Here is a 102,001-nt window from a genome sequence, read left to right as displayed (position 1 = left end):
TTTCTTCCCCACTTAATGACTATTAAGTCACTGAAGAACCTTCACCTTTCCTCAGTTCTGACGTTGCTTAGATTAATGACACAGACCCCATTTGTTTTGTTTTGTTCTGTTTTGTTTGTCTTTTTAGGGCTGCTCCTGCAGTTTATGGAAGTTCTCAGACTAGGGGTCAAATCGGAGCTACAGCCGGCCTACGCCACAGCCACAGCAACTTGGGATCCAAGCTGCATCTGTGACCTACACCACAGCCCATGGCAAAACTGGATCCTTCACCCACCAAGTAGAGCCAGAGATTGAACCCATGTCCTCATGGATAGTAGTCGGGTTCATTACCGCTGAGCCGTAATGGGAACTCCAGACCACATTCTTTTCTTCCTTACACATATGCATAACCATTTTCATTGGATCTTCGATATATATTCATTGCTGTTGTGTTTGTCCACCTGAATAACAAAACATGTAGCTACTCAATCTTCATCAAACTAAAATCCTGCATTTTCATATATCTGGTTAGCATCATTCCCGAATTTCCCTCATTAACATTTTGCTTTAGTGTGGTAATTTGTCACAGTTGATGAGGGAATATTAATCTGTTATTATTAACTAAGGTCCATAGTTTATCATAGGTTTCAGTCTTGGTGACACACACTTTATGGGCTCTGACAGATGCACAATGACATGTATCCACACCACTATATCATACAGAGTAATGCTGTGCCCTAAAAGTGCTCTGTGCTCCAAGTTTTCATCTGTGGCACAGTGGGCTAAGGATCTGGTGTTGCCGTGGCTGTAGCATAAGTTGCAACTGTGGCCCGAATTTGATCACTGCCTGGGAAATTCCATTTGCCACAGGTGTGGCCAAAATATATTATATATTTGTTATATATAATAAATAAGAATTGAGATAACATTTACTTCAACTAACAACATTTAAGGAAATTCAGATAACCTTAAATAGATAATGAGTTTTAATAAATTCATGCTTTGTGTAACCATGACCTTCAGTCAAGATTTAGGGAATTTTAATCTCTCCAGATAATTCCCTCAAGCCCATTTCCAGTCACTACTGTTCCTCATAGAAATCACTGCTATGGTTTAGAGAGTAATAGGTTAGTTTGGCTCTTCTTGAACTTCATGTAAATGGATTCACCCAGCACGTATTCTTCTGTGTCTAGCTTTTTCACTTGGCATAATATTTTTTGAGGCTCATTCATGTCATATTTTAAAGTAGGTTATTAGGAGGCAGTTGTGGCTCAGTGCATTAAGAACCCGTTATTCTCTCTGTGAGGATGTGGGTTCTATCCCTGGGTTAGGATCTGGATCCAGCATTGTCATGGCTATAGCATAGGTTATAACTGTGGCTCAGATTTCATCCTTGGTTCAGGAACTTCCATATGCCACAAGTGCAGCTGTAAAAAGAAAAAAAAGAAATAAAGTAGGTTATTAGTTTTTACTGATGAGCTGCTTTCCATTTTGTAAGTAGATTATAATCCATTCATCTTGTCTGCTGGTGGTCCTATTTGGAGTGTACCCAGTTTGGGGCGCTAATGAATAAAGTTATGTGAATATCCTTGTGCAGTCTGTTTTGAAAACATGTTTACCTTGTCTTGGGGTAAATATTTAGGAGTGGACGTCCTGTGTCACTTTAAAATATATATATTTTAAATATATATATATATTAATATATATATATTTTTTAGGGCTGCACCCATGACACGTGGAAGTTCCCAGGATAGGGTTAAATCGGAGTTACAGCTGTGGCCTACACCACAGCCACAGCAACTCGGGATCGAGCCACATGTGCAATCTACACCACAGCTCACAGCAATATTGGATCCTTAACCCACTGATCGAGGCCAGGGATCGAACCTGAGTTCTCCTGGATACTAGTCAGTTTCATTACTGCTGAACGGCGATGGGAACTCCCAATTTTAAACACTGTAAAAAGCTACCAAATGCTTCTCCAAAGTGACTGCAACTTTCACACTCCCATCAGTGGCTCCATACCCTTGACACTTTTTCACATCATTAGTCCTTTGAGTTTTTGACATCTGGTGGGTGTTTAATGGTATCTCATTGTGGTTGTCAGAATGATAACTTAAAATTTGATTTAGCTCACATCATTGCCTCTTTCAACACCACTGGTGACCTTGGAGCTTTCTGCTGGCTTAAGAATACCTTCCCACCTCCCCACCCCTCAAGCCCAGCCCCCCCCCCCCCCGCCCAACCAGTCCCCAGAATAGATCTGTCCTGTGTCCACCCTTCTGCCTCATCTGCCTCCATCTCCTCACTGCCACTCTGTGCCCAGTCCATGGACCCAAGCTCCCCCGGATCCTCACTTCTATGCTTCTGTGTCTGCAGGTTCCTTCCCTCGAAAGGCCCTTCCTTCCATCTCTGTAGGAAAATGATTTTCACTCAACAGCTTGGGAGCCCCTTTCCCCAGGAACATCATCCACCCCCTCTGTGCAAAGCTGGAGAGTCCTCCTCTGTGTTTCCAGAATAGTGTCTTATACCTGTGTTAATGTTTTAGCTTTTATAGTTTAATTATTTTTCATGTCACTATCTTTACCAGAAGACCCTGATCCCCAGACCAAAGTATGTGACTAATTTAACACCATACTCTAAGCCCAGAATAGTAACTGTCAGCCAGTGACTATTTATTCAGTGAAAGAATGAGTAACACGCTTCCTGTCTTCTTTAGTCTTCATTATAGGGAGCATGGCCTGGTACTTTACAAAGAAGGAAGAAGGAAACATTTCTTTATATGAGTGACTTGAGTTTTTGCACTATATTCAATGCAAAAAAAATCCATTTTCCAAAAAAAATCTATTTTTTAATAGTTTAGTTCAAAGTGGACATTGGTCAGTTTAAATAGACTATTAACGGAAGCAGGACTTTAGCTATTCTAATGGGACCACCCTTAGTAAAGGACTTGGTAATCATTTATTAAATTATAGATTTCTGATTTCAGGCTTTTTCATATATTATTTATGTTAAGTAAAATATGTAAGTGCTGGTTTTAGGGTATTTGCAATATTTAACTAGCAAACTTCTTGATATTTCTTGGAAATTTTAACCAAGCTAGTATTCCTAATAAAATGACACAGAAATTCCATTTCTTAAAAAAGAAAGAAAGAAAACAATGAAAAAAAAAAAGGAGAAATTACATTTCTGCTTAAGCTTTATAAGGATTAGTGACTAAAGGACAAAAAAAAAAAATCACAAAAGATGAATAAATGTCATGGTGTGGGGTTAAAATACCTGGTGACCTGTTACCAGTTAACTTGCCATCATGGGTTTTCTGAGCTTCTGCCACGATTTCCTGACCCACGACTGCTGCCCCCAACCAAAGTGTCAAATGCAGACACTGACTATTCTGCCCACGTGGCCCACTGAAGGAGCACTTGTGCAGACATGTGTCCCTGAATGAGGAGAAGGCAGGGTAACCCCGGAGCAGAGCGCCCGACCGCCCCTCTGCAGGCGAAGACTCCCTAAGAGATAAAATGCCCTTCCTGGCTGGCACCTCCCTCTTCTGAAAGACCAGGCATGAGCCTTTGGCTGCAGACTCTGGGCATGTTTGGTTCCTGCCCTCAGCTGAGTGGAACCCTGGCTGCGCAGAAATTAGAAACAGTTTGAGGAGCTCCTGTCAATCTGGACTGGCCGCAAAATGGGTCTGTCCCCTGAGCTTGCAATGCTGAGCCTGCCAATTAAGTAAAAGTGGGTCGGCAGGGAAGGCAGGATGGTCTTTGCCATCCATCATGTTCACTTCCTTCTAACAAAGTGTATAATTTATGCAACATTGTGCTTATTATTTATTGTTTGTCTCCTACAAAGCTAAAGAAACTTGCTTCTATGTCTGTCAGGGTTATTTTCTATTAAAGTACCAAGTGCTAAGAGTAACACCTTAGAGTAACACATGGAAGATATCCAGTTTTTTTGTTTTTGTTTTTTTTTGTCTTTTTTCTATTTCTTGGGCTGCTCCCGTGGCATATGGAGGTTCCCAGGCTAGGGGTCTAATCGGAGCTGTAGCCACTGGCTTACGCCAGAGCCACAGCAACACGGGATCCGAGCCGCGTCTGCAACCCACACCACAGCTCACGGCAATGCCGGATCCTCAACCCACTGAGCAGGGACCAAACCCGCAACCTCATGGTTCCTAGTCGAATTCGTTAACCACTGCACCACGAAGGAACTCCAAGATATCCAGTTTTTAAGTAAATTAATGCTTAGTTTTTAATTTGGTTAATTCTGAAAGAAAAGATATACTCCATATAATACGCAATCTTGCTATAGATTTATTGATCAATTTTCGCACAGTCTAAAAAATTCAAAATTATTTGAGTCTAAAAGTTGTAATAAAGGAAACAAATTCTTTTTTTTTGTTGTTGAGGGGGTGAGTGCCCTATGGCATATGGAGCTCCTGGGCCAGGGATCAGATCCCAGCCACAGCCATGAATTAAGCCTCAGCTATGGCAACATTGGATCCTTAATCCACTATGCTGGGTGAGGGATTCAACCAGACACCTAGCATTCCCAAGACACCACTGATCCTGTTGCGCCATAGCAAGAGCTCCAAGAAAAAAAATTCTGAGCGCAAATGGAATGGAGCAGTATAAATTTAGAACTGCTGGAAATGAAAATATCAAGAAGTCAACTAAATTCCAAGGTGGGATATTTCAATTTACTCATAATTAGGAAAACAAATAGAAAATGCTGAGTTAACAATAATTGCAAATTCTTTTAGATGTTAAATTGCTCTTTGCATCTCTGGGTTTAGTAAGCAGAAAGGAGAGTGTACTGAGACACATCAAAAATAAAACATACCCTAGTGACTATGTGGCTTAAAGGGACATTTAATTTAAAAGTAATTTTTGTTAGAGTGACCACAGAGACAATAGTGGTGAGAACAGCAAAAGCTTTGAATGTTTCTGGAAATGGGTTTGTAACTTGTAAATCAGCTACTTTGGGTCTTTTTGGACCTAATTAAGGATGACAACCATCAAAGTAAATAAATAAGTGGATTAGATAGATAGATAAATAACTTGACATAGTTTGCACTTGATTACATTAACTATGCCCCTTAATCTCTGGCTATTAACCTCTTCTGGCTGGAATGTGAATATTTGATCTCTGATTATGAAAAGGAAGAATATGCATTTTTGAGATGATTAATCATCTAGTGTCAGGTCTGCTACTAAATAGCTGTGGGAATTTGGATAAGTCACTATACATCCAAAATAATACTATTAACCTCCTAGAATAATGACAGTAAAGACAAAAATAAACCAATGGGATCTAATTAAACTCAAAAGCTTTTGCACAGCAAAGGAAACTGTTAAAAAGCAAAAAGACAACCCACAGAATGGGAGAAAATCCTTGCAAATGATGAAACTGACAAAGGATTAATTTCCAAATATATAAAACAACTTACATAACTGAACAACAACAACAAAACAAACAACCCAACTGAAAAATGGGCAGAAGACCTAAATAGATATTTATCCAAAGAAGACATATAGATGGGCAGCAGGCACAGGAACAAATGCTCAACATCACTAATTATTAAAGAAATGATTGTCAAAACTACAATGAGGTACCACCTCATACTCATCAGAATGGCTATCATTAATAAGTCTACAAATAACAAATACTGGAAAGGATGTAGAGAAAAGGGAATCCTCCTTCGCTGTTGGTGGGAATGTAAATTGGTACAACTACTGAAGAAAACAGTATGGAGGCACCTCAGAAAACTAAATATAGAACTACCATGTGATCCAGAAATCCCACTCCTGGGCATGTACCCAGACAAAACTTTCATTGAAAAATATACAGGCACCCCATTGTCATTCCAGCACTATTCACAATAGCCATGACATGGAAACAACCTAAATGTCCACTGACAGATGAATGGCTTAAGAAGATGTGGTACATGTACATAATGGAATACTACTTAGCCATAAAAAAGGACAAAGTAATGCCATTTGCAGCAACATGAATGGAACTAGAGATATTCATACTAAGTGAAGTAAGAGAGAGAAAGACAAACACTGTATGATATCACTTATATGTGGAGTCTAAAATATGACACAAATTATCTGTCTACAAAACAGGAATAGATCATGGACACGGAGGTCAGACTTGTGTTTGCCAGGGGGGAAGGGGCGAGAGAGGGGACTGACAGGGATTTTGGGGTTGGTGGACACAGACTATTAAATTTAGAACAGATAGGGGATGGGGCCCTGCTGTACAGCACAGGGAACTGTGTCTGGGGTCTTGGGTGAGAACCTGATGAAAAAAAAAAAAACATGTGCGTATGGGTGTCTGGGCCATTTTGCTGTACAGCAGAAACTGAAGGAAAATTATAAATCAACTACAGTTTAATAAACAAATTTAAAAAAATGCCATTGAGTCATATGTCAGACATGCGTGTGCTTTTGGTGGGTTTCACAAAGCAAGGAGTTATATTTTCTCTTAGGTTCTGCAGTGTCAGGATCCATTCTGGGAATCAGAGATTCTTGCCAAATGACAGTTTCACAGAACAGAGCAAATCCGCACTGGAGGAAGATTCGGAGCTTGTCGGGGGCTTCATGTAGACGTCCTGCTTGGTCCAGACTGCAGACCAGGAGGCGTGCAGGAGCTACTTTTACCAACACATGTCACAGTTAGGGGAATGGAGGCTAATAAGATTGAAGCTCAAGGTGGTTGCATGAACTCACAGCCTGCAGCGTCCTCAGGAAAACCCAGCGAAAGGCCAAGGGCAGGGCTTCCCCAGAAAGGGGCAAGCCCACCATTCCTGGTTCCTCCCAGTGTCACCTTGCCCCTCTGGTCCACAGGAAAGCAGCAGCCTTATTATCTGAGAGCATCTGACATGTGGCCGCCGAGACCAGGACACGTGCAAGCTGCCTCCTGGCCATGCCTTGTCGTTGTTGTCTGCCAACCTCCCCCTTCATTCCTTGAAATTGCACAGAGTTCCTGTCCTGCCTGTGATGCTCAGAACAGCCCCCAGGCCTCTGCAGGTGTCTGTCTGCCTTAGAATCCTCATCCTGTAACTCCTCCAGCACCCCCTTTCCAGCACTTAGTTTTCATACAAACCATCCCTCACACTGACCTCCTAGCCTGTCCCAGGGGCTCAGCCCATGTCCTCCTGTGGCTCCTTCAAAGAATCCATCTATTGTAACCAATATAATACCATCTGATAGCATCCAGGACTCTCTTGCTCATGAATTTGCCCCAGTTCTTGTCATCTGAGGAATAGCTGTTTCTAGAATAGGGATTATCTCCTAATCAGAGAGTAAGGAGCATCGCTGTGCAGTGGGACGTGAGCAAAGGAGACGAGGGTCCAAGTGCTTTGGCACCTTAAACCTTTTAACCATGAAGACCCTATTGTACCCCTATGCATGCTGGGCCCTTCTAACCTGCAGGCTCAGGCTGAATTTGGAAATTGTGAAATTGTGACTGAGCTTGTCCAAAAATGTAAATGATTCAATAAATTATGGAAGAGTACAAACACGGTAATTTTTTTTTTTTAGGGCTGCACCTGAGCCACATGGGGGTTCCCAGGCTAGGAGTTGAATTTGAGCTACAGTTGTTGGCCTACACCACAGCCAGAGCGATGCCAAATCTGAGCCATGTCTGTGATCTACACCACAGCTCACGGCAAAGCTGGATCCTTAACCCATTGAGTGAGGCCAGGGATCAAACCAGTGTCCTCACGGACGCTAGTCAGATTTGTTTCCACTGAGCCACGGTGGGAACTCCAAACATTGTAAATGTTAATAGTACGGCTATGAACATTGAGGTGTCCGTGTCCTTTTGAATTATAGTTTTGTCTGGACATATGCCCAGGAATAAGAATGCTGGATCATATGATAATTCTATTTTTAGTTTTCTGAAGATTTTTTTTTCCTCTGATGATTTGTGATACATTCCATTTTACTGTGTGAGATGGTTAATTTTAAATGATGCTAAAGTATCGTCATCCCTTGAACTTATTATCTATATAGTCCACCGAACATGGCAAGTGTGACCTCATCTTTCTTTAATCTACATGTTTATCTTCTCTTGTTGATACTGCATAAAACATTAGACACTCATTCTCCTCCAGAATCTAAACTCCTTGAGGGCAGGGGGATTCTTGAGGTGTGGTGTTTCGCAGGAGCCTGGTGTTGCCCTTAGTTGGGGAACTCAGCATGCATCTCTTAGATAAATAAGAACAGGCAGATACCATGTAAAAGAGTGGAAATCCTCCAGTTGCTTTGGATGTATTTTACACACTGTTCAAGATATTGGTCAGCTTGGAACGCCCATTAATGTGGGTCAGCCCCGTGGACAGGAGGAAAGGTCCATGGGGGGAGGGGCAGTTTGTACAGCGAAGCAGAGTCCTTTACTGCAATTCAAGGTGGTGCTTCTTCTCGTTTTGAAAAATAGATGAAATATCACCGAGAAAAATACTCTTGGGTCATCTTCTGATGACATGCAAGTGACATATGAATTGAATGCAAAAGAAAATCCTCAAGGGGCATCCTGCTAGCGGGTAGGATTTCTTCACTATTTTGTTAATACCAAGAGCTTCTTCATTGGGACAGAGATCTCTTCACAGCCACCTTTGATTTGAAAAGGCTGCTTGGATCTTTGTGGAACACTGAGGGGGAAGTCCTGGAGACCACGTGCCTTATGTGGATTAACACAGGGTTGGAAACCACTGCCAGCTTGGACAGGATGGCCTCAAACGGGCTGCTTCATGGGTCACTAGTGGAGAAACAAGTAGCACAGTCTTTGGGGAAATATTGGCATTCATTATCAAGAATCTTAGGAGTTCCCATTGTGGCTCAGTGGTAATGAACCCCACTGGTATCCATGAGGGTGTGAGTTCAATCCCTGGCCTCGCTCGGTGGGTTAAGGATTGGGTGTTGCTGTGAGGTCTGGTGCAGGTCAAAGACACGACTTGGATCTGGCATTGCCATGGCTGTGGAGTGGGCTGGCAGCTGAAGCTCCAATTTGACCGCTAGCCTGGGAACTTCCATGTGCTGCAGGTGTGGCCCTAAAAAAAAAAAAAAAAAAAGTGTTAATGCATCTGACACACACTAGACTTTTATGTCATGAACATAACAGCTGGCTGAGTTCTTTCTTTTCTTTTTTTCTTCCATTTTTAAAAGTTTTACTCAAGTATAGTTGATTTACAACATTGTGATCATTTCTGCTATACAACAAAGTAATTCAGTTATACACATACACACGTCCATTCTTTTTCAGATTCTTTCCCCACATAGACTATCCCAGAATACTGGGTAGAGTCTCTGTGCTGTACGGCAGGTCCCTGTTGACAATCCATTCCGTACTCATCAGTGTGAATGTGCCAATCCCAAACCCCCAGTCAATCTCCCCCCCACCTATGACACACCTATGAAAGTGGATGGGTAACCATCTTTCTTTGAAGTATATTATTAATTTTCCCCTTTTAGTAAGTAACACTACTCATTATAAAAAAAATTAAGTGCCATTATACTTAATAGAATCTTTGCTGTTTTATTAACTTTTTTCTTCCTATAAATTTTGGAAAACTTAGGATCACACAGTCTAACAATTATTTTGTTGTTGCTGTTTTTGGATTTTTTTTCTTCCATTTTTCCAGATATACAAATCTTTTAAGATCTTTGGAAATGCTTTTAGTCACTGCCTAATAGCCCACTGGATAATTATCTGATAATGTCCCAATAATTCTCAATTGTTTGTTATCATTGTATAGTGACTAGTCTGTCTTTTAGCTAAAGCACAAGCATTGCTCATGTTTCCTTTTTTTCCTTCTTTCTTCTTCTTTTTTTTGGATGCATTGCTCATATTTCTGACTGGCTGTTATTTGCTAGGTTATCCCACCACGTTGCAGCTTCAGTGATGCTGGTTTATTTCTTCCCAGTGCCTTAAGCCTGGAAATATGTCTGCAATCATCCCAATGTTGTTTTTAGCCTCTATTTCTAAGTGTGATTATAATATACTTTCATAACAGAGAACGGTTTGACTATGTGATAGATAGATCCTGTAGTAATTCTAATAAGATGTGTTGACAGGCAATTTTGACCTGGTTTTGGAAGGTTAAGTTTTCCTTAAAACATCCATGCAGTTAAAATCAGCGTTATTTTACTAGAAGCAAATCATAAGGAACATAATTTTTTTCAAGTATCTACTCTTTTAAAATTTAAGATTATTCTAAAGTCTGGAACAGGTGGTCATCTGCCCAGAAAATGTGTTTCCTGGTAGCTGTGATATTGTGGGAAATTCCTGAGATTTAAGTGAGAAAATCTGATTTCCAAGCCTGTAACTAAAACTAGCTATGGGCCTTTGACACCTAGCTCAGCCTCTATGAAAGGAAATTATCCAAATTGTTGAAATTTGATGATTAAATCCAAGGTCAAGATGAGTGCTTGGTATGAGATGAATAGTAACATTAAACACACACACACACACACACACACACATGCACACACACAGAAAGTTGTTTTAAAAGATCTGGGTATGGAATTCCCGTCATGACTCAGCAGGTTAAGAACCTGGCTAGTATCCATGAGGATGTGGGTTTGATACCTGGCCTTGCTCAGTGGATTAAGGATCCAGCATTGCTGTGAGCTGTGGTGTAGGTCACAGATGTAGCTCGGATCCCAAGTTGCTGTGTTTGTGGCTGTGGCGGGCAGCTGCAGCTCCAATTCGACCCCTAGCCTGGGAACTTCCATATGCCCCAGGTACAGCCCTAAAAGGCAAAAAAAAAAAAAAAAAAAAAAAAAGAAGAAAAAATCTGTGTAATACAGAGTTATATCCCGAACCATGACCAAGATATGGTTATATCTGGCATAAATCCTAAAATACAAATGTTCATATAATGAGAAAAGGTTTATTAGCATGAAGACTATCACATCCCTAGTGTTGGTTCCACAGTATTTATTTTCCAAAATTCATAAAAGTTTGCTGGGACAAGTTTGTCTAGACCCTGCAAATTAAAAAAAAAAACATTTGTGTAGGTTGCAGACGCGACTCGGATCTGGCTTGGCTGTGGCTGTGGCGTAGGCCAGTGGCAACAGCTCCGATTGGACCCCTAGTCTGGGAACTTCCATATGCTGTGGGTGTGGCCCTGAAAAAGACAAAAAGACAAAAAAAAAAAAAAAGTCAAACACTTAAATCATTGCCTTTTCTCCTAATGTATTTAGTAAAAGAGTGCCCCCTTGTGATTTTTGAAACCTTATAAAAAGAACAAGATCTATTAATATTGGGACTTTTTTAATTAAAAAAATCTTTCATCCTTAAGATGCAAACATAACATTTTTGCACGTAAAACTAATTCTTTCCCCTTTCCTTCCTTCCTTCCAGGGCCACAGGTGAGGCATGTGGAAGTTCCCAGGATAGGGGTTGAATTAGAGCTGTAGCTGCCTGCTACAGCCACAGCCACAGGCACACCAGATCCAAGCCGCATCTGTGACCTACAACACAGCTCACAACACCACTGGATCCTTAACCCCCTGAGCGGGGCTGGGGATTGAACCAGTGTCCTGATGAATACTAGTCGGGTTCATTTCTGCTGAACTGCAACAGGAACTCCATAGTTTTTAATTTAAATTTCTTTGACTGGAAATAGAATACAGACCTTCATGGGGATGGATCAGAAAATCGTTTTAAGACAATTAGCAGGCATGCTAGGACTCTTGTGATGGGGGTATGTGCTGTCTACCATAGAGACTCCCTGCAGAGGCAACACTGTTTCTAGAAAATAAGGCTGCTGAGTTTAGACTCATTGGAACTTTCCTGACTTGCCCCAAATTCCACATGTTCCGGGCTTATTCCTCACATTGGGAAGCTGAAGACAGGATAGAGAGGCCATATGTTTCTCATGGTCCTCAGTGGACCCTAGTGATATCACTGGGAGCTATTTGTGTGGCTCAAAAGAGCAGCAAACTCTCCGGGATGGATATGGACAGGACCACAGGAGCTTTGGATGATGCTCCCTCAGAGACATCCTAGTGCAGCAAATGCTGTGCCCAAGAGAAAACTAAAGCATTGGGTCAATAGAAGCCTGGGGAAATTGATGCAGAATTACTAGACTAGGCTTACCACTGCTTATGCTCAGTAATTTATGAGCAGGGTAGCTAATTCAAGCCACAGAGTATTGCCTTCTCTTTAAGAACAAAGAGCATTTACATTCATAAAACAGTTTGCTCTGAAATAATTTTGACTCTATGCCCTGACATGGACTCTGAAACATGGATGAAGTTTATCTCTCAATTTACTGTTAAAAAGTAATACTGGAGCAAAAACTTAAAAATAGAACTATGGTATGATCCAGCGGTCCCACTTCTGGGCATATATCCAAAGAAAACCATAACTGAAAAATATACGTATACCCCAGTGTTTATTGCAGCACTATTCACAATAGCCAAGACATGGAAGCAACTTAAATGTCCATCAGTAGAGGAATAAAGATGTAGTGTATATACATATATACACACACACACAATGGAGTATTAGTCATAGAAAGAGTGAAATAGTGCCATTTGCAGCAATACGGATGACGCTAGAGTGTATTATGCTAAGTGAAATATCAGACAAAGATAAATACTGCATGATATAATCTATTTGTGGAATCTAAAAAATAAGATGAACAAATGTATATAACAAAACAGAAATAGACTCATAGATACAGGTAAAAACCTAGTGGTTCCCAGTGTGGAGAAGGAAGTAGAAAGGGCAAGATAGGGACATAGGATTAAGAGGACAAGTTACTGTATATAAAATAGATAAGCAATAAGGATGTATTGTATAGCACAGGGAAATATAGCCACTAGTTTGTAGTAACTTTAAACGGAATATAACCCATAAAATATCTAATCACTATGTTGTATACCTGAAACTAATATAATATTGTAAATCAACTATACTTTCATAAAAATAAACAAATTAAGTAGTACAGAAGGACAGAAATATGGCTTGGGTAAATAAAAAGGTGATTGATAAAACAAGGAAGCAGCAAAAAAATATTGGCCTTTCCAGAAAAAGTCAATTTGTCAGAGGTTGATAAACTTTTGTAAGCCAATTGTGATTAAAAACTAGAAATAAAAACTATATCACGAGTAGGTATTCTTTAAATTATATCAATTCCTGCTAAAAAAGATTCAGTGCTTTTCGTGTGTTACCCACCTGGATTTCCTAGGATTTCTCAAATTAACACCTGACAAAAATCGTGAAGCAACTTGTGTGGTCTGCTGAGTCATAAATGACACTGAACCGGACCACTGGGTGATGAAGACAATTATGTGGTCCTGTCTTGTGCCACAGAAACTTCTCCTTTCAAGTTTTCTGGTATGGAGAAGAAAAGGTTTTTGTTTCTTTTGAATTTCAGACCTAGCCTCCTCCTGTGGCCCATGACACACTGCATTTCAATTTTGAGTGAGACACACACCAGCAGGTGGATTTCATGTTTTTAAGGACTTGGCATTTGGGAAGCCTGGTGGACAGGGCCCTCCTGGAGCCTGTGAAACACAGTGCTTCCTTGCTGGGTCACTGGTGGAAAGTGGGAGCATCAGTGGGGTGCCAGTTAAGGCTGCCCTGAGGAAACTCCTTCAGTCAAACAGGCTCCTATTGAAGGGAAGGAAGGCCAGATGGACTTGGGCCACAGTCCCAGATGTGTGTTGATGACAGGGCTCTTCCTCCACCATCTCACCACCGTCATCCATCCAGCTTTTCTATAGGCAGAAATGTGATTCAAATGCACATGGTGTCTAACTTCCTTAGGAAATTTTTTGTAAATGGTTCCCTACCCAGTGTGAAATTTTAATCTTCCTGGAAATAATAAATTTGGGAGAAATGGTAGATGCAGCTATTAAGCATAGCAGGAGAACAGAGAATTCTTGTTATCCCGGTACAGTGTGTCTTGGCTTCCTTATGTGTAGAGCACTCACACCTAGACACACACAAAGAGAAAAACAAAACAGTGATTGCTAAAATGTACCCTGGAGAGTAGTATTGGCATGAAGAGACATAGTATGTTCTTCTGTTCATGGTTCATGTGTGTCTGTATTTTGAGGATGATTGACACGGTCTTAGAGTCCCACGGCTGGCTTAGAGGTTCTTGTTCCTATGAGGTTTGAGACACAAGTACTTAGAGCCACACCCCTGCTTTACCATCTAGTCTAAAGTAATACTGGGCTTTCCTTCACATTTACCTTATGTTCTTATAGAAGCTGAGATAAGAGATTCAGAGATTCTGCCTAATATCATGTGCTGGTTCTCTAATAATACAGGTATGGAAAGCTTGTATGGAGAATAAAAAGTAATGGTTAAAATTAACATAGCATTAACAAAATTATTCAATTCTGCTTGAGCCAGTAAACAGTTTATTAACTACAAATGAATAGGCAAGCAATTGTTCCATGAGAATAGGTTTCTCATGTGGTTATTGTGTGACAAAACTACTCTAAGAATGGATGGCCCACACGTTTATGTTAAATAAGCAACGAAATTCTAGGGAAAACCCTAAACTGTAAACTGACATAAATTAGTACCGTGTATCCCACTTCGCGAAAAAATCTAAACTGTTAAAATAATTTTCATTTAGGCTCCTCTCTTTTTGTAAAACATTTTTAAAAAGAAAAATATTTCTCATAGAAAGTTTTAAAGCATTTACCAGAATCTCCTGACTGCTATGACTAGGTTGATATATATAGCAAGCTTGTTTATTTCAACACTTGAGAACCATAGCTTAATGAATTACTTTACATATTAATTTAAGAAAAGGCAAAGCAATCAATGTGGCAATTTTCCTTGTTTCACTATTAGCAGCTAGAATGTATTTACTAGATTATAACATTTAAAAAATTTAAAATGCAAGCGCATTGATGCCAATCCTAAAATTAGAAATCATTTCATTTTAGCTTGTATATAGCACCGAATGTTTTGTGAGGGGTTTAAGTTCACCGCTAATTGTTCAGTGTTCTTTCTGGTCCAAACAAACATTTATCAAGCAGAATAAATGGCTACATGGTTAAAGGCAAATTTTTGATTTGTCTTTTTATTTCCTTCAGAAGCTGCCTGTAATTCTGCAGTGACAACTCACCACCCAGAGTCTCTAGCCGGCCTCCATTTTCTTCTCTTTGAGTTGCTGTTCTCTTTTCATAACACACACACACACACCACACACACACACACAACTGATGTGCTTTTTTTTTTTTTAAGAATTAGCAAATTTTAAAAAATCTCTGTGATTATGAAGAATTAACCAATGGGATGGAATCTGAGAATCATTATTTAGAAAGTCTTGGATTTTGCTTTATGATCTTAGAGCAAAATGTGACGATCATTCAGATGTTGTTGACTTTTAACAGTGCTATTCTGAAATACTGAGAAAATAAAGTTATCCAAGTAACACACATAGAGGGGTCAAAAAGGTTACAGAACAATAATTTCATGAACAAATTTATGAAATCATGCAACAGATAAGATATGATATGCAGGGCAGGGCCAGAGGGAAATAAATGATATAACCTTAATTATCCTTTATTGCTTCATTTCAAAGAAGAAACAACTTAGAAACATCCTTAAAATTTACACAGCTGAATGGTTTCTACTTATTTATTTTATTATTTTTAAAATGATTTTTATTTTTTCCATTATATTTGGATTACAATGTTCTGAAATTTTTCTACTGTACAGCAAATTGACCCACTCACACATACATATATACATTCTTTTTCTCACATTGTCCTCCATCATGCTCCACCACAAGTGATTAGATATAGTTCTCAGTACTATATGGCAGGATCTCATTGCTTATCCATTCCAAATGCAATAGTTTGCATGTATTAACCTAAGATTCCCAGTCCATCCCATTCCCTCCCCCATCCCCTTGGCAACTACAAGCGGTCCTCCAATCCATGAGTTTCTTTTTTGTAGAAAGTTTCATTTGTGCTGTATATTAGATTCCAGATATAAGTGATATCATATGGTAATAGTCTTTCTCTTTCTGGTTTACTTAGTCTGAGAGTTTACTTAGTTTAGTTCCATCCATGCTGCTGCAAATGGCAATATTTCATTCTTTTTTATGGCTGAGTAGTATTCCATTGTGTATATCTACACACCACATCTTCTTAATCCATTCATCTGTAAATGGACCTTTGGGTTTCTGTTTATTTATCATGAGAATATTATCATCTCTTTAAAAACAGGTGTATATGATCTTCCAGAACCTGCTTTACAACTATACTCAACAAGATGCTTGGCAGATGCAATTCTCATGGCCGGGGACCTCAGCACTCAGGAACCCGCTGCACCTGCATCTGCAATCCTGACCTGCTTCACTCCACCTTTGAGTGTTTTCTAAACTTGCTCAGCATTGTTCAAAGCCAGTGTTCAAGAGCACACTGGCTCCAAGAAGTCAGGAAACAGTACTTTCAGTGAATCCTTTGCTTTTGCCTGTTGAATGGGTTCTATCGCCAACTGAAATCTGCACATCAGACCTTCATTATGTGTTCACTGTTACTAGCCAGTAGCTCACTTTAGGTTGATAATATCTACATCCAACATCTACTCCCTGTTTACACATCACAGTGTTGAACACCAGTGCCTGTGAATTTGGGGAGGACAGGAATGTATCTTTCCTTTCTTCTCCATGATCCCCCCCATTCATTTTCTTCTCACTCCGAGTAGAAATGGATACATATCTGAGAACAGTGAACATAAAACAAAGGATGAATAGGTAGTTCTGTTCTACAGCAGTGATCACCTGAACCAGTCTTAGACTCAACCCAGTGTAACCAGTCTCTCTTGTAGGAGTCAGAGTGATTTCAGAGAGACAGCAGTGGGTGATGGCCTAAACTGAGATCCTTTTTTTTTTTTTTTTGCTTTCTAGGGCCACACCTGTGACATATGGAGGTTCCCACGTATGTCCTCATGGATACTCAGATTCGTTTCCGCTGAGTGATGACGGGAACTCCTTGAAGTGAGATCTTAATTCTCTGCTCATGAATTGAACCTGGGCAGCCAGGATGCAAACCAGGAGTCCTCGCTATTTAGACTAGCTAGAGGCTGAAAGCAGACTTGTCCTGATTCTTGCTCCTTGTTGAAAGCAAGAATGTTTCAAGGAGGCAAAGACAGTAAAAGCAAGTATAAAGTTTGTTGTTAGAAACATAGTACAACACGTGGGCGAGCACAGAAATAGAGAGAATTAGTCTATTTATCTAAGGCAGAAGCAAGCCATAAGACACACCCAAAGGAGCAGGGATTCGGGCGTCCCCCTAAATAAAAAGCCTAACAGAGAAGTGATTTAAGTTACTTACACAGGACAGTTCTGGGTTTTTGTCTTCCTTTGGCCAATTATCTTGTTTTATTTTTCACACCTGACCAGACTCAGGGCCCTCCCCTGATCATCATGCATATCTTATGGCCAAGATGGGGTCTAAAGCAAGGCATGGTGGGAAGGTTATCCAGACTTATTACGGCCTGGTTCCCCTCTCTTTCTGACCCAGAGGGGTCTCTCTGCACATGTGCAATTGGGGTCTCCCTGACTCTGAGGATGTATGTGACCTCTTTGCTCAGTCCCCCTTTTGATCCTGTCATTACCACTTTTTAACAAGGTCATGGAAACAAGGACGAGTTATTTGCCTTGTGCTGTTATTACTTCGGTCTTGAAGTATAGACAGGTGGCTAATTGTAAATGTTTGTCCTGGAGCCCACCTATCTCCTGCCTCAGGAAGAGTAAATAAGAGGCTAGTTGCAAGTGTCTATTCTGGAGCTGATGGACTTCCTGCCTCAAGAGGTCACCCCTCCAGCTACGCTTGGTCACCACATCCTCGTCATGAGCCTTCTCAGAGGCTGCTGTGAATCCATTATCCCTGGGACAAAGGTGCTTTTTAACATTTGTTTTATTAAGCAGAGTTGATTTACAGGGTTGCGTTAGTTTCTGCAGCAAAGTGACTTACACATATGTACATTCTTTCTCATATTCTTTTCTGTTATGGTTTATCACAGGATATCGAATATAGTCCCCTGTGCTGTACAGTAGAGTCTTATTGTTTGTTCTATATATCAGAGTTTGCATCTGAAACCCCAAACTCCCAATCCACCCCTCCCCCACACTCCTCTCCTTGGCAGCCACAAGTCTGTTCTCTGTGACAAAGGTTTTCTTCACAGGCACACCTTGGAGACAGGGCAGGCTGGTTCCAGGCACCCAAGTGAAGTGAACATGGCAGCAAAAGGAGTCACAGGAATTTCTGGTTTCCCATGCGTGTACAAGTGATGTTTGCACCGGGCTGTGGCCTATGAAGTGTGCAATAGCATTCTCTCTGTAAAACAATGCATAGACCTTAGTTAAATACTTTATGGCTAAAGATTGCTAACTATCATCTGAGCCTTCATTGAGTTGTATTTTCCTGGTGGAGGGTTTGAAATATTGTGAGAGTTACCACAACGTGACACAGAGACACAATGTGAGCAAATAATAATAATAATAATAATAATACTGTAGGAAAAATGGCACATAGGCTTGCCCCATGCAGGTTTGCCATGGGTCATCAACTGTAAAGAAACCCCCTCCCCCACAGTATTTGGAAAACACATCTGCAAAGCACAATGGAATCAATGAAATGAGGTCTGCCTGTTCTGGACCCTCAATGTTTAAAGCAATAACAACAACAACAACCACAAACTCCAAGCTGTGTTATCCTGAGTGACTGAAAAGAATGAAAGGTGCTTCTCTTAACACCAATGCTCGTGAAGGCCTGTGTTCAGCATGGGTGGGGGAGGAGAGGTTGCATTTAAATTCTTTCATGTTATCTCTTTCCCCCTCTTCTGAGCTTTCTGCCTTTGTGTCATACTCTGCTATCAAGGTGGGTGATTCCGGGAGAGATGGTGCTAAACAGATATCATTCCCATCCCTGGACCCAGCATTTCTCAAAGCTTCTAGATTATTCTTAGGGTTTTACTTCCTGGTATCAATATTGAAAAGAAACCTGCTCTACTTATTCTCATCTCTTGGGTAAATGAACAGCTGCAGAGCCTGAAGGGTACACAGACAGGGCTCCCTGACCTTGCCCCAAGGCATACAGGTGGTCCAGCCATCACTGTCACATCGGCAGATGACAGGCATTTTAATGGATGTCTCGCATCTGGGTTTGTCTGATTTTTCTCCAGATTTGATGGAGGTTGTTTGGGGGAAAAATCCCACAGAAGTGAGGACTCTCCATTCATGATGTCTGAGAGCACATAATGTTGATTTGTCTCATTATTGACATTGTTGCCCTTAATCACTTGTAGATGGTAGTTTCTGCTCGGTTTCTCACTGTAAAATAACTCCTTTAATTTACTAATCAATAAATATCTTTGAGCAGGTCCTAATAGATTATGCAAATATTCTGTTTCCTCTCAAGCTCTCTTTTTATTTATTTATTTATTTATCTTTTCTAGGGCCGCAACTGCGGCCTGTGGCGCTTCCCAGGCCAGGGGTCTAATCAGAGCTGTAGCCTCCGGCCTACGCCACAGCCGCAACAACACTGGATCCGAGCCTGTCTGCGACCTATACCAAAGCTCACGGCAACGCCAGATCCTTAACCCACTGAGCAAGACCAGGGATCAAACCTGCCACCTCATGGTTCCTAGTTGGATTCGTTAACCACTGAGCCACGACGGGAACTCCTCAAGCTTTCGCTCACTGTTTTCACAGGTGTTAGTGGCTGTTAACAATGAAGCAATTACCCTGTGCTCTTCTTTTTTTTTTTTTTTTTTTTGTCTTTTTGCCTTTATGTGAGCCACTCCCACGGCATATGGAGGTTCCCAGGCTAGGGGTTGAATCGGAGCTGTAGCTGCCAGCCTACGCCAGAGCCACAGCAACGCGGGATCCGAGCCGAGTCTGCAATCTACACCACAGCTCACGGCAATGCCGGATCGTTAACCCACTGAGCAAGGGCAGGGGCTGAACCTGCCACCTCATGGTTCCTAGTCGGATTCGTTAACCACTGCGCCACGACGGGAACTCCACCCTGTGCTATTCTAATGATCACTTTTGATTTCCTGCATTCTTTACACATTTGTTCATTTGAAGTCTTCTGTGAAAAAGACCTATATCTTCTATATTTATTTATTCAGTTATTCACTTATATTAGTGTGGATATGGATTTTTAAAAAAGGTGTTACAGTTTTATTCATCTTGCTCAAATTCTTCCAGCGCTGGTCATTGATTCTGCCAGGGAGGTGTCTACGTCCTTTCCACGTGCCTCATTCTTTTTTAAAATAAACTTTTGCTTTTTAATTTTAGGAGTTTTAGATTTGCAGAAAAATTGTGAGGATAGTACTATTTCCCCTATTATTAAATCTTACTTCAGTATGAGTGAATTTGTTGTAATTAAGGAACCACTGCTGATATGTTATTAAGTAAACTACGGAATTTGAGATTTCCTTTGTTTTTGCCATTGTCCTGTTTCTGCTCAGGAGACCACAGGACTTTAGTATTTATAGCTCCTTAGGTGACTTGTGGCTGCCACTTTTTTTTTAAAATAAATTTTATTGGAATATAGCTAATTTAGAAAGGTGTGTTAATTTTAAGTGTACAGCAAAGTCAATTATACATATATCTGTTCCTTTTCAGCTTCTTTTCCCCTATAGGTTAGTACACAGTGCTAAGTAGATTTCCCTGTGCTGTACAGTAGTAGGTCCTTGTTACCTGTTTTACACAGAGTCGTGTGTATATGTCAGTCTCCACCCCTTAATTTATCTCTCGGCCAGAACCTATTTGGAGGAGGGTCCCTCTGTTGGGATTGATATAATGTTTACATCCTGATGGGATTGTGTTTATGTGTTTCTCTGGAAGACCACAGAGGAAAGTGGCATTTTCACCATGTCACACCAAAGGGGCAGAGGGCCAGCCAGAAGTGTCCTTGTTGATCTGGCCCTGTCACCTGCAGGAGCGGGTTTGTCAGCTTCCTCCCCTTTGTATGCGAGCTGGAGGGGAGCACTCAGTGCATACAGGTAGGGTCTCAGCACTGGGCTGTGCCCCACATCCCGGAGCCGGGGGGCCCTTCTGCACGGAACCCCTCACTCACATTAGTTCGAAGTCAGGGGGTCCTCGATGTTTACTTTATACTCTGGGTTTTAATCTAATACGATTTTATTTGTTGCTCAAGTTGTTCCAGCTCTGGCCAGTGGGAACTCCTTTGGTGGCCCCCTATGTGCTGGTGACATTGTAGGTCTTTTTCGGGGGGCGGGGGCACTTTGTTCGGTCCTGGGGCTACTCGGTTTCAGGCACATCTCGTTTCCTGTCCGGGCTCCAATCGGCTGTTTCTCAGAGGAGCTGGTCCCCAGCTTGGTGCCTTTCAGGAGAGTCTCTCATCAGACCCGCGGCCCCGCCCCAGTCCGGAAATGTTCTCTCCCAGTGGCGGGATGATCTTCTGATGGTCTCTTCCCTGTGGGGCAGGCTCTGCTTTAAAGATGCTCTGGAGACTTTCCGGGGAGCTTGCCTCCCTCCCACAAGGAACCTCCAGGGTTGGTCCTGGCTTTTCCTTGTGAGAACCTGATGTGTGTCCCGGAGGCGAGGCCACGGGATAACGAGGCGGCCGGACGCAGGTGCCCCTTAGCCTCACAGTGGTCCACACCCAGCTTCTAGCAGTTTGCTTAAATTACCCTCGCCTGTTCCACCCATTTCTAGGCTGGGGGAGTGGTAGAGGCTCCGCTCCCGTTGGAGGTCTCAGCTTACCAACCCCAGTTTGTGGTCTCCCCTGAGTTCGCATCTGGGGTTTGCCCCCCACCTCAGTTCTTGGGTGGAGCCAAGAGGAGTCACTGATGTTTGGTTTGTTAAGATTTTTCGCGCTGTTAAGAAGAGGAGTCAGACTTTCAAGCTGTATACCTGCAGCACCTGGACCAGAGGTACACTGCTTTTTGCTTTATTGGTTTCATAGCTTTGTGTGGTTTCAAGTATGTGGTTGATTCATCTTGTTAATTTTTCGTGTTGGTTTTTTTAACTTTTAACGCTGAAAGATTGGTCAGATCTGAAAGCAACCTAGTTTATAAATTGCCAATGGAAGAATTTTATGTTAAATATATGTTTTAAAAGGTTATTCAACCTATAGTTTTAACATCAGATGTAACTAAAACCATACAAATGAAAATAAAAAGCTAATTATTTAACTACCCTCACTTTCCAGTAAAAGTGAAAATTTGCACATACTGACAGTTATAGTTTTTAAGAGTCGACTATTTCAAAGAATGAAATTCTGCCATTTGCAGCAATGTGGATGGATCTGGATGGTTGTTATATTTAGTGAAACAAGTCAGAAACAAGTTAAATACTCTGTTATCACTTGTATGTGGAATCTAAAAAAAAAAAAAAGCAAAAACCAAATACATGCATATAACAAAACAAATGGACTTACAGATGTAAACAAAAAACTAGTGGTTACTGAGGGGAAGCCCCTGTCGGCCAGCAGGAGATATCAAGAAATAACTTCTGCTGACTCCAGGCGCAAACAGTGCCTGAGGGTGCTGGACACACAATCACTCCCAGGTCAACTGACCACACTCGCTAAAATGTAACTGATAAAAATAACCTTGACAAAAACAAGCCTTCTAAACTCCCCTATATATTCTGGAAGCCCCAAGACCCTGGCACAACAGTCTGGCCTCAAACCTGACTCCTGCCCCTCTTTGCTGATTAAAGGCAATCTGGTTCTGTTGAGGGCGTCTCCTTTCTGTAACCAATTCTCTTTTCCTTAGTTACCAGTAAGGAGAGGCAACAGGGGTGGTGCAGGATGGGGGAGGGCATTAAGAGGTACAAACTACTATGAATAAAATAGATAAGCAACAAGGATATATTGTACAGGATGGGGTATATAACCATCATTTTGTAATAACTTTAAATGGAGCATAATCTCTAAGAATACTGAATCATTTACTATGCTGTGCACCTGAAGCTAATATAATATTGTAAATCAACTATAATTAAAAAAAAATTGGCTCTTCTAATTTCCACTCTACATTTTGATTCGTACTTTTCTCTGATAACATTTTTATGTGTCCAAAAAGCAACTGAAAATCATCAAATTAATAAATAAACCAAAAAAAAAGAAACCACAAAAATTTGAACATAATGGTAAATGTGTTTTACCATTCCTTTATTGGCTGGTGTGTTATCCAAGATTATATCAAATTGTACTTCTCCAGTTTCCATCAAAATAATCTAGCTGAGAGTTACAAAATAGGATGCAGATCATCAATGGTTTGTTATATACAATGAATTGAACTAAAAATTAAATCTAATCATTTTACTCAGTTAACAGCTTTTCTGGGCTGTTTCCAGACTCTGAAGCTTTCAGCTTCCCCATAACATTGAACTATGTTGCTCTTTAAAAATGTAATGCCCGCATTTCAACAAACTGCATGCTTTTGACCTTGACTAGAAAACAACAAAACAATATAAGTGGAAAACGAACTTGTTTTAGGAGGAGTGTGTAGGCTTAGGAGGCTGATCTAAAGGATATAAAAGATACGTGAACTTAAAAAGCATTTTTGGGAGTTCCATGATGGCTTAGGGGTAACGCCGAACCCAACTAGTATCCATGAGGATGTAGGTTCGATCCCGGGCCTCTCAGTGGGTTAAGGATCTGGGGTGGGTTACCATGAGCTATGGTGTAGGTTGCAGACACAGCTCGGATCCTGAGTTACTGTGACTATGGCTTTGATTTGACCTGTCACCCGGGAATTTCCATAAGCCATGGGTGTGGCCCTAAAAAGCAGGTAAAAAAAGCATTTTTGAACTGAGTTTGTATTATTTTCAGAGGGCTTAATAACTACAAAGAGTGAAAAAGGAAGACTATTCAACATAGCGCCAGTATAAACAAGTTTCACTCTGTGGTATGGAAACTAGCAATGAAGTATTGGGTTTTAACATTTTGAATGAAAACATGGTAATAACTAAGTCTGGAAACTGTGATAAGAATTATTGTCCACAAGCCATCCAGTCTCTGCTTTTGAACAGGATCACATCTGCATGTGTGCAAAAGAACTTCAGTTTTGAAGATACAGTAATCAATGAACTGAACCATCAGGTTAAAAATTCAATTATTTCCTCAGAAGAAGTATGGTTTAACAAATAGCATCTTAGAACTATCAGAGCAATAAATTGCCTTAGATAATTTTAATCAAATTTTAATAGCATTTAAATAAAATCAAATTACCTCGATGATATCAAAGGATGCATGCCCATGTGTGCTTGCATGACTTTGTGACTTGGGACACTTTCTGTGTGAAAATCACACCCTTCCTCAAGCACTGGGCCCTTCACTCTGCATCCCTGTGTGCCCTTTCCCAGTGTCCACAACTTGCCGAGAAGGGCAAAGGGGTGACTGACACAGCAATATCCACCATTCACGTCAAATAAGTCAACAGGGTTAATAAGTGATTTCATGCTTCAATGCATGTAGTTCTACAAATATTTATTTGTGTTCTATCATAAATTTCCCACAACTGATCAAAATCTCTCTGAAATGAAATTTTTCTCTCAATTCCAAGTTTATCTTTGAATTTTTGGCTTCACATTTAATATTTAAATTATCTTTTGGTGTATGCTAGAAAACCAAACTTGTTAGGAATATTTCTATACAATCTTTGTTTCTGACGCATGATATAAGTAGCATAGTGATTTTATTCATCTAGACCTCAGTAGGAGCTAAAAACTCACTTCATTGGATTGTAAAATCTGGGCATCAAGTCAATCTTTGTTTTTTTTTTTATTTTTTAAAGTTTTATTGATGTATAGTTGATGTGCAATGTTGTGATAATTTCCGTAGTACAGCAAAGTGACTCAGTCATATGAATACATAGATCCATTCTTTTTCAGATTCTTTTTCCACATAGATTATCACAGAATATTGGGTAGAGTTCCCTGTGTTGTATAGTAGGTTCCTGTTGGCCAGTCATTCCATTCACCTCAGTGTGCATATACCAATCCCAAAGCCCCATATACTTGGCTCTTGATGAACGGCTCAGGGCATACCCTATAAAATATGCTATATAAAATGATAATTGATCAATATTTATGAATGACTTTGTCGTAAAAGGTGCTTCTCCACTAAATTTTAAGGAGATGAGTTAACAGGAAAACACCCTCCTTTTTTTTTTTTTTTTTAATTTTTTAGGGCCACACCCATGGCATATGGAAGTTCCCAGGCCAAGGGTCAAATCTGAACTGTAGCTGCCGCCTACACCACAGCCACAGCCATGCCAGATTCAAGCTGCATCTGCAACCTACACCACAGCTCATGGCAATGCCGGATCCTTAACCCACTGAGCAAGGCCAGGGATTGAACCTGTGTCCTCATGGATACTGGTCAGGTTTGTTACTGCTGAGGTACAACAGGACCTCCAAAACACCCTTGTGTGAAATCTTATGATTTTCCTCCCTTCAGGGCATCAGAATGTGAGGCTCGTGATTGTCTTGACCTTTGATAACATTTCAGTTACTGCAAAGAGTGCCTGGAAGGAATTAAAAGCATCTCTTTTCCGGAAGGCACCCAGTGTGTGCCTACCCAGACTTCACAAAGTTGTTATCTCTATTCTGACTGAATTTCTCTATTCCATATCAATAACTTTGATCATTGAACTAGGAAACATTTTTAAGAAAAAAAATTTCAAAACCTAGGGAGCATATGTTTCCACATTCCTTTAAAAGGAATGTGATCCATGAAAATGTTATGGTATGATAACATGTCTAAATTTTGAATAACCAAACATTCTGATTAGAAAGGAAAATATGAAGGTATTTAAAGAAATCAAGGTAGGAGCCAGGCTCCTAACAAAGGTACAGATTTTGAAAGGACCAAAGTATAAGGGGGCAGGTAGAAACAAGAGGCAATACAAAATGCTGAGACAAACCCATGAGGATATTGTCAGAATTATTAAGTATGAATCACTACAAACTAAGCACACCATTTTTTTTTTCAGTTCTGCTTGAAACATAAAAGAAAAACAAAAAATGGATAATTCCAGTACATAGAAAATATGTCAACAGATGGCAGAGAAGAAAAAACTCACTTTTCTTAGCTTCTGTATTTTCTAATAATGATAAGCCTTGGCCTCAAAAATGAAACAATATAAATGGATATGGAATTAAAATCTGTGGAAAAAAATGGAGTTCCTGTCATGGCTCAGTGGTTAACCAATCCGACTAGGAACCATGAGGTTGTGGGTTCAATCCCTGGCCTTGCTCAGTGGGTCAAGGATCCAGCGTTACTGTGAGCGTGGTGTAGGTCAGAGACGTGGCTTGGATCCCACATTGTTGTGGCTGTGGTATAGGCCGGCAGCTACAGCTGCAATTAGACCCCTAACTGGGAACCTCCATATGTTGCAGGAGCAGCCCTAGAGAAGGCAAAAAAGACAAAAAATAAAAATAAAATAAAATCTGTGATTGAGGAGAATCTGGTGAGAGTTCTCCACATCCCTTTAAGTAAATTAAGTCTCCTGGCTGAGGTGCGTTATGTTACAGGATCAAAGATTTGCAAAGTTGTTTAGAGGGTTCATCCCTAATTGTTGTGTCGTTGAAGTGCTTTCATTCTTATTGTGCATATACTGTGACTGATTTATCCAGTCCACTCCTGATGACAGGCTGGGCATCTGGTTGTTCCTAGGCTTCCATGTTACCAGTTAGTGGCTATAACCATCTTTATACATGATGGCTGGAGACTATATTATGCACTTCTGCCAGGAATGCACCTTATAACTAAGAGAGGGGTTGCCTGGTCAGCACGATGCTGTGTTCTGTGTTGGTCCATGTGGGTGAGCAGGTACATTCCTGCAGGCAGTTAGGGACTCTGGCTGCCCCGCAGTCCCATCCTCAGAGCAGCCCCAGTGATATCAGCTGCTCTAGACACATGCGGTGGGTTTTTTTTGTTTTTGTTTTTTAAATCTATCTCTGACCAAAATGCATTTAAGTACTTTTCATATGCTTATTGTTCAGCTAGACATTCCATTTTATTAAGTGTTTGCTAAGAGAATTTGTCTGTTTTCTACAGATTTGTCTTTTTCTATGATTTGTGGTAGTTCTCCATGTATTCTGAATGAGTCCTTCATCGGATATGTATACATTGCAAACATGTCCCCCATTCTGTGGTTTTTCATTTCACTGATTTCTTTGTGTCTTTGAACAGAAATTCTTTTTGTTGTTTTGTTTTGTTTTTTAGGCTGTACTTGTGGCATATGGAAGTTCCCAGGCTAGGTGTCAAATTGGAGCTACAGTTGCCAGCCTACACCACAGCCACAGCAATGCCAGATCCCCAACCTATTGAGCGAGGCCAGGGATCAAACCCACAACCTCATATTAGTCAGATTCGTTTCTGCTGTGCCACAACAGAAACTCCGAACAGAAATTCTTAATGATAATGTAATTTGATTATAACATTTTTCTTCCTTTGTGATTTGCATTTTTTCTATTCTTTTGTTGTTGAAGTATAGTTGATTTACAGTGTTGTGTTAGATTCAGGTGTACAGCAAATGACTAAGTGATAAATATATATATTCACTTCCAGATTCTTTTCCATTATGGTTTATTATAAGACATTGAGTAAAGTTCCTGTGTTATACAGTAAATCCTTGTTTATCTATTTTACGTAGAGTAGTGGTGTATGTTAATCCAAAATTCATTTATCCATCTCTCCCTTTCTTCTTTGGTAAACGTAAGATTATTTCTATGTCTGTCTGTGAGCCTGTTCCTGTTTTGTAATGTAAATGAGTTCATTTGTATCATTTTTAAGATTCTACATCACAAGCGATAATATATTTGTCTTTCTCTGACTTTCTTAGTATGATGATCTCTAGGTCCGTCCATGTTGCTACAAATGGCATTATTTTATTCTTTTTTATGGCTGAGTAGTATTCCATCACATATATGTATCACTCTTCTTTATCCATTCCTCTGTTGATGGACATTTAGGTTGCTTCCATGTGTTGGCTATTGTAAATAGTGCTGCTATGAACATTGGGACATGTCTCTTTTCAGATTATGGTTTTCTCTGGATAGATGCCCAGGAGTGGGATTGCTGGGTCATATGGCAATTCAATTTTTAGTTTTTTGAGTAACCTCCATACTTTTTGCCATAATGGAGGCACCTATTTACATTCCCACTAACAGTGTAGGATGATTCCCTTTCTCCACGTCCTCTCTAGCATTTATTATTTATAGACTTTTTTGATGATGATCATTCTTACTGGTATGAGGTAATACCTCATTGCAGTTTTGATTTGAATTTTTTTTTTCAGGGCCTTACTCGCAGCATATGGAAGTTCCCAGGCCAGGGACTGAATTGGAGCTGTAGCTGCCGCAGCCACAGCAACACCAGATCTGAGCCTCATCCGGGATCTACACCACAGCTCATGGCAACGCTGGATCCTTAACCCATTGAGTGAGGCCAGGGATTGAACCCATGTCCTCATGAATGCTAGTCAGCTTCATTTCCTCTGAACCATGATGGGAACTCCTTGATTTGCTTTTTTTTTTTTTTTTTAAGTAATTAGTAATGTTGAGCATCTTTTCAGGGCCTGACTATCTATGTGTTGGAGAAAGGTCTGTTTAAATCTTCTGCCCATTTATTTATTTATTTATTTATTTTTGACACTGAGCTGTATGAGCTATTTGTATATTTTGGAGATTAAGCCCTTGTTGGTTACTTCGTTTGTAGATATTTTCTCCAAGCCATAGGTTGTCATTTACTCTTGGTTGGTTTATGGTTTCCTTTGCTGTACAAAAGCTTGTAAGTTGTTTTTGGTTTTGGTTGCACGTGCAGCATGCAGAAGTTCCTGGGCTGGCGATCAAACATATGCCACAGCAGTGACGCAAGCCTCTGCAGTGACAGTGCCAGATCTCTAACCCACTGCACCATAGACTCATAATGCTTACAGATTTCATTTGGTCCCATTAGTTCATTTTTTTCTTTTATTTATTTTTCTTTGGAAGACTGGTTTAAGAAAATATTGCTGTGATTTATGTCAGAGAATGTTTTGCCTATGTTTTCTTCTAGGAGTTTTACGGTGTCATGTCTTATTTTTTTATTATTATTATTTTTAATCGTTATTTCCCCAATACAATTTTTTTCCTACTGTACAGCATGGTGACCCAGTTACACACACATGTACACATTCTATTTTTGCACTTTATCATGCTCCATCATAAGTGACTAGACATAGTTTCCAGTGCTACACAGCAGGATCTCATTGCTAATCCATTCCAAAGGCAATAGTTCGTATCTATTAACCCCAAGCTCCCCAACCACCCCACTCCCTCCCCCTCGCCCTTCATGTCTTATATTTAAGTCTTCAAGCCACTTTGAGTTTACTTTCATTCATGGTGTGAGAGTGTATTCTGGGTTCCTTGATTTACATGCAGCTGTCCACTACCAAAAAGGGAAAATCAAAGGCCGATATTTTTGATGAATATAGACACAAAAATTCTCAAACAAACAGCAAGCATCCCCCCACCCCCGCCACACCAAACCCAGCCAGCATTGCAGTGAGTTGTTTCTTTGATCAATTGTGCCTGGAGAGACACATAGAGAATATTAGCAACAATATAAAAATATGTATGGAAACAACATAAGGACATTTATAAAAATGTTAACATAGTTGTGTTGGGGGATTCTAGGTGTTTCCACTAAAAATTAATGTCTGTAACCTTTCCGAAATGTTTATGATGATCTATTTGTTACCTTTATAATCAGAAAAAAGACTATTTAAAAAGTAGTGACAGATTTATTTATACAGTATTATTACAACTCCTTGGTCCTTGTCCCCTGAAAGAAAGAGTTGAGGTGAGAGACACAGAGCAGATTGAAGCAGCAGAAGTTTGATTAAGCCAAGCAAGCTAAGGTGCTCTCCTGAAGAGAAGGGAGCCTGCTGTCTGCCTGGAAACCAGAAGCAGTCCCAAAATGGGGATAGAACTGGTTTTTTAGAGTAGTGGAGTCCCGCCCTGTATCCTGCATCATTTGACTGACAAGGTAATTGACAGCTGGAGGTTAAATAACTTCTGTGTGCAGGTGCTTTTCCATAAATACCCAAGCAAAACCTGCGGGGGTGGGGGCGGCAAAAACTGCAGTGCTCATTTATCATAAATGCTGCATAATGAACCCGTGTCATTCTGTATCACCTCTTAGGTCTTGGTGTGCGTGTGCCAACTTGGAAAGCCCAGCTGAGTTTTTGACCTTTCTTTTGGCCTGATAAGGCTCGAACTTGGTGGTCCTTAACCACAACAGGGAGGATCTCTGAGTGTGCTTTGATCAGTGTCAAGGTGAGGGCAGTGAAGAGAAAGATAGTTCTTCAGGATGGGGTGGGACTGGCTCATAACAGTATACATGCAAAATATGTAAAACTGGGAGTTCCCATCGTGGCTCAGTGGTTAACAAACCTGACTAGTATCCATGAGGATGCAAGTTTGATTTCTGGCCTCGCTCAGTGAAGAATTAAGGATTTGGCATTGCTTTGAGCTGTGGTGTTGGTTGCAGACAAGGCCTGGCGTGGCTGTGGCTGTGGCGTAGGCCAGCGGCTACAGCTCTGATTTGACCCCTAGCCTGGGAAACTTCGTATGCCACTAGTGAGGCCCTAAAAGGACCAAAAAAATTTTTTTAAACATAATATAAAAATAATATTTTTTCATTGTTTAAAGTTTTATTGATGTATAGTTGATTTACAATGTTCTGATAATCTCTGCTGCACAGCAAAGTGATTCAGAATGTTATATATGTGTGGACATGGATAAAAATAATATTTCAGACAAAATGTAAAACTATGACACCAAAATATTAATAATTTGAAATCTGAATTAGAGCCCTACAGATAATTTTGTTCCAATGTTGTTTGCAATTTCTATTATGATTTGATATTATCTTTATTAGATAAAAGATAATAAAGGGTGGATCACTCCTGTGTGCTGGCCTGGCCTGCAGCTACTCCCCACACTGAGCTAGAGGAGGGTGTTTAAACACTTTGAACATTGAAGCTCACTTCAGGATGACATAGTCATAGGTATAAACCACTGGAAAGAAGAAAGTCAACTTAATAATTTGGAGAAGGAGCCATTTTTGGAAAGCTGTCTGGAGGTAGCCATATGCCTCTTGAAGACTGGCTGGAAATCGAGGTCTCAGGATGGGCAGAACAAAATGTTTCTCAAATCTCCTTATATTGCGTGTTTTTCATTCATCATCACCAAATACCTCTTACTTTCCCACGTTAATAATATTAAATACGTTATGGGAAATATGTCTTTACCATAAAATTATATAATTGGTTTCTCCTTGTGGTATTATTTTTGCTTGATGAATGTTACCTTCACTGGTTCCTGAGGAATAAGATCAATGGTTCACTTTTTAAATGAGACATATGGGCGTTGAGTACATACATATGAATCTGAAAACACTTTGTCATTTGCTGCACAAACACATACAGTGATTTCATCTTCTTTGAAATTTGGTTTTTAGACTTAAAGATGCCGCAGTATCTGGCCACTGCCTTTCTGGTTCTCAGGTGAATGATCCCGTTGACTTTGATTTTTGCCCTTTCTTTCCTCTTTGTAGTAAAGTCTCAATTTCCTCTCATCTCCAGTGGTAAGACTGTCAGAGCTATTTGGGTCATTTATTTTCCATATATTCTTAATGTGAATTTTAATCAAGAAGTCATTCTTTGACCTGGAACCATGGATGACTAAGGGTCTCTTATCCAAGAGCAAAGGTGTGCTTTTTGGAGAGGTGGTACTGGTCCATGTTTTGTAGTTTGGGACACACAGATGTGTGCATTTGTTAAACACTCAGTTGGTGGGCACTAAGATCTGTGCATTTAATTGCATCCAAGCTTTACCTCACAAGAAGGAAACTGTGAAAGACTTATTGTTGTCTCAATAGTGATATGTATGCTGAGTTCTTCAGGGAGAAGAACACTGATAACGGCAACTTACTTTGAAATGCACGACAAATGAGCTGCATTAGCAGCAGAGCAGAGAAATGGTAGCTCGATGACAAAGTGTAATAAATGTTAACAGTGGAATCTGGGTGGTGGTTATGTGAGTGCTTATTGCAAAATTCTGTCAACTTTTCTACATGTTTGAATTTTTTCATAATAAAAGATTAGGGAAGTAAATGTACTGTATTTTGAAAAGAATTGCTACTTTCACGATTGATATGTGAACACATCACCAGCATAACTTTTAGCTATTGGTTTCCTGAAATGATTTAACTACTAGGTGAAGTTTTGATCAGGATTTTTTCAGATAAATTGTTGAACATTGGAAAACTCATCTTTTATTGCCTTTTCCTCTGTACTGGGTACTCTTCTAGGCACTTTCAATGTATTACCTTCTAAAATCCTCACCATAATGTGGAAAGATAAACATAATTATTCTCATTTTTTTTTCTCCTGAGACTCAGAGAGTTTTTTATTGTCTTTGTACATTTGGCATAGTTAGGAGGTAGGAGAAACAGATTCAGCTCAGGCTTTTCTGGTTGCATAGCCGCATCCTGTCCACTCTAATTGGTTGCTTCCTTAACTTTCCTTTTCTCACTTCAACTAATAGAAAGCAGCACAGAAGCAGGACATTTGAAAGACTGTTTCTAATACTGTGTTTGGCTGTGTTTTCTCTTAATAATATTTCCTTAGAAATATTCCTTGTGAATGTGTGAAGTATTATACCCTTAAAATCATGTGTTTGTTTTTCAGTCGGGTATCCATGCTGGTGCCATCAGCTCTTAAGGCTTAATCGGGAATCTGATGTTGAAGATGATTTAATCGTTAAGCAGAGTAGTGTGCATTTTATCTCTCGCTATCTTTATTTTCCGTCTAGTGAAAAAAGTAAATGGAGAATGTGTGACTCAAACTTGGCCAGACATTTAACTATATTTTCTCATAAACTTTCTTGGCAGAGAGATTAAGCATACCTTCTAAAGGAATCATGCTGCTAAGATGTTTATAGAGCAGTTAAGGATAATAGACTTCATATCAATCTTTAATGGAGTGTTCATTTGTTTGTTTTCAAGTCTGGAGGCAGATATCATTTAGCTGGAGACAGCTTTTCACAAAACTGTCATACTTTATGGCGTTCATGCTTCTTCTGAAAAGTATAAATATTTTTATTTCTTTTATAGAATTATATTAAGCTACACGGAATGAAACAAATCATAAAACATGATTTCCTGAGTGAATTGTCGTATTCCCTATGACTTAATTTGTTCTGATAATTTCTGTAACAAGGCAGTTTTCTGACAAGTACTGTTAGCTTTGGCAAAACACACTTATTTCCTATTTCTGAGAAAGTGCCTTAACCTGAGGGGAGAAAGAGCTATGACAGAATGGACAGTGCAGAAAAAAGATGTGGTAAATTTAAGTAAATTAATGTTGAACTGTGGGTCATAAAACCTGAAGCAAAGCCATCCATCACTATTGCAGGAATTTAAGCAAGAACCTCTTTACGTAAACTGTGTGTTGAGAAAGCTTATGATCTACTCCCAAACTTTCAATGATACAACATTGTATTAATAATTATCTCACTGCACTGTCCAGTAGATTCTCAGAACTTACTCTTCCTATTCTAAGTCAAAGTTTGTTCTCTTTGCCACCTTCCCATTTTTCCTTCCCCAGACTCTAGCAAACACTATTCTATTCTCTATTTCTATGGAATAATTTTGGTTTTATTTTGGATTCCACAAATAAATGATAATATACAGTATTTGTCTTTCTCTAACTTATTTCACTAAGCATAATACCCTCTGCATTCATTCATGTTGTAACAATGTCAGGATTTCCTTTTTATGACTGAATAATATTCCTTTGTGTATATGTACCACAACTTATTTATCCATTCATCCACTGAAGAACATTTAAGTTTCATATCTAGGCCATTTTGAATAATGCTGCAGTGAACAATGGCTGTGTAGATATCTCTTTGAGAGATTTATTTCCTTCAGGATAAATATGCAAAAGTGACATTGCTGGGTCATATAGTAGATTGATTTTTAGTGTTTTGCGGACCCTCCATACTGTTTTCCATAGTGGCTGAACCAAATTACATTCTCACCAACAGTGCACTTGGCTCCCTCTTCTCCACATCCTGGCCAATGTTTGTTATATGTCTTTTAAAAAAAAAAAAAAATCTTTTTAGGGCCCCGCCCACAGCGTATGGAGTTTCCCAGGCTAGGGGTTGAATTGGAGCTGTAGCTGCCAGCCTACACCACAGCCACAACAACGCAGGATCCCAGCTACATCTGCAGCCTACACCACATCTTGTGGCAACACCAGATCCTTAAGCCACTGAGCGAGGCCTGGAATCAAACGTGCATCCTCGGGAGTTTCCATTGTGGCACAGTGGAAACGAATCTGACTAGGGACCATGAGGTTGTGGGTTTGATCCCTGGCCTCGCTCAGTGGGTTAAGGATCTGGCATTGCTGTGAACTGCAGTGTAGGTTGTGAATGAGGCTCAGATCTGGTGTTGCTGTGGTTGTGGTGTAGGCTAGTAGCAACTGTCCAGTTAGACCCCTAGCCTGGGAACCTCCATGTGCTGAGGGTGTGGCCCTAAAAAGACAAAAAAAATGACAAAAAAACTCCCTGCATCCTCATGGATCCTAGTCAGATTTGTTTCTGCTGAGCCATGGTGGGAACTCCCCTTGTTATATGTCTTTTGATAATAGCCATTCCAGCTGCTGTGAGTTGATATCTCACCATGGTTTTGATTAAAAATTTCCTATTGAGGGAGTTCCCGTCGTGGCGCAGTGGTTAACGAGTCCAACTAGGAACTATGAGGTTGCGGGTTCGGTCCCTGCCCTTGCTCAGTGGGTTAAGGATCCAGCGTTGCTGTGGCTCTGGCATAGGCCCGTGGCTACAGCTCTGATTCAACCCCTAGCCTGGGAACCTCCATATGCCGCGGGAGCGGCCCAAGAAATAGCAACAACAACAACAAAAGACAAAAGACAAAAAGACAAAAAAAAAAAAATTTCCTATTGATTAGTGGTATTGATTACCTTTACATTTATTTATTAGTCATTTGAATGTCTTGGAAAAAATGTTCAGTTATTTTCCCATTTTCAGTTGGATTATTTTGCTATTGAATCATTTATATATTATGCATATTAACCACATCAGATATATGATTTGCAAATATTTTCTCCCATTCACTTGATTGCATTTTAAATTTATTTTTTCCTTTGCTATTCAGAAGCTTTTGGTTTAATATAGTCCTGCCTGTTTATTTTTGCTTTTGTTACTTGTATTTTTGGTATCTTATCCAAAAATCTTTGTCAAGACCAATGTCAGGAGTCTTTTCTTTGTGTTTTCTTCTGTGAGTTTTATGGTCTCAGTTCTTACATTTGAGTCTTTGATCCATCAAGTTAATTTTGGTAGGTGGTATAAGATAAGGGTACAGTTTCATTCTTTTGCATGTAGCTTCCAAACACCATTTATTGAAAAGACTATCCTTTCCCCATTGTGTGCTTTTGGCACCCTTGTTAACAATTAGTCTACCTTTTTCACGTGGATTTATGTCTCTGAGTTCTATTCTAATCCACTGGGCTGTATCTTTCTTTTATGCCAGTAACGTGCTGTTTTGATTAGTGTAACTTTGCAATATAGCTCCACATGATTTTAATCTCGTTTGTTTAGACTTATTTTCTGACCTAATGTATCATCTATCCTGGAGAATATTTTGAGTGTGCTTGAGAAGAAAGTGTATTCTTCCGTGATTGGCTGGAATGTTCTGTATTTGTCTATTAGCTCTCCTTGGAATTAAGTATAGATCAAGTCTGTTTCCTTAATTATTTTCCCATTGTTGAAAGTGGAGTATGAAGTCCCCAATTATCAGGCATTCCCTGGTGGTCTAGTGGTTAGGATTGGTGCTTTCACTACTTCAGCCCAGGTTCAATCCCTGGTCTGGGAACTGAGATCCCACATGAAGCCACTGCAGGCTGTGACAAAAAAGTCTGTAATTATTATTGCAATGCTGTCTGGTTTTGCTTCCAGATATGTTAATAATTTTTTCATATATTTTGGATGCTCCAGTTTGGATGCACATATACTTATAGTTTTTATATGAATTCTGTTTCCTGTTACAGCTTTTGTCTTGGTCTATTTTGTCTGATGTGAATATAGCTACTCCTCTTCTTTTGATTTTCACTTGCTTGAAACATGTTTTTCCATCTTTTTACCTTTAGTCTGTGAGTGTCCTTAAAGCTTCAGTGAATCCCTTGTAGGCAGCATATAGGTGGGTCTTATTTTTTTCTATATATTAAGCCACTCTTAATGTTTTAATTGGAAAATTTAAGCCATTTACATTTAGAGTAATTATTGATAGACAAAAACTTATAATCACCATTTTTAGTTGCTTTTTAGTTGTTTTGTAGTTACTTTCCTCCTCTTCTGCTGTTAGGGAAATGCTTTGACTTGAAAGTGGCTGTGAGCGCATCAGCCAGGTGGGTTACACAGTCTCTGATTCCTAATTCACTCCTTCACCTTAGTTCAACATCAGCAAAGACTGTGGCATTCTTCCTTGGACAAGAACATTGAGGTCCTGTGTCTGGCAGGGCAGGTAGGGGTTTGGGCTTCTCAGAGGAGAAGGTTCCTGGAGTCCTTCTGTTCTCCTTTTTTGCCCTTGGGAGAAAGTTCTAGCCAAGGTGAACCCCTCTTGACACCAGGTCTGGTGCCCTGATGCTCAGGGTGGCGTGGAGCTGGGGTCCTGGAATCAGGTGTCCCTGGGACTATCACAGTCACTGGTCCTTGGGTGTACTTTGGCCAGAAGTTTGTGTGTGTAGAGCTCTGATGGTGCTAGGAGCTGGGCTCTGGGACTCTGTGGTGACTGGGGGTCGGGGGGGGTGGATGCACAAGCAGTGCAGGCCCTGGAGTGACAGATGCAGTGGTGGTCTGATCCTAGGGATCAGGATGCAGTAACAGAACACCTGGGGATGGCGGATCAGAGTCCCAACTCCAGCCCCAGGGGCAGTCACAGAACAGCAGCAGCACATCTGTGGAATGGCCTGTTCCACTTGCATATTGGGACCCAGGGGTGGGGTGCAGAGCAGCAGTAGGGATCCCCTCATGTGATGGCATCTTGGGGGAGAAGTGACACCCCCTGAGGGGATGACTGCCGGTGCCACCTACTTGGACTGGGGGGTAGGGTGTGTGCGGAACATGCTTCTAGGCTTTTCTGTGAGACTGTCCTCTGTTTGGAGCTCTGCAGGGTTTCTCTTGCTCCTTCTGCTTCTCCAAGCTCCCTGAGCTGTTTCCATCAGTTTTAGTGGCTGATTCAGTGTTTTTCTGGAGAGATGGGTTTGGGACTCAGCCCTCCACCCTACTGACCCGTCGAGTGTCAAGTGGCCATTATTACCATTTCTATGTAATTTCACATCATTAATATCTCCCTAACACTTTGTGGGTGTGTTGGCTTGTTTTAAATCCTTTTTTCTTCTTTTAGGAAGTCTGCTTCAGATGTTACATGTCGTGCAGTTTGTTGTTTTTGTTTCGAGATGTTATGTTGACCTGTGTTTCTGTCACCTTAAGGTTGTCACCTATTCTGTTTGGTAGCCCGTGTCAGGGAGGAGATCAAGAGCCAGGCTCGGGTGTCAGTCCTAGGAGTTAAGGAGAAAATGGGATATAAAGGGAGGACCCCACCCCCACCCCACCTGGCAGCTTGTCACCACTGACCACTTTCATGTCTGCTGCTCCTTTGGGAAACTCCTCTGGTAAGGATTTCATTTATAAACCGTTATGTAGAATCAGTACTTAGAGGGGCTGTACCCCACTTTCACAAATTGTTTAAAAGGAAGGGATGAGGAGTTTCTGTCATGGCCCAGCAAAAACAAATCTGACTAGCATTCATGAAGACACAGGTTCGATCCCTGGCTTGCTCAGTAGGTTAAGGATCTGGCATTGCCATGAGCTGTGGTGCAGGTTACAGACTCAGCTCGGATCTGGCATTGCTGTGGCTGTGGCGTAGGCTAGCAGCTGTAGCTTCGATTTGACCCCTAGTCTGGGAACTTCCATATGCCATGGGTATGGCCCTAAAAAGACACACACACAAAAGGAAGTGATGAATGTGTGTAAATGGTTGAGGCCAGTGGTTTGATACTGTTGATCCCATGGTTCAATCAAGTTCAAGCCTGTTCTCATCAGCCCCTCACATGGATACAGGTGTCCTCTGTCCAGGGATCTAGGACCCTTATCATCCTTCATCCTCTGCTCCAGCCACGGGGCCTCCTTTTTGCTCATTCAACAGAACACATCAGTTCTTTGTACTCACTCTTTTCTGCTTGAAATCCTTGTTTTTCCAAATCTTTATGTGACTGTGTCCTTTTCAATTCAGATATCTTCTTCTCAAAAGACCCCCATGACTATGCTGGCTAGAGAGGCCCTTCACCTCTTCCCATTCTGCTGTAGAATGTTATCACACATCCTATATCATTTCTTCTTTAGTACTAAAATGGCTCGATTTATTACTCTGTGCATTTTTTTTTTTTTTTTGCCTGAGTCTATAAATAGGAGGAAAGCAGGTGATCACTTGAGGGCACAGATTGGTCTCTCTTATTCACCATTACATTCTTTGCATCTATAACACCTGGTTTGACCTATAGCGCCCTTCACACGTCAATAAATATATTCTGATTGACTTACTGACCACTTTAAAGATTCTTGCTTAGATCACTGAAGGAATTGTGCTGCTCACTTCTGTGCTGGATTTTATAGGCTAGGGTTGTGTCAAACAGAGTGAAAGATGTTTTCAAATCAAGCCACAACCCATCCTGATGTAACCATTCTGGCTGTGGAATGAGCGTTCGTTATTAAAAGAGTACCTATCAGTATCAGTACCTGTCACTGTGGCTGCCATGGTGGAGTGTGTGAGGTGAGGATGATGGTGGAGGTGATGTTCGAGTGAACACCGTGAGAGAGTTGAGTTTCTATAATGTATAGTGTTTAGGTGAATTTGTTCCTGTTGCAAATTCCGGAAGAGATTAACCAGCTAAGGTTTTCACAGCCAGCTGTGATGCAGAATTGTTTTGTGTGACCACAAGCTTTTTGCCAGGGAGTCGGAGCCCTGGTGACTCCAGATCTGAGGTGTGCACCAGAGCTGGTGTAATAGAGGTCTCCAGGGAAGTCCATGCTGAGTAGTATAGCCAAGACGTTCTTGAAATAAAAAAAACCTTTGACTGTAGTCACAGAGTTCATATTCACTGCTTTCAGGTTTTTTTGTTTTTTTGTTTTTTAAAAAAACCTTTTTAGGACTGTACCTGAGGCATACGGAGGTTCCCAGGGTAGGGGTTGAATTGGAGCTATAGCCACTGGCCTATGCTACAGCCACAGCAACATCAGATCTGAGCCACATCTGCAATCCTTAACCCACTGAGCAAGGCCAGGGATCAAACCCACGTCCTCAAGGATGCTAGCCAGATTCGTTTCCACTGAGCCATGATGGGAACTCCCACTGCTTTCAATTTTATGGAGAGGCACTTATGACCAATCTGTAAAACACTTGTAGTTTTCCCAGTTGATGTTTTGTTTTGAATTACTTTTTTGCTCAGTGTGTGTGTTCCTGATTTGTACATACATGTCTTTCATGGCTGCCATCAGCTTCAAACATTCTAAGGCAAAGGCACCTTCCATTCAAAGCTGTCCTATAGCCCATAGGCCTCTCAAGCTCTTATGGGTTGGTACCTGTCATTAAGACCACCTCCCAGACCCACAGCTCTTGTTCCTCCAGCCTGGGGCCTGGGTACCACAGGCAGGATCCAGAAGTAGTTTTCAGCGTTTTATGTATATTGGAAGCAAATAGTTAGAAGGAGATATCTTGTGGTGTTGATAGATGCTCCTTGGTGTTGACTCCCACGCAGAACCTCAGGACCAAGAAACACATGTGACCCCTCAGCTGACAGAAATTGTTGTGCTGCAGCAGAAGCGATGGACTGCCGCAGAGCTACTTGTGAGAGACCCTGGGCCACCTTTGTGACTCACTTAGGCAGAGGTCAAAGAGCTACTGACATGCTTTGGAGTTCCTGACCAAGTGACCTTCCGAATAGAGGATGGTTGAAGCCTGAATCACTTGACTAGTAGGAATGTGAGACTTGGCAAAAATGGAATTGTTTCCAACATCAGTTCCATTAAGAAACTTTATAACATAATGAGCCTTGCTTGTTAAAATTGTGAAGGATTCTTTAATCCCTGTACACCGGACCATTCTCTTCTTATGAACTTTTAAATACCATCCATGCAACAGTGATGCTTGAAGCCTCTGTGTTATTACCACATTCAAAACAGTTTAGAAACCAAAAAGGGAACAAAACTATAATATGTACATTTATTTAAGTGAGAATTGTTTATGATATTTTTTAAGTAAAATATTTTCAATTACAACTGTCAGTAATAGTGAAGAGAGAGAAAGTTGGTTCTAAAATGGTAATTTTTTTTTTTTTGTCTTTTTTGCTATTTCTTTGGGCTGCTCCCACGGCATATGGAGGTTCCCAGGCTAGGGGTCGAATCGGAGCTGCAGCCCCCGACCTACGCCAGAGCCACAGCAATGCGGGATCCGAGCCGCGTCTGCAACCTACACCACAGCTCATAGCAACGCCGGATTGTTAACCCACTGAGCAAGGGCAGGGACCGAACCCTCAACCTCATGGTTCCTAGTCCGATTCGTTAGCCACTGCGCCACGACGGGAACTCCTAAAATGGTAATTGTTTTAAACTTCGTTTTCCTCTGCCTGCCTAAGATCAGGTGCACCATTAGTTCATGATTTGAGTTGCTTTGGGAGCATGTTAAATTCCAGTGCCTCCAGAGTTCCCTTCATGGTGCAATGGTTAACGAATCCAACTAGGAACCATGAGGTTGTAGGTTCGGTCCCTGCCCTTGCTCAGTGGGTTAAGGATCCGGCATTGCCTTGACCTGTGGTGTAGGTTGCAGATGTGGCTTGGATCCCGCGTTGCTGTGGCTCTGACGTAGGCCGGCGGCTACAGCTCCGATTAGACCCCTACCCTTGGAACCTCCATATGCTGCAAAAGCGGCCCTAGAAAAGACAAAAAAAAAGACGAAAAAATTCCAATGCCTCCCAAATGGGCTGATTGTCATTGCTCCTGCAAGGTGATGCCCAAAGGGAGATAGCAGCTTCATACAGACCCTGGTGAGACCCTGAGACCGAGAGGATTATCCTGCATCTATGATAGAATAGAAACAAATCCCATCATTCTTTTTTAAATCCTAAGTGAAGCTTTTTGATGACATGGTAGCTGTGATGAGCAGGAGAGCATGTTAATTTCTGTAGCCATGTGATCCATTTGCTGGAGGATGAGCCCATCAGTGATTCAGAGGAATTAGCTGCTAAAACATTTAATGTCAGACAGTCCAGGCCTATGACTCAGAGAGAAATCCATGTACACTAGTTGGCATTCAGACACTTCCCTCCCATCATTAACCAAGAACACTTCTGCCTTCTCGCAGTTTGGATCATGAGGGTGGCAGGTGTAATGTGCCTGGTCTGTTGCCAGTGCCGGGCAGCTCAGCTGAGGGTCTGCAGACGCCTCACACTTAGAGAAAATCAGTCTTACAAAATTGTAAATGCAAATTGAGAGTCATCTTTTAGTAAGCAGTTACATGAGAGAAACCCTAGGAGCACAAATATCAAAATGTGCAATAATTAACTTGGGGTTAATAGGTGCAAACTATTGCATTTGGAGTGGCTAAGCAGTGAGATCTTGCTGTATGTAGCACATGGTACCATATCTATTCACTTGTGATGGAACATGATGGAGGATAATGTGAGAAAAAGAATGTATATATGTGTGTGTGTGTGTGTGACTGGGTCACTTTGCTGTATAGTGGAAAATTGACAGAACACTAAACCAACTATAATGGAAAAAATAAAAATCATTAAAAAATGTGCAATAATTGGTTTTCCACATTGGAATAGAGGATGATTAGTCCTTAAATCATGTTACCGGACCAGGTCTGGCACGTAGATTCTTTGGGTCCCAAAGTTTTACATGTTATCAACCATTAAATCTATCACTGAAATTTTATCTCATTTAAGTTATTTCTTTAGTATCTGATGTACATTTATTTATATGTTCATAAAAGAAGTTTAAACTGTATCTTCTAAAAACCTCTCTCTCTCTTTTTTGTCTTTTGTCTTTTTAGGGCCACACCCCTGCATATGGAGGTTCCCAGGCTAGGGGTCTAATCAGAGCTGTTGCCACTGGCCTATGCCAGAGCCACAGCAATGCGGGATCTGAGCCGAGTCTGCAACCTACACCACAGCTCGAGGTAAAGCCGGATTCTTAACCCACGGAGCGAGGTCGGGGATCGAACCACAACCTCATGGTTCCTAGTTGGTTTTGTTTCCACTGCACCATGACAGGAACTCCTAAAAATCTCATTTTTAAATAAAATATAAACAAGGATAAATGATAAGGTTTTAAAGCACTTATCAACTTTTAAATATTAGAGTAGGAGGGAGTTCTCATTGTGGCTCAGCAGATTATGAACCTGTCTAGTATCCATGAGGACATGGGTTTGACCCCTGGCCTCTTTAAGTGGGTTAAGGATCTGGTGTTGCCATGAGCTGTGGTGTAGGTCGCAGACGTGGCTCAGATCTGGCGTTGCTGTGACTGTGGTGTAGGCTGGCAGCTGTAGCTCTGGTTGGACCCCTAGCCTGGGAACTTTCATATGCCACAGATGCAGCCCTAAAAAGAAAAAAAATATCGTAGTAATAAATATCCACAAAATTACCAACATGAGCAACTGTGGCAGTCATGGCTTAGTGAACTGGCTGTGGAGTCACAAGAGAGAATTCTCTGCATTAAAAATTAGGGTAATTATTGCATTATTGAACTTATTAAAAAAAGTGACTTGAACTGAGATGAAAATATTTTTAGTTATACTCAAAGAAAGAAGAGATTTCTAACCTGCAAAATCAAAGAGAAAATCCCTACACAGCTGGGTACCACTGAAAAATTGTTTCGGCAAATGATTCCTTAATGGCTCAAACAGAAGTTAATGAAAGTCTTATAAAATAATCTTTATACAAGAAAGTGAACTGCTTAAATCTAAAACCCTTAAATCATCAGTGTTTCCGTCTGAGTGATTTTTTCTCAGGCTAAATCCACATAGACTTCTTTATTTTTCATAAGTCCCAGCTGTAATCCTTCATTAAATATTTGATCGAGTCCAAGATAGGAACCTCCTTTTGACAAACCTTTCTGCTGACACTTTTGCTTTGAGTACGATTAATTTCTATCTTTTTTGTACTTTGGCAGCATAACTAAAAGGAACAACTTTAAATTGGTTTTAATGTTGTATAATTATGACATTTTCCTTGGCTTCCTAATGAGGAAAATGTTATTAATGCCACCTTCCAGCAGAATTTTGCCTTTCATCTAATTTACATTTTCCTCCAATTAAATTTTCATGATATCAAAGAAAATTTAGGCTGAAACAACGGAATCATTTTTATATCTATTAAGCCCTGCTTCCACTAATGAAAACTGTCATATGTCCCTGAACTCCAGCTCCAAGAAATTTAGAGTAATTGCATTATCCTTTAATGGAGAAATTTTACGTTTACGCTATGGGAACCTGTCCAAGAAAAACTTCATTTTACGACCCTCCAGAGGAGGCCATATAGGAATATAGGCCTTGAGTTCAATTTTGTCTTATTGGAAGGCACTAGGTGATCATTTAATCACATTCAGAAATTTGTCAAACCAAGTCATAGGACTGATCTTACTGTTTGCCGACTGGACTTTGCATTGACAGAGGGAAGGGAGGACATGAGCAGCAGTGTCAAAGGCAGAGGGGGCAGGGCCTGGGTCAAGTTTATAAACGTCAGTCTCTTTGTGTGCAGTTATCAGGTCTTAACAAATTGGTTGAAATTTCTTTTCAGAATCAGGAGCAGGCAGTTGTTACCACGCATTCTCGGAGAAAGAACGGTGCTCCCTGCTGCCCCCATGAGGTGTGCTGTAGACTGAGATCCTCCCTCCCCGCCGCCCCCGTGTGATGTGTTTGTAGGTCAGGACTTCGGGAAGTGACTAACAGCCGTAGGGCTAGAGCTCTTATGAAAGGGGCCAGTGTCTCTCACCCGAGCTGCCCTGGGACCCTTCAGGGATAAGGTGGCCATCCTGATGCCAGGACGTGGCCTCACGAGGTGATGGATCTGCTGGCGTCTTGTTCTTGGATGTCCAGCCTCCAGGGCTGCGAGGTAGAAATCCCTGGTGGTTACAAGTCACCCAGTGTGATATTTTTATTAGAACAGCCCAAACAGACCAAGACAGACATGGGTTCCGGGAGTGAGGCACTGCAGTAATACATGCCTGGCTTGTGGAAGGGGCCTCGGAAGGGGTCCTGGTTAGAGGCAAAAGTGTTTTGAGGAGAATGGGAGGAAAAGTCTGTACCTCTGTGATGGACCTTGACTCATGAGTCTGGGGAGAAACTTAGAAGGAAAGAGGTGGAGAGTAAGCATTCATCTGGAGCACACCTGAGGGTCTAAAGCAGAATGTGGGCAGAAATATGAGTGAAAAGGGCCCTTCTGGTGCATCTCAGAGGCAAGGAGCCTGGGATGGGACCTGGCAGACAGGTGATCTTGTTGCAGAGATGCGGAGAACGGGGTTGATCATGCTCTGGTCCCAGTGCTTTGTGGGAGGTGGACTTGCAAAGCTGTGAACTTGGATGTTTGGTCGGGAGATCCTGGAGCAGAGTGTTGAGGGCCCTGGTTTCTCCTGATTGCTCTTAGTAAAAGGTGGGAGGAGAGAAACCCAATCAAAGAGGAAGCAGAATTAAAGATGTGAGAAGTTTGCAGCCGACGAGATGAGAAGAATGAGGAAGCCGGTCAGGAGAGACCCAGGGTGTCGCCACAGCCTCTGGTGAGGTACTGATGGGGGTCAGCCTGAGGATGACGGCTGTACCCCCCTCACAGGCCAGTCAGTGCAAGAGGGACCGAGAGAGAGAGGCGATGGAGGGAGGGGAGGGGAGAGAGAGAGGGAGAGAGAGAGAGAGAGAAGAAGAGAGAGAGGGAAAGAGGGAGAGGATGGGGGAGAGAGAGAGAAGGAGAGACAGAAGAGGGGGCAGAGAGAGAGAGAGGAGGAAAGAAGGAGAGAAAGAGAGAAGGAGGGGGAAGAGAAAACATGTCTATGTCTGTGTGAGTCTCTGTGCAAGTCCGTGTATGAGTCTTTTGTATGTGCATGTGTGTTTGTGTGTCTGTTTCTTATGTGTCTTATGTTTGTGTCTTGTGTGTATCTCATGTGTCTGTGTGTATATGTCTGTGTATATGTGTGTGCCTGTGTGTGTATGCCTGTGTCCGTGTATTTGTGTCTGTATTTGTGTGTGCGTCTGTATGTGTATTTGTGTTTGTGTGTCTATTTCTGTGTCTGTATTTATGTGTGTGTGTGTGTATGTCTGTTTATGTGTGTCTGTGTGTGTGGCAGGGGAACTGGGAGGGAGGAGCTGAGGCAAAAGGGGTTTCACAGGAGGGGCCCCTGTGCTGCCCGGACCCCCGCACATGGAAGTCCCCTCCCCGCAGGCTGTGCCAGGTCCTGGGCTGCCCATGTTTGGCCCCGGTGCCTTTGGAGATGCACATGCCGCAAGCAGATGCATCTTTAAGAAGCCATCGCCACAGACACACCTGGAACACCAGCCACACCTGGATTTCAAAGAACAGAGCTGCCTGGCTAGGCTGTGTGTCCAGGTCCCTGGCAAAGAGCTTCTGGGTAACCTGCTGAATGTGGGGGTGAGCCTGCCCCCCATTGGCCTGGGAGACAGAGCCCTGAGCCAATGAGAATCATTCCTAAGTTTAATGTTTGCCCCTTGGGTCTTGAACTTACCAGGGACCCATCCCCCTTTCCTCTCTCTGGCTTCTCCTTTTGGAGTGGATGTGTCTACATAGTGCTGGGCCCGTCATTTAAATCAGGGGCACATGATGGTTTTGGCGCCAGAGGTTCTTGGGCGAAGGCAGATTGTGCCCCCAAATGAAAAATACTTTGTCTCCCACCCGTATCTGATTTAGGCAATATACTTTTTTGTCTTTTTAGGACCGCACACACAGCATGTGAAGGTTCCCAGGCAACGGGTTGAATTGGAGCTGCAGCTACTAACCTACACCGCTGCCACAGCAACGTCAAATCTGAGTTGCATCTGTGACCTACACCACAGCCCATGGCAATGCTGGATCATTAACCCACTGATCGAGGCCAGGGATTGAACTTGTGTCCTCATGGATACTAGTCAGCTTCATTTCTGCTGAGCCACGATGGGAACTCCTGATTTAGACAATATTTAGATGGGACTTTGGACTCTGGACATTTGTGTTAATGACAGAAAAGTGAAGAATTTGGGGCTCTCCCCATGGAATGTCTTCTGCATGTGAACAGGACATGTGGTTTTAGCATCCAGGAGAAGAATGCTAGGCTGACTATTTGTGTCCCCCACCCCACATCCTACCAAATCCTAATCCCTAGTGGGAAGGTACCTGAGTTAGGGACTCTGTGGGTGACACGAAGAGTAGATTAATAGAAGACCCCAGAGAGCTCCCTCACCCCCCACCCCCGACATACACCTTGAGGACTCTGCAGTAAGACGGCAGTCTATGGACCTGGGATTGAGCCCTCACCAGACACTGAAACTTTGGGCAGCTTGATCCAGGAGCTCTCAGCCTCCAGCTGAGAAAGCAGGTTGGAGGGAGGGCGGAGGGGAGATGAGGGGAGATGTGATTTTTCTCCGTTTTCCATTTCCCTGCAGTAGCAGCTCTGGGACCCGAAAGCCCTTAAATTCTGGAAATACTGGCTTTCGCCTTTTGTTTCTGCAGTGCTGGTGTTTGTAGTTTTTTCCATCAGTCATTAAACTCTGGATTATCTTCTCTTTTTTTGCTCTTTTAGCTTTCAAGCCTAGCAGTAACCAACTTCCTGAAGGAAATCTTCTCTGTTTGAAATAACTGTTGTACTTTCTGTCTCTCTGAAGGGATTCTGGAAAGCTATGGAAGGCAGTTAAGCAAGATACCAGCATCATTAGCCGTTTGGTGGCACTGTCCAGAAAAGCTTACAGGGGTCTCAGGGTGCATGTGGGTGTTAACAGTTTGGAGGGTGTTATAATAACTCAGAAGAGAGAATGGGTCTGATGGCTGATAGAAGTAGGACCAATTCAACAGATTCACAGTGTTGGCTGTAATATTGGTGATGGTGGGTGATGAATGAAATATGGAGATGAGAGGAGAGAAAGGCAAGCGAGAGGGTTGATCATGCTCTCATTTAGTGAGACGGCGTCACGGGAAGGTGATGAGAGTGGGAAGTACGGTTGAGCTTTCATGGCTGAAACAGCAGAATGCAGGCTTCCTCTGAGTCACCTGAGAGGAAGATAGGCAGCAAGAAGGGGCGTTCTGAGTCCAGGGCTAACAGAAAGCCTCTGGGCAACAGGTGCATTTATGTATTGTGTGTTCAGGTGGGTGTGGATGCCATTGGTCTTGAGGGCAGAGGATAGAATGGAGAGAAGTTCTACAACCCAAACTTGAGGACGGGTGGTGTGTGATGACCTGGTACACAAGGACGAGACCTCAAAGGAGGAAGAGGGTATCTGTGGCTTTAAGAGGAAAACCAACATGGTGTTGAGTCACACCAACTAGCCAAAGGAAATGCTTAGGAAGGAGGAAGTAACCAGCATTGCCAATGGCTGGTAAGGTGGGACTTAAAACCAGAAGCGTAATCAGTTTGGTTGAGTGTACGGTAGTGTGGAGGGAAAGTGAGAGTTAATAACTGGTAAGGAAAGCCTGTTTCTGAAGAGATAATGCATTAAAGACTTAAATTTTTGAATACATTCACTATTTTCATATATTCAATATTTTTCAAAGCATGAGAAATCATTTTAATTACTTGTGGTATCTCTTTAACCACAGCTGATATTCTTTTCATCTTTGGCCGGCCTGCATCATTCTTCTAGAGATAATTTAAGTTGACAAACTCTACTGATAACACATACACACTGTATAGATTCTGAGGGTGGTATTGATTATTGCATTTCACAATGAGAGTCAGAAATAAACAAGTCATAAAATGCCAAGAAGACAGGTTCTCTTGGCCAGGGGTGTTTTGAATATCGAAAATCCTTGTCCCTTAAATAGGAACATGGCTGATTATTATAATAGAATCTTAACAGTCCATTAACTTCAACCCATAATCTCCTATTTCTCAGCCATATCTAAAAATAATGTCACTTGTAACAATTCTCAGTGACCACAGGCATTATGAAAATACATCACTGCTGAGTAAATTACCATTGCAATTTTGCCCACAATTACCACCTTATTGAAAATCTGTGATGTAGCTCTCTGTGGGCTGAAGCCTCAAGATTACACTGGGGCAATATTCATTGATTGTAAAAGGCTCTCACTACCTGGAACGCTGGTTATTAAGAGCAGAAATTGGCTTCAGGCAAATGACCCGGCAATTTGGCAATGGTTTTGCTAATTTCTGTTTAAAGCACATTACTTAGAGGATTTAAAGAAGTTTATTTGGTCCCTAATTAGCTAATATACATAACTCTTTGATCGAGCATTAAGTGGGTCAGGGTTTTAAATGTACTTTATAATGTACCTGTCTTTGAATCTGCAGATGTTACTGTGGAGCCATTGAAGAAGGATATGAGCTTTGGTTTGCTTTTTAGGGTGGGTTTACAAATGGCCTTGTTGCGTTATTCATATCTGTATTTTTGTCTATGAAGTTGAATCTGTTTCAGAACATTTATACTGGCTCTGCTGGTCACTAACTGGGCAAGTCATTCTATGTCTCCAAGCCTTACTTATAGCCACATGGGAAGCTCAGCATTACTTCATTGAGGCCTTGTGGAGATGAGAAAAGTAACACATGTGCAGTTGGAGACACAAAATTTGCCCTATTTTTAATAGTAAAGTCAGCCACAATCCCTTGCAAAGATCTCTTCAAGGCATAGACTTTGTCCAGAAGTCTTCATTTACCAGGAATGTAATAGGATATCCACCCACCCATTCATTCCACAAGTATTTATGGGGCACCTACTGTGTAGAGATAATTTTCTCTTCATTGGAGCTGTGGCATTGAAGAAGAAAAAACAGTCACTGCTGTCAAGTGTCATAGACTAGTGGGAGAAATAAAACTCAAATAAAGAAAGTTGCTGAGTAGCCAGAGCAAGACTGGCAGGGAACAGGGTTGTCCTTGAAGGCGTTGCTCAGGAGATGGTGTGGAAGGGAGGCCTCTGTGAGACAAGGGCCAAGAGCACAGACACACAAACACACACATGCACACATGCACATGCATGCACATACGGTGACCAGCCTTCCAGCCTAGCAAGCAGCATGCACCTGTGAGCCCACAGAGACAGAGGCTCAGTCTCAAGCACTGCCCTTGGTCTTTGTGTCTGGGAAGGAGCCCCTCCAGGGACAGGTGAAGGTCAGGTCAGGAAATGTCTCACTTGACAGGCATGGTCTGGTTTCAACCTTTACATAACCATGCGAGAGGACTTTCATAATATTCTCATTTTACAGCAGATGAAACAGGCAAAGAAACTGAGCCATAGTCTCACAGCCTGGATTTGAATGCTTGTAACCAGCAGGTGTAATTAAATGTACTCTAGGTTAGAGCAGATTTAATATACACATTTATACTCTGTGTGTATTTGTTTCAATATCATCGTGGTGCATATGCAATCCAAAACTAAAGCAATTCTAATAATTATTTCCTGTAGCTAAAAAATCTCTATGAAAAGTGTAGAAGACTATTGAGTATATTCCAATATAGTCAATTCTTGATGGTTCATATAGGAACATTTGAATAGATAATCTAAATGCAGAAAGTTTAAAAGTCAGTCATGTGGATTTAGTGTTTCAATTAACTGTGCATTGTTATTGAGTTCAGTAATTTACAATTAGCTTTTTAAAAAGTTTATAGCACAAACCCTTCTTATTGTTGGTACCATAAGACCATATATAGTGATAAAAAAAAAAAAAAACCCACTGTAGAAATCGAAAGTGGTCCCCCTAGTGTGGAGGAGGTAGTATGAATGCTGCAAAACTTACAGTTATGGGGCAGAAATCCTTGCCTCTGTGTTGACCAAAATGATACATATGACCCAGTTCTGATGTCCTGGGGACACCCTTAGGTACAGGTGCTCAGGGACTTTCTCTCTGCCTTCATATATATTTTAGATCGTATTTTTAGATCTTTTCAGTTCTGGCAATAGTTCCTTCCATTTAAGAATAATAAAGAGCTCTATTATGCAAAAGTTATTTGAGTAATCGAGATGGGTTGTGTACAGCGTAAGAAATTGCTATGGTAATTTATAAAAAATACTACTACTTCTCTTTTGAGATTAATAAACTGATTCAGGTGGTGATTGCAAATCGAAGTTTCAAATGTGGTATTTTCCTTATGGTCTTGTAGTTTTCATCCTTTCTGTTGGTCAAAGTACATTTGTGATTACTCGTCTCTTAACAGAACACGTAGATAATTTGTGAAGAAACAATGAATTCTTCTGCAATTATGTCAAAATTAACTAACTTGCCAGATTCTAGAAATTCCCTTTTCTGCCGACAAACAATTCATTAACATTTTTTATTGAGATGTATTTGACATATAGCATATGTGTAAGGTTAAGGTTAAGATTACATACATTTATATTGCAATATGATTGCCATTGCAGTGTTAATTCTTATTGTGTCAAATACATTTATTTTTTTAAGGGCCACACCCATGGTGTATGGAGGTTCCCAGTCGAGGAGTGGAATTGGAGCCAGCCTATACCACAGCCACAGCAACACCAGATCTGAGCTGCATCTGTTACCTACACCATGGCTCATGGCAATGCCAGATTCCCAAACCACTGAGTGAGGCCAAGGATGGAACCCGCATTCCTGGATCCTCGTCAGATTCATTTCCGCTGAGCCATGCTGGGAACTCCAGATACTTATTTCTTTAGGGACAATGAAGATCTAGTCAGTTAGCAAGTTCAATATTTATAATGTTTGTCTGTAACAGCTGTGTATTAGGTCTCCAGTACTTACTTACTCACTACTTACACGTATGGACCTTAGAAGTGTCTCTCCTAGTCCCCCAACCCCCAGCCCCCGGCAACCACCCAACCACCAACTCTGCTTTATGATACTGGTTTTCTTAAATTCTACATATAAGAGATTTCAGGAGGCATTTCTCTTTCTCTGTCTGATATCTCAATGAGCACAATGGCTTCAACATCCATTGTTGCTATTGCAGATGAAAGGATTTCCTTCTTTCTCATGGCTGGACTGTATTCCATTGTGTGTGTGTGTGTGATATATATACCACATCTGCTTTGTCCATTCTTCTGATGACAGACATTTAAGTGGTTCCTTGTCTTGGCTATTGTGAAAAATGCTGCGATACACAGGACTGCAGGTTTTTTCTTCCACAACCTGTTTTCATTTATTGGATATATATATATATATATATATATTTGCACACACACACAAACACACACACACATCTAGAAGTGGCATTGCTGAATTGTTTGGTGGTCATATATATATTTTTTTTATTTTTGAGGAACCTCCATACGGTTCTCCATAGTTGCTGAAACAGTTTACATTCCCACTAACAGCACACAGTGGTTTCTTTTTTTCCCATATCTTTGCCAAAATTTGTTATCTCCTGTCTTTTTGGTAATAGCCATTCTAACAGGTGTGAGGTGATAATTCACTGTGGTTTTGACCTGATTTTCCTGATGATTAGTGATGTTGAGCACTTTTCCATGCCCTTTTGGTCGTGCCCTTTTTAAAAATTAAGTATAGTTGATTTATTCTGTTGTGTCAATTTCTGCTGTACAGCAAAGTGATTAGTTATACTTACACATACATTCTTTTTTTATATTATTTTCCATTATGGTTATCTCAGGATTTGAAATTTTCTTTTTTTTTTTTTTCTTTTTTTCTTTATCTTTTCTTTTATTTTTTTCTATTTAGGGCTCCACTTGCCGCCTATGGAAATTCCCAGGCTACGGGTCGAATGAGAGCTACAGCTGCCAGCCTGCACCACAGCCACAGCAACACTGGATCTGAGCTACGTCTGCAACCTATACTATAGTTTATAGCAACGCCGGATCCTTAACCCACTGAGGGAGGTCAGGGATTGAACCTGCATCCTCATGGGTCCTAGTCAGGTTTGTTAACTGTTGCGCCACAAAGGGAACTCCCTTATCTTAGGATATTGAATATAGTTCCCTGTGGTGTACAGTAGGACTTTGTTGTTTATCTATCCTATATATAACAGTTTGCATCTTTTGCACCTGTCATCTGTTTTTTAATTAGGTTGAGGGTTTTTTGGGTAGTTGTTATTTAGTTGACTGAGTTCTTTATGGATTTTTGGATATGAATACCTTATCAGAAACATCACTTGAAAATATTTTCTCCTATTCTGTACATTGTCTTTTGATTTTGCTGATTGTTTCTTGTGTTGTGCAGAAGCCTTAAGTTTGATGTAGTCCCACTTGTTGGTTTTTTGTTTTGTTGCTTGTTCTTTGGTGTATCATTCAAAAAATCATTGCGAGTGTTGAAACATTCTTCTCAATGTTTTCTTTTAGGAGTTACATGTTTTCAAGTTTTACATTTAAGTCTTTAAGCCATTTTGAGTTTATGTTCGTGTATTTTGTGAGAGGATAGTCCAATTTGATTGATTTACATGTAGCTCTCCACTTTTCTCAACATCATTTGTTGAAGAGACTATCTTTTCCCCATTCTGTATTCTTGCCTTTTCAGTTGTAGATTAATTGCCCATGTAAGTGTGGGCTCTCTATCCAGTTCCATTGATCTGTGTGTCAGTTTTAGGGCCAGACCATGCTGTTTTGATTACTGTAGCTTTAAATTATAGTTTGAAATCAGGAAGCAGGATACCTCCAGGTTTGTTCATCTTTCATAAGATTGTTTTGACTATTCAGAGTCATTTGTGATTCTGTACAAATTTTAGAATTATTTGTTCTCATTATGTGAAAAATGACATTGGTGGTTTGATAGGGATTACAGTGAATTTATAGATTGCCTTAGGGATTATAGTCATTTTAACAATATTAATTTTTCCAATCCCAGAGAATGGTGTATCTTTCTAGTTGTATCATTTTCAATTTCTTTCACCAATGTTTTACAGTCTACCAAGTATAGGTATTTTATCTCCTCAATTAGACTTATTAATAGGTATTCTTTTGATGCAATTGAAAATGGGATTGTTTTTCACTTTTTCTTTCTGATAGATCATTGTTAATGGATACAATTGGAACAGATTTGTGTATATTAATTTTGTATCCTGCAATTTAATTCATTTATTAGTTCTAATAGATTTTGGTTGCTTCTTTAGAATCTTCTGTATATAGTGTCATGTCATCTCCAAACAGAGACAATTTTACTTTTTCCTTTCTAATTTGGATTCCTTTTGTTTCTATTTCTTGTCTGATTGCTGTGGCTAGGGCTTCCAAAACTATGTTGACTAAAATCAGAGAGAGTTGGAGTTCCCGTCATGGCTCAGTGGAAATGAATTTGACTAGCATTCATGAGGATGCAGGTTCGATCCCTGGACTCGCTCAGTGGGTTAAGTATCTGGCATTGGCATGGGCTGTGGGGTAAGTCGCAGATACACCTCAGATCTGGCATTGCTGTGGCTGTGGCATAGGCCAGCAGCTACATCTCCGATTGGACCCCTAGCCTGGGAACCTCCATATGCCGCAGGTGCAGCCCTAAAAAGACCAAAAAAAAAAAAATAAAATAAAAAGGTGAGAGTTGACATCCTTGTCTTGTTCCTGATCCTAGAGCATTCAGATTTTTACTGTTGCATATGATATTAGCTATAGGTTTGTCATATTTGGTTTTTATTATGTGGAAATGTTTTCTCTTTACTAACTTTTTTGAGTTTCTGTCGTAAGTGAATGTTGAATTTTGTAAGAAGCTTTTTATGCATCTACTGAGATGATCATATGGTTTTTCTCTTCCATTTTGTTATGTGTTATGTCATGTTGATTGATTTGCAGATTTTGAATCATCTGCATCCTGGGATCCATGGCAACCATCTCATCCCTGAGATAAATCACACCTGATCATGGTGTATAATGGTGTCTCATCATTTTAATGTATGTTTTGCATTTGGTTTGCTCGTATTTTGTTGAGAATTTTGGCCTCTGTGGTTTTTTTCTTTTGTCTTTTTAGGACCACACCCACGACATATGGAAGTTCCCAGGCTAAGTGTTGAATTGGAGCTACAGCTGCTGGCCTACACCACAGCCACAGCAATGCAGGATCTGAGCCATACCTGCAACCTACACCACAGCTCATGGCAATGCCGATCCCCAACCCACTGAGTGAGGTCGGGGATTGAACCCTTATCTTCATGGATACTAGTCAGATTCATTAACCCCTGAGCCATAACGGGAACTCCGGCATCTGTGTTTATTGATGATATTGACCTGCTTTTTTACATTTATGAACAGGTTTTTTTCTTTAATTTTTTTATTGTAATTGATTTACAATGTTCTGTCAATTTCCGCTGTACAGCATAGTGACCCAGTTATATGTATATACATTCTTTTTCTCACATTGACCTGCACTTTTCTTTTTTGGGGTGCCTTTGTCTGGTTTTGCTATCAAGGTGATGCTGTCCTTGTCAGAATGAGCTTGGAAGCATTCACTTCTCTTCATTTTTTTAGAGCAGTTTGAGAAGTATATGTGTTAACTCTTCGCTAAATGTTTGGTACAATTCCCCTGTGACGTTGTCTGGCCCTGGACTTTGGTTTGATGTCAGTATTTTTATTACCAATTCAATATTGATAATTGCTCTATTGATATTTTCTATTTCTTCCTGATTCAGTCTTGGGAAATTCTATATTTCTGGACATTTATTCATTTCTTCTAGGTTGTTCATTGTATAGTTGTTCATAGTAATCTCTTATGATCCTTTGTATTTCTGTCATGTTGGTTGTAAATTCTCCTCCTGCTTTTCTGATTTTATTTGGGCCCTCTCTTCTTCTTGATAAGTCTAGCTAAAGGTTTATCAGTTTTAGAACTGTTTCTGGAAATCATGAACAGAATTTTGCACATCTAGTTTAAAGATGTAGAAAAAACAAAAGGACAGATGTTACTGCTAATTATTAATTTAGAAAAAACCTTTCAATTCCATTTCCCTCACAAATTTTCAGATGCTATATGCTGTATTTATGTTGTTTTCATATTTCTATACGTATTTTCACATGATAGCAGTGTTTGACTTTGTAGATGGTTATACACCTTTATGTTATAATTAACATAAGCTTACTGTCTGTAGTGCTTGCTGAGCTTTTAATGTATTTATTGAAGTTAGCTCAGACCATTTGAGACACTTAATATCTATTGTGTACATTGTTATTTATTTTGCTAAGTTTTAAAATTTAAGTTAAATTTTCCAAGCTATAAATATATATGTAAAACCAGACTTTTCCTAATTCTACAAAAAAAATTTTTTTTTAAATAAAAAGCAGGAGTTCCTGTTGTGGCTCAGTGGAAACAAACCCTACTAATATCCATGAGGTTCGGGTTTCATCCCTGGCCCCGCTCAGTGAGTTAAGGATCCAGCATTGCCATGAGCTGTGGTGTAGGTCATATGTTGCTTGGATCCTGCATTGCTGTGGCTGTGGTGTAGGCCAGCAGCTGCAGCTCTGATTCGACCCCTAGCATGGGAACCTCCATATGCCACAAGTGTGGCTCTAAAAAGACCAAAAAAAAAAAAAAAAAGCAGTAGGTTTATTAATTTTATAAAATTTTAGACAGTCTTAAACTTTCAGTTCTTTTAGAATCAGTGACATTTTAAACATGTTAGTTTAAGCATACAACAGTTATGAAATATCAAATAACTCCTTACTCTTGGTGGTTAGGGCCTGTCAGTGTTATTGTCACTGTCCCTCACCCTATTAAGCTTATATCAGGAAATGTTATGACTGCTGTAGCTTTCGTGAATGGGAATCGGTCTCCCTTTGTCACACCACATGGGAGGTGAGGAAGCAAAAAAAATAACATCAAACAAACAAAACCTATTCTGTCCATTTACGAAACAATATGGTGCATTCTGAAATGCAATAGGGACTTGTACCAAGGAAAACAAGAACCATATGCATGGAGCACAGGAATAAGTAGAAGGAAAAATTCTAAGGTACCCACTGAAGAAAATCTAAGAATGAGGGTACAAAGAATAAAAGGGCATTTACAATTTTAATTGAAAAGTTTTTATTTAATTTTCTCACTTGATAGAGCATTGCTTTGCTTGTTGATGAAATGCAACAATCACCCCTCTATGTGGAAGGCAGGCTCTGGGACATTACAATGTGATGCGCTCCTAAGGAAGTTGGATGTAAAATGGAACAAATTTTAAAAATAAATTTATTCTGAGACATTGTCCTGTCACAAATATTTCTTTTTTTTTTTTTTTTTTTGTCTTTTTGTCTTTTGTTGTTGTTGTTGCTATTTCTTGGGCCGCTCCCACGGCACATGGAGGTTCCAAGGCTAGGGGTCCAATCTGAGCTGCAGCCACTGGCCTATGCCAGAGCCACAGCAACGCAGGATCCGAGCCGCGTCTGCAACCTACACCACAGCTCACGGCAACGCCGGATCGTTAACCCACTGAGCAAGGCCAGGGACCGAACCCGCAACCTCATGGTTCCTAGTCGGATTCGTTAACCACTGCGCCACGACAGGAACTCCCACAAATATTTCTAAGCCTTGTTTTCAGGCATTTGGAACTGGATTGTAGAGGTTTGACTTGAAATTGATGCATACTCTTTTAAAAGAGGCTTAGTATGGACCACAGAAGGTGTGAGGCCCTCTTCAGAATCTCTTGACTGGATTCTGTTGTTTGTGCTCCAGGTTCAGAGACCCCCTGTCATGCCCTTTGTCACTAACTGGTGGGAGGGAGCAGGAAGGGCCAGGGATGGCCCACCACTCTCCTGGGCCTCGGGATGCTCTCCCGTGGAGTCAAGTGCGACTCTGCATCTTTCTAGGACTTAACTGGGGTGGGTCCAGGTGAGTCTGTGAGCTTGTTACCTCAGCTGCATCTGCTGGAGAGCGGAACCCCGCCCTCCCTAGAGGGGAGTGGTTTTCTTGGGATCACTCACCTACCCAAAGAGGAATCACCTGGGCTGCCCCCCCCACCCCGCATCCCCTTGAAGAAGAAAGAGCTGCACTTCTCAGGACCCTGCAGAGCTTCTTCCTCTGAAGCTGACACCCCCCCCCCCCACCGCCTGGGACAGGGGTAGCGGGGATCCTTTCTCAGGTTCAGTACCTTGCCCTTAGCCTCAGTTCCCAGAAAATGTGTAAAATTCTGTCAACATTCTAGTAAGATAAATAAGTGCTGTTGACAAAAATACCACTTAGGTTGCAGGCTGGAAAACTGTGTAAAGGAGCAAGTCTAGACATTTCCCTGCTGAGTAGTTTTATCAGTTACTTGAGGGGAGGTATGATGATACTATATCTATAAACATAGAGAGATCATATGCTTATATATAAATGATAGTATCTGTAAACATATAGGTATGAGAATAAACACATCAATAAATAGTTATGTTTCTGCTAGTCTGAATAAGTCAGTGGATCAAATGCAGCTATGTGCAAAATTATTAACTCACAATCTAGCAGCTCTTATTTATTTATTTATTTTGTCTTTTCTAGAGCCATACCCTTGGCATATGGAGATTCCCAGGCTAGGGGTCTAATCAGAGCTATAGCCACCTGCCTACACCACAGCCACAGCAACACAGGATCAGAGCTGCATCTGCGACCTACACCACAGCTCAAGGCAACGCCGGATCCTTAACCCACTGAGCAAGGCCAGGGAAAGAACCTGCAACCTCATGGTCCCTAGTTGGATTCATTAACCACTGAGCCACGACGGGAACTCCATATATTTTGTTGCTATAAGTGACCAGAAAGATTTTTGTCTTGTCAGGCTTCAGGAAGGAGACTGGTGGTGTGTTTTCCAGTCTGAGGTCCTGAGAGGAGCCCAGGGCATCTTGTGCATCACAAAGTCAGTTGTTGGTAAGGAGTAAAGTGACTTGCTGTCTGGACAGTGGGCACAGAGTCTGCACAGATGTAGAGAAGGTGATGCCTGGGGCTGCCCACCGTGGCCAGTCCCAGGTGTCCTAGTGCGGTGGTCTGTGTCAGTCCCACCCCTCTTCTAATGAGGTCACGACCAAGGGGCTGGGACACGGATGACACTCAGGAAGCATAAAGTGAGGAGCAGACAGAACAGGTGGTGGAGGTGGAGGTGAAGAGATGCTGTGGGGATTGAGCCGGGGATGCAGGGTCATGCTAGGCGCCCTCAGGACCCTTCTCCACTGGCCTGGACACTCTGTAGGAGGTAATTCAGAGGGATGCCCCCCACTCAAAGGTCACAGTTCCTCATGCTACTGGGCTCTCCTCACCTGTCAGCTATTGTCCTAAGGGGTTAAGTACTAACTCATTGAATTCTTAGAGCATTCTGTGATATGAGCCCATTTCACAGCTGTTGTAACTGAGGAGCAGAATGTTTAGGCAAATTGCCCCCCAGTCACATAGCTAGGAGTTGCCAAAGCAGGATGCATACCATTAGGATGCAGCCCAACAGCAGACCCTGAGCTCACAACCACTACACCCTTGTGATTTTTTTTAGAAAGAAGCCATGCTATAGAACTCTCTCCCTCTCTCTCTCATCAACTCTCACACCAACTCTCACACCAACCAAGTGTCCTGGAGGGTTTCTCCTGAGAAACAAACGTCACATTTGACCGACTCCTGTTTGCTATCGTTGGTTCCTCTGGCACCCAGCTTTGCAGATGAAATTTCCCAAGTAACTGGGAATTTGTGGTCTTCAGAAACCCATCAGTATTTTATCAATGATTTGAAGAAGAAATACCAATTCTAGATTTGGATTGAAACTATGGGCAGAAGGGACAAGGAAAACATAAATTAATCACTGAAAGAAAATAATGAAAGTTCTTAGTGTCAGAGCCATTCTAGATAATGGAACATAATTGTAAAGAAGATAAATGTTGGGAGTTCCCGTCGTGGCGCAGTGGTTCACGAATCCGACTAGGAACCATGAGGTTGCGGGTTCGGTCCCTGCCCTTGCTCAGTGGGTTAACGATCCGGCGTTGCCGTGAGCTGTGGTGTAGGTTGCAGATGCGGCTCGGATCCCGCGTTGCTGTGGCTCTGGCGTAGGCCGGGGGCTACAGCTCCGATTCAACCCCTAGCCTGGGAACCTCCATATGCCGCGGGAGCGGCCCAAGAAATAGCAACAACAACAACAACAAAGACAAAAAGACAAAAAAAAAAAAAAGAAGATAAATGTTTCATACAGACTCATTGCCTTTCTGAAACACTGGAGATAGAGGTGCTGAATGTTAAGAATTCCTTAAAATGAAATGAATCTATTCCAGACGATATTGCCAAATGTTGTTTTTATTAATACTCCAAGCAAAAGAAGTTTAGGGTTTGTGGAAATATCATATAGCATCTGTTAGTGTCAAAGCAAGAGTTCTGGACACTCCACGGACATTTCCACATAATGGCTCAGTTGAATGGCAGGATGTCAGGAAAGACAGTTTGTGTTGTAAGAAACAGTTTGATTGGCATTATATTGAAAACTTCTTTTTTTTTTAATGGCTGCACTTATGGCATATGGACGTTCCCAGGCCAGGGATCAAATCCAAGCCACAGCTGCGACCTATGTCACAGCTGTAGCAACTCTGGATCCTTTAACCCTATGAACCGGGCCAGGGGTTGAACCCATATCTTCTCAGTGACCCAAGCCGCTGCAGTTGGATTCTTTTTTTTTTTTTTTTTTTTGTCTTTTGTCTTGTTGTTGTTGTTGTTGCTATTTCTTGGGCCGCTCTCGCGGCATATGGAGGTTCCCAGGCTAGGGGTCGAATCGGAGCTGTAGCCACCGGCCTACGCCAGAGCCACAGCAACGCGGGATCCGAGCCACGTCTGCAACCTACACCACAGCTCACATCAACGCTGGATCGTTAACCCACTGAGCAAGGGCAGGGACCGAACCCGCAACCTTATGGTTCCTAGTCAGATTCGTTAACCACTGCGCCACGACGGGAACTCCTGCAGTTGGATTCTTAACCCACTGATCCACAGTGGAAACTCCTGAAAACATTTTAATGGAGCTTATAAAGGAAGGAATTTCCTGAAAAGCCTTTATCCAGATGAATAATGTCATGAGTCAGGTTAGCCTGGGTTGATTTGCATATGTAGAGGTGGTTTCTGACTTGTATCTGATGTACTTATGAAAGGGCTGACTCTGAAGAATCACCTTTAGATGTGTTTTATGAGGAGGATTGTATACCGAAGAGTCAACAGCACGTTCAAACTGTGATGTAAACTGTGCCCCAGGCAGCAGCAAGTGGGGGCAGAGGTGCTCACAACAGCACACACCTGTGGGCACCTTCAGGGTCACAAACACCTGTCCATTTGCTGAGACCTAGACCATTCCTCCAGCATCAGAGTTTGGGAGGCAGCGTAGAAATTATTTGTCAAATGATGCACAAAAATAACACTTTGCATAATTATGCAGATTTTAGGAATGTCAAAGTTTAGTATATGACAGCATGGGTTATACGAATTAAGTGTTTGAAAGTCAGGCACATTTCCCTGAAGGCGTTAGTCGTAATTGTAAATATAGTAAGAGGTTTTGCTTTCAAAACATTTCTTTTTGGCTTTTATGGTCTTAAAATGTCTTCCAGTCTTATTATTCCTAAGTGGTACTATTCAAACCCTTTCCCTGCAGTTATCCTATATTCCTTGAGGTTTATAGTCCTTGAGATTGTTGTTTAAAGTCATTTCTGTTAGTCTCTGGATTATTATTATTATTATTATTATTGCTTTTTCGGGCCGTACCTGTGGCCTCTGGAGGTTCCCAGGCTAGGGGTCGAATAGGCGCTACATCTGCCAATCTACGCCAGAGCCACAGCAACGCAAGATCTGAGCCATGTCTTTGACCTACACCACAGCTCACGGCAATGCCGGATCCTTAACCCACTGAGTGAGGCCAGGGATTGAACCCTCAACCTCATGGTTGCTGGTTGGATTCATTTCCACTGAGCCACAAGGGGAACTGCTAGTCTCTGGATCTTAATCATCCTTTTACTTTCCTTCTTACACACTGATCATCCTCCAGGCAGAACGATGTAATAAGATTTAAGCACATTTTGAGATGGTTACACTGTTCTTAACTCTGTAGAACCAGTGGCGGTAACCTCTGGACTTTTCCACTTTTCCCCACTTCAGTGAACAGAAGCCCTTGCAATGTGAATATTGCCGTTTCTCAGCCTGGAGTGAAAGGTTTGCTTTTGTAGACATTTCAAAGGTCAAATCTTCCATAGCATTAAAGAAAACCATCTTTCACAGAGTTTTGTCTCCACATCTGACTGCAGAGACCCCCCAGCCTGGGGCTGTGTGTTGCTGCCCTTGGGAGCTTTTATTAGTCAGCTGTCATCATTACACATTCCAAGTACTGGCTCAGAGAAGCGCGGTGGACGTCTTTGCCCATTTATGGCTGTAAACAGTTGTGGGGAAAATGGGATTCTTTGCCCTTAGGAGTAATCAACTTTAGTTTCTTTAACAGCTGCACATGCGATCAGAGGTTTATGTGAGGAGGTGTTTTTTCTTTAGCTTTTATTCAGGGAAATGAGGTTGGTAAGAAAAGTAGTTTTAAAAAGCAGCCTTACGACATATGGAAACACGGAGTAACACAGAGATGGATGGGTAGACATTAAACTTGGGTTAATATCTTGCTTCGAACCTATCCAGGCTGGGAAAAGACAGAGCCACAAAGGTTCAGAAAGAACAGAAAGCGATCAAAAACCAGATCCTAAATATTATGTTTCCACTACAATTGACCCCTGCTCTTTGCCTTGACTTCTAAGGACCAGAACCTGCACAGAAATGTTACACATACAAACCCATTCAATAAAGTCTGCACACTTGTCTGTTCTGTCCACTGCCTCCCAAATCAGAAAAACATGCCAAAGATATGGGTCCCTGACAGCCCCAAATCTTCAATGAATAAGCAGAGTTGCCTTTGTTTTTCATGGAAAATTAACACTATTCTTATAAGAAAGTTCTAGAGGAGTTCCCGTCGTGGCGCAGTGGTTAACGAATCCGACTAGGAACCATGAGGTTGCGGGTTCGGTCCCTGCCCTTGCTCAGTGGGTTAACGATCCAGTGTTGCCGTGAGCTGTGGTGTAGGTTGCAGATGCGGCTCGGATCCCGCGTTGCTGTGGCTCTGGCGTAGGCCGGCGGCTACAGCTCCAATTGGACCCCTAGCCTGGGAATCTCCATGTGCCGCGAGAGCGGCCCAAAGAAATAGCAAAAAGACAAAAAAAAAAAAAAAAAAAAAAAAAAAAAAAAAAAGAAAGAAAGAAAGTTCTAGAGGCACTAAATGGCAAGGGTTTCATGCAAATAAACTTTTATCTTCCTTACAGTGAAATTTCAAATCATAGGCTAAAGAAAAATTCTCTAACAGCAGATAAAAGGTTGGTAATGGCAGTATTTATTTGGTTAAAAAAACCTCACAACACAAGCAGTTTAGAAAGTAATAATCAATTCTTACCTGTCCAGATTGCTATAGGAGACTCATGACTTTGACATAAATTATCAACTTGAGGTCGCTGGCTGTGCATATTAAGCAGTAGTTCATAGGATTCCATAGCATTTCCATTTAAAGGCTGGATAAGTTACGTTACTTGACAATATAGAAATTAGCCTGTGGATAATGTTGAGGTATCCCTTGGAAATTTTTTTTTTCAAATACTACAAAATGCAGCTACTGTGTCATAACACATAAGTGGATAAAGTATACTCAATACCAGTAAAACCAAGTTATCCAGTTAAAAATGAAGTGTTATTTACCACAAAAGATACATAGTTTCATGTGAGAAAATATTTTGTCAATTAACAATGAAAGCTTCAGTCTTTATTTTTTATTTTTTTCTTCTTGCCATTTCTAGGGCTGCTCCTGTGGCATATGGAGATTCCCAGGCTACGGGTCTAATTGGAGTTACAGCCTCTGGCCTACACAAGAGCCACAGCAACATGGGATCTGAGCTGCGTCTGCAACCTACACCACAGCTCAAGGCAACGCCGGATCCTTAACCCACTGAGCAAGGCCAGGGATCGAACCCGCAACCTCATAGTTCCTAGTTGGATTCGTTAACCACTGAGCTATGACGGGAACTCCAAGCTTCCGTCTTTATTCTTTTTAATTAATGTTTGAATGTACTGATACTTTATTCCTATGAATTTCATTTGTGATTGGAAAGCTTGCACTGAACCTGGGGCAAGGAGAATGGAAATCTACTGCTGTTTACTTATGCTGATGTTTGTCTCTGGCCATTGGTGTCCACTGAAAATTGAAATTGAGACCTCACTTGCTCTTGGTGTAGGGGTGGCTCTAGTAGGATGAGCAGAGGAGGAAGACATGGAGAATCCAGGGAGACAGTGAGCTGGAGCCAGGAGACCCCTCGTTCATGACTGTCGCCCAGCAAGCACCTGCTGGTCCTACCAGGGTCACCCAGTGTGGCTCCTCCTTCCTCGACAGGCCATGCTCCTCATGCGCTGAGATTCCTTGTCCCTTTCCTCCCTCGTTCATTTTATCCTGGCAAACCCTGACCCTGGTGAAAGCCAGTGCCTTCCAGGATCCTCCCCAGCCTCCGGGCTCACAGGGAGCACAGAGCTCTGCCTGCACCCCGTGAGCCTGCGCCCCATCCCAGGGGGTCATGACTGAGGACCCTGCCTCTCTGCGTCCTGGGGGTGGAGGGACTGCTGAACCCCCTCTTCAGGCCCTCGTGTTCTTCCTACTTGCTGAACAAAAGAGTCTTTCCCATTCAAGCCCAGAAGTTTTCGTGAAGGGCTGCTCAAAGCCTCAGGTTCTGTCTCCTTCTTGGATACATTTCACGCTTGAGTCTTCAGAGTCCAGGGGTGAGCTCTCCCAGCTCCCAGGGTGTTAGGATTTCTCACCTTGTGCTCTGAACCCCATGGGTCCCACCTTTTCTGTTGTCTCTCCATCCCTCCCTTGAGCTCACAGCCCATGTCACACTGCTTCCTGCTCTTGTTGAGACAAGTGGGTGCCTTTGCTTCATAGTTAAGTGTATGGTTAGACATTTTTATCTGCTCAAAGCTAACAATTTCTGATGGTGTTTTTCTGCTGCTTGTTGTCCCCTTCTCTCTTATTGCCTGTTGTCTTTGTTGTCTGTGCGGTCACCTTTTGAATCCAGCTTATATACACACGGGGTACCCTCCTCACCCTGTTCCTTTCAGTGCATAGAGGAGACACAGCCTCTGACAGCAGCTTAGGAGAATAAAGGACAGAAAAATGATAGGAATATGCCCCCGCCCCATCCATGTGTTGAATCCTAACCCCCAGAGGAGGTGGTACGAGGTGGAGTCTTTGGGGTGATTAAATTCTGAATGGATGGGATTGATGTCCTCCTAAAAGAAGCTGGGGAGGGCCTTGCCCTCTCCCACTGCCCGAGAAGGTACCTGCCCTCCTTCTTCCCTGGACCTGGGCATCTGGTCTCCAGAGATGTGGGGAGTCCATCTCCCAGCCTTCTCCCTCCATGGTGGCCCAGAAAGGACCAAACCGCTTTGGGCGAGTCCAAGCCCCCACACCCTGTACACTGCATCCAAGCCTGCCTCTTCATCATCTAGTGCAGGGGCAACTCCAAACCCACTCCTCGTGCTTTCAAATGTAAATGTGGGTGGCTAAACTAAGATGTGGCTCTTGGGCGGTGGGGAGGCGGGATGGAGATGACTTTCCTCTTTGAGATTTGGTAAAGAAAGAACACCACGCGTGCTGTGTTCACCTCAGCACTGAGGACGTTGAAGGGGTGTCTGGGGGCTTTCCATGCGGACCCTGAAGCTAGAGACTGGTCCAGGTGGGTCCTCCCGCTTCCCGCCACCCTGTTCAGCACGGCCTGCGTCTCAGGTCCTTCCCCCCAGGCCTGGACTCCAGCTCCCTCTCGAGGCATGGTCTTGAAGGAGGAGGGACAGAATGCTCTTTTCCCTGGAGACACATTAAGACCGTGAAGAAGTCGTGATCCAGGGCAGGGAAGGTCTCCTGGGAGGAGTAGAGACCCCAGTTCTCAGGGGAGGCGAGGGAGGCAGGCCCTCTGTGCAGCCCCCATGGAAGTAGCAGCAGTTAATTCTTCTCTGACCTCTACCCCCTGGGAGAGAGCCTGCAGCCCCCAGACGTGCAGAAGGACCTGGGCAACCTGCAGCTGAGCGTTTTGTCTGGAACCTCCTTTTTAAGAGCATCGGGTCTGAAGTCAAGCCCTTGGTTTGAATTTGTGTTCTAACACTTTACTGAAAGTTAAAGAATCTGAGCTTCAGGATTCTCCTCTTAAATAACCAGGGGTGGGCAGGGGCGGAGCCGAGGGGGGAGGCATACAGGGTTGATTTGAGGATAAAATCAGACAAATAGGTAGGATGCTGAACAGACAGCACCTATCTCACGACTTTAAATTTGACAGCATATGAGAACTTGATGGACACGTGTCTGCATGCTGACCAGGGCAGCCTTGACTTTCGCTTGGATGAACTGTGGCATGACTCCTTCCTGGCTGGAGGCCTGCCCTCTATCAGAGCATTTAGCTCAGAAAACTTTACAAATCTTTCTCAGCCCTTGAAGAAGTGAATGGAAAAGGCTCACGCCAGCTTGACACGCCAGGATTGTCTTTCTCAGTAACTGTGGGCATCCCTTTGAAATGTGGTCATGGAAGAAGATTCACCCCCGCCTTACCCCATACCCTGGCTTTGGGGTGAGAGGAGCCTAAATTCTGTGGCCTTTTGCTGCCAGCTTTGAGAAAGCTTAATGTTCTTTGGAAGGTCGCATAGGAAACGCACATGACCTGGGGTCCTCCTGCTCTGGCCCTCAAAGCCTTGCCTCCTAGTATAACAGCTTTGCATGAAGTCTTCTTTGCCTGTTTAACTGTATCTGGGGAAATGTTTGCTTTTACAATGCTGTGAGTTGAACAAGAATTTTTAGACATAATTTTTCTGAATCATATAGTCTAAAGGCTTGCACATGACTTATGCATCAACACCCTATTTGCATATAAGCAATTTTGTACCAATGCAGAGCCACACAAATTGAAGAATCATACCGTAATTTAATGTTTCCCTTCAGAATATAGTCTGAAACTTATACTTAGTATACGTTTATGGGCTACCTGCTTCAGTAATTTTTATCTAAGCAAAGGAGCCAATTTATAAAACATTGATTTAAGAGTCACATTGGGAGTTCTGCTGTGGTGCAAGGGGATCCTCAGTGTCTCTGCTGTGGCAGGGGCGTGAGTTCAATCCCTGGCCTGGCCCAGTGGGTCAAGGATCCAGCAGTTGCTGCAGCTGTGGCCAATGGCTCAGATTCCATCCCTGGCCCAGGAACTCCTTATTCCACAGAGTGACCAAAAAAGAAAAGAAAAGAAAAAAAAAAAAGACATGTTGTTTTTCCAGTTTCTTTTCCCTGAATGAATCCCACTGGTCTTTATTCCCAGTGAACTTAATGCTCATGCTTTTCAGCATTTGTACTTGGCTCAGAGGACTCTGTTATAAATTAAGGTAAAATTAAGTGCCAACTTAGGGAAATGCACTGTTTTTGGATATTTAGTTTTCATATGATTTCTGTGTTTTTAAAAGATAATTTTGTTGATTTAAAAAGGTTACCCACCAAACTGTTGGACACCTGTAATTTGACATCAATGGAGAATGTATATAAGTAAGAATTATTTTTTTAAAAATAGATGAATCTATGCTCTTTAATCAGCTTAAATATTATTAACATTTGAAAGCCAGTTTTGCTCATATATCATGAATCATAAAGATTATCTTATAGAATGCTACCCTGATGAACAGAGTTACAAATTAATTTAATAACAGGAGTTCCCATCATGGCGCAGTGGTTAACGAATCCGACTAGGAACCATGAGGTTGCGGGTTCGGTCCCTGCCCTTGCTCAGTGGATTAACGATCCGGCGTTGCTGTGAGCTGTGGTGTAGGTTGCAGACGTGGCTCGGATCCAGCGTTACTGTGGCTCTGGTGTAGGCTGGTGGCTATAGCTCCGATTCGACCCCTAGCCTGGGAACCTCCACATGCCGTGGGAGCAGCCCAAGAAATAGCAAATAATAATAATAATAATAATAATAATTTAATAACAAAATTGTGGAAGAGAACATTTTAAGAATCTTTATGGAGAAATTAAGTTAAAGAGGGCCCTAATAGGTAATGCTAACTGTTTTCCCTTTGCTTCTAGAACTAGATTGATCTCTAGAGCCCAGTTTTCAAAACATCGAAGGGAGACTATTTTACAACCTTTTCTAGATCAAACCTGTGTCCATATATATTTTTTAAACTTTCATCTTTTTTTCAACTGTGTCCATATTTTTTTAGCTTTCATCTTTTTTAACTCCACCAACATCCCTCTGCTATTTCCTCTACCCTCACAACACTACAACGAGAGAGAATTGGATGCTGTTGTTCTAGCCCTTAGCAAAATTACCTCTGAGCCTCCTCTTCTCTTGCCTAATTATTGTATAGTCTATTTTAACAAAGAAAGAGAAAATATAGAAAAGTGGGAAGGTAATCCTATCCCCTTATCACAAGACTAATGCCAATATACACAGAGATATTCTTTTCATAGTAAAGACCACAATTGCCTCATCATAGTCAAGACAACATGGTAATAGACACCATTTAGGTAATTTTTTCTTGAATATATTGAAATTTCAGAGAACATAACAATTCAGATATTCTGGGAGTATTACCGTAATGATATTATTTTAGTTTAGAAGCATTTCAAAAACGGATTATTGCTTTTCTTTGTGCTATTATCAAAAACATTTATTCTAATGATATTCAGAGAAATTTTGGAATATGCTTTTGAAACTAGACTTACCTCTTTTCTTTCTTATAAATTTTATTTTCCAGTCATTTTTAAGTGTTAGTAGTATTAGTATTTTCTCCAAGAATGCTTTTGGTTGAAAACATTATCAAAACTTTATGGATGCTTACCAAAAAGTGTACTTGATAATAATTAGAAACTTTCTATATAATTAACATTATCATTTATAAAGAAATAAAAATTATAAAAAGAGGAAATAAGTAAAAGGTACATCAGATCCGGATAAAGTTAACCACTATATACTTCCTAATACCCATCAACACATATAATATCATTGGAAGAAAATATATTCTGTATTTCATGTAGACCTAGGCATGGATTACTACTAAGTAACCATTACAGATTAATTTAGCTTAATACTAGGTTTCCTGATATAGTGCTCCTGGGCCATGCAATATTTTAAATAACTAGTGACCAGTAATAAGAGCTCTACAGCTGCAATTTTCTCTCTCTCTCTTTTCTTTTATCAGGGCTGCACCTGTGTCATATGGAAATTCCTAAGTTAGGGGTCTGGTCAGAGCTGTAGCTGCTGGCCTACACCACAGCTCACAGCAACACTGGATCTTTAACCCACTGAGCAAGGCCAGGGATTGAACCCACGTCCTCATGATCCTAGTCGGGTTTGTTACCATTACGCCACGACAGGAACTTCTATAGCTGCAATTTTTAATGTTATAATTTGGTTAAAAATTATGAAAAATGACTGTATTTTTGTGAAAAATATTCTTGATATTGATGTTTAATCAGGAAATCCAGGAAATTTAATGTCTCAGAAAGAATTGCAACTCTGAGACATAGAGGTTCTTAAATTATTTTTATTACTAAGGTTGCTCATTTATTTCCCTAAAATGCCCTGATGCTCAGCAGACAAGATGAGAAGACTGAGAAAAAGCAAGAGAGAACTGATGTTGAAAGGAGGATGGTTGGCTATAGAAGGGGTGTGGATGGGACGGGGAAATGAACAGAGAGGGAGAAATGGGTTTAATAGCTGACACAGGAGAGGAGGAGGAGGATCCCGACTGGGGAGGGACTATGGGCTCCAGACATCATCTCAGTCAGGACTAACATGAAATCTGGAGATGCTCTATCCTGAAGATATTTTGAGACAGAATCATGTATAATTCTGAAAATAATCAAACACATAATTAAGTGTAAGTTTGGGGAATGTTAAGGATCTTACCTTAATCCATGATGCTAAAACTATGGAACTCTCTATGCCTTATTATACCTGAGGAATTTCTTAGGTTATTAAAAACAATTATTTGACATAAAAAGTTCAGATTTCAAATGTTAAAAAAATGAATGGACATAAGAGCTGAATTTAAGTGGACCAATAGTTTAAGAGTTTATTTTTTGATGTGCTGCATAACCTTTCACTTCTCTTTTCACATGAAGATACACTTTCAAGTCACCTAATAAAGTTTAGCATAAAATCTTAGAACCAGAAGTAACCTCCGTTTCCTCCAGTTAAGTGACCGACTTTTGCACAAAGATGACGTTGGAAATATCAAGTGACTCCCTAAGTTAGTACAACAAGCTAATAGCAGGTGTAGACACACAGCTGATGTCCTTTTTACCCTTTAAAGATCTACCTGTTTCCAATGTCCCTTAACATCTGGTCCCAGTTCCAGGAGGCCATGCATGGTCATGGTGGAGAAAGGAAACCAAGAGTGTTTAACGTCAGGGTCACATGGCCCAGCCTCCTTTCAGTAACATCTGGGAATATGGTCCTAGCGGCCCCTCCCTTCCCCTCATGCTCCCACCCCACGCATCACAAAAAAAAGTGACTTTTTTTCAAAATGTAAATCCATTCACTTCTGTCACCTGCTTGGAATGCTCTACTGTTCTCATCACATTTGGGAAAAAAAAAAATCTGGTCTTTTTACCTGACCTACACAGTGTGGTCTCATTCAGGGACCTCAGCCTGCACCACTACAGCTGAGGGCACACCTGCAGCCTAGTCTGTCTGAGCCTTTCTGCGCAGTCATCACCCAACACCTGCACAGGTGCCTCGGGCCAGGTGTATGCTTCCATTAGCAGGTGAGAAAATGGAGCTCATCGGGACTGAGCAGGTGACTGGGCCACGTGGTGGGGGAGCCAGGGTCAAGGAAATTCCCGACCCGCCTCTGGACTCACCATCAGCTGAGCTCCTGCTTCTGCAGCCAGACCAGATTTTCTCTGGTTTCTTCAGCATCATGGACTGTGCTCATGGCTGGGCCATTTGAATAGCTTTCCCCTCTATCTAGAAGGCTGCTATTCCAGATCTTTTCATGGTTTGCTTTCATTCATGGATGCTCAACAAAAATGCCAACATGGAGATAAGAGTCTGGCCCCATTATTCATACAAGACTGTTTGGCCAGAGTCTGGTGTTCTTTTAGGATTGAATAGGCATCTGTTAAAGCATTTGCATAGATATAAAAACAACTAGTATCATTACATTTGGCTATAGATAGGGACATGAATATATAAAGAAACCTAATATATATCCTTTTTTAGGACTCAGTCTTAAATCCAGAAAACCGACAGGTCTAATGAAACCTCATATTGTATTATACTAACTTCATAATGGTATCCTAGAGCTTTGAGACTATGGAAAGGAAAGTAAAATCTGTAAGGAGATATCTGTGTGGGAAACATCATCCTTGAGTTAAAATCAGATTTCAAGGCCATGGCTTAAATGCTGTTGTTTTGGTGTATTTATGGATTCTGTTTCTATAAACCAACACACCAAGAATGGGTTAGAAGTCAACCTAAATTGAGACTCTAAAACAGGAGAGTAAATATCATCTTATTGTTCTCGCTGTGACTAGAAAATGGCCATGTGCTGTGGGTATTTCATAGTCAAAAGAAATATATTTCTTAAGAGAAAAGGCAGGAGATTCTGTTGTGGCTCAGCAGGTTAAGAATCTGACCAGTATCCATGAGGATGCGGGTTCAATTCCTGGCCTTGCTCTGTGGGTTAAGGATCTGTTATTGCCACAAGCTGTGGTGTAGGTCGTAGATGTGGCTCAAATCTGACATTGCTGTGGCTGTGGTGTAGGCGGGCAGCTGCAGCTCCGATTTGACCCCTAGCCTGGGAATTTCTGTATCCTGTGGGTGCAGCCCTAAAAAAAAAGAAAGAGAGAAGGCAGGGAAGAAAATGTAGTTCTTGAAAGCCTATATCTTCAAGGGAATATATAAATGTCCTAGTAAAAATTTGCTGATAACAAGGGGAGAGTAAGACTGAAATGAAATCAATAATGCAACATACTGTGTGCTTTTATATGGGTGGAAAAAGATGGTTTTGCTAGAAAACACTCTTTTTGTAGAAGTACTTCACATAGTCAGCTCTGATGAATATTTGTTTGCTTATAGCATAGCATCTGAGAAATTCTTGAATGATTTTGCCCATAAGGTCTTCTCTCAGAAATCAGAATAACAACTTAGGGCAACTTCTACTCTGAATTTAATTCTGAGTTAACAAAACAAACAAACAACGAACCCCCTCTAACAACAACAACCCAGTGCAATGGCAATGATGGGCTCCTTAGAAGAATGAGGCATTTTTGCTTTATAATCCTTGAAAATCATGGAAGAAATCATACTTACTAAGATATATATGCCCCAAACAACACTTGGCCAAAGTTTGAAAAAAACAAAAAGGAATGATTCTACAAATTTCAGAGAAAAGTAAAGCCTGATGTTGAACATCCCCGAAGTAGGTTCTCTGTGCACAACTGCTGCGAGATGCTCTAGAGAAAGGATCTTGAGAAAGTAGAACCAGAACAATGTGCAGGTTATCCGTCCTCTGAAGTATTGGATCATTAACAAATGCAAGACCATTCTAGTGTCCATTGCTGAGGAACAACCTTTCCAAAACCTGGAGCTGAAAACCGTGATGAACTGATTCCTTTTGCTTGTGAGTCTGCAGCACAAGCAGGGTTGACGGGGTGGCTCGGGACCTCGGCCGGGTCTGGGCAGAGGTTGGAGGTGTCTCCCCGGATCATGTTTCTCCTGGTGCTTCTGGTTGCCAGCCGGGACCTCGGCTGGAGCTGTTGTGGGGACACACCACACAGACTGTCCACTTGGCTCTTGGTTTCTGTGCAGCCTGGCTGTTCCATTTGCACAATGAGGTTCCCAAGAGCAGATTGAGAAGGAGAGGAAGCATGTGACTTGTGACTTGCAGACATCACACCGGAGCATCACTTTGACCTCATGTTGTTGTTTGAGGCGAGTTCCTCGGATCAACTCAAAGTCAGGAGAGGGGAGTTAGATTCCTGTTGAGATGACTGTCAAAGAACATGTAAATGTGTTTTAAAGTCAGTACATGGAGTTCCCGTTGTGGCTCAGTGGAAACGAATCTGACTAGTATCCATGAGGATGAAGGTTCGATCCCTGGCCTCGCTCAGTGGGTTATGTGGCATTGCCATGAGCTGTGGTGTAGGTTGTAGATGTGGCTTGGATCTCTTGTTACTGTGGCTGTGTTGTAGGCCGACGGCTACAGCTCTGATTTGACCCCTAGCTTGGGAACCTCCATATGCTGCAGGTGTGGGCTTAAAAAGACAAAAATTTAAAAAATAAAGTCAATACAGATGCTTTGCAAACTTTAAAACAATGGAATCTCTTTAACTTGGTATTTTCTGATTTTCTTGCTCAAGGTAGTTTTTCTCTGATGATGCTAATTAACATCCTGTAAAGAGACTATTCTTAAAAAAGCAGAGAGAGGATACTCTTGAAGAAGAACATCCAGCAAGTACCTAACATTACTCTGAATTTACTTGAGCAGCAGGACCTTGATGAACGGGATCAGAGTGACCTGCAGTGCAGTGTATTTCTAAGAAAAGCTTAGTTGCACAGATGTCTAAAAGTATGCTCACATTTCCCATCCTACAAACAAGCCAATAACTTAACAACTTCACCTTTTTCTTTTACCCTCGGTCAGTTTGGTGCTCCTTCATCTTGTTGCCGTTAGGAAGCCTCAGAGATGATTGAGCCAAGGGGATGCAGACACACATACCACCGGCACTGTGATGTTTAAATAGAAAATAAGATTTATTGGGTGAAACTTAGCAGCAGAAAAGCTTCAAATCATTGATCGGCTTCCACCTTCTCCTTGTTCTGTGAATAGACGTGTTCTGCTCAGAGAGGGCTGCCCCGTGATAGGTTGCATCGGCCCATGAAAAGGATAGAAAGGCACACACACTTGACTATGTCACAGGTTCCTCAATATATTTTTAAAAGACACATAGCATAGGACATATACCCATTAAGCATGGGTTAACTCTCCCAGGCAGAGGTTACTTCCTCCTTTGTACTCCTGCAATATTTTGAGTAATTTCCCATATCATCGGAGACTTTTTCTTATCTACTCTTATTCTTATCTTTGACTTCAAATCTCTACTGATTGTTTTTGTTAATGTATTTCAGGGCTATAATATTTAAATAACAATGACACTTCTGAAACAGAAGTGTCCCACCTACCATTAAACCCACTTGCTTGAAAAGCTATGTATGTTTTGCAGATTTTGTGATATCAGTTTCATGACCGACATAGCTTGTCTTTCACGGCTCCATGGAGCCCCCTCCTCCCAGGTCCCCAGAAGTGTCCTTCTTGGGGAATGAGGTGGCTGCATTCAAAGTTCTCCCCACTCGTTGTCCTCAGTGTTACCTGTGACAAGTTCAACTGCCCTTCCTTCTCCTGCCTCTCTCTCTCTCTCCTTTTTTTTTTTTTTTTTTTTTTTTTTTTTGGTCTATTTAGGGCTGTATCCGAGGCCGTATTCCCAGGCCAGGGGTCGAATCGGAGCTGTTGCTGCCGGCCTACACCACAGCTGCATCAACACGGGATCTGAGCTGTGTCTGTGACCTACACCACAGCTCTCCGCAACGCTGGATCCTTAACCCACTGAGCGAGGCCAGGGATTGAACCTGCGTCCTCATGGATATTAGTTGGGTTCGTTAACCACTGAGCCATGATGGGAACTCCTCCCTGCCTCTCTTAATCCCAGTTCATCCCAGTGACAACATACTGTCCATCCAAAATCTGTTCCATTTAAAAAGTCATCTGTCTCAGGAAATGTTACTTTCATGCTGCTAGTTTTTCCAGCCATAGCTCCTAAAAACTAGGAGTCTTTATTTGTGCCTACTTTTCTCACCTGCGATGATCAGCTCTTCCCCTACAGTTTAATTTATATTGGAGTATAGTTGAATTACACTGTTGCATTAGTTTCAGGTGTACAGCAAAGTGATTCAGTTATGCATACATACCTATTTATTCTTTTTCAGACTCTCTTTCCCTTATAGGTTATTACAGGATACTGAGTAGAGTTCCCTGGGCTATGCAGTAGCTCCTTGTTTCTCTATTTCATATGCAGTGGTGTTTGTCTGTTATTTCCAAGCTCCTAGTTACTTCTTCCTTGTTAAGTCTGGGCATCACTGTTTCCTCCCTGGAATAGTACAGCTGCCTCCCAGGGCTCACTCCCCTCAGATGAGTCCCGTCTACACTGTTCACCCCTCTGCTGCAGGGGTGGAATCTCTACCTGCCCACCATTACCCCTCCTGTCGCTGTATTGATGGATCTGCGGTTCCAGGGCCCCCCTTCTTCTGTTATGTGTTTTTGCTCCATTGCTGGGACGGATTTTTACCTCCTCTTCATCTGATAGGCTCCCTGCCTTTGATGACTTCCCCTCTGAGAAGCCTTTTCGTACCACTCCCTTCTGTCTATGATGTACCGACTATATGCCTGTTGACTTAAAAAATATGAACAACCTAGAGCCTTCCCATCATGGCTCAGTGGAAATGAATCTGACTAGCATCCATGAGGTTGCAGCTTCGATCCCTGACCTTGCTCAGTGGGTTAAGGTGTCACCATGAGCTGTGGTGTAGGTCACAGATGTGGCTCAGATCCTGTGCAGCTGTGGCTGTGGTGTAGGTCGGCAGCTACAGCTCTGATTCCATCCCTAGCCTGGGAACCTCCATATACCATGTGAGGCCCTAAAAAGACTATATATATATATATATATATACACACACGCACATATATATATGTATATATATATGAACAAGCTAAAAGCTAAGAGTTAAGGTTTATTTGGGGTGAAGTGAGGACTACAGCCTGGGAGGCAGCATTTCAGAGAGCTCTGAAATACCGCTGCAAAGAGGCAAGGGGGGTGGTGTCAGTATATATGTGATTTCGGTGAAGAGGGAGGTACATGCAATCAAGTACACATTTTTAAAAACTTTTTTTTTTTCTTTTTAGAGCCACAGGTATGGCATATAGAAGTTCCCAAGTTAGAGGTTGAATTGGAGCTACAGCTACTGGCTTATGCCACAGCCACAGCAACGTGATATCGAAGCAGCATCTGTGACCTACACCATAGCTCATGGCAACACCGGATCCTTAACCCACTGAGCAAAGCTAGGGACTGAACCCACATCCTCAAGGATACTAGTCAGGTTCTTAACCCACTGAGCCACAGTGGGAGCCTCCTCAAGCACACATTTTATAGAAGTTTGCTACTGGTCTTGTGACGGTCACTGCTAGTCATGAGGAATAGACGTCACCATGAAGGATTTTAGTGTTTTTCTAGATATGAGGAGATGTAAGAATTGGGCTCACAAAATCTTCTGAAAATATCTAACTCTCTGAAGACCTGTTCTGCCAGTTTTCCCAGAGCACAGAGGGCCTCACTCCTGAAATCTACCCTGAGCTCTTTTAGGGGCTGTTGAGGTTGGCAGGTGCTGTGGCTCATGATTCAGTTCTTATAGAAGCAGATGACAAGTTCCGACCTCCAGTTCACAGCCTCCACATCATCATCTTGAGATATTTCAATTGTTTATTTCCTGGATTCCTTAAAAAGAGATTCAATGCTTCTTATTTTTCTAACCGTAGTGCCTGGATCATAGTCCACATCAGCAAAATGTGTTTGCTTGACAAAAGAACATGACCGCAGAAGTCCCTGTCACACATTTCGATGTAGTTTTTGGTAAGTCAGCCTCAATTCATTGACTTTAACATATAAGCACCATATTTCATGTTTCTGTATTTATAATCCTAGTACCCAGGAAACAGTAGCACTATTTAAACTTATGTTAAATAAAGGACAAGGGACAGCTCTGAGAAGAATGTCCTTAACAACCTCTCCTTGATATCCAGATCTGAGTAGATAAGGTCAGGATGCCTGAAAACATGCACTACGTGGTCTTTTATCTCTGAGAAAATAGCCATTAGTTTATTCCTGTGCATGCCTATTTCATTGGCTCACTTTTTTCCATATGACTTCTGCAATTGCACAGTGAATTTACCGAAAAATCACAAGAAACCTATGGTTTGCTTTTGGCTCACTTAGCAAAGTTCTTTGTACAGGTGCCTCAGGAAGAATGAAAGAGTAATCCAATCAGGGTAAATCTGAGTGAACTTCTGAAATAGTAACTTGGAATGGCTAAATTACCAATCAGGAACATTTGCATATTTAAGGCAATATAAAAATAGTGCTTGATGTAAAACTTGCTAGTGTCTTTTAGGAACCATAGTGTATAATCTTTAAGGCTCTTGAAAACTCTGTCCATAAAGCATATTTTCCTTTAGTAAAATGGTAATAAAATGGTATATTCTTTCATTAAAAGTGATATTTTGTATTCTGCACAGAGAGAAAGACAAATCCCTTTCGTGGAACTTTTGTTCATGGTGACTGTCTTTTTAGGGCCCCACCTGAGGCATATGGAGATTCCCAGGCTAGGAGTCCAATCAGAGCTGTAGCTGCTGGGCGACACTACAGCTCATGGCATCACTGGATCCTTAACCCCCCGTGCAAGGCCACACATAGAACCCATGTCCCCACAGACGCTAGTTGGGTTCATTATCTGCTGAGCCATGATGGGAACTCCGTGGTGACTGTCTTAATTCTTTATTTCTATACCAAGTATTGGCACTCAATACATTTTTCGATGGTTTACTCTGCTACAAAGGAAATCCCCATACACTGAAAATCTTGTATAGATCTAAAAGTACAAAACTGAGAATTCAGTCCGCAAAGGCAGGGTTTTCCTGTTGGGTTTCCTGGTACGTCCCCAGAATCCAGAACAGTGCTTGGCATTTAATGTGCCCACAATAAAGATGTTTTGAATCACAAAATCTGATTTGAATAGAGAGGAACATCAGACTTGAGGGACCATCTTCACCACCATCACTGTCGAGGGGGAAATGTAACTATAAATATAGGTGCTTTTTCCTCCCTATTATCTGTAAATCACTCATCACTCACTGAGACCATAGTCACGTTCTCTCAAAGAGACTGTTAAATAACCACCCGATCCATTCAACATGTTTTCATATTATCACACAAAAACTATTATCCAGGTTTAATAGAATTTAGAAATTTTAATAATGACATTTGACTCTCTATCCTTAATGCTTTTAATCACTGTAAATATCTTAGGACAGCATCGTGTTTTCTCACTCAAAGAAGATGTGATGCAGTATCTGGGGGGAAAGAGGCTTAGGTCGTCAGTTACCTACAAGCAGGTGTTCGCGTCGTGCGGGGCTGCCTGCTCCTACTTGAGAGGCTGGCAGCTCATCCTGGCAAAGATGATTATTTGTGGTGCTCCATCCTAGAGAGTTACTGGCACAGAGTAGGCACTCTATACCTATATTTTTTGATAAAATAAAAAATGAATAATAAATGAGAAGCTTGATTTGGTGGCGGGGAAATTGATAGGACATCTGTTGTTAACAAATAAATTGAGCAGGGGTTTTTAAGAAATAGAACTTTCAGGCTCCTGTCCCAGCAAGAAGCAGTCAAGTGCCCTTTCCCTGTGCATCTTTAGGGAGGCCGCGTGGAGTACTTGGTCCTGAAAAGGTCCTTTCCAGGTGAGGCCAGGAGAGGGCTTTCTGCCAAAGCTCCCTAACAAAGCCTGCCTCTTGTTAGTCACCAGCCCCACTCGGCATCCATGACCTACGATTCCGTGTATGTGTCAGAGCCTCTCGTCACTCAGAAGCAGGTTGTCTGTGGCCACCCTGGCAGGTGGGCTCTGACTGCAATAGGCTCACCTGTTCTCTTGCACCACAGATATGGGATCTCACCTCTGCAATAACTGGCAGCAGTCATTTGGCTGCTTGGGCATTTTGAGCTTGTTTAGCAATCGGAACACGAAGTATTTAGGTTATTATGTTCTGGTTAAAATAATATATTTTTTTCTCAAGTAGTCTCTCCTCATGCTCAGTTACACACCAAGGTAACTGCTGAGTTGGATGTTTTGAAACTCGAGGTAGTTGTGAGTGTGTGTGTGTCTGTGTGTGCGTGCCTTCCTGACTCATCAACTTCATTCCTCAGAGTTAGTGATCTGATACTCAAATGATGAGGAGACTAAGTCTCATAACTATGGGTTGTGGTCCAGGCATTCTTGACAGGTGAAGCACGCACAGCACTCAAATCTCTAAGATCATTTGGCTCCAAATAGTATTTAAGTTCTAAGTTGGTCCATTTTCTAGCCTTAGTCATTAAATCTTCATTTTGTAGATTCACCTTAGAGAATTATTTTTGCCTACTGAGAAAATACTCTCTATCTAACCTAAGACTGGCTCCTGATAAGTGAAGCAATACAAATTGCTAAATATTTTGGAAAGCTTTAGCCAAGTAGAGTTACGTGAAGCAGAGGGGTTGTCATCACCTGACATCTAAATACGATCAGCAGGAGGTGAGCAGTGAGCTTTGAGGAAGCTGCCACCATCCGCCCAAGCCCAGAGAGTTCTTACCACTTGCTTAGTTGTTGGTCCTGATAAAATGTTAGCCCATTAAGATAAGGTGTCTATTTTATTCACCTCTTCTATAGTGTGTACCTAAAACTGGCTAGAATGACCAGAAACGGCCCAAGTAAACACCTCTCTGCTGCTCTCTTTGCCAAGCTAAATAATTTTGTCTCTTCTCAATTTTGCATTCTGTTTCCTTATGCAAATTTGTCTTATTTTATATACGTGTGTTTTTCTCTTTCTCCCCATATATGTATGTACACACACATTCATACTTGTTTCTATACATGTAAGTCTTCTCGTAAGTGTATATCATACACATGCATAGAAGTATTTTCTTTGGGGTCCACCAATTAGAATAAATAATTGTTATTTACATCTCCATCGTGGAGCCTTTAATATTGAGGTTTCACTAATGGTCACCCACAGAATCTTGAGTTTACCCATTTCAATCTTGGATGATATGTTTTCAGTATAAACACGTTACATTGTTTAAAATTAATTCCTGGCTGAAAAATTGTTAGTGCCACAGTAGGAGGGTTTTTTTTGTGTGTGATTTTTTTTTTTTTTAACTGAAGAATAGTTGATTTACAGCATTGTCTTAGTTTCAGGCATATAGTAAAGTGATTCAGTTATATATTTTTTCAGATTATTTTCCATTATAGATTATTTCAAGATTTTGAATATAGTTCTTTGGGTTATACCGTAAGTCTTTGTTGCTTATCTATTTTATGCATAGCAGCTTTTATCTGTTAATCCCAAATTCCTAATTTTTCCCTCTCCCACCTCCCTTTTCTCTTTATATCTTTTTCTGTTTTTAATTTTATTGGAGCATTGTCGACTTACAAGGTTGCATCAGTAATACATATACGTATATCCATTCTTTTTTCCATATAGGTTATTCCAAACAATTGAGTACATTTCCCTATGCTATACAATAGGACCTTGTTAGTTGTCTGTTTGACACAGTCATGTGTATATGTTATTCCCACCCTCCTAATTCATCCATCGTAAATAGGACGCAGCATTTACATGTAACGGAAAGACATCATTTCCCTAGGTGTTTGCTCACATGTCAGAAGGGCCACTAGGTCTGAATCCTAACCACATAGTGTTGTTTGTTCATTGTTTAAACCACAGTGCCACTCACCAAACAGTATTGGAAGCTTTTATCTCTAGTTGCTCATCCCATGACGCTAAAGGACACCAATTAAAATCTATATGTACTTCAGTATTGGTACTTCATCTGGGTTAAACTCCGGGCGATTATCAAAGGTACTGTGGATTCATTTTTACATGAAATTGAAAACATTTCACAGGCAAACATATCTCTCTGTACCTAGACATAAAGCACAGTTGCCTTCAGATTATTTACACCAACTTGTGCACAAACTGGCAGGTGATGGATAATGCTCCCAAATTCTCTCTGAGCTCCCACAATACAGATGATGCCTTTAAAACTGACAAGAATGGAATTCCCCTTGTGGTGCAGCGGAAATGAATCCGACTAGAAACCATGAGGTTGTGGGTTTGATCCCTGGCCTTACTCAGTGGGTTCAGGATCTGGCATTGCCGTGAGCTGTGGTGTAGGTTGCAGATGTGGCTTGGGCTGGCAGCTGTAGCTCTGATTAGACCTCTAGCCTATGCCACGAGTGCGGCCCTAAAAAGCAAAAACAAAAGCAACCTCCCCACCCCCCAAAACCTGGCAGGAACCCAATTTATCTTTCAGGTGATGGAAACCTTTTCTTCTTAACCTGAAAACAGCATGGAAGAGTGGGAAACCCACAATTTTCATGATAAGGGAGCCCAGGTATGAAGGATGTGTTTAAGAATATTGACAACAATAAAATTACTTTTTTCTCTCCCATAAAAAAGAACAGAAACCACACCTGTCATTCTCTGAGGTATTTTCGAAGTACTGCACAGCAGGCTTTTTAAATACTGTAGTCGATCATAAAAATCACACATCAAGTTAAGGAGCCTTGCATGTGTTTGTCTTTTTAAGTTGTTTCGTTTACTGACATGCGTACAAAGCCTGTGGAGTCTGAACTGGCATTGTGGAGCTGGTGCTGAACGACCCTTTCACCTTTTAAGGAACTGGCAACGTCTTTCAGAACTTCTTGAGAACCTATCTCCAGTTTAAATCATGACCCTTGGTTTGAGTCATGCTACCAGCAAATGGAATTTTTTTTTTAAATTATTGGTAAAACCATGTCTCTCATACAAACGTGTGACATGACATGATTGTTTCTCTCATAAAAGAAATATGTGTTAAATATTTTCTGCTAACTAATCAATGAGTGAAACACTAAGGTGTTATAATTGGTTCCACGGAGAATCCAAAAAAACCACACATATATTCATGTATTAGACACTCAAGATAATGAATTAAAGTTACAAATCAATGCAAAACTGGCCAGTATTCAAAAAGAATAATCATTTCTTTTCCATTGGACTTTTTTTAGTTGCATAACTAGGGACAGAATCATTTGCAATATTGTCAGGTTTTTGTTTTGTTTTGCTTTTGCAATTGAGAGATTTGCAAGATATCTCAGAGAAAATTAAAGATGAAGATAACTGGAAGATGGTTACCTAGTGATTTTTTTCCCCATTTCAAAGCTGTCACTCATTTTCCTGACTCTATGAAATATGCAGAGGAAGTACTCAGGAACAACTTGGGATGTTATGACCAACAATACAGATAATTAGGTGGAAGTTATGTTTTCAAGCTAAAGACTTTAAGTGTTGAATACATTTTTACAAAATAGCTGTAATAAATAAAGGGTGACTTTTACAGATTACTGATATAATTAATGTATATTTTCTGCAACCTACATAAATAATTTGGGGCAGAGGCTCTTCCCAAGAACTTAATGTCCTTGTTTGCATTTGGTCATGGTTACTATTGAAAATTTCTTCGTTAAACAATTTAAAGATGATGATTTGATGAGAATATGCTGAGGGGTTGCTATGTGCATATTTAGGGGACAATGGTTGACTTCTTTGAGAGAGTTTTCCTGCATTTCCCAAGTGGGTGCGGGCATGCATGCACGGTGTGCCCCCGTGTGCCCTCACGGGCGCTGGGCGAACCCCTCAGCGCTTTCTTGCCTGCTTTCTTGTCTTCACACACACATGATCTCCTCATCTGATTGAGGGTCGCTAATTGATGTATTTTTATTAATGGATGGTCAGGTGGCCCAACTTGGGAGAAATCTCTTGTGTATTCTAGCCATACTTTCTGTCTCTTCACCCCTTCCCTTTGGTCGCATCTCTGCCCTGCCTCACTCTGCCTGGTTCACAACCAAAGGCTGGGATCTGTGTCCTCTGCTCGTCCTTCTGATGCCCAGCGGGCCTCGCAGTAAGAGGGGAGGTGTGTGCTGTGGCTGAGGGCAGGGCGATGGCTTGGGCTCTTCCTGGGAAGCACCTGTGTTGCCTTGCTGAGTCCCAGGTGACTGCCCCTCCAGGGCTCTTCCTTGTAAGTCTCTCTGTTTGCACTCAGGTAATTGCTTCTTCCCTTTTTTCGCTCTGCCTCTTGGAGCTGTGGCTGCTCCTTTGCTGTCCCTGGGCCAGGATTTTCATATATTCCTTACAGTTCCTTATGCCCAGTCACACGGTTACAAATGCTTATGGTGTTGGTAAAACCTCCTGCAATAACTTTAATGTGAGGGAGGCACGTTTTCTGTTGGGATCCTGCTGATATCCTGCTCAGGTTGCTTTATCTTCTGAAGGTGTGACTAGCCAGAGGGTGGAGATGCCCCGGATTCTAACCCAAGATCACGAGAAAGCAGAGGCTCTCTCAAACTTTTCCTCCTGACCCAGGGTCAGCAAACATTGTCTGTAAGAGGCCAGAGAGTACATACTGAAGGCTTCGTGGATCATGCTGATAGCGGGCAGATGGAAAGGAAAAAGGGCATGGCCGTATTCCAATAAAACTGTATAAACACAGGGATGGTGATTTGGATTTTGGGCTATAGTTTGCTGACCCCAGATTAGACTGGAAAATCTAAACTGGGTTAATAGGGCCTCATTACAGTGCCCTTGGGACACTTGGGTCTCTTACAGTTTCATTACTAACAAAGAACTATTTTGCCTTAGTTTGTGCTTTGGTATTTCCCTTCTCAAATTGGTCAAAAAATATAAACCCAAAGTTTTAAGAAACTGAACAATATCCAAAGAAGACAAACCTGTATAAATCCATGTCAAAATGTGTCATAGGTATTGTTGTTGTGGTTCAGCAGGATAAGAACCAGACATAGTGTCCATGAGGATGTGGGTTTGATCCTTGGCCTTGCACAATGGGTTAAGGACCTGGCATTGCCACAAGCTGCAGCATAGGTTGAAGATGTGTCTCGGATCCTGCCATTATTGTGGCTGTGATATAGGCAGCAGCTCAGATTTGACCCCTAGCCTGGGAACTTACATGTGTCACAGGTGTGGCCCTAAAAAGAAAAAAAAAAAAAAGATGTGTCATAGAGAAACCATTTCAAATACATAAGTATGGAGTTCCCTTGGTGGCTTAGTGGTTAACAAATCCAACTAGGATCCATGAGGATGCGGGTTTGATCCGTGGCCTCGCTCAGTGGGTTAAGGATCCGGTGATGCTATGAGCTGTGTAGGTCGCAGATGTGGCTCGCCTCTGGCGTTGCTGTGGCTATGTTGTAGGCTGGCAGCTGCAGCTCTGATTGGATCCCTAGCCTGGGAACTTCCATGTGCTGCTGGTGCAGCCCTAAAAAAATAAAAACAATAAATAAAATACATAGGTATACTCAAAAGTGATACAGATAAATCAATGTGGTATGAAAAAAAGTCAAGTAACGCACAGAAAAGCAAGAAGAAACAGAAGAGCGAAAAACAGAGGGAAACAAAACAAAAAAAACCCAAATAATAAAATAGTAGATTAAATCATGACTGTCATTAAACATGGATGGTCTAAAACAACAATTAAAGACAAAATTTTGAAAAAGGGCAAAAATCATGACAATTATATGCAGTCCACAAGAAGTATATTTCAAACATGATGATAAGTAGTTTACAAATAAAATGATAGAAAATGATAGGCCATGTCAATGATAATCAGAAAAAAGCTGGGTGGTTTTATTAAATTCAGACAAAGCAGACTTAAGAGTAAGGAAGTCTTGCCCAAAACAAACTGGAAAAGTGCATGTTGATTAAATGGCCAGTTCACCAAGAAGACGTAATGTAAAAATATGTATGCATCAAACAACAGGGCTTCAAAATACGTGAAGCAAAACCTGGCAGAACTAGAAGAGACATAACAAATCCACACTTGCAGTTTGTGACTTCAATCCCCTTTCAGCAATTGATGGAACCACTGGGCAGAAAATCAGTATGAATACAGGAGAGCTGGCCAGCACCACCAGTCAATGGGATCTGATTGACATTTGGAGGACACTCCACCCAAGAACTAAAGGATGCACATTCTTTTCAAGAATAGATGAGAGAGTGGAGAAGTGATTAATATGGCTTTGGGTAGATAATTAGTTCTTTTTAGGAGAGTCTAATTCCCATGAATTAGAAGTCCTAGTGTAAAGTTCAAATAGACATCCACACAGATGTGCAGATCAATTGAATGGTTGGGAAAATTGGGTGGATATATGGATGGATGGAGGGATGGATGAAGGGAGAGATGGATGGTGGATGGATGGATGGAGGGATGATGGAGGTATGGATGAAGGGAGGAATAGAGAGAGGGAGGGATGGATGAAGGGAGGGAGGGATGGATGGATAGGTAGGTGGGTAGAGATAGTCAGACAGGCATAAAGTCAGAAATTTGAGTATTGCCTACCCAGAGTCCTTACTGATTCTTCTACCTCATTTCCTTTATCCAGTCCCCATTTTCTGGCCATTTTGTCTCCATAATTTCTCCCATCCCTGCACCCATCTTTTTTATTCTTACTATCATTATTTCAATAGGAAACCATCAATATTTTTAGCTGGGGCTATTTACTGCAAATATCTATTTTAATTATCGTCTAAATCCATCCCACTGCCTCTGGTTCCTCATTTATTCCGTCCCACTTATTATTACTGCAACCACAGTTATCTTACTCAAGTCAGATGGTTCCATTCAGTTCTTTAAAAACTGTTGTTTGCAGAGTAATCTCAGTTTTAGAAGGTACCTAAAGTACCTCATGCTTGGTACCTACTGTTTATTACATAACTTCTCATGTAGTTGGTGCCCTTTCATATATCCAGGCTGGGGCACATTGTTTATTTTTGCTTGAGAATATTCTCAAGTATTTTATACAGCAATTAGTATCCCTTGTATATTTTAGGTTAGTAGCTAAGTTCTTTTTATCATGCATGTAACTAGTTAAAATAATGCACTTTGCAGTATATTTTAAGTATCAACATGTTAACATCAAGTTCTTATATCACACTTTGAAAGTGTCCAGTAGAATCTCAGTTAACATGGCAATTGAGTACTTACTATCATCCCTTTAGGTTTTTTTCTTTTTTTCTTTTTTTTTTTTTTTTTTTGTCTTTTGTCTTTTTAGGACCTTACCCATGACATATGGAGGTTCCCAGGCTAGGGGTCCAGTCGGAGCTGTAGCTGCCGGCCTAAACCACAGCCATAGCAATGTGGGATCCAAGCCGCGTCTTTGACCTACACCACAGCTCATGGCAACAGCGGATCCTTAACCCACTGAAGGAGGCCAGGGATTGAATCTGCAACCTCATGAATGCCAGTCGTGTTCCCTCACCACTGAGCCACGTCGGGAACTTCCATTTAGTTTTTTTTTAAATTTAACAGCAAACAATATTGCATCTATTAAAGGATTATAAGGATAGTTTTTAAAAGGAGTAAAATCATGACTCTCACACAGATGTAAAATGAAAACATGTTAAATATTGTATTTAGTTCATTATTAAGCATGAAACCAGACAGATGTCACCTGTTTCAAATGAGAAGAAAGAAAAGCAACTGTATGTGGAGTAAAGAAATGCTGAAATTAATTTACAGGGGACCCAAACTGGCATGTTCTAGGGAGGTGGGGGATGTAAATCAATTCAGTATCATTTACTGGACAGTTTGCTTGTATGTCTTCGGACAAAATTTATTTTGCATATTCATCAGTTATCTACAATGTAAAGTTTTAAAACAGCATGTGGGTAAAGAAAGATCAGAAATCCTGGGAGAGGAGTTCCCGTCGTGGCGCAGTGGTTAACAAATCCGACTAGGAACCATGAGGTTGCGGGTTCGGTCCCTGCCCTTGCTCAGCGGGTTAACTATAGGGCGTTGCCGTGAGCTGTGGTGTAGGTTGCAGACACGGCTTGGATCCCACGTTGCTGTGGCTCTGGTGTAGGCCGGTGGCTACAGCTCCAATTGGACCCCTAGCCTGGGAGCCTCCATATGCCGCGGGAGCAGCCCAAGAAATAGCAAAAAGACAAAAAAAAAAAAAAAAAAAAAAAGAAAGAAAAAGAAACCTGGGAGAATGGACTTTGAATGAAGGGGATTTTCTACTGGGCACACCTCGAGATCTTTTGTGTTCCTTTCACATATTCTTAGGCATGATTCCTCTTCTTCCTCAACTCCTATTGCCGTTCCTTTACTTACAGACATATTACCTCTGATTTTATGGTTGGTGGTCTTTTATTAGTCAACCCTAAAGTAATTATTTGAATATAAATGAGTATATGAATTGAAATATTTTTGTTTAATTTTCTGTCACCATGTGGCTCCAAGTGTTAACAAAAATTTTCCTCTGGTTTGGGATATTCTTCCAATTATTAGTACTAAAAAATGATCAGAGAAACCTAAACACATTATAAATTTTGATATGCTAGTATCACAGATAAGGGTAAAATTTTATTTGAAATACATCTAGTTATAAGATTGATGTATTCCCCCCCTTTTTTTAAAATTCATGAATGAATGTCACTTTTGGTTGGAATGACCTAGAATTCAGCATTAGCTCTATTTTGTTTTTCTTTTTATAGAAATAAAGACTGGAGTTCCTGTTGTGGTTTAGTGGAAGCGAATCTGACTAGCATCCAAGAGAATGCAGGTTCGATTCCTGGCCTTGCTCAGTGGGTTAAGGATCCGGCATTGCCATGAGCTGTGGTGTAGGTCACAGACGCAGCTCAGATCCAGTGTTGCCATGGCTGTGGTGTAGACCAGCAGCCGAAGGTCCAATTCGACCCCTAGCCTGGGAACCACCATATGCTGTGGGTACAGCTCTAAAAACACACAAAAGAAAAAAAAAAAAAAGAAATAAAGACTGACAAATTTCAAAGATACAAAATGGTAGTAACACTGCCTCATTGTCACGAAACAAGTTTGGACCCCTTGCTATGTTCATAAATTTATCTATCCCCCAAGTTAATTTGGAAAATCCATCAGATGACATTTTCACTAGATTTCCCTTTTTTTTTTTTTTTTTGCTGAATATAAAGAAAGCCCTGACTTGTAAAAGTTGGTTCACTTAGGGTCTTTCACACTCTGTATTTATATCAATATTTGTAATTATCCTTTTGTGTGGTGAACAATACCTCAAAGAAAGATTGAGGTATTCCATGTTTAAAGTGAAATGAAGACAGTTACAAAAAGGGATACAGGGAAAGAAAATTTGCTCAAATTTCCCCCACAGATGATTTCTCGTGGAGATTTTTGACAAGAGAACATATATGCAAGATGAGTATCTAGAAGTTGTTAAGACTGTTTCTGAAAGGTGGTCTGTGAACAAGCAGCATCACTTAGGAGTTTTCTAGAATCGTAAGAGCTTCTGGGCACAGGGCCATCTCTGGGTCACTCTGCCCTCGCTGACGACACCTGTAGGTTCTGCTTGCCCTGGGGAAAAACACTGATTTCTTGGTGCCCTGAACTACTTGATTTTTCCTGAACATGTTATGTATTTTTATGCCTTCTGCTTTGTTCTAGCAAATCCCTCAAGTTTAAATACAGTCTTCTAGATAGAGCATTTTATATTGATTTACAATTATTATATTTTATTTACATGGGTGTGTTTAATACTGATTTGCATTACCTTTGTGTGGGTGTGACTGTCTTCCAGCATCAGGCAGGGTCCCACTCCAGGTGCATGCTCATGGGATGCACAGATTTAGAAGCAGGGAGGTAACTGCCTGATAAAAAGACCATTGTGACTCAGTAGGTGTATTCCTGTGGGAGAAAGTGGGTGCTAAGGGCAGAGTATTTGGGACGCACCCATGTGAATTTGACCTCTGTCTCCACACACTGGGCGTGCTGTCTGTTCTTTAGGGCTCTGGGTCCAGGTAAGACTGTGATCCCACAGATCCGCAGGATCATCATTAGAACCAAATGAGGTAGTGCAAAGTACCTGGAATCGACAAATCTTCGGAATTATCTGCTTATTATCATTATCACCAGCGTTATTATCAGCACCAAGGTCTGGGTCCTGTGATGCCCTCTATATGGCTGTTGGAATAGACATCATCTCCTCACAGTCTGGTCACAGGAAACATTCCACACGTGCTTTGTTGAAGTTTCTCTGCTAGTGAGATCATTCGTTGGAATGGGGGGGCGGTTACTCAGTGTGACACTAATAAGCCACTTCATTGTGAAAAAAGAGAAGAAAATAAGAGAGAGGAAGGAGAATGAGGGAAAGCTTAAAACCAAATATGTAAGAATGGAAAGCACAAGCAGCAGAGGAAATTAATAAAATAATGGCACTAATATTTGTAGACATTTTGCACCTTCCTTCCCTTCCTTCCCTTCCCTTCCCTTCTTTCTTATTTTAAGCTGCTTGTGTGGCATATGTAAATTCCCAGGCTAGTAGTCAAATTGGGGCTGCACCTGCTGGCCTACGCTACAGCCACAGCAACGTGGGATCCGAGCTGCATCTGCTCACGGCAAAGCCAGATCCTTAACCCACTGAGCGGGGCCAGGGATCAAACCCGCATCCTCATGGATACTAGTCAGGTTCGTTACTGCTGATGTTTTAGAAGCTAGGGCGAGTAGTTTTGCTGTGAGCCACACGGGAAATCCTTGCTATTGCTGATGTTTTAAACAGCAGGCAGTTTGGTTTGAAAAGAAAAGAAGGTTTGCTTGTTTTCTGGCCACATTCAGAACAATCCCACAGCAAATAGTTGTGAACCATCCTGGCCGACTCTCTTTTCCTATTCTCAGCATGGGGCTGTCACATCCTCGTGTGTATGTGCGCATGCATGTGTGCTGCCCTCTCCCTGCCCCGCCCCCTCAGGTCCCTGCGCAGCCTTCCACACAGCGACCCCCTCTGTCCCAGCAGGACAGGACAGGATCTTGCTAAAGGCAGTAGAAGAGGCCAGAGCCTTCACGTTCAGCATGAAGCACAAGCCTCTTTGCATGACCTGAGAGACCCTCTTGATTACAGACTGTTTTTTTCTTTTTTTAAAGTATAGTTGATTTACAATGTTGTGCCAATTTCTGCTGTACAGCAAAGTGACTCAGTCATATACGTATGCATATACTTTCCTTTTCTTATGTTATCTTCCATCACAGTCTGTCCTAACAGAATGGACAGAGTTCCCTGTGCTGTACAGCAGGACCTCATTGCTTATCCATTCTAAATGTAAGAGTTTGTATCTACTAACCCCAAATTCCTTGTCCATCCCACTCCCTCCATCATCCCCTTGGCAACCACAAGTCTGTTCTCTATGTCTGTGAGTCTGTTTCTGTTCTGTAGATAGGCTCATTGTGCTGTATTTTAGATTCTACATACAAGTGTTGTCACATGGTACTTGTCTTTCTCTTTCTGAGTTACTTAGAATCTCTAGTTGCGTCCATGTTTCTGCAAATGGCGTTATTTCATTTTCTTTATGGCTGAGGAATATTCCTTTGTGTATATATACCGTGTCTTCTTAATCCATTCATCTGTCAATGGATATTTAAGTGGTTTCCATGTTTTGGCTACAGACCACTTATTTATCATTGTCCATCCCTTACTGGTCTCAGAGGATGAACGCCCTGAGTAGCCTGTGTTCACTCAACCACACACCCTCTTAGAAATGCCTCCCTCCCCTCTCTGACCCAGTTGCTATCCTGGGGACCTCATTCAACTCACCCACACCTTGTCCAGTAACTCCCTGCACCACCTGTGTGTCCCCCATCCTTCTAGTATGCTAGGATTGTTCATTTTATTTACTTCGTATTAGTTTATTCATTCTCGCAACACATAATGATTAAATGCCACCTACATTTAAAACACTGTTCTGAGGCAGGAAAATAACAGCCTGCAAGCCATTTCCCCTAAAAGGTGACAGTGCAAGGGCAGGGCTGTGCACACCTGAGCAGGTGGCAGCCGAATGTCCTCTTATCTGACATTAGCATCTTGTGCTAATCTTGCAGAGTTCTAACCATTGTAGTTTTGAAAACTGGATCTATACCTCCATTTTCATGCTGTGCTCACTCTTTAAATGGCCTCCCGGGACCTCCGAGGTTGGCTAAAGTCAGGTGGTTGGATTTGGGCTTCTCTGAACTAAATCATCTGCACTGTGCTATTTCTCATCATTATTCATATTTTCAAATATTCTTTTCAAATGGCCATTCTTTTAAAAAAAACCTCAAATTTTCCATATTGATTTTAAGGCATCAAGTATAGGAGCTTTTGCAATTCTTTGGTCAGGATTTGGCCAAAGGAGGTTTTTGTCATATGGGTGCATGCCTATTGTGTATAAAGGATTCTGGAACTTTTTATACCCCGGACCCTAATTGTGAAGTTAGGACTCATAAGTCTTGCTGGGTTCCTGACATTGCTGGTCCAGTGATGACATTTGTTGCTGAAACTCAGCCTCTGTTCACTGGTGCCAAATACAAATGCAGAGACAGAGTTTTGGGTGAAAGAGGAAAAAAATAGCTTTTATTGCTTTGCCAGGCAATGGAGGCCACAGCAGGCTCATGCCTTAAAGACTGTGCCTTCCTTTGGGGAAGAATTTCCAGGGGGGTTTCTAGTCCAAAAGGAGAAAAACAGGGTTTCAGAAAAGAATCAGGGTTGGGGCAAACATGCATTCTTCTTTCTTTGGGGGGATCTTAGTCATCGAAGCTGGTGTCAGGAGATCTCAGTGTGATTCTGGTGATGGCCTTCTGGGTTATTGCCTGGAATAACAGTACTTTCGAAAAGAGCATATTGATCAGAGATTAGCACAAATTAGGAAAATTCCTGAAAATTAACATGTGCTAATAATCTTTAACTCAAAGGAAGTTGTGCTCAGGGTGCCTAATCTTTGGCTTTCAAGTGATTGTGTTTAGGGCACAATCAAACCAAATGAGGGAGAAACACAAGGAAGGGCTCTGAGCTGTTCAATTTTAAAGTATTCATTTCTACAAGAAGCATAAGGAATATCACTTTTCTCTTAGGTGTATTCCTTGAGGGGGAACCAGGATCCTGCCCCAAGGCTGTGCTATTGTTTCTTGACTGCTCATCCCTTGTCTGCCTCCCCTCCCTTCCCTGATTCATTCAGCAACTGTCTGAACCTGCCCTTTGGAACTCAGGGAAGGTCCTGGAGGCTGAATGATGCCCATTTCCTAAAAACAAGAAATGATTGACACAGAAAGGCTTTTGTGCCCAGGAGCCCCACAGGGCCCTGCTCAGTTTCACATTGAATCATTAAATATAATGTCTTAAATACAGTAAAACAATGATTAAAGACCAAATATGTAACTTATTTGCTCTGATAACTTTGGATGTTTTTCATTCTGTAAGAAGGCTTTGCATTATTTAATATATTTGTACTTTTCAAAAAAAAAAAAATCTTTTTATGGTCCCACCAGCGGCATGTGGAGGTTCCCAGGCTAGGGGATCCAATCAGAGCTGCAGCTGCTGGCCTACACCAGAGCCACAGCAACGCGGGATCTGAGCCGCCTCTGCAACCTACACCACAGCTCATGGCAATGCCGGATCCTTAACCCACTGAGCAAGGCCAGTGATCGAACCTGCGTCCTCATGGATAGTAGGTATGTTCATTAGCCGGCGAGCCACGATGGGGACTCCCATTTGTACTTTTAAAAATTAACCCATTTCTTGAGATGAAAGGCTTATAATAATTTAAGCTGTAACAGAGTTTCTAGATTAATATGTAATATTTGATTTTGTTGTTTCTGAGCCTGAAAACATGGAAAGGACTATATCTATCGATTCAGCAAACTCAAAAGGATTTTCTAGCTTCACTTCTGTTTTTAAAGAGTTGTTTCAATTTTCCACAGTCTGATGGACTTGCTTGCGGGGAATCACTTGCCCTGTTCCCGCTGCGTTTATCAGTTTACTAAAACCAATACAGAAAATGTTAATATTCCTCTTCTTATCTTCCTGCCAACTGCCCATGAAGAGCAGCAGTCAGGCAGTTCCCTGTGTGAGGGATTTATTGCTGCCACAGTCACCTGTAATTGAAGGCATGTGGTTTCGTGAATTCATATAGTTTAAGTGGCGTTTGCTAAAAATTTCAGAATAGAAGGTTGACTTACCAGAAAATTTCACCTACTAATCGAGTTAATCATTATCCGAGTGGAGTATATGACATTAAGAAAAGGGTCTTCTTGCATCATTATTTCTTAGGAACAACGAAAATAAAGAAAATAGAACTTCGTCTCTCTAACAGGTTCCATTCTTCTGTCCCCCCTCCATTAGCTTTGCAAATAAAGAGGAAACTGGGTGAAAACAGCATCAGAGATTCTGGAGCTGTAGGCCTAGTGGGGGGTGGTGGGGTGGGGGCTGGGGGCTGGGGGGTGCTGACCTCCAGGAGTCAAAGAAAAGAAAGGCTGAGTCTTACTAACAGTCATCAAAATCTGTGTTGCAGGATCTTCACCTAGGGATGAGATGACACTAAAGGAAGAAATAGAAATAAGTGTTGCATAAAACACTCTTTCCTCAGATCCAGGTGTATAACAACACACTTGTGATTGTGTGATTATGACGGCTCTTGGCTGTGGGAGATACTATTCTTCACCATCTTTAGTTCCTACACTCCCTCAGTGGCTCTGCATTTTTTTCCATCTTGCTACCAAATTGAATGACAATGGAATGCATTTCTTACGTAAACTAATCTTTAAGCAAAAGCTATTTCCACTGCTTAAGGTCAAATTTTGTAGGTAGCTTTTGCTCTGTTTAGGTAGTCACAGGTTTAATATCCATTTTTCCCTTCTTTCTTTTATCTATCTACCTAACTGTCTGTCTGTCTGTCTGTCTATCCGTCCATCCATCCATCCATCCATCCATCCGTCCTTCCGTCCACCTATCTATCTACCTATCCATCCATCTGTCTAGGGAAACTATCTTGATTCTGGAAGTCCCAAGGGGGATTAGAGATGCCTACAGTCCTGAGAAATAGAGACTTCTCTACACTGAAACGTAGAAATTCAATGAATGATAACTTAAGATAGTGGCTTTGACATTACAGGGTTCCCTACAGTGGTCAACTTTAAGGAAATTTGGGTTTTTATACTCACTCTGAAGCTTTACTAAGTACTTATTTTCAGCTGTATTGGCCATGCCCGTGCTTCATATAGTCTTATATTAAGGAAGAAAACTTTTATGTGGAAAACTTCAATGCATTTCCTAGTCCATCAAAAGTAATTGGCTGAGTCAGTGAACACCAGTAGTAGCTCAAGCCCTGCACAGGGGCCAGTGGACAAAGAAAATCTCTTTGCAACTTCCTTGCCACTTGAGAAGAGAGCTATGTCAATGAAAACAGGGCAAGTGCAAAATGGTGGAAGAAATACACTATTTTTCTTGATTGATAACACCCAGTCTTTCGTAGAATCCCCACAGGAAGCCCAGAAACATAATGGGAAAATGCAATACCTTCTGAGGGCTTTATTACCTCAGTTTTTCTCTGAACGACAATAGATACACTCTCCTAGGCCTTGGGGCTGCCTTTGGAAATGCTTGTCTCGATCAAGTGAGATTGCAAAGAAAGTGTCAGCCTGTGTAAGCTACTGCAGGCACAGGCTGAAAAATGATGCAGTCAGGGTCAAGCAGCTGACCAGGATCAGAGCGGTAAAGGGGAAGGGGTGGGGAACAGGGTGGAAGCAGCCCCAGGCCGACTCTCTTAGTCCTGGGGGCTGCATCTCTAGCATCTCTACATCGGCTCATAATCCCAGCTGTCGCCGTGTGCCAGCACCTCTTGTATTTCTGCTCTATGGTTTCTCTTAAAGCTAAATCCATTTAAGGACCTTATCAAGAAATAAAAATGGTTAATTTTTACTTTTTCATGCATTTTCCTTTGTCTTTTCAATTTAAGGGCTACATATAGAAGTTCCCAGGCTAAGGGTTGAATCTGAGCTGTAGCCGCCAGCCTACACCACAGCCACAGCAACGCTGGGTCCAAACTGTGTCCTCGACCTACAGCTCATGGCAACACCGGATCCTTAACCCACTGAGTGAGGCCAGGGATTGAACCTGCGTCCTCATGGATACTAGTCAGGTTTGTTACTGCTGAGCCATGATGAGAAGTCTTGTCATGCATTTTAAATGCTCTGTTAAAATGTAGAACTGTTGAATTAGGTACAATTTTTCCGTTTATCTTGAGCTTACTAACACTAAAATCTTGGCCCGCTGTTGAAGCAATCGTGTGAGTGTGTGTGTATGTGACTTTACTGAAGTTTCACCTGTTTGTGAGCAGCAGGACCTGAGTTTCCATGTCTCTGTTCTTCGCACCCAGCACATAATAGAGTATTTGGTAAATGAACCAAAAGAATGACCGGTAACAAACAATATTCATGATAAAAATAAATGTTTCCTCAAATTTCAGGGGATATTCTATAGCCACGCTCTTGCCAAAAGATATTTCAGAACTTGGTCAGGTTTCAGATTTAATTTTTGAAGACAGAACCCTGTTCTGACATGCTTACCAAGCCACAAGCTACTGGGACAGCGGGTTTAAAGTGGGTGAGATGAGGAAGGTTGGCTGGAGTCAGCAGGGGCTGGGGGAGGATGGAATCTAATAGAAAAACGGATGAAGAAGACATTTCAATCGTTTTAAGACCTAGGAAGTATTTCTGGGGATTTAAGAGAGAATGTGTGGGTTGAATTTTCAGACTCACAGCGGTGCTAGTCCAGTGGAGCAGTGGGACTTCGCAGAGTCTATGCAGGCTGAATTAAAGCCCAGTGACTTCGTAGGAAGAGGTGTGCTTGGGGAAACAGCTGGTTTCCTGGCAGGGTCAGAAGCAGAGCTCAGCAGATTCCCCCCTACCCCGAGCACCTGTCAAGATGCACCCCCTCTGTGTCCTTCCAGTTCACATCAGTGCTGTGCTGAGTGGGGACTGCCTGCCCCGGTTCTTCCTGCATCCCTCCCCTCCCCCAGGCTTCCTCTGCAGGAGGACCTTTTGTGTACCTGGCTTTCTTGTTGCCATTCACTGTGAGTTGTGTCGTTGGTGGATGAGTAACAAAGATGCTGCTCAGACATTTTTGTCCACGACTCTGCCCTTCTGCCCCTCTCCCCTTGTTCACATCCTCACCACCCACATCAAATGGTTCTCCTTACTTTTCAAGCAGTTTAATTGCCTGATTCGTGTGTGTGTGTGTGTGTGTGTGTGTGTGAGAGAGAGAGAGAGAGACACACACACACACACAGACACTGATAATAGTGAGCCCTGTGTTCCTGGAAAACAAGGACACTTTAGACTTTGTCCTCCCTCTGTCCACCTCCACACACTCAAAACCCTAGAAGCAGCTCCCTGCAGAGCACCGCCCCTCCCACAGCGCTCAGAAGAGGCAGAGATGCCCCCAGTTTGACACTGGGCAAGGGCAGTCATGAAACCTATAGGATCCCATTTGGTCCTGGTAAATGATGAGCTGTGCTGTTTGTATCCACTGTACCTGTTCACCCTCTCATCTGTTCACCTCCTCACCTATTCACATCCACACCTGTTCACCTCCTCACCTGTTTACCTCCTCACCTGTTTACCTTTTCACCTGTTCACCTCCTCACCTGTCTACCTCCTCACCTATTCACTCTCTCACCTGTTCACTTCCTCGCTTGTTCACATCCTCACCACCCACATCTAGGCCCAGCCCTGCCCACCTCACCCTGTAAAAGCAGTTCCTCTGTCAGACCCATGTGAGGCAGGTGGGTCTCATGGTGAGCAGTCATCTTGCCTTCCCTGTCACAGTCATGTGTGATTAAACCTCTCCTTCCTTGAACCCAGCTTTTTATTTGCCAACATGGATATGCTTTATCGAGGACCTGGCTGAGAAACAAGGTGCACACAGTACTGTGAGAAGCACATGGCTCTGCCTCTGTACAGAGCATCAGCAAGAACGTTCAGCTCCAGCTCTTGGGAACCAGGAGGAGACTGGCTGCAGAGCGTAGCATTAATGGGACAGCCTTGCACCAGGAATGCAGTGGTGCGTGTGCAGACAGAGGGGGAAAGACTCGCAGCATCAGACTTACCTGGAAGAACTCTTCCAAACACAGCCCCCAAGCACACCCACCCCAGACTTCCACATGCCCCTCCCCAAGGCCAAGAGATGTGCTTGTACCCCCTCAAAAGCTCTGAAACCCTGATGTGGATCCCCCTCTACAACCATGGCCTTGGGTTGGGGACTGGCAGAGGGCCCAGCAGAGGGCCTCAGCTAATGACAGGTTACCAGGGCTTCTGGTTCTGACCTTGGAGAAAAGCTGGATGAGAAAATGAACTGTTGAAATGGGAGGTGGACAATAGCTGAGGGAGCCGTTGTGTCCAGGACTTACTTGCTCCTGGTCATGCTCGTGATGAAACTTCTCTTGTCAGACATCATCTAGGAAAGAAACAGACCTAGAAATCTCTGAAAGCCTTGAAGTTTCTGCTCTTCAAGTGTGAGATGTAATCAGTCATCTTTTCAAGAAAGCCAAAAACTCAGCAGTTATAAAAAAAATTTTCCAAATAAATACTTTTGTCATTAAAACACAATTCCATTGCCTAAATAAGTTGAACATCATCTTTTCACTCACAATATAATCAATTTCTGAATCTAATGTGGCAGCATAGTCAGTTGATGTGCGAGTCTGTTTAATTCCAAAAGTAGGAGGTGGCTTGGAGTTCCCTTTGTGGATCAGTGGTTAATGAACCCGACTAGGATCCATGAGGATGCAGGTTCGATCCCTGCCCTTGTTCAGTGGGTTAAGGATCGACGTTGCTGTTAGCTGTGGTGTAGGTTGCAGACGCGGCTTGGATCCTGAGTTGCTGTGGCTGTGGTGTAGGCCAGTGATACATCTCCGATTCAACCCCTAGCCTGGGAACCTCCATATGCCTCGGGTACAGCCCTAAAATAGCAAAAAAAAAAAAAAAAAAAGGTAGGGAGTGGCCTTTGGAGGACAGTGCTTAATATTTTGGAATTTCTTGAGTTCAAATGTAAAATTATTTTTAATTTTTTGATAAAAATTAATGTTGAGATTTTTCTAGAGATGTTAAGGATTGGTGAATGATTTATTCTGTTGACCATGTGTGTTGAATAATGCACGTTATTAATGGCAGGCAGTGAACGTAACAATAGATGAATTATTTGAATGGGAAAGTTAGCCTTAAAGGAGTAACCCAGTTTTACAGTAGTATTTGGAAATAATTGTAGAGGTGCCCAAAACATCATGGATTACAGTCAAAGTCATGTCCTAACCTTTACTCTGATAAGTATAACACCATAGCTATTCTGGATTTATACATAATGTCATTTCTACTGTTCCCAGTGCAACTCTCTACTCCATGTTGTTTGTCAAAGGAAGAAAAATAAATCTGTTCATCGGCAATTAATTATATTAGCAGATCCTGCTCTCCTAACTTAAAATTAACCACTTGGACAAATGGGAAGAAACTATTAATTTAGTGTGCCAATTTAGGTGAGGAAAAGTTTTCCTCCATTTTCCTAGGGCCTCTGGCTGCATCTGAAAATTACACTAAGAGAGCTGGACAAGAGAAAAGCATGTAGATTTATTAGTGCAAGTTTCCTGTGACACAGGAGCCTTTGTAAGGACACAAGCATCCAAAGAAACAGACCAGAGCACTTTGATGCTAGGTGTGCTGAGAGCAGGCAGCCCTGGGGAAGGGCGGGTCAGAGAGGATGGGTAACCATGGCAACAGGGGGTCAGCAGGGCCTGCCTGCTGGGATTCTTCTTGGTCCCCCTGTGCTTGGAGACACAGGTGTTCTCTTCCTCTGGGCGCATGGAGGCCACCTCTCATCTGAGGGTTCTGTGCCCTGCTTCAGGGGAGGAAGGTCAGAGTGACCTTTGTGCTTCTGCCATTTTTTCAGTCTCCTCCAACTTAAAGTACTCAATGTGCTGAGGTGCCATTTTCGGGGGTATCGTGTCCCAGACCCCATCACCAATGACTATGTAAAGTTTATATCTCATTTACCATCACTGACTCAAACAGCATCTAAATTTTTATCTCCTGACATGCCCTATAGTAGTTTCAGCTTGTTGCCAATCACAGGTTGTGCTGTGATCCTTTAAATCTGTCCCTAACAACATCTTCCATCTATAGCTCAGGTCAAGTTCTGCTAAGCCAGAGGCTGCAGCAAGATTCTGCAGAATAAAGTTTTCATACACTGCTTGAAAATCCTGTGGGCTTAATAATGGAAAAATATAAACAACTCTCATGGCTGAGCCATTTAGAGACAGTTCTTGCACCAGGATTAATCAGGGATTCAAATGACACCCAGAACCCAGGCTTCCTTTCCCTCGGGTTGGTCCCCACATGCCAGCTTCCTGTTGGTTCTTCCCGGTGGCCCCTTGTAGCTCCTCATGTGTTCCTTGTGTATGACATTCAGATGGAAGAAGGAGTCCACCTTTTTTTTTTGCTTTTTAGGGCTGCACCTGTAGTATATGGAAGTTCCCACGCTAGGGCAAATCAGAGCTACAGCTGCCGGCCTACACCACAGCCACAGCAACACCAGATCTGAGCCTCATCTGTGACCTACAGTGTATCTTGTGGCAACAGCAGATCTTTAACCCACTGAGCGAGGCCAGGGATTGAACCCAAATCCTCATGGATACTAGTTGGGTTTGTGACTGTGGGCTGAGATGAAGCTTTTCTTTCTCCTGATGTCTCCTTTGACATTGCATGAATTTTTTTTATTAGAGATGGAAACCAACACTGTGGCCTGGAGATGATGATTATCAGGGCCGAATCTGTGTGTCTGAAGGAAGTCAATTCCACATGATTCCCATGTTCAATGAGGAGTAGGTGTGTTATATCTCAAAGGAAAACAGGGTACCACTAAATGAGGCATGTAGCCAAAGCCTGCAGTGGTCCGGGCTGGCTGTCTCTGGTGGCCCTGTCTCCGTCTTCCCTGGTCCCTTCTGGTCCCCTCCTTCCCGACCCACCCACACGGCTTCCGTCTCATCCCCTGTCATGGAGATGCTCTTCCCCAGCCACCTCTGTGGCGCCCTTGGTGCATCATTGGAAGATCACATCAGTGAGACCTGCATCCAGGTCTGTTTAAAAACTGTAGCCTCCACCGAGCTTCACGTTTCCATTCATTCTGTCTGTGGGCTTGGTTTGCCTTTTTAATAGCACTTACATCCACACACAGATACACATCTATAGACACAAATAGGTATGCATATGCACATGTACATACTACACACATGTATTTATCTCATTTTGCATCCATCTGCCCCCCTCCCCTACCCCTTACTGGACACACACATACACACACATGAAACCAAACACCACACAGAGATTTGGGACCAGTTTGTCTAGTGCAGAGTCTCCAGTATTTAGTACAATACCAGACAAGAGGCTGCATCCAATACATAGTTTTTGAACAAATGATTCCAATTTGCTGCACCTTGTGTAAACAGACATAATGTTTGATGATAAGATCAGGTTAATAGAGATAATGTTTGACCTATTGATCAGGTTATGACTAGACCATCTCAAAGATTCTACCGAAGTCCTTTTAGGTGCATCTGATTTAGCTGAACTGGTCATCCTCAAATAAATCGGTATAAAAATCATCATTTTGAATTGAGACTGCCTTGGTATCTACTGAGTTTTTCCTCCCTTCGAGGTCAATGAAGCCGGGGCTGGTCCTGGTTCCTTCTTGGGAAACCACTGCTGATTCACATCCCAGATTCATTCTTTGCCTCTGTCTGTTCCCATGTTCCCAAGTAGCTGGAAGTGTAAACAGGGTTGGGGACAATGCCAACTGCAGGCACTGGGTACATCGGGGGCACTGAGAGTCTTGGGGTGGGGGAGTCATTCTGAAATCAAGCTGGGAGGGTGAGGGCTGTGAACAGCCCCCCTCATAACACTGGGGTCTCCACAGTTTATGTGGAGAGGATACATAATTGATTCAGAGGAGCCTTCTGAGCTGGCACTGCTGTCGAATGTGTCTTTGTAGCATTTTCCTGGCAGCATCTGGGGTTTTTGAAAACATAATGGATTCAACACAGCCTCCCTTCTCCCATCTTTCAGCTTCATTCACATCTTGAGCAATTAAGCTTCTCTTGAGGGATGAAGAGTTATGAAGTGATCAGCCCCCAGGCAGACTCTGTTGAGGAGCAAGTGCTTTGAGAATAAAGAAGATTGATCTCCGGAAATACATCTTCCCTTGTGCTTCCTATCATTTTTCTCTGCAGAATGACAAGTTAAGAGTTCATAGCAAAACAAACAGAATAAAGATTATGACATATAAGAATAATACAAACACAAATATACAGAATTTTACTATAATGTCTTGTTCATTTATGATCCATTTTCTTTTTTACAAAATAACAGAATAAAGTTGGAGAGTGCTGTTTTTTTTTTTTTTTTTTTTTTTTTAAAGAGTTTGCAAAAGAAATCTGTAGACTGTGTTATCCTGCAGGAATAAAGCAATGTTTTATTAGAGGCTAAGAATAAGACTATGACCAAACATTTCTGAAGCAAATTAACTAGAAGATGCTATAAGATTAAACTTAATGTTGCAAGATTTATATGCGTGGGAGAGATGCTGTAAAAGAAAATAACTTTAGATTTAGGTGATAATTCGTATGATTCCCATCAACTCATAAAATCTGGCCTATTTAATATCTGACAAACATGTTTGAAACTAATTATTAATAAATATCTGACAAACATGATTGAAACTAATTAAGTAGAAAATTAAGAAGTGTATCTAGATTAATATGTAAAGATTCAAATAATAATAAATATCCGTTACACAGCCTTTGTCAAGATATAGCATCCTACACGATTTACGTGGTGTCGTAGCCAGTATTTTTCTACACAGAAAAAAGCAATAATTTAAGGACATTTCACTCATATCTAAGATTCTAGTATGTAAGTAACACCAGTATATTTTAATTCCAAAGACGGAACGTATATCTAGAAGGAAAATGATCTGATCACTAAAAGGAATGATCTGATCCAGGCTTTGTGGATTTTTGAAGTAGTCAGAAATATATTAGCTTGTAGAAGTGTCCTTGAGTGGTTATGGGTGAGGGTGCTGAACCCTGACCTCTAGACCACCAGGGCCAGGAGGCTTCATGCACAGCCCCAGATCTTGGCTCCGTGGAGAAAAAAAAATCAGCAAAGAGACTGAGTGTAGTGAGCAAGTACTGTGTTTATTAAGAGAGAAGATAGGTGTGGAGAAAGCATAGGTGGGCTCAGAGAGAGACAGGTAAAGATAGCGAGAGAGAGTCAGAGAGACAGCAGGAAGACAAAGACAGACACAGAGAGAGAAATACAGAGAGAATGAAAGAGAGATTGACGGAGATAGAGAGACTGACGGAGATAGAGAGAGATCGACAGAGAGAAAGAGAAGAGAGTGCACGTGCTTTGCGGGGTTTAAATCACTTGTACGGGGCAGTCCCTCTGGGCTTCCTCTGGTCAATCATCTTGCTTCGTCTAGCTTTGGCCTGACTCAAGGCCCTCCCCTGAGCGCACCTCTTTTAACCAGGATGGAGTCTAGCACCAGGGTTTCTGGGAAGTGGACAGGATGTACTGTGGTGTGATGCCACTCCCTTCTCTGACCCCTGAGGAACCTTTCTGCACATGTGTAGTTCTGGAGGTCTCCTTGACCTCAAGAATGAGAAATGTGGGGTCTCCTTATCTTTTATCCCAGCAGGATGCAGCTCCTTGCTCAGGCCATTATCTGCATCTGAAAAATCTGTCCACAGGGGACAGACTCCAGTTGCTCAGCAGGGGACCCATTGATCTCCTGTCTTAGAAGTAGAGAAAAATGGATAAAATAAAATTACAGGAGGAAAGGAGGGCATAGGGAGAATGAGGATGCTCCTTGTCAAGCCAGAGGAGGCTGAATCTCCCAGGTTCAAGGTTGGGCATCTGTGGGAGACAAGAGGGCTGCTGGGGGGCTGATCCAGGCATTTAGAGTGATGGACAGGAGAGTCTCAGGTGCAGGAACTGCCCCCCCGCCCCCGGCTTGAACCCTGTGAGCTGGAGGCCTTTCCCACC

The 102,001-nt window shown here is 41.8% G+C and overlaps 1 long non-coding RNA gene across 1 annotated transcript; it reads left to right on the top strand.

Annotated features, from left to right (window-relative positions):
* Positions 20,650–100,343, top strand: LOC110256769. The gene is made up of 3 exons (XR_002338719.1): positions 20,650–21,882; positions 75,799–75,892; positions 100,022–100,343. It is a non-coding gene; the product is annotated as an uncharacterized LOC110256769 (long non-coding RNA).

Source organism: Sus scrofa, chromosome 14, assembly GCF_000003025.6.
Source record: "Sus scrofa isolate TJ Tabasco breed Duroc chromosome 14, Sscrofa11.1, whole genome shotgun sequence".
Lineage (NCBI taxonomy): Eukaryota > Metazoa > Chordata > Mammalia > Artiodactyla > Suidae > Sus > Sus scrofa.
This window is presented reverse-complemented; position numbering and strand designations above follow the sequence as displayed.